This window comes from Peromyscus leucopus, chromosome 8a, assembly GCF_004664715.2.
Source record: "Peromyscus leucopus breed LL Stock chromosome 8a, UCI_PerLeu_2.1, whole genome shotgun sequence".
Lineage (NCBI taxonomy): Eukaryota > Metazoa > Chordata > Mammalia > Rodentia > Cricetidae > Peromyscus > Peromyscus leucopus.
The window spans coordinates 41,680,855-41,825,033 of record NC_051085.1 but is presented as its reverse complement, the minus strand read 5'-3'; the positions used below and the strand labels follow the sequence as shown (position 1 = coordinate 41,825,033).

Below are 144,179 nucleotides of genomic sequence, written 5' to 3'. Positions count from 1 at the left end.
AAACCAAAAAAAAAAAAAAAAAAAAAAAAGAAGTAGAAAGGAAAATAATTTTATGGTTGAGGTCACCACAAAATGAAGAAGTGTATTAAAGGGCCACAGCATTAGGACGGTTGAGAACCACTGCTTTAGAACTTCTTGGGTCTTAATGAGTGTCCCTACAGGTTGGAATATTTCAACACAGAGGAAATTGCTACACAACAGCTTCTATAACAACGTGGATATTTTTGAGTATTTGGTATATTTTAAAAATAATTGGTAGATGCCTCTAAACTAAACAGAGGTGAAAAGTGAGCCATTTTCAAGAGCCTTTATACCCAGTGGGTTTTCTTTTATCTCCCCAAGTCTCTGAATAACACAGCACTAAAGGCAGCTGGGGGGGGGTTGATTTGCTGCAATGGCTGGGAATATAAGGCCTTGAGAGGCAAAGCCACTGTGGGCAGGGGTGACTCACACTAGCAGCTAATGTCTGGTTCTAACACATCAGGATGGTACACAATAGGGATGCTTGTGTCAGTTCATGAGTAAGCTGCCTGCTGTGTCTTGGGGTTCAGGGCCCCGCTGCTTTCCCTCTCCTGGCTGTGAGCCTTTGCCATTGTGGTTTTTGGTCCACTGTAGACGTCGACAAACTTGCAGGTGCAACTAGATGCTTCGGAGAACCAGATTGAGCTCCTGTTTAATGAGAGGAGTGATCTTTCTCTAACCAGCACTCCTATGGAGTCTCAAACAAATTGTGCTGGGCTCCCAATGAATTCCAGACAAAACTTGGAGGGAAAATGAGGGTTAGAAGAAGAAAAAAAAATGGAGGAAACACCTTGTTGTTCTTTGGATGGGGGAGAAAGGAAAGATAAGGAGACTTGTTGCTAGGCAACATATCCTCCAGTTCCTGGTTGGGACCTTGACTATGGAAATTACTTCTTTTGTCCTCACATGTGTCTCCCTAGCTACTATGAATCCTCTAGCAGCTCAGATCACCCCATGTGTGACATGTCAATCTCTATGCTGATTTGTGCTGTCCTAGAAATGGCCTGTTTCTGGGCTTTTTTTTTTTTTTTCCTAAGATGCCTCAGCCCTTCTGTCCATATCCCCTTCTGTCCACATCATGGATATTATACAGTTTATATGCAAGCAGTGTGTATAAACGAATCTCACATGCAGATGGAGCCTTCCTTGGGGGTTCTCAGTCCTATCCCTGTCAGGGGACAGATATGGCAGTCCAGCTGACACCCAGCTATGACATTGTATTTATTTCTGCACGAAGCTAGATTTTGGCTCCCCTCTTGCTAGTAAGCATGGAACACAAAGGCTGAGAAGAGCTTGGGGGAACCCTTGCTTCTCCCTTGACAACCCTGGTCCCTTCCTAGAGTTGAAAATGAGCATTTAGCTCCAGCTATTGTAAACCTGTCTTCCTTGTGATAGAGTACTCGCAGGATTATTCTTTGGGGAGCGCTGAAATGAACCCAAAGTACAGCTTGATGTCATGGGGGAGGGCAGTCACAGCCCCTTTAGGGAGTATTCATCAGGACCCTGGACGACTATGGAAGGAATGTGTGTCAGATAGCATGGCTCTGATATTTCAGCCTTCTGATATAACCCATACATTCGCTGTTCAGTACGCAAGTTCTGTCAGATCATCCCTTGCTTTAATTTCCAAGAGATGTAGCTTGAGTTGCTGTGCATTTAGTCTAAAGTCCAGCGTCCCATGCTGCCTAGGAGTCTAATAAAAATGAGATCCCCTCCACTTCTTCTGCTCCTCCTGCTTTTCAACTGAACTTCCCCATCCTCATGATGTATCAATTTAACCTATGCTATTCTTCCTTCATTCCTAAAGCATCAGCAGAGATTAGTGAGGATCGAAGGCTCGTTACCGAAAGTTACAAGAACAGAGAAAAGGATTATGAGGTCATTGAAGGGGCTACAGAGATGGCTCTGTCAGTCAAGTGCTTGTGTGCAAGCAAGGGGACCTGAGTTTGGATCCACAGTGCCCAGAAAAAAAAGCCAGACCGAGGCACACACCTGCAATCCCAACACTCAGCAGGTGGAGACAGGAGCATCTTTTGGACTTGTTTGCCAGCCAGTCAAGCCCAATCAGTAAACCCTAGTTTTGGTGAGAGACTCTTTAAAAAAAAAATAAGGTGGAGATCCAGCAAGATAACTCAGAAGATAAAGGTGATTGCCGCCACCACCAAGCCTGATGACCTGAGTTCTGTTCCTGAGACCCACACAGTGGAAGGACAGAGCAGACTCCTGTGAGTTGTTGTTTGACCTTCACAAGTCTGCACATATGCTGGAAATAAATAAATATATGCATGCTTTAAATTTAAGATGGAGAGTAATAGAGGATAACACCTGGCACTGATCTCTGGTCACCACACACACACACACACACACACACACACACACACACACACACACACACTGCACTCCCCTCTCCCTTCCAAACACAAATATACACTTATGTATACATACACCTCCCCAAAGAATTCTATGACAGTTTGTGAAATAACAAAAAATGAAGCATGTTAATGCTGGGACAACCCAAACTATCTGTTTTCTAACAATATACTCTAGGTAGCTGATGCAGAATTCTCCTATGAGCAGATGTGAGGAAACTGTTCTCACAGAAATCACTTCTCCAACACCAATTGGATGTCCCATAACTTGGTTCAGTTCTGACACTAGTTCCCTGGAGTTAGTATCAAATCCTATAAGCTGAGGCCTCGGTGCCAGGAGATAGTCCTTCCTCTTTGAATGTCCATCAAAAAACTAGGGCCTCAGGTACTTGTGATAAACTGGCTCTCCAGTGGAGCATTCTCTCCCTTGAGTCCAGTCATTTGCTAAAACATGGAACTCAGGAATAGACCCATAGAAAAATGCATAGGGCAGGGTTTGAAAGAAGAGGTGTGGAAGATGCATCCTCCATATTGCCAGCAACCAGTAGTTCTCTGAACTCTGAACTGTGAGTTTTTCTAGAACCTTAATTCCATAGGCACAATGTGGTTGATTAGATTATTAGCCTCTCCTAAGAGGACAAGGTGGGAGGGGAATAAAATTTTTAACTTTTTCATCATAAAGCTGTTCCTATGTGTGATCATTTGAATGTAATTGGCCCTTATAATCTCAGAGGGAGTGGTACTAGTACAAAGTGTGGCTTTGTTAGAGTGGGTATGGTCTTGTTGGAGGAAGCATGTCACTGTTGGGGAGGGTTTTGAGGTTTCCTATGCTTAGAATATCACCCAGTGTCTCAGTTGACTTCCTGTTGCCTGCAAGATGTAGGACTCTCAGTTACTCCTCCAGCACCACATCTGCCTGGACACCACCATGCTTTCCATGATGATGATAATGGACTGGACCTGTGAAACTATAAGTGAGCCACCTCAATTAAAATGTTTTCTTTATAAGAGTTGCCATGGGGCTGGAGAGATGGCTCAGTGGTTAAGAGGCTGCTCTTCCAGAGGACCTGAGTTCAATTCCCAGCAACCACATGGTGGCTCACAACCATCTGTAATGAGATCTGGCGCCCTCTTCTGGCATGCAGGCAGAACACTGTATACATAATAAATCTTAAAGAAAAAGTTGCTATGGTCATGGTATCTTTCCACGGCAATCGACACCCTAAGACACTCTGTCAATCAGCTCCAAGCCTAACTCTCCAGGAGTTCCCGGTCTACTTCATTAGTATATAAAGACATGGGACTATTAGGAGCTGTATGGCAGGAAGTAAAGATCAAATAGCTTTTTTTTTTTTTTTTTTTTTTGGTTTTTCGAGACAGGGTTTCTCTGTGTAGCTTTACACCTTTCCTGGAACTTGCTCTGTAGACCAGGCTGGCCTCAAACTCACAAAGATCCGCCTGGCTCTGCCTCCTGAGTGCTGGGATTAAAGGCTTGTGTCACCATCGCCCGGCTCAAATAGCTTTTAAATCATTGCATCACAGCACAGGCCATCATAGTCTATTTCCCCAGGCACTCCCCAGTGAGACCCTCTCTCTCATGACCACCCCTTCCTGTCAGCAGTACTGACTATGGCATCCACAGGGATCCTAGTACCTTTGACTTGTACTCAAGTTCCCACCAGTGACCCTTCTTTCTCAGGCTATGATTCACAACCTGGCAATCTTGCTACTTACAATGTCATTTAAACTTTACTCCAGCGTCCGGCACCCTAGCAAGTTAAATATTTCATTCTGGTTAAAAAATAAGCTGGGCATTGTTTATTCAATCTAAAAATTAGATACATTTTCATTCCTACTTATGCCCATTGATAGAAAACTCTCATTAAGAAAACTATTATCTATTACATTAAATCCATGTGAGTCTATTAAATGGGTAACAGAATTTATTAAGATATAAATTGAGGAAACACATGATTACAGAGCAGGGTATACAGCAGAAGTCATCCTCTGATTTGACTGGGAGGTCACGTACAACAGCAGGAAGCACCACCTCCTTTGGGATATATAACCCAAGGTCATGGGCTGAGCAAAAAACCACTACAATTACCATGTGATATTTCAAAATAACTGAAAAAAGAAAGAAAATCTGAAGGCCTTTGTCTTAGTTAGGGTTTGTATTGCTGAAATGAAACACCAGGACTAAAATATAAGTTGGGGAGGAAAGGGTTAAACGTCCATCATTGGAAGAAATCAGGACAGGAACTCAAGCAGGGCAGGAACCTGGAGGCAGGAGTTGATGCAGAGGCCATGGAGGGGTGCTGCTTACTGGCTTGCTTTCCATGGCTTGCTCAACCTGCTTTCTTATAGAACTCAGGACCACCAGCACTGGGATGGCACCACCCACAATGGGCTGAGTCCTCCCCCATTGATCACTAATTGAGAAAATGCCTTACAGCTGATCTCATGGAGGCCTTTCCTCAACTGAGGCTCCTTCCTCTTTGATGACTCTAGTTTGTTTCAAGTTAACACACAAAATGAGCCAATACAACGGAACCCTTGTCAATGTGACACACAAACACATCACAGTTAAGCCACAATCCTTCTTTTCTTATTCATCCTCAAGATCTCACATTCAAATCATAAATAGTTTTTAAAAGTCCCACAGTCTTTACAACTTCAGACACATTAAAATTTCAGTCTCTTTCAAATATGCAATCTCTTTTAAAAGTTCAAGTCTTTCATCTGTGGACTCCTTTAAAAATAGTTTCTTACTTCAAGAGGGAAGAATCAGGGCACAGTCACAATCAAATCAAATCAAAACAAAATTCCAGCTGTCCAGTGTCTGGGATCCACTCATGATCTTCTGGACTCCTCCGAGGGCCTTGGGTCGCTTCTCCAGCTCTGCCCTCTGCAGCACACACAACTTGTCTTCTAGGCTCCAGCTGGCTCTCCTCCCTGATGCTGCTGTTCTTGGTGGTCATCCCATGGTACTGGCTTCTCTAAAACACTGGGGTCTCTGCTGCAACCGGGCTGCACTTTCACCAAGAGCCTCTCATAGGTTCTCCCCGTGGTGCCAAGCCTCAACTCCTCTGCATGACCCTTTTAGTCCCGGGCCTTCAACTGCCACTGAGGCTGCAGCTTCACCAATGGCCTCTCTTGGCCTCTCACAGTGCCAACTTCAGCTGTTCTCCATGACACCTTCATGCCTTCAAATCCAGTGCCATCTGGGTGACTCTTACATATTACCACATCTAGTTGCCAGCGCAAGGTACAATCTTGGCCACCTCTGGAACACAACTTCTCTGTGCTCTCAGGAAACACTTCTTGGAAGATTTCACCTCAATGATACTGGTCTCTTCTTTTTTGTTTTTGTTTCTATTTTTTAAGACTGGGTTTCTCTGTGTAGTTTTTGCTATCCTGGAACTCTTTCTGTAGACCAGACCGATCTTAAACTCACAGAGATCCACCTGCCTCTGCCTTCCAAGTCCTGGGATTAAATGTATGAGCCGCCACTGCCCAGCAATGCTGGCCTCTTCTTTTTTTTTTTTTTTTTTTTTTTTTTTGGTTTTTCGAGACAGGGTTTCTCTTGTGTAGCTTTGCGCCTTTCCTGAAACTCACTTGGTAGTCCAGGCTGGCCTCGAACTCACAGAGATCCGCCTGCCTCTGCCTCCCGAGTGCTGGGATTAAAGGCGTGCGCCACCACCGCCCGGCTGCTGGCCTCTTCTTAATCATTGCTAATTTCTTAGCTCCAGATGACCAGCATCAAGTATCCCAGCAAAGCATAATTTTGCTTTAGTAGTTCTGGTATCTTATTAATCATGGCTGACTTTTTAGCCCCAGCTAACGAGAACCACAGGATCTTAATTCAAAATAACAAATGGCTGATATAGAGTCTTTTCCACTTCCATGTGAGATTTCACAAGCCAGGCCTCCATCTTTTGCACTTTCAATATTCTTATCTTCCAGGATCCTGAAGAACATCCCACTGAGTTCTTAACATTCAATGGCTCTTCTAGCTGAAAGTTCCAAAGTCCTTCCACAATCCCCCTAAAACCATGATCAGATCTGTCACAGCAACCCCCACTACACTGATACCAATTCGTCTTAGTTTCTACTGCTGTGATGAAATACCAAGACCAAAAAGCAAGTTGGGGACAAAAGGGTTTATTTGGCTTACACTTTCATATAATAGTCAATCATTGGTGGAAGTCAGAACAGGAACTCAAAGAGTGCAGGAACCTGGAGGCAGGAACTGATACAGAGGCCATGAAGGGGTGCTGCTTACTGGCTTGCTCCACATGGCTTGCTCAACCTGCTTTCTTATAGAATCCAGGACCACCACTACAGGGATGATACCACCCACCATGGACTGGACCCTCCCCCATTGATCACTAATTGAGAAAATGCCTTACAGCTGATCTCATGGAGGCATTTACTCAACTGAGGGTCCTTCTTCTCTAATGACTCTAGTTTGTGTCAAACGTCAAGTTGGCATACAAAAACCAACCAGTATAGCCTTTAACTCAGAAATGGCACTTGTGTAGGAAAATGGAAATGCTTTTTTCTTCCATTTGGTTATTTCATATTGTCGCTAAGTATCAAGTTAACATTGATTTTAGTATTCATAAACATTTGTAATTGCTATGGGACATTTATAAATGAATAAATACCTCTTAAAGCTAACATCAGACTTTAATATTGAATTTCATTATTGGACCTAAAAAAGCTATTAGCTAGACTTCTTTATTTTGCATAACAATAGGAATAAAATAATATTGTTCAATATTGGGAGACTTCAAATAAAGCCATGCTGCCCAAGTGTTCTAGTTTGGTTTCTGTTGTTGTGATAGACACCATGACCAAAACAACTTGGAGAGGAAAAAGGTTTATTTCAGCTGACACTTTACAGTTTATCATGGAGGGAAGCCAGGGTAGCAGTTCAGGACAGGAACCTGAAGGCAGGAACTGGAGCAGAGCTCATAGGGGAACACTGCTTACTGGCCTGCAATGGCTTATTCAGCTACCTTCCCTATAAAGCCCAGGCCACCTTCCTAGGGATGGCATTGCCCACAGTGGGATGGGCCCTCCTACATCAATTAGTAATTAAGAAGATGCCCCACGGACACCAAGATAGAACAATCTGATCTGGGCAATTCAGCTGAGGTTCCTTCTTCCCAGATGACACACTAGGTTTGTGTCAAATTGACAGTTAGAGCTAACTGTGACACCAACGTTGGCCCTTCAGTGTAGGTGAATTCACTAAGCCCACTCCACAGAGGTAAGTAGCAGAAGACTTCCAAGTCTTCCTAGCACTTGGTGAGAGTGAGGGAGAAACTGAGGTAACTTTAGACAGGGCCATCTGCAAGTGCTCTTGAAAAACTTGGTTTCCAGCCCAATGAATAACAACCGCGGGACAGATTCCATCTGCAGAGGATGCAAAAATGTGGACAACTCAGGAAATAATCACATCAGTGAAGACTCCAGAAAGCATGCAGGGGTAGTTTCGAGTTGTCTGTTCCTTAGGGCAAGATTGTGAAAATGGAGTCTTTTTTATGAAAAGGGACAGAATCACAGTCCATCTGCTGTGTTCCCTGGGCCAATGCTGTGTCCTTTCTCACATTCGTTTCTTGGACTCAGATAATTGTAGAGCAGAAATACATAAAAAGTAGTAAGTTTCCAAAGAGAGTGAGTGTAAAATCACTAGAAATAGAATGCATTCTGAGTTAGGCAGAGCCACTTAGGTCCACATCTTGGACAGCTGTGCTACACTGAGCAAATTTCTTTGCTTCTCTGGGCCTCTGCTCATGTGACTTTCAAATGTGGTCAAGGCACTGTCTATGTGCAGGGCTGCAGGACCCAATCTTCACATATAGAAAACACTGAGCCTGATGTATCTGACATTTGCTCAACAAAGATGGCCAGTATCGACACTGGCAGATCTTGAGATTCAGTGAGCACCCAGGAACTAGATAGAAGTACATGCAGGAGCACCAAAGGTTTACTAATAAATAATACACTTCCAAGGAGTGGAAGCCAACAAGAACAGGCGTGGGGGAGGCTTTAGAAGCTCACACAGCAGTGGTGATCTAAACACAGGAGGTTTTGTCACGTGGTATATACGTTGGGCATCAATTACATAGCATGGATGGGGGGGCATTTACATTGACATGGACTTTCTTGCTCTTGCTCCCTCGGTCATTAGTTTTACATACAACCTCATGCCTGGCATGGCTCATTAGCATCTTAAATCCCCATCCACATCCAAGGGTGGACATTTTAGGATCATAATGAGTGACAGGTCACCTTTCGATGCTGGGGTGCTTGTGTGCTTGCACCAGGGGCTCCAGCCAGTTCTAATGAGTCTCATGGAGGAGTTTCCAGTCTTCGGCACTGTGGACTGATTTCTTTCATATGCTAACTCTGTAGCCTTTTGTGAAGGGGTTTCTGACCTTTATTCTCAACTTGACTCTCCCGACTCACTATTATAATCACTGGCTATCACTTCCTAAGACTCCACTCTCTCTTAAAGAGTTTTCTTTCTTAAGACTCAACTCACAGGAAGCACAATACTCGAAGAAGCCACCATTCCTCTGGCTGCCCATTCAATAATGAATGTGACTATTAGAGGCAGACAGATGGTGCAAATGTTGAGCGTGCTTGCTATGAACTATGCACATGGGTGCAATAGAGGTACAAATGTTATGGGGGTAACCAACCGATTTCTGATTGGATTTAAGGTCTGCTCCACAAGAGGAAAAGCATGCCTGGTACTGTAAATATGACCAATAATCCAAGAATGGGTGGGGGAGGGGAGCTCACAAACCCCAAGGATGAACCTACTACTATCTGCTATTATTTTATTAGTCAGATATAGTATCAAACGGCCCTCTAAATCTGTACCTCTCTACCTATAGATTAGTGCAGCTCTCAGACCTCATCAGAGAAGTTTCTTTGTGCAGAATTCGGAGGTGAATGCAGGCACTCACAACTGGTCAAAGTTTAGAGAGTGTCAGAGAAGTGCTCCCATCTCAGTGGTCAGGCCCCCACTCTAGAGTAACTCCACATGGGTTAAAAACTCAGAGTAACACAACCAGAAAGATCGAGGGACTTTGCCTCGATCTTTGTCAGCAAAATGCTTGGCACCCACTGAGTCAGAGGACCGTACCCCAGATTTCTGCAGTCTGACTTCTTGGGGTAGCTGTCAACCAAAAATAAAATAAGACATCTTAGTACCAGTTCAGGGCTGGAGCGGAAGCTGCCTCACAGTGATTTATGGTGTGCAGAGCTGTGATGACCGACGGGGTCATGCAGGCTTCTGGAAACTCCCTTGACTTTATGGAGAAAGGCTGCGATTAGATGGCAGGCAAGTGAACGCACGTGATTTGTATCCCAAGAGAATTTTATTTATGGACGCTGAAAGTGTAACTTCATCCAATTTTTACATGTCACAAAGTATCATTCTTCTCAATTTTTCTTTTCTCCCAACCATTTTTAAAAAGGAAAACGCTATGCTTAGCTTGAGGACCCTATAAAAACACACAGTGGGCTGGATTCCACCTGCTGGCCATGGTTTCTCACCCTTGTATTTCAGGCTGGTTCCTCCAAGTCCTTAGCAAATCACATGCCTTATACATCAACTTGTATTCAAGGGAGAAAAGTCAGTGTCCTCGCTGCATAAAACAGCAAGGTCCCAGGGTGGCCGTGGGGGGTCCTATGTCCCCTCCCTCCATCTCTCCAGACACTGCTCCCCGTTCTCTGTAGTGGTAGGTGTCTCAGATGGCAACAGAGTGAAACTGAAGAAAAAACTGAATGATTCCAAACAGAGTCAGTTCTGGCTTCCTGCCATCATTAGAAGAAAGCTGCTTTTAGCCCAGTGACGGTTGCCAAAACCATGAGCACAGTTCAGCTGCTAGCGTTCACATTGGAAGCCGAAGGGATCTATGGGCACAGCCAGGGACTTCAAATGGGCTTGAAGAGAGCAATGGGTGACAATCAAGGATTCATTGGACACAACGGTAGCAGGACCACCAGTAAAATAGTCTTCAATTTTATAATTGAATTAGCTTGCCTTTTGCAACAGGTGTGTGTTTATCTGTGTGTGTGTGTGTGTGTGTGTGTGTGTGTGTGTGTGTGTGTGTGCGTGCCAGATAACAACTCATGTGTCATACTTAAGAACACTGCCCATCCCTTTTGAGACAGGGTTTCTCATTGCCCTGGAGCCCCTCAGTCAGGTTAAGCCGTCTGGCTGGTGACTCCCCAAGACCTGCCTGTCTCTGCCTCCTCAGCACTGGGATTATACCACCACACCCAGAATTGGCATGTGGGTTCTGGGGACCAAACTCAGGTCTGCCAACTGAGCCATTCTCCCCAGCCCCAGGAGAGAGCATTTGAAATTAGGACTAATGCCCACAGATGCTGCCCTTCACGTTTGTGCGGGATAAGGGGCAGGCACTAGATGACGAAGGGAAGATAATGGAGAGGGGAAAGAGAGACAGCGATGGTGTGGTGCGACTCCAGTGTACACGGGACACCTCAGAGAATGTTCTGGTGACACACCCCGTCTGCTCCGAGTCCTCCTCTCTTCTGTGCCTCTTCCTCTGCCCTATGGTTGCCTCATAGCCTTTTCCCTACAACCGAAGGTGTGATCCTCATGGGCAGTTTTTGATTAACGAAAGAGCCAATCAATCAATCAATCAATCAACCAATCCAGGGGGAAGGTCAAAGGGGAGCAGGGCACTGAGATTCACATAATTCAAAACGTGCTCCCATTGTCCTGATGGGGTCTGGAGCTACTCTCTCAATGGCTTCGCCTTCAGCTTGCAGCCCTACCCATTCCCTCCACTGTGCCTTTGGGGTGTTTAATGCTTTTATCCACCCACCCTCCAGGGGGGGAATAAAAATGTCGGAGCTGAAAAACACTAAAATTATTACACCATGAACCTATCTGCTAGTCTTTTCTTCAACTACCAGATTTGGGGAGAAAGTATCTTCAGTCCACCGACTATTGAGTGAGCTGAGGGTACAACACCCTTGTACACGTACATTTTTAATTAAACTCAAGCAACCGGCATTGGCTGACATCACTCCACAAGCCGGTAGAGGGCTGGACAGCTGCTAGATCCTCCAGCACTGTCCTATTCCTGGACCCCGACTCACAGGACCTTCTCTCGGGCCCTTTCTTCCTTTCAGAGTTAACTTCCTTCGGCCCGGCTGTGTTTCCTTGGTACTTCTGACTTGTCAGTGGTCAAAAGAGCAAAGCACAGGGCAACACAGTTCGGCAAGAGGAAAAAACACGAGGGATGCTCGGAGCCCAGGGTGCCCTTCCCCATCAGCCCCGTACGTTCAGGTCAGGCTGCGCTGACCAGTGTGGTGGAAAGAGCCACAAAGCTCCTTTGTTACAGAGTGCTTTAACTCGTGGGGACTCGGGCAGCTCCAGGTCAGGGGATGAAAGGATTTGCCCCCAGAGGGGCCTTTTTTTCTGTTTTTCTAATAAAGAGCTGTCTCAGCTTTGATGCTTTCTTACAGGGACTGTGGGAGAGATGTGGGAACCTCAGATGCAGGCCCATGTGGTCTTCTGACAGTGGAATCGGCCAGTAGACCTCCTTGCCCTCACAAACAACGTGTCAGGCTGACCCAGACCTGCTGGGAGTCCCGCAAGGACAGTGATACCTCTCTCTAATACTCCATCTTCCAGAAGGAGAGCAGCAGCAGATGAGACAGACAAGCCTGGGTCCGTCCTTCTCCACTGGGATTGTCAGGAGTGGCCATATGCCAACTCCCAGGTACTTAACCAAAAATGTCAAAATGTGCGTGAGGGGAACCTGTGGAAAAGCATGACCTTCATCCACATACTCTTCTGAGAACAAAAAGCCTGTGTGGACTCAATGTACTCCCTCATACCCACCTCCCCCAAGATGCTAAGCAATATTATTGTCTGAAGGAGGTTCAGGGCCTTTCCACAAATCTTCCAGCCATGAAAGTCTGAATGAGCAATTGACTAAGGACGTGGATTCATCGGACAAAATGGTGGCAGGACCACCAGTAAAATGGTCTTCAATTCAACCGCTGACAGTTTTGTTAAGTTAGCTATATGAAAAAAACGAGCTTTCCAGGGATTTGGGAGATGGTGTGGCAGGCGAGGAAGCTTGCTGACAATTCTGATGGCTTGAATTTGATCTGCAAGATCTACATGGTGGAAGGAGAGCACCAACTGTATGTTTTCCTCTGACCTCCCAAGCACTCACTCACACACACACACACACACACACACACACACACACACACACACACCTCAGCATAAATAAAATATAATACAAAACATCCTTCGAAATTGCAGTGACGCTGAGCACAGACTAGAGTGAGGAAGAGGGGACATGCTCAGACTTTTCTAGGTGAGTATGTCGTGCCATTTATGTTCAAAACTGAAAAGCAGTAAGAATTGTCTCTTGCCAATCCTCAGTACTGATTTTTCAGGTCATATACGGAACAGAGGAGTATTCAGACTCCTGTTCATTACAGAAGACATTCGCCACAGACACTACCACAGCTCTTTAATCTACTCCAGTCTTCTTCTAGGTCCCTCATTATTTTGTAAATTGAATATCACAGTCACTTGCAGCTGAAATATCCTGTGTGGTTGAGAATAACCATCCAAACTCACTCATCTGTATAGAGTGGAACCAGGAGCTGAGTTAGTGGAGAGGGAGACGTGGCTCATAGGTGGGTTTGTAGCCCACAGATTTGATTGAGCTTTTGGTCTTTAAATTCAGCTGGGGTGATGTATTTCTGGAACCAATGTTGACAGTGGCTGCTTCCTGATCCTTGGAGTATTGATGAGGGTGGGACCCTCTACTCTTCAGTTGGTACAGGGGCTTGCTGGTTGCTTAGATCCATGAATCTCTTGTCTATCACTTCTCTGGGAAAGCAACCCTGCCTCTCCCTCTATTGGTCTTCAAAAAAATTAAATAATTTTTGGAACAAATTGGGCTTTGGTGGACTTTGTAATAATAGTATGTGACCCATAATATTTGCTTTACAATGTTTAACCCATTCAATCAACATCATTCATTTATCTGAATGTTCCCAGGACAGAAACTTAATCTATTCTCAGACTGAACAAATATTGCAGATCTCTGCATTTTCCTCTATAGAGTAATGTACTGACCAACCAAAAAAGCCTGTCACAGCCAACCTGCCTTCTACAAATGAGAACAACCATCCAGCTAGTCCTAGGAGACGATGCTGAATGAAGCTATCTGCCTGTATTTGGGACTTGTGAGGCCTTGCTTTTTGCCCAGACCCTCTTCTTGCGTACCTGTCAGGTCCTCCCAGGAATCTTCTTAGACATCACTTACACATCTCACTGTTCCCAAATCAGGACTCGGGGACTCTGGGAAGGCTTCTGAACTCCAAGGTTCTGGGCATTCCTTTAGCACATTCTGATGACTGCCACCTCCATAGCAGAAGAACACAGAGCTGTCTGGGTGCCAATGGTGATGTCTGGCTTATCCCCACAGGCATATTTAGGCCTCATCCATGGCAACCTCCAAATTCCCAACATGCCACCTCTCACACAGTACCCAACAATCCCTGTGGAGTTCTCACAGCCACCGTAAGAATATATTGTTCCTCGATTTCTCTATGATAGGAAAAACCAAATGAGGGCAAAATCTGATTACAGAACCTAAATCCAGAATGAAACATCTTAGCCCAGGTCAGCCTCCAGTGGGGTCAGAATCATTCTGTGGTTCTTCTTCCTTCAGGACAAGGTCCTGACTGCTTTACATCAAGATGAAGCCGTTCCTGACCAACCCATCACTGGGTTCCTTCTCTTCCCTGTTCTTTCCTGTGGGATCCAAAGCTGCAAAACTCACCTGGCCATTCTCCAGCTTTCACTCCTCTATTTGACCGCCTTCCACCCCTGCATCCTCGCTGTTCCTTGTGTCGGTCAGTCTTTCCATAGCTTTCTGCCCTGCTTACTGTGTGTATCCCCTACCAGGTGCTGAGAGCACACCAATAAACAGGAAGGCCTGGTGCTGGTACCCAGAGCATAGGGCCCAGTAAGGCAGGGAAGAGAGGTTATTACTAAGGTAGTGGGAAGATTCTGTGATGGGCAGTGTGGGGGAATAAGAACAGGGTATGTCAAGTGTGACTAAGTCAGAGGTTCTCCAGAGAAACAGAACCAATAATATGTCTGTGTGCACACATACAAAGAGAACCAATAATGTGTCTGTGTGCACACATACAAAGAGAACCAATAATGTGTCTGTGTACACACATACAAAGAGAACCAATAATGTGTCTGTGTGCACACAAAGAGAACCAATAAGGTATCTGTGTGCACATATACAAAGAGACATATTATAAGGAACTGGTCCATGCATTGATGAAGGTGGTCAAGTCCCATAATCTGCAGGGCGAGAAGGTAACTGGGCACCAGAAAGAACAAGTGTTTTACTTCCAGTACAAGGACAGGATATAGCTGAGGCCCCTGTTTGGAAGTCCTCAGAAATAAAATAAAATAAAAAACAAAGAGGGCTTCTCTCTTACTCCCAGGTCAGTCTGCTTTTTGTTCCATTCTGGTCCTCAGCTGTTTGGAGGAGGCCCACCAATAATGCTTGACCAAATATCTGGGGATCCTGGGGCCCAGTAAAGTTTACACATTATTAACTACCAAGGGTATCAGAGAGACACCTTGATAAAACCCCAGTCCTGTAAATAACTCATGAGCATCTTGTATTCTCAGGATTCTACTCAGCATCTTTCTCACTGTCATATGGCCCTCATCACAGTTCATATCTGGTCATGTGAAGCCATAATTCCCTTTGGTGTTCTGTTATCTTCCATTAGACTAGTCACCTGATGTCTGGGGTGGCTGCTTGGTTGTCAATTTAACTACATCTGGAATTAACTGAAACCCAAGCTGCTGGGTACATATATGAGAAATTTTTCTTTATTGGATCATTTGCAATGGGAAGGCACCCTAAATCTGGATCATTTGAGGTGGTATGATGCACCTCTAATCTGGACCACACTTTCTGGTGGCAGCTTATATAAAGGGCATGGAAAAAGGAAGCTCTTACTCTCTGCCTGCTTGCCCTCACTCTTACTGATAAGTTCATGCCTTCAATGATATTAGAGCCTACTTCTTTGGGATTCTGGCATATACCAAAGACCAGCTGAGATACCCAGTCTCATGAACAGAGCAACCATTGGTATCTTAGGATTTCTATTGGAAGACAGACTTTGTTGGAATAATTGAGCCACCGTCTTTAAGCCATCCTCTCTATATATTTAGAATATATGTATCTATCATTTCTGTTTCTCTAGAGAGTCCTGTTGACTAATGCAATGTCTTTACAGAGCTCTTAGGACCATCCTCTAGGTAGGGTCAGACCAACTGGGCCCATTGCCAGCTCTCCCACTTTCAGCTGGACATTAGAGGGGCTTTCTTAATGACCTTGAGGATCACTTTGCTGTATAAAAGCAGTTGTAGTACCTCCTAACCTCATAGGAATGTCACCAGGATTAGAGTCAAGCTCAGTGCTAGGCTGGCTTCTTGTCCATCTGTCTTAGTTAGGGTTTCTATTGTTGTGAAGAGACACCATGACCACGGCAACTCTTATAAAGGAAAACATTTAATTGGGGGTGACTTACAGTTTCAGAAGTTTAGTTCATTACCATCATGGAGGGAAGCATGGTGGCATGCAGGCTGACATGGTACTAGAAAGGGAGCTAAGAGTTCAATGCCTGGATTTTCAGGCAGCAGAAAGAACAATCGCACTTCCTCCAGCAAGACCACACCTCACAATAGTGTCACTCCCTATGGACCCATGGGGGCCATTTTTATTGAAACCACCACACCATCCTCAGCTAACAGTGACACTCCAGACTCCACACTCCTTCATGCAACACGGGCTCTAGATTGATCCATAGGCCACCTCCTAGACTCTCCATTTCTTTTCTGCCATCAACCAAACATATCTGTGCCCAGAAGTGACTGGGAACTCATTCTTCCAGAACCTGTGAGCACTACAGAGTTCCCTGTGAATGCCTTTATGGAAAGGGAAAGTGTTTGATCACGCCTGCAGGAAAAGGATGACAGGATGGGCATTGGTCTGTAGAAGCAGTAGTGACCTAGAACATCCGGGTAACACTGCCAACAGCACTCAGCACTTGTTTTCAGTGACCCATCTAGTCTGGCTCCTTCTTCAGCTAACAGCAAGAGTGACTTCAGTCAGGCAATTGCTTCTTGGCAAATCATTTTCAAACAGAGGAGACCCAGGGACTATTAATTATCCACCAGTTAATTTCAGCTTCAGAGAGAGACAAGAAAACTCCCAACAGGGGCAGTCTTCTATTTTTCCACCACCACGGATGTTTCTGGGTCATGGGAGGTGTGGAACACATTCATATCTCAGAGACGCACAGTCCTGAAGGGCTTTATTGTTCTCCAACCATGAGCTGCTGCTGAGGTATGGAACAAATTTCAGGACGGGAGCTCATCTCCCTCACCTCTGCGTCTCAGTTACAGCACCTGCTTGAGACAGGAACAGCCAGCTGTTGTGTTACTTCAGGGTAACAGCACACAGACAGACACCTATATAGAACAGGTCATGCTCATGATGATGTGAGGGAGGTATGCTGCACCACACAGGTTCAGAGCAGCAGCTTCCAAGGCAGGCAATAATCCCCAAGGCCTTGCAGAACCCAACCTCCTCTCAACACGGAAACTAATGTGGAGTGCGGCAAACAATGTCTCACTGTAGTGACATTCTTTGTAACGTATTTTGTCATTGTATCACTTCCTTCTCTTGTCACTATGACCAAGCACCTGACAGGAAGCAATTTAAAGGCAAAAGGATGCATTCTGACTCATCATTTGAAAGATACAGTCCATCATGGCAGGGAAGGCATGGGGGTTTGTAGGTCTGTGGTACCTGCATAAGACAGCTTGTTTACATCTCCGGGTCATGAAGCAGAGAGCTCAGACCAGAACTAGGGGTGGCTATAAACCGTATGGCCTACTTCCCAGCAACCCACTTCCTTCAGCTGGGCCCTACCTCCTAAATGCTTCACAAGTGTCCAAATATACGTAACTGTGACGAACAGTTTGCATTCAAGTCATGACATATATCAGCTCAATTTCTTGACCTGTCTCTGGTCTAAAGTTCACAGTAGGTCAGTCCCACTGTTTGGAGTTCATCAGAACTTTTTATTTCTAATTTTCATTCCAACCCCTCGCCCTGCACCTTTGTAAACGCGAGCACTACTGATGAAGTGAATGTTTATCGTAAAACACACACACACATACATACAGATGTTGTAATACAGCCATTAATGTTAACAGAACCACACACAATCCCCATGCAACTGCCTAGGGCAGAACCGCAGTGTATTAATTACTTTTCTGTTGTGATAACACACCACGATAAAAAGCAACTTATAAATGAAAGAGTTCATTTGGGCTTACACTTCCAGAGGGTAAGAGTTCATGATGGTGGGGCAAAGGCAAGCTGAGGGCTAACATCCGGAGCCACAAGTCTGAAACTGAGAGAACAAACTAGAATTAGGTGAGGCTTTTTACTCTGTAATCCAGAGATACTTTCTCCTGCAAGGCTATCCGTCCCAAGCCTTTCCAAACAGTGCCACCAACTAGGGACCCAGTATTCAAATGCCTGAAACCATGGGGGGCATCTTATTCAAACCGCCATAGTGTGGCTGGAAGTCTAAAACCATTACTCATCAACTAAAGGGTACTGGCCTGGGGCCAGAGCATAAGCGCAGCTTAGAATTCAGTGGGCCCAGTGTGAAAGCTAAAAGATGCTGAAGTTCTACCCCAGCACCTGCGAATATGACCTTATTTGGAAACACTGGCTTCAGATGATCAGTAGAGTGAGCACCAAACTGACATGACTAATGTTCTCCTAAGAAGGAATTGGGTGATAGACAGGGAAGAGCACCATCCATAAGCTAGGGAGCACTGACATGCTGCCCAGATTTGAGGGAGCACCATGGCTCTTCTGAAGGAGCTGACCCAGAAACACCATGGTCTTAGCCTCTGGCTTTCTAAACTTCGAGACTACAAGTTTCCATTGTTTTAGCCATCAGGCTGGTGGACTTCTTTATGGCCCAAGCCACTCTAGACGGTTGTAACTGGGATTCTCTCCCCTATGGCAATCTCCCCAGTCAATCGAATGTTATTCTACAATGTGCATAATTCATTTTGATCATCTCAGAATCTAGGGTATTTGGGGGAAGAAGCATCTGCAGGAGGGCAGACTTCCCTCAAGGGATGAAGGGGAGGATCCATAAGAAAGCACTGAGGATGTGTGGGGAAAACAGAAATAGTATCTAGAATTTTTATGTACTAACAATCACACACCTTTACTCAGTTAATGTAACATGGTAGACACAATTGTCATCTTCACATTGAATGACGAAAATGGAGCACAGGGAAGTTTGGTTGCTTGCTGTCTTTGTTAGGGTTCCTATTGCTGTGAAGAGACACCATGACCACAACAACTCTTATAAAGGAGAACATTCAATGGAGGTGGCTGCTTACAGAGGTGTAGTCATTATCATCATGGCAGGAAACATGGTGGTATGCAGGTAGCTGAGAGTTCTTACATCTTGATCTGTAGGCAGTAGAAGGAGACTTTAGCCATACTGGGTGTAGATTGAGCATATGAGACCCCCAAATCCCACCCCCACAGTGACACACATCCTCCAACAAGGCCACGCCTCCTAATAGTGCCACTCCCTATGGGCCAAGCATTTCAACACATGAGTCTATGGGGGCAGACTTGCCCAACACAATGAAAATGAAAATGAACGTGCTACAGTTTGAGCCTAGACCACCAAATGGCTGGAAGAACCCAGCAATGACCGGTTTCATAAGTTATGGCTAATTTGGTGATCATCATCTGCGAAGTAATGAGGGAGATTTATATGACTCTATATAGAGTTACTAGGACTGACCATAGCCAGGCATTGTGCTGAGCATGGAGGAACCACAGCAAAGAGATTAACTTTGCTCTTCAGGCTGGCTTTGCTCACTCTGTTGAAGGCTGTAAGAATGAAAATGGAAACTTCCCAGAGAAAAAAATTGCTTTCCCTAGACACTGAAATTTCTGCCCAGGTCCCCAGAACTTGCCATCTCTCACCATCCCATAAGCCAAATTCATAAAATAATAAATTGTGTGTTTATGTCCGTATACCTACACACAGACACACATATGTGTTTTTACACAGATACAAGTGTGCATTAACATGCAAATGTGCTTGTGTGTATGGTATGAGTGTGTTTTTCCACATGTGCGTGTAATTGTCTGTGTCCTGATAATTACCTCTTTAGAGACTGCTGACACAATCAATATTTGGTTGAAAAGAGACCACAGATTTGAGTGTGGAAGACTTTCGCATGTTAGCTCTAGGCTCTTCAGAAAGTTCTGGAAGGGGTTCCGATCAGAACTTCCAATGAGTGCATCGGTCAACCCTCATCAGAGAAGCTTCTTCTTGCAGTAGATGGTGATCCACACAGAGACCCTCCACTGGTCAACTTCCAGAGACCGAGAGAGTTTGGAGTGCTCAGCCCTGAATGGGATATCTGTATCTAACCCCTCCCCACAAGGCTCAGGGGTGAAGGCAAAAGAGGAGGCCAGAGGATTGTAAAGGTCTGAAGTGGTGGATCATTTCAAGGATACAGTGTTTTCCATCCACCACAGGGTTGATGCACACGTGAATTCACAGAGACTGTGGCAGCACACAGAAGACAAAATCCCAACACACAAGAGATGTGGACAGGAAGTCCCACTTCTCAAAAGGAAGCTAGTCACAACTGATAGCTCCTGGGAGAGGGAAATTTGTTTTTGTTTTTTGTTTGTTTGTTTTTTTTCCCCAAAGGAATGACCCTGGGATATCAATCATATTGATATGCTCAGGAACAGAAAGCCAACACAATTTGGACTCCATGTTTTGTTTTGTTTTTCTTTTCTCTTCCTTTCTTTTTTTTAGAGGTAAATAGCATTAAGCTGGGTAGGTAGGTGAGGAGGATTTGGGAGGAGTTGTGGGGTAAGGAGAATATGATCAAAATATACTGTTTGAAATTTTCAAAAGAATACATAAAACATTATTTAAAAATAAAGTTCTGGAGGGCCTGAACCCTGCTTCAGACACTATAATTTTAAATCCCCACATATAAAGTAACAGCGGAAGCATTTTTAAATGGTAATTTTTTTTAACCTCATCTTCATGGAGTCAATGTGAACAGCAGGTGGCCGAGGTCAAAATACTTTTTAAACAGTTTTAAAATGTCAATCTAATGTCAGCTATTAAATGCTGAGGGTGTACTTCTTACAGATAATAGCAACCATTTCTTTGTTAACTCTGGGTTTATAAAATTGGTCTTCAAGTATGACAGTGAAGAGTTGATACTCAGTTTCAGATGGAGAGAATACATACCGTGCTGGGCTCAGGGTCCCCATGAGTGGGTTCAGGAGGTCATCAAGAAATACATTGCCCTTCTGAACTGCCACTGCCCCAGACAAAGACTATGGAAGGCAGTCCGCTGCATGAAGACAAAAAGAGACAAGGAGCTTCCCGTGTGTCCTGCGGTCTCCTGAGGAGAAGATGGGTGACCAGGCATGAGCAGTGTGGCTACTCCTCAGCTTTGTGAATTAAATTGATGTCCCCATACACCTGTGTCTGGGCCTGAGTCAAAACGTTGTCTAGGGGTGAAAGAGGCATGGAGGGCCATGGGGATGAGAGAGGCATGGAAGGGTGCCTCTGACCTACTCAGGCCTCAGAGGTGCTCACACTAAGGAGGGGCAGTGTCAGCTGGGAGCAGCTGTATCTACTTGGTGTCTCCTTGTTTATAAGCAGACATGGGAAAGGAGGTGTGGTGCTTTGAATGAGAATGCCCCCCCAAAGGCCCACGTATTTGAAAGTTTGGTCCCCTGTTAGTGGAACTGTTTGGGAAGGATTAGGAGGTGTGGCCTTGTTGAAGGAGGTTTGTCACCAAAATGGACTTTGAGGTTTAAAAGCCCATGCTATTCCTGGGTACAGCATGCATGCCAGTACCCAGCTCACTTTCCCCACAACTTCATAGTCCAGGACCAAACCCAGGGAACGGTGTTACCCATAACAATTAGCTCGTCCCACCTTGATCAATAATCAAGACACCCCGCCCCCTGCAGGCCAGCCCCATCTAGATAATCCCTCATTTCATCCTAGTCATTGTACAGTGAGTGTCCATCATACCTAGATCATTTTATATGCCATCCTGCTCCACCAACAGACTCATGATTAGGAAATCCCATGACAATGAAGAAATGCTATGGCACAAAGATGAAATGATGCAATATACAGGCTACATGGCAGGACAAGGAAATTAGATCATCAAAAAGGACAGGGACGTGACAGATTTTGTGCCTATTATCACCTCAGGACACTTGACACTGATTGTAATTTTAGAAACATAAAGAGCACCAGGGCAGCCATGCCAAGAGCAGGGGCAGACCATCTTGTCAAAGGCTGGGTCTACAGTCAGCTTCTCAGGTGTGATTCTTGAGCTGAAATGGCTTTTTGTATCTTTACATGTCTGTGAAGACGAGGGAGGGGCAGTGATGGAGCCCACACGTGACTTGCCAAGAAGAAGCGACAAATGACCTAGCTATTAGTAAAAAATGTGTTCTGGAGCATCTGGAGTCTCCCTGTAGGGACTGTTGCTCTCAGAGATGCTTATGGGGAGATCTGAGGCAAACTGGGCTCAGAGGTCTGTATTTTCAACAATGCCCTCAGGGTCCCAGGATCGGGCAGTTGGAGAAGTACTGGCCAAAGCAGACTGTCATTTCTGTGAGCACGTAGGAGCCTAGGAGTGTTGTGGGATTTCACTCCACCAATGATCTTAGAGTATCTGGCCCAATAGAGGTGTGTTTTTTTTTTTTTTCTTAGTATGTGTCTGCTTAAAACCTGAGGAGAGGGCTCAAAACCAGATGGCTGGTTCCATTCAACAACCCCCCTCCCAGGGGCAGAACGGAGGATGACAACGGCTGTTTACTTTGTTCTGTATCATGAGTCTATTTCTCCTCATTTTATATCTTAATAAATCCTTGATACCCTTTAACAGACTCTCATGGATTCATTTAACATAGAAGACAATCAGAGCAGTGTGCAGAATCACTGAAAGTCTGGGCTCGTGGGAACTTCCAAGCAGGAAGGAGATGGTATGTCCTTTAGAGTCAATGGGGAGGTCCTAATTACGGACACCAAATCTCCCCGCAGAAAAAGCATGCTGCAGATACATCACTGAAGTCTGATAACGTGGGAGGAAGTTCTTACTATATACATGTGGAACCTGCACAAATCAAAATACAAGCATAGAAAAAAGCAAATAGCCACACGAAGGTAGTAGTTACCTCTGTGGAAGGACAGGAAAGAGCCAGGGAGGAGTTCAAAGACGACTTCCATTTTATCCTTAATGTTCCATTTCCTAGTGTAACGTCAGGCGGACATAGTAGGGTCATGTTACTCAGAAGATTCCAGACAGAAACAACTTGATGGAGAGGGTTTGGTTTGGCTCACAGTTCAGGACAGGACAGTCCTCACAGGGCCGGAAGTCTGGTGGAGTCCACGGTGATGAATGTGAAGCCGGGACTCCTCGGATCTCATTAGATTAGTAAGCAGAGAGGTTGGGCTAGCACTAGAATCTGGCTATACCATGAGGCCCACCTCTAGTGACCTACTTCCTCTGGCCAGACCCCACCTCCTAAAGATGCTACAACTCACCAAATCAGAACTACCAACTCATGCTTTCAAACACATGAAGCTGTGTGGGACATTTCATATTCAAACTGAAATAAGCCGGGCGGTGGTGGGTGCATGCCTTTAATCCCAGCACATGGGAGGAAGAGGCAGGCAGATCTCTGCGAGTTCGAGGCCAGCCTGGTCTACAAAGTGAGTTCCAGGAAAGGCGCAAAACTACACAAAGAAACCCTGTCTCAAAACAAAAACAAAAACAACAACAACAACAACAAAAACAAACTGAAATAAACTGGTTAATCTTAATATTACTCCCTAGGGCTTTTCTCTATCCAGAAATATTTTAGACTGGTCTTTAAGTAGCCACTGCTGGGGTGATGGATCCATCTGTAAATGCTTGCTGAGAAAGCATAAGGACCTACAGTCAATCCCCAGCCCACATGAAAAGGCCGAGTATGGCTGCTCACTTGTAGTCCCAGCACTCAGGTGAACGAGATAGGCACGACCCTTGCCTAGTGGATGATTTCTAGGTCAATGAGAGCTCTTGTCGCCAAAAAAAAAAAAAAAAAAAAAAAAAAAAAAAAAAAAAAAGGACAGCTTCCTAAGGAACGGCACCTGAGTTTGTCCATGGCTCCTACATGTGTACACACACACACACACACGCACGCACCACTGCAAAATGATGGCTATTTTTAATTTCAGAAAACCTAACTTCGGAGGTTTCTTATGTTGGCCAAGGGAAAGGTGCTCTAATTCCTGGTGCCATTTAAGTGGTTATTGAAGGGCAAAATCTTTTTAAGAATCCACTGACTTTTTCCAGTCCCTTTGAGGGGCAGAGCCCACAAAGAGATCCTTCTCCTAGGAGGCCTTTTGTGTTTCAGTTCTTCTAGCTGAAGGATGAAACTCTTCCAGAAGCTTCTCTCCAGAAGCAGCATGTATGGTTTGGATCTTAAAATGCCTTCCAACAGCCATTTATTAAAGGCTTGGTCTCCATCCTGTGGCACCCCTGGGAGCCGGGGGCAGACTCTCCAGGAGGTAAGGCCCAAAGAAAGAAGTTAGCTCACTAGGAGGTGATGAATACCTGCTCTCTCTCTCTCTCTCTCTCTCTCTCTCTCTCTCTCTCTCTCTCTCTCTCTCTCTCTCTCTCCCTCCTCCTCACTCGCCCAAAGCTACCCCTATGTCAGGTGACTCACCCCCAAATTCTTTGAGCCCAAACAAGTCATTACTTGTTTTTAAGCCGACTTTCCTTAAAATGACAGAAAGCTGATTAATAGACAGAAGTGGCCAACATCTTTACTGAAATGTCCTGGACAGACAAAGGTATGGCCATGCTGGGCAGAGTGTAGCAATTTAAAGACAGAGGGCAGCCCTCAGCAGGGCTCTCAAAAAAAAAAAAAAAAAAAAAAAAAAGCATCAGGGAAAAGAGTGAATGTGACCTAAGACAACAGAGAAACTGCACAGAGGATGCTTCCAGGGACAGTCAAACGGATTATAGCTACAGAGAATGGACAGAGCTGTAAGTAAAGCCTGCATCCAGGGGGAAGGACGCTGCTAATTGGAGTATGTGATTGCAAAGGTGAGACCACAGCAGGGAGCCGCAGAGGGACCAGGGCAGGTTTAATTAAAGACGATTATCTGTAACCTTGTCCTTGATCTAAAACCGTGGCCCCCAGAAATGCCCGAGAGACCCGAGCTCGTTAGATTGATCTCCTGTTCTTTGAATGTAGACAGGGTGGGCTGTGTTCCCACCTCTGCTTTTTCCAGTTGTGATTTAGGATTCCTGCTCTCCAACTGCCTCCACCCTGGCTAAACATGATGCTGAGACGGAGGAATGAGATGAACACATTACAATATTGAAAAGGATGAAGTGATGCACACAGACAATATATATATTATATATTATATATAACTATATATAAATAACTATATATAACTATAACTATATATATATAAATAACTCTATATATAACTATAACTATATATAGTTATATATATATAGTTATTTATATATAGTTATATATAATATATAATATATATATTGTCTGTGTGCATCACTTCATCCTTTTCAATATTGTAATGTGTTCATCTTATATATAAAACTTATATATATATATGAAACATATAATGTGTTCATCTTATATATAAAAACTATATATATATATATATATATATAGTTTTTAAAAGTTGATTTGGGTTTCCTTCCAGGTCATCCAAATCTCCAACTATGGAGTTTAGGAGCTAGAGAGTTGAAGGGGTAAGGTCCCTGATCCTGGGGGGCAGGTGCTCCACACTGCTTCTCAGGAGGTAGTTCATAGCCTGGTAGAAGTAACGTGAGATGTCAGCCTCACTGGGGTCCCCGGGTTTAATGCCTGTTGCTAAGCAGCATCAACTAAGTGATGGACACACAGCTTGGAGAAGAGGAGAAAACAAAGGCTTTAGAACAGTGGCAACCGCTTTCAAAGTTGAAAATGAGCGAGGCTATTCTATGTATACATGCAGGCTCTTCCACCCCCAGAACAGTGGTAAAGTGCTTTTTGTATGCATAAATATATACACACATTTACATATAAATATACACGCTTACATAGGCAGGCCCTAACTTATGACAGAACAGTCTCTGATTTTCCCAGGTTTTTTTTTTTTTTTTACTTTTTGTGGTGAGCATTCAGTAGCCATCAGACTATGAATTTAGAATTCCCCCCCAGGCTAGCAGCATGTGGTCCAACCTTCATTCCCCGTTGGACAGAAGCCCCAGCTAGCGGCTAGTCAGTAACGCAGTCATGAGGAGGAACCATGCTCCAGTGTCTCAGGAGATGGGCGGCCAGCACTTTCTAAGCTCCAACGTTGTAAGCTCACCACAAGCTACACATGGTTTAGCAGAATTAGCTATATACCTCGGTCATCAGTCTTGGGATCAAAGCTCTGTCACCGGCTGATTGTATGAGCTCAGAACATGGGTGGCTCTCTGCATCTGTGGGTTCTATTCCCACAGACCCAACTAACTGTGGGGTCAAAAGGGCTTTCTAAAAATTGGTTTCTACGATGTATATGGATAGCTATCTTTGACATCATTCCTTAAACAATAATACTTTATAATAAATAATTCCATAGCATTTCCATTGTTAGTGACCTTAATTACTGAGAGATGATCTGACAAGAGCTTGGGAGGATGGATGCAGGTTGTGTGAAAATCCTTCATTTGCTAGACTTGAGTGTATTGGGTTTTGTTGTTCTGGGAGGGTTCTTGGAGGCGAGGCCTCAAGGATGGCAAGAGATGAGCGTGGCTTTCGTATCTATGTGAGTGAGAATAACAACAGCAGGTCTTTGACTACAGGATTCTGTGGACCAGGCACCCAAGTTCACAGCAGCTGGTACTGTGAGCACTCTGTAGCAGGCAGCTGGGTGTCACTTGCTTGCTTTCGTGATGGCAGGTATTTTATGCTGGTGGGGTTGTCAGAGCTAAGATAAAAGAGGGACCAAGCCTTTACCCTGGAATGTTCTATGAGTGCTTCAGATCATCTGGATAAAATAAATACGTTAGCCCCCTTGGCCAGTGTCACTGGTGGAGGTACGCTCAACCCAGCCACTAAATATTCAAAGCATCTTCATGGATAGTCTCATCACGTCTCAGTGGGCATCCTCACCGCCTGTGGATCAGGGGAAGGACTCTGGTGCGCAAGGCCTCTGGTTACTTCTGCTCCTCAGGGCTCACTGGAAGTATTTAACGTGAGCACAGGCAAATGGGGCCAGATGCACCTACAGTCCTTGCTGACCACTGTTAGCGTGGGCAAGAGAGTCTCACACGTGAGTCAATAGCACCGCCCATTAGCTCTGTGACTTTTGGCAAAGGTGTCATATTTTCAAATTTTGCTGTTTATGAGATCCTCTCCTGAAATTTCCTGCTCCCTCTTAGTCACAGCTGAAGCTGAGTCTACACAATTCTCTCTTGGTGGGCATGACTTGCTCCCCGTTCTCACTATAAATAAAGAACCATACATGTATTTGCACACACCTTAGGCGTATTTGTGGAAGTGGAACTTGTGGGTTGGATGGTATTCACACATAAGATGTTTTTAAAGATTTATTTGTATTATTTTTAAATACATGCATATGTGTGGGGATGTGCTTGTGAGGTCAGGTGTCCACAGAGATCAGATGAAGGCAGCATCCAATCCCCTGGAGCTGCAGCTACAGGAGGCTGTGAGCCCCTTCTGTGAGGTGCTAGGGATCGAGCCCAGGTCCTCTGCAAGAACAACATGCCGAGCCATCTCTCCAGCCCCTGCATGTTCTGTTTCATAGCTATTTCCAAGTTGCTTTCCAAAATTATGTCCCATTAGTAGCACCCCCCCTCCATCAGCACCCCTCCCCTGATCCATCAGTACCCCTCCCCTGTTCCATCAGCACCCCTCCCCTGCTCCATCAGCACCCCTCCCCTGCTCCATCAGAACCCCTCCCCTGTTCCATCAGCACCCCTCCCCTGTTCCATCAGTACCCCTCCCCTGCTCCATCAGTACCCCTCTACTGCTCCATCAGTTCCCCTCCCCCACTCCATCAGCACCCCTCCCCTGCTCCATCAGCACCCCTCCCCTGCTCCATCAGCACCCCTCCCCTGCTCCATCAGTTCCCCTCCCCTGCTCCATAAGTGGGCAGCATGGTCCTGAATGTGGGCATGGCATTGCTCACACTATAAGGCTGTAGAATGGCTTACTTTGTAAGCCGCCTAATGATATCCAAGTGACAGTTGTAATGTCTCCCCTCCCCTTCCCTACTCTCTACGAGTCTCTCACAGCCCTCACATCCAGACATCTCCCTCGATAAGAAACTTGACAGAAGCAGCAGTGACGGATGCTAAAGCCTCACAGCAGGAGTCCGTGACTGTGCCCTAGATGGAGAGGGAATGCTGATTATGTGACCACGGAAGTGGATGTGGCGGGGGCAGAGAGGCACCCAGGTCTCCCTTCGGCCTCCGAAACCTCTTCCTGGCAGGTGCCTGTTAGCTCCACTCTGACTAGTAACTGATGCTTGTTGCCTGTGGATTCTCTCTTCTAAGATCTGTGGCATTAGAGCTTGGTCTCAGAACCACAAACCGAAATGTGGTAGTGGGGGAAGACACCGGCTATGGCCTGGTTATCTTGAAAAGCCAAAGCACCGAGGAGTGGGCAGGCTCCACCCATTTCCTTACAGGGACTTCCGTGTGATACACTACGGTCCTTTAAAAGCTTCTGTGAAGCCTTGGTGAGCAGACTACGAGAACTTCAACTTCCGGCAGCTCAGTATGAGCATCTAGCCAGCCAGTTACAACTCACCCTTTCCACTCTACAGCAAACATTACTTTCCCAATTACCAATGAATGACCCCAGGTCTTTCCTGCAGTGCTCTGTCAATGGAAAAAACATTTGCCTCTTAGTCATGAAGTGAGTACCCATGGAAGGTTGGATCAGTGGTCATGAGTTTAAAACCCCTTGGTTTCTGTCTGGCTTTCCCTGGATAATGCTCACTGAGTGAGTACTGTCTGATTTTTGTTCTTGGCAACAAACTGAGGATATCAGCTCTTACATGTTTTCTGCCTTCGGGCTCTGGCGTTCATTAGAAATGTGGCTTTGTCTTGTTCACCCCACTGTGAGTTATTCTTGATTACTGGTGATGGACAGCTGAGTACACACTTGAGCCAGGGTGGTTTCTGTTCCTAGCATTGAATATATGATGGGCTTTCTCCAGATAAAAACCACAAAGTAAGAAGCAGTGTCTTAAATTAAATGGAAGTCTCGATAAAACATCAGTGCAAATAGAGCAATTAAGCGTGTACTTCCCCCCTGGAAGGTATGCAGTGTTTTATGGAATTAAAATTCCCAGCAAGGTATACTGCAATGGCTTTACAGGGACACAAAACGAAAGGACACATGAAAATGGGCTTCATCAGGACACAGCACTGTTACTATTCTCCTCCTCAATTATTTTTCCAGGGACAAGGTCACAATATGTAGACTTTTCCTGTGTCTGCCACTCTGGATCGTACACTGTTGTTCGTGTTGTTGTCGTCTTAATTTGTTTGTTTGATGAGCTAGACAGGACGCTGGGCAGTGGAAGGGCATGGCAGGGGGGCAGAGGGCTGGCTCACTGCTGAAACCGACGTTGAAGGGGAATCTCCACCGGAGAACCTGTGGGGAGAAGGTATCCAGGAAAATGGGAGACTCAGTACTCACCCTGGTAGGAGCCCTGATGTGCCTTTCAAAGCCTGGGGGATGGGGAGCCTGGCCAGGCCTTCCTTTGGGCAGCATCCCAGAGTGAGGCTGTGTGCACAGAAGGAAGGTAACAAAGTGGAGCATCTCAGGATGGGGAAGGAAGGAAGAGATGGAGGGAGAGAGGGAGGGAGGGAGGGAGGGAGGGAAGGAGGGAAGGAGGAAGGAAGGAAGGAAGGAAGGAAGGAAGGAAGGAAGGAAGGAAGGAAGGAAGGAAGGAAGGAAGGAAGGAAGGAAGGAAGAGAGCAGGAAATCCAATCAAGTTGAGGTCTGGGCCTTGGAACAGGCCTCAGAACTCCACACCAAGTGTTACCGAGATAATGGGCCTGGATCTCGGTTTCCGGTATGGATCTGGGCTCCAAGGTTCTTCGCCTGCATTAGCTGTGGATATTCTCAGCATATGAAGGTAGTGTGTGTCCCTCCTCCCCAGACATTCACACACCTCTGAAGGCTTTGTTGCTTTTCTTTTGGCTCACAATCTCTGCTGTTTTCTCTCCCTCCTTCCCTCGCTCCCTCCCTCCCTCCCTCTCTCTCCCTCCCTCCCTCCCTCTCTCTCCCTTCTCTCCCTCACCCTCCCTTCTCTTTTCTATGACTATAATGTATTTTTCTCACAGTTTCAGTTGCTTGAGGACCCTATAGATCTACACGAATTATATCTTTAAAAACTTCTAGTGACAGCTTTTAATTCTCTTGAAATATGTTCAGATCTTTAAAATTGGGGCTAAGTGGATTAAAGTATTTTTTAAAGATTTATCTTAAAAAAGAATCTTCTAGTGAAATGACATGGCTGAACTGAGTTTTCAGCTCTAAAGGAAACACATGCTTGAAACAGAAATTAAGATTCAAGGGAGAAAAAAAATCTATGCTACTTTTTTTTTAAAATCTGTTTGAAGGGTTTCTTCTAATGTCACTTACAAATCGAAGCAATTGGCTAAGTCTTTGGGACAGTCTTGGGTGAAGAGACAAACAGATAGTACAGATTGTGCATGTTGGTCACTGCATTCAGATTACAGCCTTGGTGGTCAAGACACTGTCCATAGTGTCTAGATGATGAAGAGTCCTGCCTGCCATTTGTCAGCGAGCTATCCGCAGGGACGTTTGAGTGTTAGCACTCTTCTAAAAGCTGTGCTGGGCACCAAAGGGACAATTTGCCGCTACCAACCCACAGAAAAAAACAAACAGTAAGTCACTTACCTGCCAGCAAAGTGTGACCAAGAGGGTGTCGGTTTGCCTACCATAACCAGTCACTTAGGGACCCCACAAGGATGGATCTGGTGGCACCAGGTTTTTTTTTTTTCCCTTAGCTCATCTCTAATTGGGTTTTAATAATCGTCTGGTGAACTGTGATGCAGCAAATGAATTCAGCTCACTGACGTCTTGCTGGGTTTACCTTTTCGCAAACAGCAAGTGGAGACAAACTATTCATACTAATTGGGCATGTGTGCTTTTATAAATATGTGCTACCTATACAACCTGACGGGGTTCCTTCGGAATGATATGTCCAAACATGCCTCGAGCACACACCCATCAACTCCAAACCACATCGGTCTTGCCAACCTCTGTTCTTCCTGATTGACCTTTTCAGTTTCTGCACGTGTGAGGGGCTTGTGGTCTCACCTTCCTGTGCCTGGTTTGCCTCGGTATAACGTCAAACATCGTCCATTTCCATCCATTTTGCTGCAAATGGCAGGATCTCGTTGCTCCTCCTGGCCAACGGATACTCCTGTTGTCTGGTGGTGGACCTAGGCTATTCGTATCTTAGCCATTGTGAGTAGTGCTGACCAATGCCTTTTGATACAGTGAGTCAGCTGGATCATAAGGTAAATATATTTTTAGCTTTTTTTTTTATTTTAAAGAGAAAGATTCATAGCAAAACTGCTCCATGCTGTCTTCTCTACCTATTCAAAGGGCTCAGCTTGCTCTAAATTCATAAGATGCAGGGCTTGCCTCCCTTCCACCAGGCAGTGTTCCTTTCAAGTTGTCTAGAAGGAAGGGTGTAACATGGCTTCCGTGAAAGTAAGTCTTGGCCACAGAACAACCATTCCCAGGTGTGAAGCCCCTGTAAAGAAAAAAGCCTGACTTTATGTAGTTAAAAAGATTAACAAAGAGTCTAAATACAGGAAAATTTCATTATAAGATCAATATACCCAGAACTAGCAAGGCTGAGGCAGGGGGATTGTAAATTTAAGGCTAGCTTGGACTACACAGTGAGACTCTGTCAAAAGAAAAAAGAAAGAAAAGAAAAAAGAACGGGAGGGAGAGAGGGAAAGAGAGAAAGGGGGAAAGAGAAAGATATAAGTGGTTTTGCAGAGCACAGAAGGCTGACCAGAGTCGGACTTGAGGAGCGTCTGAGCGCTCGCCCTCCCATGAGCTCAGGAGTCAACTTGCCACTGTTCATGGATGTTTACAGAAGACTAATAAACCTCCTCAAGAAGGAAATTTATTACTCAGCAATTAGCAGCAGCAGCAGCAGCATGTGCGTGTGCGTGTGCGTGTGCGTGTGCGTGTGCGTGTGTGTGTGTGTGTGTGTGTGTGTGTTGATTTTTTTAGTGTGAAATTTTTAGAAGTCCTATAAACGTGTTACTTGTGATGAGTTGCAATCCAGGACAAAGTCCTCTGAGCGTAGGAAACCCAAACCTTTTATAACAGGCAGTAGGCACACACTTTGCTCTCAAGGGCGGCAACTCTAACCTTCAAGGCTGTTTGCCGCACTCCAAATGTTCTTGAAGAGGTAGGCCAGCCAGAACGGAGATGAACTCTGCTGGGACAAGAGGGACCCCTGCGGAACTGTATCCTGACATCTGCACCGGGAATTAAAAAACAAGTATATAAATGAGATTGGGTCTTCGCAGCAACTCTGTTGAAAGTAAACCGGTCTTTCCTGCTTGCCAGGACCATCCACTTCTAGAATCTACTGGAACAAGATGAAGCCAAAGAAAGTTGACCAACCAACTTTATTTACTACTTCCCTAAGGAGCCTGAACATGAAGAAAACATGTCCCAGAGTCAAACCTAGCCTTGTTTCCAAAGTTGAACCAGTACCAGAAAAGCAGGTTTTGAGGGCCTCATCTGCAACTGTTTTGAGACATCTGGTTTGGTGTGCTGTGGTGTGCTGTGCTGGTGTGGTGTGAGAAGACAGAGTGAAGGGAGATGGAAAGCAACAGGTCCTATAAAGCAATTCATCCCTAGGCAAAAACCACACCAGAAACAAGAGAGAACCAGTGAGATCTATGAGAGCATCAACATTGTTCTTCAAGGAGAAGCGTCCATTATGTTCTTGAGGTTGGGGTGAAAGGGAGCTTGCAGGGCCTGGGCAGCTGGGTCTCTGAGGCTGAGAAAATGCTCTATTTTTTTTTTTTACAAGCAATTTGTAAACACACAGGAAGTTACTCTCCAAACTCCCAAGGAAATGGAGCTAGTTTTCAACAATAACTCTACAGCCTTACTTAGGATAAAAGGAATTCAAGTAAAATAAGTAAATAAATAAAACTAGGGGAAAATACCGATATACTTGTGTCTAATATGAAAGTGGCTTCCAGAAGGCTCCAGCTGTTTTAAGTATGCTTGTTTTCAGAAAGACCACAGACGAGAGCTCCTGCTCCCCACAGCATTTCTTTCTGCACCTTCCTACATTTGACAGCACCATTAAAAGGTCATGAGCCTTGCACCCAAAGACAAGAGTCAAAGAAAGAGAGGGAAGTAGGGAAGCACCCCCCAAAATGGACAGATTCCAGGGCAGATATCAAGATGGAGTCCCGATGATAGTAGACCCAGATGTGAAATTATGACCCACAGCCCTGGAACCCATTGCTAAACTGGAGTCACATGGACAGAGGCTCATGTTCTCAGCCATTGAGCTTTCTTGGAAAGATCTGGAAGTAAACATACTTCTGCTACTATTGCTAAGCTTATTTTTTTTCAGCCTTTCAAGGAAACTTTGGGAGGTAAGTAAAAACGCAATATCTTATGTGTTCCAAACACCTTTCCCTCAGCTGGGTTTTCTTGTCTTCCCAGCAAATGGCTATGTGGCTACTCCACGCTCGGCTGGTAGGCCAAGTCCAGGGACTTCGTGTTGGGTCAAGGGGTGAGGGAAGGAGTGTAAGAACTCTGAAACAGAGGGGCAGCACCAGGGTCAGGATGCTGAGCAGGGGACCTCCTGTCCTTGTGTGTGAGAAAGAGCTCAGGTGGTTAAAATCTCTCCATCATCCAAGCCTGCATCCCAACACCACAGCTCAGACATCTGGATCAGCTGCAGCTCACTCCTATGAGTGGTATTGACAGTGATGTCCACAAGAGGCAGGAAGTCCAGCAGTCATGAGCCATAGGGAATAGTGGAGTTAAGCTGGCTGTAAGACAAACTGCTAAACAGTCTCATTAATGAAAAACCCGTAGCAGATACTGGGGTGAATTCTGAAAGATCAGAGAATCAGAGCAAGCCGCAGCCATCCTCACCTCAACAACTCCTCATCCAATCCTGTTTCCACGAATCCTCAGACTGAAAGCCTCTGAGTTCTCACCCTGAAGAGATCTCAGCTGAACTGCTGCTAAAAACCTAAAAGCTTAAAAGCCTCTAGTTCCTGGTCCTCACATCGTATATTCCTTTCTGTTTCCTGCCATCACTTCCTGGGATTAAAGGTGTGTGTCTTTCTCAAGCAAAGACATGAGATCTCAAGTGCTGGGATTAAAGGTGTGTGTCACCATTCTTGGCTATTTCCTGTGTAGCCTTGAACTCACAGCTTTCCGGATGGATCTCAGTCTCCAGAATGCTAGGATTAAGGGTGTGTGTGCCACCACTGTCTGGCCTCTATGTCTAATCTAGTGGCTGCTCTGTTCTCTGACCCCAGGTAAGTTTTATTAGGGTACACAATATATTGGGGGGCATAATATGTCATCACAGCTGGCTCCTGTTTGAGTCTGAGCCCTAGGGTCTAATTATCACCTTAGGTAGGCTGCCAAATGTCCTGAGTTTATTTTCTCAAATATACAATGATGATGATAGGGCTTGCTTCATGAGATTAAAGCCAGAATTAAATAAGTCACAAAGGTGTTCAGCTCAGTAATAATGCTTACAAATGGAAGCATACCATAAAGTTTAATTTACATTTCCCAGTGTTCTGTGGAACCGGAAGTTGAAGTCATCCTGCAGTGACAAGCACCTGTGTGATGAAGAGCCAGCATGTCCAGGTGCCAACTGTCTCCTGCAGTAATTGCATAAATTATGGAGACCGACCTCAAGCCAGCACACCGTATCAAACAACTAGTGGGACCCGCTGTGGGGACCTGGAAAAGCAAGTCCTGTGGTCTTAGGGAATGTAATGGGTCAGAGCTGACTGAGGTCTATGCTTTTCTAAAGTTCCTCAAGTAATTCAAATATCCGCTCAGATCCCAGAGCCACCACCCTAGCTGAGGAGAGACGTGTTCAGGAAGAAGCTTCAACACTTTGCTGACTTCTTTGATAAGCCAGGCATAGGACTGGATGCTGAGTTAAGTTCTATTCCCCAGAACGACAATCCCAGGGCCTCACCCAAGAGATCCACATGTGGGCAAGCAGTCATAACATTGCAGATGTGTGCTGTGATGGACTACATGCCAAGCTCTGGGTGAACACCTTGGAGGACTGGGGGAATCTGTTCCAGCCCTCTCAACAGAGCCTGCTGGTGGAGAGGATGTTCTAGGCTGAGGCAAAAATATTTTACAAACCCCTGATGAGAAAACTACATGGGAGATTCTAGAAACCCCAAGGATTCCACGGCACTGAACAGAACCAAACACTGAAGCAGGGAGGCAAGGGCCAGTTCCTCTGAAGGTGTGATGAGGGGTCAGTTTTTAAGAAAAGAGTGAAGTGATTGGATCGTTCTAACTACTGAGTAGAAACAGCAGAAAGAGATAAGACTAGACACGGAAAAGCCATTTCTAATATGGCTGCGACAATCTAAGGGGGTTCAAGAGGGACAGACTTAAAAGGTATTAGATAAGCATCTAGCAGGATCACCCAGGAAATCTGGGGGTGCCATTGAGCTAGGGTGAGAAGGAAGGTCCGCGTGTGCACAGGCAGGATGGGAGACTTTGGGAGGAAACTGCTGCACATAACTTGGGCTGGTCAAGCCTGGTAGAAATCTTGCACATATCACATTTTCCTGACTCCTAATGTGCATAACATTCTGTTAATAACTGGAATGCTTTATTAATTTTTAAATCCTTATTGGTTTCTCTCAGATGGGAAAAGAGGAGTTTTAATGAAATGAATGGGGCACAGCCCGGGGGAGCCCTGGGACAGGAGCCAGCAGGGCTGAGCACACATTGCTAGTCTTGTTTCTTTCTCAGGCCAGGAATATGGTGGGTTCTCTGCTGAAGACACCAAGAAGGATGTCAGGATTAAATGCTTGCACATATTTGGAAAATGAGAGGCTAGGTCTATGGGCATTTGGCATCTTCATCTTCAGAGAACACAGCAAAGTGAACACTACCTTGTATATTCTACAGTCATACACACAGACAAGCTTGTAAGCAGCTCCCTTTATTTGAGTAAATAGCTTGTAAATAAACCATTGGTAAACATTACAAAATTAAATACATTTTCAAAAGCTTGCCAGTATACGGAAAATTCACAAACATAGTTCTTTTAAAAAATAAAATATGTTCAAAGCACCCTTGATATAAAATGCCTGGTCCCTGTCTTCAGACAGGGCCACCTGGAGACTTCTTACAGCAGGCAGGGTTTCCAGGGGGAGGCAGCAGGGGCTTCCTGGAAGGAAGGAAGGGTTTCCACTTACTTTTCACCCTGCCTACATCCCATATGAATTTTAATTCTTTTCTAAAGAGCTGGTATATCACTGAGGGGTTAGGGTAGGCACTAAAGCCTAGCTCCCACCATGGACATCAAGGTCACAGTTAGGACCATGAACCACTGAGAAAAACCAGAGATGAAGCCACACATCTAAACCAACAAGAGTTGTGAGGGGCCTTCCCATCTCTACATTTTCTCAAAACTCAGTTTACACCTCTAGACTGAGGGTACCCAGGCACAGAAAGGGCCAGAATCTAACCTTTAAGAAGGAAGAGGCTCAATCTGCTGGTTTCCCTTTGACCTGCTTTCATGGACAGAGATAATACATAGTATTGTGTGGAAAGCAGAGAATCCGCTGCTACACAGGGCGTCCTTTCTCTGTTGCAAAACTCTCCTCAGGAAGTGTGGGCATTTCTTTAGAAATCAGGTTGGTTCTTGAAATTAAGAGTTCATAAAACTTTAAAAGACCACAATGAGGCAATAAGAACATGACCTGGCGAAGCATCTCAACCAATGAAATAAAGAAAGTCCATAAATTAAGCCCTTGACCAACTCAGCATGTGTATCGTATGGCTCATTGGAATAATGGACACACCTAATTCTTTCACTTTGGCGCAGAAAGTGGATACTGGAGGTGGACCACATTTGTATGAAGAATGCCTGGAGGCATCTTGAAAACACATGTTCTGTGACCTCTTCGAACACGACAAGCACAGGTTTGTTCCATCAACATGAGATAAAGCTCACATTTCTATTTTTAACTTAGTGTTTGTAGATATATACAAGCATGAGATATTTTTGACATCTTAGTCAAATGTATAACTTAAAAGATGTCTTACCAAACTCACCATAGAAAGCCATCTTCCCTGTACAGTAAGATCCTAATTTCGGCTGAGTCCTTACAGAAAACACTGACTGGCCTCACCCATCCTTGAGGATACATCTGTTTTGACAGTCCTTGCTTGGGCTACAGTCCAAGTTGTGATAGCTTTGCCATTAAAATATTACAGTAACGAAAACTCTTTAAAAATGACAAAAGAAGGAACACTTTTGAATAAATGTCTAACCCCCCATACACACACACCAAAAAATGTTGTTTGTAAAAGACAACTATGGTTATTTCATAAAAGTATTCATGAAGTCCAAATCCCAGGTCACTTTCTTCATCTCCAAGAGAATTCTACCCTGTTCCAAAATTATACGCTCTTCTTCTGCGGAGGGCTCAGCTTCCTCATGCCTCTTATCCGGGAGAGCAGCTCTCTGATAAATTCCTAAAAGACATCAAGGAAGTTAATACAAAGAGACCACATTATTAAAACCTGTGCCTAGGGTCACTGATGTCAGCTGTAGTGAATGAATCTGCTTGGAGGGATTAAAACTCCAATGTAAAATAACAAAGGAAGTTTTAGGAAACGGGAAGGTTCTCAAATTTCACAGCACAACCTTTTTGCTCTATTCTCTATAGAGAATAAGCTAGGTGATGTCACTGACAGATATCACCCATGTGAACTCTACAGGAATGTGTGACTTCTAAGCTCAGCAATGTGTATGTACACACACACACACACACACACACACACACACACACAAATGTGTATGCACATACCTGGACATCTTGTGATCCCTACTGTGTAGGGCCAGGTTAAGGCTTAAGATTCTATCCTTCCCAACTGGGTTGCAGATGTCTCTAGACTGCAGCTGGATCAGCAAAGCTGGGCCACTGGGTCTCATAGCTGAACATCCATTTATCCAGGGGATTTAGTCATAGGCTGCTGAGCCCACCCACCTCAGGGCATCTGGCTTAGTACATGAATATGGAAAGTGACAAGGTGCCTTTTTGGCAAGTTCCACAATGAGACTGATGCTGCTGAAAACCAGTCTCTCCAGCTGCTTAAACTGTAGATAGTGACCTCACGTGGGTGAGGTCATGCAACCAGGACTAGCAATCATGGAATATTTGTCAACAGTGCAAGGTTTTTGCACACATACAACACCCAGGATTAATGCAGAGTCATGTGTGGAATAAATCCAAGGCATTCCTAGTGGCAACTGATGCATTTAGTGTTTTCACTACACATCCCAAGTTTTCTGACATTATACAAACATAATGGTTTAATTATGGGAAAAAGGACTTTTGATAATTTCTGCTGTCCATCATAGAAATATCAAATTAGTATATCCTTGTACTGTATCCTGTTGGAAGCTTTGAACTTTAAAAAATTGCTGCTTGGGCTGCTTACTTGAGTTGTTACAAATATATATATATATATATATATATATATATATATATATATATATATAAATATATTCATTGGTACAGAATTTCCAGTAAGTTTTGAAATAGACCTAAATGTACTTCTGCCATTTTGTATTAAATATTTCTGTGAAGTGTCTTGTGTTTTCAGTATTGGTCATATCGGTGGTTCTCAACTTGTGGGCCATGACCCCTCCAAGGGTAGAATGACCCTTTCACAGGGGCTATCAGAAAACACAGATTATTTATATTATAATTCATAACAGTAGCAAAATTACAGTTATGAAAATAATGTTGTGGTTGGGGTCACCACAACATGAGGAACTGTCTTAAAGAATCCCAGTGTTAGGAAGGTTGAGAACCACTGGGTCATATCAGCCAACTCTGGAAAAAAAATACTGAAATGCTCCACACTCTGAAGTTTCAAAGAGTCAATCATGTTTATCTCTTTATGTAAAAATAAACAAGTACATTGTTAGAATAAAAATTGTTTTTGTTTTAATAAATGACAAAACTATATGTGTAACAAAGAATTATTTTAAAATGAATTTCTTTATAATTTATAAATGTCTCTATAATTTATTGTGAGGGTTTTGTTTTTATTTCCTGATTTAAATACCTATATGCTGGAGTTGTATAACTTTTTTCTAAGGCAAATACATTGTGTGCATGTATGAAGTTATCAAAGAATAAATACAAACATTATACTAATTACAGAGAAATTCTTGTGTGAAAAGGTATTGCTGGTAGAGAAAGTTCTAGAAGCCCTGCTCTAGAGCATACCAAGAATCTTTGAGGTTTTTTTTCTGTAAACCATACAAACAAATATAACTGAAATCGCATTTGATGTTACAGTTCAGTACCTACACACACATACCTCCATTTAAACTCACAGAATAAATTCCTGCCACGCATACTCTTCTGTTCCCTGTTCTAGTCTAAATTTATTCACACAGAAATGCTTGGGAGACTCACTGAAGTGGTTTCTTGATCTCTCTTCACTGCTTCCATGACTGACATGTGCAGAGTTGGGATGAAACCCAGGGCTTTGTGCATGTTAGGCAAGTACTCTACGGAGTTATACCCCCAGTCCTAGTGACTTCCTGTGGACCAGAACCAAAGACTGAGCATCGACCTGCAATTCCTATCTTGTACTATTAGGAAGCTATCATTTCGCCTTGTGTTTTTTTTTTTTTTTTTTTTGGTTTTTTGAGACAGGGTTTCTCTGTGTAGCTTTGCGCCTTTCCTGGAGCTCACTTGGTAGCCCAGGCTGGCCTCGAACTCACAGAGATCCGCCTGGCTCTGCCTCCCGAGTGCTGGGATTAAAGGTGTGCGCCACCACTGCCCGGCTCGCCTTGTGTTTTTTAATGCTCAGCTTCCATTAAAGTAGCATGTATTAAGTAATAATTGCTTCCTTTTCCTATTTTGTATTTGTAAACACTAAGTCGATAGCCAGCTGGATTTTCTGGCCAGTGAGGAAAAATAGAATTAAGAGTTATACCAGGGCCATCGCAGAACAGACAGAGATAAACTAATCTTACAGAAGTATCATGGTTTAATTATGTGGAGACTTTCCAAAAACTGGCCCTCTGGCAGTCTTTCCCTGCCAGCTACACCCTGCAGTCATTAATACCCAGGTTCTGTGAGAGGGCCCTGCACTGTTCTCTGCCCCAACCCATAATAAGCTTTAACATGTGATACTTTGCGTACCACCACCAAAATCTGATTTTTAATAGTCTTTGCTAGTATAAAACTAATATGTGCTTTTGCTTAAGTGTTTGGAACACACAAACCAACAATGGTTTGTATTACAGAATTAATCACACTTAACAGATTTGCTGCCAGGAACATTGATTTTAGCTATTTAGATCACACTGTGCGATCCTTGTTGTCTACTTGACATTATGTCAAGCTTTCCCTCACTACATGAAAATCTTCCTAAAAGCAAATGTTCATAGCGACACAGTCCTTTTATGGGAAATATCACTACTAAATTCCCCAGCACTAGATTCTCGGATGCTTCTGGCTTTTCCAAATTATAAACAATGGTACAACTGAAATCTGTATGCTTCAATGATTGTCCTCAGTCTGGTCCCACGAGCTGGCCAGAGAACTCACATATTTAATTCCCACCGTCCCAAACAGGGTACAGCAGAGGAGTAAGATGGAAGACCTATTTTAATTTTCCATATACACCTATCTGATTTAAAGAATGCTCATGGATGAAATAGCATCACTTTTTCCCATTTATAATTAAATTTTCATTTTGAAAAGCTGTTTCTCATTGCCACTTGACTCTGTGATTTAAGCAGACGATTGCATTTGGCACATTCAGTTTTCATTTCATTGTTTTGGAGACTGCTATGCAAATAAGTGTTATGTATATGAATGTTATGCAAATGAGGGGCAGGGGTCAAGTATTCCACTATACATTTCCTCTTTTGATAAAACCCAAGGTCAGAATCACAAACCCCCGTCACTTATTTCATGAATAACTCTGGTCATTTTCTACTGTTTTAATGAGATTTCCACAAAGTGAAGATAAAAATCACGAGGAAGAGCACATCCTAAACTGAAGGCCTTTTCCCCTGAGACAAAAGTGACTTTATAATTGAAATCAAATTCAAATTCCACAAAATAATGTAGGTGAATCTCAGAGATTAAAATGTTTCAATAATATAATTTGTGTTTATAATTAATTGTGTGTGTGTGTGTGTGTATGTAGGTGTGTGCTATACCATGGCAAACAAATGTAGGCCAGAGGGACAGCCTTGGGCCATGGTTCTTTCCTTCCACTAAGTGGTCCCAGAGATCAAACCCAGATAGTCAATCTGGGCGTCAAGTGCCTTTATCCTCTGAACCATCTTGCTGACTCCTCATTTTGATTTTATAGAAACATGGCTTTAGTATGCTTAATATACTGAATATACTGTCTAATCTTGGTGGTCAGTGTGGCTACATCTGGAATCAACTAAAACCCAAGTTGCTGGGCAACAACTCTGAGGGATTTTTTTAAATCAGATTATGTGAGGTGGGAAGACCCACCCTAAATCTGAGCTACACTTTCTAGTGCAGCCCCCATAAAAGAACATGAGAGAAGGAAACCTTTGCTTTTTGCCTGCTTGCCTTCACTCTTGCTGGTAAGCTCATCTCCCCTCTTGCTGCAGCAGGAATTCAATCCAACTTCCTCAGTAATCCAATGTAGACCGAAAACCATTAGCTCTCCAGGAACCCTATGGGACTCCAGCACTGGATAGGGACTGCTGAGACATCCAGTCTTGTTGACTGAACAGTTACTGAATTCTCGGCCATCCCATTGGGACAGCCACCCTTTCACTAACCAGACTGTATCCTGTAGGTCATTCTAATAACACTCCTTTTTAATATGCATGCTATCAGTTATGTTCCTTAAGAGAACCCTGACCAATACAAATGTATACATGCCTGTTTAAATTATTCATTAAATTTGCACATTTGGCTGCTCAGTTGAGTATGTGAAAAGCAACAAGACCAATATGTATTCCCCATACAGAAATGTGACCGTGGCAGTTGCCCAGAAGAATTCAGTTTATTTTTCAGATGATTCTCCAGGAAGACTCAATGACTTCTAATCAAGAATACCTTGATGGCTCTAGGTCTGTATCTCAAAGGTACTTTCAGCCAGTGACAACATATTCCATTTATCTCCAAAATTTGGCCTTGGACTGAAGATACAGGTTTAGTCGGGGATGGGGAGGTGGGGGGTTGGGGGTGGGGGGATGTTGTCCTTTTGCGGAAGTGACCTCAGAACTGAAACCTGAATTAATTGGTGTGGTAGTCTGAAAGAAAATGGCTCCCAAAGGGAGCGGCACTATTAGGAGGTGTGGCCTTGTTGGAGGAAGAGTGTCACTGTGGAGGCAGGGCCTTGAGGTCTCATATATTCTTAAGCCATACCCAGTGATTCAGACCATTCCCTGTTGCCTGTGAGTCAAGACGTAAGAACTCTCATCTCCTACTCTAGCACCATGTCTGCCTGCATGCTGCCTTGCTTCCTACCATGATGATAATGGACTAAACCTCTGAACCGTAATTGAACCACCACAGTTAAATGTTTTTCTTTATAAGAGTTGCCATGGTCATGTGTCTCTTCACAGCAGTAGAAACCCTAACTAAGAAAATCAGCCAGCTTAGAGGAGGCCTGGAGAGGCATGTTAACAGTACAAGCACAGAGACCTTAGACCTTCAAATGAATAAGGCAGGAGATGGGTGTCCCCTGCACAGAATGCCAGAATGAGTAGGTAGGAAAATACTGGGGGTCACAGGGACAGACTGACAGGGTCTATTAAGCCACATGGCAAAGATTTGTCTTTGCCATGGAAAGCCACAGGAAGCCTTGACGCATAGAGCACTGTGATTTGATTTAGGTTTCTAAAATAGCCTTTTGGAAGCTGTGTAATGAATGGCTTTTGAAGACATGAATGGAAGGAAGGCGCATCAGTTTGGATTTATGGCAGGGAACCAGGCAATCAATGCCACTGTGGACACTGATGGAAACAAGAGTATACATTTTGCACGCATTTCAGAGGCAGAGCCACCAGACCTTCCTGCTAGACCGAACATGGCTGGAGGATGTGGAGGGGGGAAGAGGCAGAGAGAAAGCCACACCATTCCTCAGCAAAAAAGGCAACTCTAGTGGCTGGGATGAGGACAGCGGAGGGACAGTAGCAGGTTTGCAACGAGATGACAGACAAGATAAATGTGATGACTGTGGCCCTCCCCAGCATCCATCCCTATCCGTGGCCTTCAACGTCAATATAAAGCAAATGGCTTTTATTGAGCCATGGAGACACAAGACTAAAGCAAAGTTTCCTGGAAGAAGTGCAACCTTTACCATCCCATTTTGAACAGACACAGGTCAAGACCAGCTAATAGGTTCACACCGAGGGTTTGTGAACAAAACAACTTAAACTCACACTATTCAGTACTGTGGCCACTGAGTACACGCAGCCATTGAAATTAGTTATAATAAGTAAAATGTAAAATCCTTTTTGTTAGTCACCCTGGCCACATTTTAGGCAACCCATACTCATATGGGTACCAGACAACGCAATGTAGTCAGCTAGGTAATATTTACATTATACCAGAAAATTCTATGGGTCAGTGCAGAGGATGACGCCTTAAGATGCAGGGCAGGATGAGGAAACCTTGAGGGTGAGGGTGAGCACAGGTAGGCAGACAGAAAAGCAAAGCTGGAGGCTGTGGGCTAAATGAGGACGGGTGGAAGACAGGGGACCACAGTGGTAGGAAGGGGAAGCAGACAGAAAGTGGTCAAGGAGCCCAGAAAAGAATATGTTTCTAGAAGGCAGAAGTGCTAGTAAAGTCCTATGCTAAAATAATAATAATAGAAGTAATAATAATAATAAAATTAAATTAAACAAATAAAAATGTTGGGTAAATGAAAGACAGAGACAGAGACAAATGCTGTGGGATGTCTTCCTGTATGCTGTGAAGATGTGTTGCTCTCATTGATTGATAAATAAAGCTGTTTGGCCAATGACAAGGTGGAATAAAGTTGGGCAGGACATTAAAACTGAAGACAGAGATGAAGAAGGGTGGAGTCATGGCAGATGCTGTAAGCTGCCACCAGGAGAAGCAAGATGTGAGAGGACAGGTAATGCCATGAAGCCACAGGGCAAAACATAGATTAATAGGAATGGGTTGAGTTCAGTTGGAAGAGTTAGTTAGTAATGAGCCTAAGCCATAGGCCATATAGTTGGTAATCAAGCCTCTGAGTGATTATTTATAAGTGGCTGCAGGACTGTGGGTGGAAGAGATTCATTTGGAGAAACTTCTGGCTGCAAACAAAGCCTCTGGGTTGGGTAAGGAAGGGTCAATGTGTCCTGGAACAGAGACACTTTAACATAATGGTTAGAAAAGAAGCCTCCATCCCTAAGAGGGCCCCAGGGATTTCTTTAAAAATAGAAAACAACAAAACAAAAACAAATAAAACAAAACAAAAACCAATCCAGCTTTACTAAGGTTTAACCAACAAGCTACAAGCTAAATAAATTAAGGTGTACAACTACCACAAGCATGCTATTTAGACCAGAGGTTTTCATTCAACCTGTGGGTCATGACCCCTTTGGCAAACCTCTGTCTCCAAAACACATTTGCCTTACAATTCACAATAGTAGCAAAATTATAATTATGAAGCAGCAACAAAAATAATTTTATGGTTGGGGTCACCACAACATGAGGAACTTCATTAAGAGGTTACAGTATTAGGAAGGTTCAGAATCGCTGGTCTAGACAATCAATATAACAGACATACCCAGCTTCAGAAATTTCTTCTCTATAATTCCTCCCTTTTGTCATCCCCAGGGAAACACAGCTTTGTTTTCTGGCTATATGTTAGTTTTCATTTGCTGGAATATCATAGGAATGGAATCCAAGCACTGTATTGTAGTGATATATTGTGCAGCCCAATAAAACTTATCTGGGGATCAGAGGACAGAGCCAGCCATTAGATTAGACATAGGGGCCAGGCAGTGGTGGCACACACCTTTAATCATATCACTAGGGGGACAGAGATCTGTCTGGATCTCTGTGAGTTCAAGGCCACACTGGGAACAGAGTCAGGCATGGTGGCACACACCTTTAATCCCAGAATTTGAGATCTCATGTCTTTGCTTGCCTTTAATCCCAGGAAGTGATGTCTAGGCAGAGAAAGGTATATAAGGTGTGAGGAAACAGTAACTCATTCTCTTGAGGCTGAGAATTTCATAGAGGTAAGAACATGGGTGGCTTGTTCTGTTTCTCTGATCTTTCAGCTTTCACCCCAATATTTGGCTCTGTTTTTTTTTTTATTAACAAGATCTTTTCAGATTTGTATTGCACTGTATACTCTTTAATCTAACTTCTTTCAGTCAGTCTATTTTGAAATCTAGCTATATTGAGGTGTATTTTAAGAGTTCCTTCCTTTTGATTGCCAAGCAGTATTCCATTTCATAGATGTACCACAACTGGTTTATCCATTCACCCACTGATGAAAATCTATGTTGTTTCTGGCATTAGACTGTTACAAATAAGATTGCTTAAAACATGTATATAAGTCTTTGAATGAAATATGCTTCCACTTCTTTGGCATAAGTTAGGTATGGAAGCGCTACTATTTATTTGTTTATCTTTATAACAATAGCACACTGTCTCTGCAAATACAAACTATAAGTCCTGGTGATATTAGGTAATATCATTCTGCCAGTTTTGATGACTTTTCTCCAAATGGTTTTGGCCATTATAGGTCCTATGAATTCCCTTAAGAATTTTAGAATAAACTTACAAATTTATACTCAGCTCACACTGTTCCAGAAAGTCCCAGCTTCTCCACTCCCACAGTTTTTTTCTAATAGCATGCCACAGTCTACGCCACACACTCATGCTTTGTTTCCTACAACACCACGGCTCTCTTGTTCTGCCACCGTGAAGCTTAAAAGAACCCTCACCCACCACTTAGTGTGACTCTACAAAGAGGATGACACCCCATTTCCATGCCTCTGTCAACTTTTACAACCGCACAGAGATTTCATATTGCGGCTTCACACTGGACACCCAGGGGCACCTTTGTTCCTGTTTCCCAGGCAGGTGTGAAACACAGAGACTTCCCATTAACGTTCATCACATTTAATTCCCAAACGGATGCATCACCATTAATTTGCAATTTGGAAGATTAACAACAAAAATCAGGGAGGAAAAGAAGAGTATGTATGTTTATTTTCTATGCCTGGGTGACAGTGGGTGGAATGTGTGGTCTCATGCTTCCCCAAGGGAGTGATGCTGGCTTTTGAAGGGTGACCACTATGTCCAAATACTTGCTAATCTGGGGCATCTTTGACCACAGGGCCTGGGTTCTGCTGTCCCCTTACTGTCAGACACAGCTCTCCCTGCTTCTTAACTCATTTCTTGTTTTTTTTAAAAAGGCAAACAAACAATAGCTACATTAAAACATCGGTCCTTCTACCTGGTTTCTGGCACACCTTCTCTACTAATCAGTTCTTTCAAGGCTGCATCCATCCATCCAGGGACTAGATGAGATAGGCTTAGAGAAAATTGTAATAGGTATTAATTAATTGATTTAATTTTGATTTTTTTGTTTTTTTTGAGGCGGGGTCTTTTATAACCCAAATTGGCATCAAACCCACCGTGTAGCTGAGGATGACCTTGAACTTCGGACTCTCCTGCTTGCTTTCACATCTCTAGTGCTGAGATGATAACACACCCAGGTTCTGTGGTATTGGGGATTAAACCCAGGACTTCATGCATGCTAGACAAGTCCTCAGTCGACTGAGCCACAACTTCAGACTGACTTAAGACATGCTCTAGCAGGGACATTTCATGATATTTATTCCCCTCTAGGCACAGCTTGAAGAGCACTTTGAGACAATGGGCTTTCATTTTCATACAGTTCAAAATATCTTCTCATTTCCCTCTTATTTGGGGTGTGAGTTATTTAGAAATGTGCCCTTTGGTTCCCCTCTGTTGGAGGGCTTTTCAAGGTCTTTCCACTACTGACTTATAACTAACCCCACTGTTGCCGAGGAATATATTTATATGACTTGAATCCCTGCCAGTGTAAAATTTGCTTTATGGTTCAGAACATTTCTATACTGGCTGGTGTTCTCTGCACCTTTTTATTTAAAAACACAGGCTGCTTCCAAGGCCGGCCATTCACCACTGCCTTTATATGGCTTCCTCTCTCCTCTAAGCCCCATGCATTGAACATGCTGAGAGAAAGGATGCATGGAAGTTGATTCCCACTGCAAGCCGCAGGATTCCCACAGGAAAGTGAAAAGCCATTCAAGGCAAAGCCCTACCCACAAAGGACGTGACTTTTGCAATACTCAAAGTGGGCAAGGCATTCTTTTGGGGACTTTCATTCCCTGGTAACATGGATGAGTGATGATGGATGAGATGTTTCCTGGTGGGTGTGGATTCTGTACTAGGATCTGGCCCTGGGTGGGCTGGACACAAGAAAGAAGAAAACTAACAGTGATTGGTATTCTACTCCAGTGCAAGTTACCCATCTGAAGTCATAAGGCAAATATTTGAATGCAGGACTGTTAATGCCATCTGAACTGGATAAATATGGGCTAAGCCTAAGTGGGCTGTGTGGTAGATTCTGTCCTAAGTACTGAACTCTACAGTAGAAGTGCCTGGAAATCCTGTATTCCAGGGGCTCCTAGGCCAGCTGGGGAGGAAGATACAGAAATAGGTCCATCAAGCAAGGCATGAGGCACAGTGCTCAGTGTGTCAGAGGGACACCTCATGCCAGCCAGCCCCTGGATCTTCTCCTTGGACTCTCTCTGGTGACAGGGAGAAAGAGGGTCACGGTCCCAAGAGTTCCTGAAAGAGGAGATGCTTGGTGAGTTTAAAGGTTACAGAATCAAGAACGACTACTCTTGGGGCAAGGTGGGGCAAGCCTTTGACCTCAGCACTTGGGAGACAGAGGGAGGTGGAGTTGTATGAATTCCACAAGAGCCTGGTCTACATAATGAGTTCCAGTCAGCCAGGCTACAGTGTGAGACCCTGTTTCAAAATATTAAAAAAAAAAAAAAAAAAAAAAAAAAAAAAAGGCAAGAAAGAGTAGAAAAACAGAGGAGGGAGGGGAGAGGGAGAAGGGAGGGAAGGAGACATTGCTTTGGAGTGTGTTTTTGTTCTCTGCCCACCCCCCCCCTTCTTTCTCTAAGAAACTTGTATTATCCAGTCAGTGGTGGCGCACGCCTTTAATCCCAGCACTCAGGAGGCAGAGGCAGGTGGATTTCTATGAGTTTGAGGCCAGCCTGGGCTACAGAGTGAGTTCCAGGACAGACTCCAAAGCTATGTAGAGAAACCCTGTCTTGAAAAACCCAAAAAAGAAAGAAAGAAACTTGTACTAGCAAGCCATTGCCAGGTAGTTTTTAAGATCTGGCCATTCTGGTTTCCTAGCCATGGAAAGACTGTTTAGGTTAACTGACACAATTTTTATAAAGGCAAACAAACATTTTCTCTGAGCCCCATTTCAAGATGAACTGTATATTTTATTTCTAGCTGCTTCAGCAGGTTTTGCTCAAACGTTCCCAAAGTACCACCTAAGAGATGCCTGGCACCACCTCAGAATCACCCTTCAGCTGTTCCCTGTGTAGACAGGCCAACTGGAGAGGGCGGGGCAAACTACAGCTGACAGAGACACCTTTTTGCTGCTTTTAAGGAAGTGGGAGCCTGAGGTGCTGAAGGTTGCAAAGTGAGTTGAGGCCTAAGAAGCAGAGAACAGAAGATAAAGACTCCTAGCTGTGTACCGGGGACCCTTTGAAGTAAATGCCTTGAAAAGCCATAGTGGGTTTATTCTAGAAGAAAGGAGTTTCTCTGTACACACTCAGCAATAAATGGCGCAATTGCATGGCCAGGAGAGGTGATTCTGATCCGGGAATTGCTGGGTTCAAAGGTTGTGCACTCTTGTGTAGCTGAGTCCCCTCCAGCTTGGAGCATCCCCTCTTGAGGAGAGCAGAGGACCCCGTGTATACTACCGAGTTCCAGAAGAAGTCTCCACATTCCCAAGATCCTAGATTATATAGGTGGTGACGGTAGCTGGAGAGGGAAGACGTGCCCACCAGCCAGCTGCTTCTGAGCTATGCTGGGCACTCCAGGTTGCAACTCTCCTGGGTGGTCACTGTTACGGGGATTTCAATGACACAGTTTCCTTTGAGTCCTGTAAGCAACCCGATAAAGTCACAGGTTCCCTGTGCTGGGTGTGGGAGACTTTGCTTTGCTGTCCCTGGTGCCCTATCTGGGGTGAATAGACATTTGTTTGTCACCCCAGGAGAAGTCACACAACAAACACTTACTCAGTGTCCCTCTCCTGTAAGTGGGAGAGATGTTGGTGGAACCGCCCTTGAGTTCACTGGAAGGGATCAGCAAATTCACATGTGAAATGTGCTTAGGAGAAGCCAGATCATAGTTAAGTGCTGTGCAAATGATCACCCTTGTCATGGTTTGGCTAGGAAGGAAGTGTTCCCCCAAAGGTTCTTATGTCAAAAGCATGTGCCCAGCCAGTGGGACTATTTTGGGAGGTGCTAGAGACTTTAGGAGGTGGAGTCTCACTGGAAGAATTACTCATCGGGTATCTTGGTCTTAGTACCCTCCCTCCCCTGGTAGTCATAACATGCAGGAGTTTCTCTGCAACACACTCCTACTGCTAGAATGGTGTATCAAGAAGGGCACAAGGCTCAGTGCTTGGGGACGGAGGCCTCTAAAAATATGAGTAAATAAACTACCATGCCCTGAGGTCCAGGTAATACCACCATCATGATCAACACTTCTATACCAGACTGTCCAGTCTGCTCTAGTTTTAATGAGTCCTACTAAATTCATCTTGAATTTTAATGACTATTATTATAACAGTATTAAGAGAAATGGCCCAGAAGAGGTGAGTGGGCTGTGAGGTTCTCAGAATGGAATAATGACATAATCCTAAGAGTGGATTAGTTATCCTGTAAGTGGATTACTCATCCTGAGTTATCCCGAGAATGGGCTGTCATAAAAGAGAGGCTGACCCCCACCCCCTCGCCTCCATCCTTCTCCTGTGCTCTCTTATTCTTCTGAGCTTTATTGACACAGCAAAGAGACCCCTGAGTCCTACTTGAGGCAAGCCCATGCTCTTAGATCCGCCACTCTCAAGACATCAAGACTACATTTGCTTTCTTAAGTATTCTGACGAAACAGCATCGTATGGCCCATGCCACAGTCTATACAAATTCCCGCAGAGGGCATGTTACACTAAGAAAATGCTGCTGGTCTCCCCACAGCCCTGAGTGATGAAGGTAAATAAATATATGAAGGCACCCAAGAGGGACCCAGGATAGAACACATGCACAAGGGCTTTTTCCTAGCAATCCACAAGTGACCATGGCTGAGGGAATAAATGTTCCTCTCAGTAGACACAGAAGCTGCCCTTGTGAGAAGACCCACACTAGCCTCTCTCAGCACCCCCAAACAGAAGGCCATCGTTCCTCGGGCTCCTGCTTTTTTCCCTCTCCTATAATCTGAAGGACAGTGGCTAACAAATCAGCCACTCCAAGCCACTTGGGTTAAGTAACTTTCCCTCTCGAGGGGTTACAAGTGAGTGTGTTTGCGAGTTTTCATGGGGAGCTTGAAGTGAATGTGGAAACATTCCTTCAGAAGCATTTCTCAACAGCCACCACCCCACTACAATCCACACCACACACAGACATAGGCATGTGTCACAGACATGTGTCACATGCATGCACTTACACATACACCGCCCCCTCCCCCCACAGCTGCACCATCATCACCACCACCATTCCCCACCTCCAGCTCTTCCTTTTGAATCTTAGCCTGGGAATGCCACACTATGCCAGACTGCCTTCTTTTAATACAACCAAAAAACTTTTCATCTCCAGTGAACACTTTTCTAAATGACCTTTGGGCCCACCTGCCTTTCCGGCCCAGTGCTAGTGACTGCCTTTGTATCTAAGAATGCCTCACATTTAGTCTTTATTTACTTTAGTTTATGGTGTGTGCGCTTTGCTTGGCATCATACCACGTTCCTCTGGCACTCAGCACCCGCCTAAGGTTCAGACTCAGATCCCAACTCACTGGGCACCTTCCAGGTCAATGCTTCTTGAACTGTGGGCTGCAGTCCCTTGTGAGGGTCACTTCAGTGAACGTGGGCCTTGTGAAAGGTAACATTAAAAACATTTCTGAGCTCACGGTGACCCAACTTAATTAACCATCACCACGTAATGAAGCCAAGGGATTTCTGGCAGTGTTTGCCTGTGTTTTATACCACTACTCCACCAGACCTTGGTTATGACCAAAAAACATTCACATTTTGCACTGTGCATATAGGTGTTCTCACACCACGCAATGCCAACAAATGCTCCCTGAAGCACCTTGGCTCATATATATATACATATACATATACATATACATATACATATATAAAATCTTGAGATAGGGTATTCCCAGGTAGCCTTGGTGGGCTTCTTGGCTCAGATTTGAGGCTGCTTTCTGTTATGAACTTCACTGGTTTCACTGCACACAGGGTTTTGCTCCTGGAGAACACAATGGTTTAATTATGGAAAACAAAGACTTTTCATGTTTCCCTACTGTCGTTCTTAAGCGTGAAAGCATCAGATGAATCTTCGGATTGGGTTGTGTTAGACAAAAGGCACGTGGATCTCATTCATATGCAAATTCCTCGAATCATTTACAAATGCTAAGTTATATGTGTAATGATTATTTTAAAATAAATTTCTGACTTATTGTTAGTAAGTCATATTAATAATGGGTGTGTAAAAATGTCTCAGGTTAAAGGGGTTACAAGTAGAAAAAGCTTAAGAATTTTCTGGTCCTCGTGCCAGGCTCACCAGGCATTTCATTTACTGTCTGATTTAATCAGTACCAATGTCTTAGAAAACAGGATGTCAGTTTAGAGCACCATATCTTAACCTGTGGGTCTCAACCACTGGGGAGGTCAAAAGACCCTTTCACAGAGATTGTATATCAAATATCCTGCATATCAGATATTTATATTACCATTGACAACAGTAGCAAAATTACAGTTATGAAGTAGCTATGAAATAATTTTATGGTTGGGGGTCACCACAGCATGAGGAACTGTATTGAAGGGTGGCAGCATTAGGAAGGCTGAGAGGCACAGCTCTAGAGGCTTTCCTGAGGTCAGGTAGCTACTGAGTCATCAGACCAGGATTCAAATGCTGTGCTGATGTAAAGGAGCCTGGAATCACCATCTGGTGGTTGGCTGGGGTAACCTTGTCTCTGTGCCAGGATGCATAGAATGAGAAATTCCTTTTATTAAGCCACCAAGTTAGATGATTTCAGTTTACTTACAAGCAAAACTACTTAAAATACACATGCCACAAGAGCAGTCTGTTCACTTTTCAGGTGTGGCAGAAAAAGGCTGAAAGATATGCAAAATATGTTGTCCCCAGGGAGACTCTGCATTTTATGCTCAGAATATGAACCTGTCTTCCAGGTTTGCCCATTGCCTCTTCCCAGCAGCAGGCAGCCCAAAGTGGGTCCTATGTGTAGGGAAACGTGGTGTCCTACAGAAAGGCATTACAGAACAGCGGGGGTTAGGCACAGCATGGGATAATATAGCAAGACGCCAAATTAGATCAAATTATAGCAAGATGTCAAATTAGATCCCTACCTCACATTCTACAGGTAGATGAACTGAAGGGGGTTTTGAATGCTTGGTTAAAGTTAATACATAAAAAGTTAATGCTTAAATGAAATTCAATCAGACTGTCTTTAAAACAGTCAAGGCAGTAAACAATTTTATTTAAAATTATTTTATATTTATTATTTTTAATCGTGTATGGCAGAGTGTGGGCATGTGAGTACAGGTGTCCATGGAGGCCAGATCCCCTTAAGCTGGAGTTACAGGCAGTTGTGTGCTGCCCTGCATGGATGCTGAGAACTCAACTCAGGGTCCTCGGCAAGAGCAGGAAATGTACTTAATCATTGGGCCATCTCTACAGCCTCATAAACAACTTCTTAAACAAACTAAAAAAATTAATCATAAAAGATGTCATTGATGAACTTGACATTAAAACTTAAAATTTCTGTAGATGAAAGGCATTACAAGTTGAAATTAACCCTAATCTGAATTGTCTTCCTGGATTTTCACACATATAAAGAATTCTTTGAGAATCGATAACAAAAATGCCAACACTTAAAAGAAACATGGACAACAAGAACTTTAAAATGGAAATTTCTAAAGAAACACACACAAATGCACACACACGTAATGCTAGTTAAGTACACCTCCTCACACACACACATACACAAAAGTTCAGTCTTAATAGCTAGTAATCATGAAAGATCTACTGAAACAATGAGATCTCATCAGATTGGCAAAATCCTAAAAGTTTAATAATTTCAAGTATTGAAATAATGAGGGTGAAGGAAATCCTCACACTTACTGGTGTGGACCACGGAGCCAGCTCAGCCACCAAGAGGAAGGCCAGCTCCTCCTGTATTCCTTGAAGACATTCTTGTACACTAGCCAATAGGTCAATAGTAATATTACTGCTTTCAATAATTAAAGGCTGAACACAACACACGCAATTACCAGTAGAAGAGTGGCTAACAATAGTCGTGGCAGACAGAGAAAAGTGACTTTGGAAGCTTTCCTCTGACCTCCCCATGAACACGTGATACACACATAGGCACACAGAGTCAATGAGAAAAATAATGCCATACACGGCCGGCCCGATGTCTTGGCAGATAAAAGCATTTTGCTGAGCAAGGCTGTGGCCCGAGTTTGAGCCCCAGAATCTCCACGTAGAAAAGCTGGATACAGTGGTGTTAATCTGTGGTCCTGGCACTCTCTCAGTGAAATGAGAGGCAAAGACAGGAGAAATAGCCAGACGCTTGCAGGCTAGCTGGTCGAAAACATGCAGCATGCCAGAAGCAAGAGAAACCTTGCCTCAACAAGGTGGAGGGAGAGAACCAACTCCTGAAAATTGTCCTCTGACTTCCACATGAGTGTCCTGGCACACATGTGTACCCCCCCCCAATAATAACAAATAGAAATATTTTTGAAAAGTTTTATATATATATAAATTATATATATATATATATATATATATATAGAGAGAGAGAGAGAGAGAATATGTTATATAGTAAAAGAAGATAAAGAAAAATGAACAAATTATACAACCCATTGTTTTAATAATTAATACAATTCCTAATACCATTGTTAGGCAAAATAAGCAAGGTTAAAAAAAAAAAAAGAGAGAACTTGCAATATTATTATAAACTGAAAAAGAACACAAATAATCTATGTGTATCCTTGCCACCCGTGTGGTCACAACAGCCTGGTTCCCCTTTGCTGTTTGGTCAAGACAAGATATTAGGAGAAGCCCAGCAAAGATATGCAAAGAATTACTTGCAGGAATGAGTGGATGCACACAGTCATGACATAGAAGTAAACCGAGGAGTATGAGGAGCTCGAGACATGGCTCTGCAGTTAGGAGTGCTTGTTGCTATTGCAGAGGACCCAGGCTTGGCTCCCAGCACCCACATGTCAGTTCACAACTGCCTCTGTGTAACTCCATTTCCAGGGAATCTGCCACCCTCTTCTGGCCTCCATAGGTACCAGGCATGCATGTGGTACACAGGCACACAAGCAAGCAAAACACACACACACACACACACACACACACACACACACACACACACACACACAAACACACACACACACACACACAACGAAAATACATAGATTTTTGGGAGGGGGGTGGGCAGCACTAATGTCTTTGATATCCATTAGGGAAATAGCCATTGTCCCAAGGAACTCTGAAGGCTCCCAGGGGTATTTCTTTAATCCTAGATAAGTAATGAGTCTGGGAGGGTAAGGAAAGAGCGGAACCCAGGGTGTTCTTTCTATAATGAGAGAGAAAAGGGAGGGAAGAGTAGAGAAGAAGACAGGGTGGTAGAGGAGATGAAGGGAGGGGAGGAGAGGGGAGAGGAGGGTATGACATGATAGGGCAGGGATGGGGAATCAACACAGCCATGGAAAGCCTAGCTTTCCCAGGAGCTTGGGAAGTTAACTCCCAAAGCATGAAGTCACCAGCTCTCTAGATGCTGAAAATGAAGTCAAGGCAGGTTCTGAGGGGCCCTGGCAGCAGTCCTGAGAACAGAAGGCTCTTTCTAGCTCCAGCGTTTGTACCATGTCTATGCTGAGACCTTATTCCCCGGATCCCTTCTGGGCCCTTTGGCTGTCAGCAGCCGCCCCCACTCTCACATACACGCTTGCCCCAGCCTGTGCCAGAGGCAGCAGATGGACACATGCTTTGTAATTATCACCATAGCCAGGTGTCCGGGGGCCTTCCCTGGTCATTCAAAGTAATTAATCTGTTTCACTCATTGGTGACAGCATGCTGCTTCGAAGAAGATGGGTCCCTGGAATATAGGAAAATAACAAATCTCTGGTCTGTAGATAAAACTACACTTAGGTCATCCTTTCCAGCATTCTGAGCCACTTAGAAAGAAGATGAATAGATACGAAACAGTAACTCTTTGATTAGAGGTATTTCCTAATATAAGGACTCTAAAAAGTCACTCCCCGGAGAATGGTGTCCCCAGCCACAGTGGCTGTGCCAGGGAGGCAAGCTCTAACAAAGTGTGCCTGGAGGAACAATGGATGTTCAACCTGTTTGTCTAGAAAATGCTACCTACTCCTGAAGCAGACTGAAGGACCGAGAGTAGAGATGGAGAACAGAGGAGAATTCTTAAGGGTGAGATGCACAGGGGGCACCCATCCTGCCCAGGTCCACATGGCTCTGTGCCCTCCCCGCTCTGCTCCAAGAATAGTCCCTGCCCTAAAACTGCATACTGGCAGGAGCCACCCGCCCCTGGCCCAGGCTCACTGCTGACTTACTGGAAGTCTAAAGGATTCCTTGGGGCTCTGTTAGTTTGCCATTGTTTGCTTTTGCTCTGTTTGTTTTGTGAGCCACGGTCTTGCTATGTAGCTCAGGCTAGACTTAAATTCAGCCATCTCCTGCCTTAGTCTCTCAATCTCACTGGGATTCCAGGTGTTCACCACGGTTGGCTTCAAGTACAAGTTTGTACAAATGAGCTTTTCGTCAACTGGGTGGAAACTAGAGTTGTCTGGAAAGTTAGAACCTCAACGGAAAAATGTTTCCATCAGATTGTTCCATAGGTAAGACCTTGGGTCATTCTGTTGACAATGGTTGATGTGGTCATACTGGTTTTGGTCATGATGTTTATCACAGCAACAGAAAATTAACTAAAACATTAGCTGAGTTAAGAATCAGGCAAAGTGGGAACAGGGTGGAGGGCAGAAGAACTTCCCAGTTCACTAAAGTTTAGGTAAGTGAGAAGAATGGGAAGCTGGGTCGCGCCTCTTTGGACAGGTGATGGCAACACCAGGAAACTGTTCAAAGTAACAAAACCTTGTCATAGAGAACCAGCTAGACATTATCAAAAAATCGCTTCAAAAGTTTACTACCTTGACCATGTGGGTTGCCCAGGATACCAGGCAGGAGACAGCGAATCACCATGGAAGAACCCTGCTTCCAGATGTCCTCAGCCCAGGGGATGCTGGGATATGCTCCCAACCATCACAGCCTTGCAGCAAGCTCCCTTCCTTCTTTATTCATCACTGAAACAATGAGTATTCACTTCCTCTGGGGGCCAGGGGAGGATGATTATTCTATCCCCATGCTGGCAGGCATGCCAGAATTGATCGATCTTACTTTTCATTATCTAAAAAGAGGCTTAAGGAATTTGCTCCAGGTAAGATCTGTGGTGGCTGCTATCACAGTGGCTTCTGCTAACCTAAACTCCCAAAGGCCTTAACCACACTTCTGATGTCCTTCTTTAACTTGAAGCCACAGACACCATGTTATCTACTTGATTTCTGGACTATCTGCCTTGAGAGCTTAATTCATTTTGCTGTGAGTGCAGTCCCCTTAATCTCAGAGATTCAACTACTGCTCCTGGATGAATTTGTGTTTTTTTTTTTTTTTTTTTTTTTTTTACCCCAAGTCCACTTGTGTTTGCATGCAGCAAACGAGCTCACTGGTACTCCATATTTTCAACCTTAGGATGTGTAACTCTTTCTTTGCTGACTAGTGGGGTCCTTGGAATCTTTGCATTCACAATTCAAGCAACACGAAGTAAATCCGCAGAAATATTCTAGCCATGGAAAGAGATCGACAGAACAGAAAAAAAAAAAAAAGGAAATTATAATCTCCCACTTTCTAATTACTAAAGAGACTAAAGTAATTTCACCACAGGAATGTTTGCCATGTCTCAATATTTGATCAGGTGGTCTGTGAAACAAACAGGCACTTATTTGGGGTCCCAGAACTGCAATTTAGGAAGCACAGATTCCCATGGAAACCAGAATGTGGCGCCTTAGGGAGAGTTAGAGATTCCTTTCAGGGTAAAAATGAAGGGGTGTAAGTGGCTTACACGGGCTGCTTATCCAGGACAATGATCAGAGGATAAGTCTGCTTCTGCAGCTCAGGGTCCAGTACAAATCCTATAGGGCCATACCACTGTTCTAAGAAAGGGTTCAGTGTACACAATCCTCAGGACTTTTCCTCTCCCAAGATGGCTCTCTTCTGATGTGTCAACAACTCCAGACTAATCACCATGGCACAGGAGGTATTCTAGGTCACAAAATGAAGTCAGTGTTGTAACTTTATGTCGTGGCTCCAAATACCTCTTTTCTTTTTATCGTGACCCTCTTTGCCAAAGATACAGAAATCTCAAATGCCACGTGTTCAATAGTCTTTGATTCCTATTTCTTTGTGTCTGTGTAATTCTAAACACAGAGAGAAGTGGGGCTGTGTTTAAGGTAAGAGTGATCATCTTGAATTTACTAATGAGAAGTGGCCACAAAATCACCACCAATCACTAGAAAATGTCACCCGGGGCCCAGTGCTCTTTACAGGCTGTGCTTTAGGGGTGGAGACACGGCTCAGTGGTAGAGTGCTAGCCTCACACTAGCAAGGTCCCCAGTTCCACTCCCAGCACAAAGAAAATAAAGTCTGTGTTTTATAAAAATAACGTGAGCTGGGGGTGGCCCGTATCCCAAAGCAAGATGTGGGTGGCTCTTCCCGTGAAGACATCTGCTCCTTCCTTTTGCTACTGTTGTTATCATAGTCATGGTCGTCATCCTCATCCTCATCACCACCATCATCACCCGTCACTTCTCTGTGCTCACCTGGTGTCTTAGTTCGGGTTTCTATTGTTGTGAAGAGACACCATGACCACAGCAACTCTTATAAAGGAAAACACTTAATTGGGGGCTGGCTTACAAGTTCAGAGATTTAATCCATCAGCATCATGGCCGGGAGCATGCCGACATGCAGGCAGATGTGGTGCTGGAGAAGGAGCTGCTCCATGTTGACAGGCAGGAAACAGGAAACAGACTGTGATAGTGGTGTGGCTTGAGCATGTGTGAGACCTCAAAGCCCACCCCTACAGTGACACACTTCCTCCAACAAGGTCATAACTACTGTGACAAGGCCACACCTCCTAATAGGACCCCTCCCTTGGGGGGCCATTTTCTTTTAAACCACCACACCTGGAATCTAAGAATATGTGGCAAAGGATAGTTCTGCCCTCTGCCCTTGCCTCCTAAAAGGTCACCTTCCTTACATGTCTTCCTCAACAGTCTTTTTATTTACCTTGGGCCAAAATTGTCTAATAAGGTGATTTCTTTCTTTTTTCTTTTCTTTTCTTTTTTTCTTTTTCTTTTACTTTTTTTTTTTGAGACAGGGTTTTTCTGTGTAGTTTTGGTGCCTGTCCTGGATCTCGCTCTGTAGACCAGGCTGGTCTCGAACTCACAGAGATCAGCCGGGCTCTGCCTCCCAAGTGCTGAGATTAAAGTGTGCGCCACCACCGCCACCACCACTGCCCGGCTAATAAGGTGATTTCAAGTGGGGGTTTTGGGTCCCAGAGTCTCACCTGGGGACCGAGGTCAGCTATGTGGGTGGTCAATCTTGTCAATATATTCCATCCCCCAGACAAACTCTGGACACCCAAGCTCAGGAAGGCCTCTCATGTTGCTTCTCTGCGCATGTTGTCACGCACCACTGATGAGAAAATGAACTGTCCGTTCCACTGAGGGGAGAGAACTAGAAGAGAAGCAGTATGTCCAGAATGTTCCAGATTTGACTCCCTGCATCTCTTCCCTTCTGTGAGTTTAATCTGTTGTCTTGACCAGATGAATCAGAACAATTAAATATAACAGATCTCAGTGATTCTGTGGTCTCCTCTAGTGAATCAATCCACAAACCCAAAGCTGGCCCGAAGCACCCCTAAACCTGCAACTGGTTTTGCAGTGAGGACAGTCTTGTGAACAGTCCTCTAACTTTGTAGAATGCTGAATCTTTACTAAACAGGAAATAAACACAGGCTTGTGTCCCATGACTCCATGTCAGGGAACACTTCTGGGTTGGTTTTTTTTTTTCTTCCATAAGGTCAATCTTAATGGGCTTTCTAGATATCCCAGCAGGGAGCTGATGTTCACTTTGTAGGAGCACAGAGAAAAGCAGCAAGGAGGAGAGAAGGCATGGTGTTTGTTTTAAATGCCAGTTCAAATGCCAGCACACACTGGGTAGGGAGGCCTGGAGCATACAGAGTAGGAGGGATCTGGGGATGCACAACACTTGTCTAGCAAGCTTGAGACCTAGGTTCGATCCCCAGCACCACACAAGCCCAGCATGGTGCATCCATATAACCCTAGCACTCTGCAGGTGGAAGAGGGAGAATCAGAACTTCAAGGTCATCCTCAGCAATGTAGTGACTTGAAGGCTAGCCTGGGCTATATAAAAATCTCAGAACAAATACCACAAAAGGTTTGGAATGAAAATGTGCAGTTAACAGTTAGGGGACTCAGGGACCGAGATCCTTTAGGCTACCTAATAAAGCCTCATGTGTATCTCACTACTAAGCCAACCCTTTAGAATTCACTGCCCTGTTATGCTACAGTGCTTCTGAACCGACACATCAATGGCTACAGCACTGAATGTATTTCCGTACCACAATAGCTTGTCTTTGAACATGTCCAGTTCTGTCTCTATTCAAAAACATCTTTCTGAGAGTGGCAGCTTTTCTTTTCCTTTTTTTTATTAAGTTCTTTTAAAATTTTTATTTATTTGTTTGTTTTTTTTATTTATTTATTTTAGGTATGAATGCTCTGTCTGCATGTATGCCTGAATGCCAGAAGAGGGTATCAAATCCCATTATAAGATGGTTATGAGCCACCATGTAGTTGCTGGGAATTGAACTCAAGACCTTTGGAAGAGCAGTCCATGTTCTTAACCACTGAGTCATCTCTCCAGCTCGTGTGGCAGCTTTTCTCTCTTTCTTTCTTTCTTTCTTTCTTTCTTTCTTTCTTTCTTTCTTTCTTTCTTTCTTTCTTTCTTTCTTTCTTCCTTCCTTCCTTCCTTCCTTCCTTCCTTCCTTCCTTCCTTCTTTTTGGTAAACCCATGCTTATGGTGACTTTGTCTTTCAGCAGCATCATTTTATTAACTAGGAATAGACAAGAAGTTATCAGGGCATCTTTTTGAGGGGTGCGGAGTGATACCCTTTGAAGGGCAAGTTTCCAACGCATTAGTCTCTTATTTAATAAAGCTCTGTCCCTCTTGCACCCCAAGACTGATGTCTCTTTAGAAGAAGTCTCATAGGGAGCCAGATGGGGAGGGCCTAAGAGGGGCAGAACACAGGGTTTCCTGCCTGAGAACTCAGAGCAGTTAAGCTGAGCAGTGAGTGTGGCTGCCCCCTCTCGCCGCTCCCCGTGTTGGAGCTGTTCCTCTAAGCCACACCCTGGCAACCACTTTGGCTTCTGTAAACATTTGTTGAGCAAATGAATAGCGAGGTTGTGGTAAAGCAATGGCTGTGCCTCTTTAGGACACCCACACAGCTTCTCTGTGCTGTCAATACTCTGTTCAATCCTCTCCACCCTAGCCTGCTCAAGGAAGACTGCACAGGTCAGTCCACATCAGCATCATCTAGATAACAATTTACAAGATAGATTAACAGGATGCTGCACAGACAGCATTCTGACACACGCAGGATGAGCTAACCATGGCCACCACCCAAGCCCCTCAGAAAAGCGGCATGCACCAGGCTTGAACAAGGAGAGTCTGCCTTCTTAACTGCCAGCAAGAAGAGAACAACAGGGCGGGCTGTCTCTCAGAAAATACCAGTCAGTTTCTGTTTATACACCACAGCACGCTTACCACGGCCCAGCCCTGACATTTCGCTGACCCCACAGATGACTAGAACCTGGAAATGCTTCTCACCACCACTGCCTTTCAGGCTGAATCATCCCCGGGGACCTCCGGCTGCATGGCAGCTGACAGGTTTTGATTGTTCAAAGGTGAGCTTGTAGTACAGCCACTGGGAGAGCCAAGGGCACCAAGGCACTGAAAGGAAAGCCTGGTGTTTATACCATGAGCAGCCAGCGGGGCATCTTCGCTAGAAGTGAACGCTTCTCGGAACGGCCCACCCTTGGCCGTGCTGAGCCCTGCAGTCCGGGGGGTGGACCCCTCCTGCATGTACAAACACATCTTCTGTGCATTACCCCAATATAATGGAGACACACTTATGTGATCCTAGGATTTGAAACTCACACAAAACAGTGAGAATTAAGGAAAGAGGCTCAACTTGGCTTAATAGTAACTACCCAAACCTTCCCTTGGTCCCAGCAACTCCAGCAGGCATACTGACTCCTCAACCCCGAGTAACCCGAAACAGAATCCTGTCCTACTATGTAACGCTGTGTAACAATGTCCTCTTTCCTTGCTTACTTAAATCAGACCTGTTTTTATATCAACTACATCCCAGATGACATTTACTCATGGGGAAAAACTCAAAACAACACTCTCTGTTTTTTAAATCCCTCTCTCCTCCTCCCTCTCTCTCCTTCCCTCCCTCCCTCCCTCCCTTCCTCCTTCCCTCCCCGTCTCTCTGTGCATTTCTATGTGTGAATATGGCCACAGCTGTGCCATGACACACGTGTAAAGATCACAAAGCAACCTTGTGCCAGCCTTCACCTTCTCCCTTTAAAACACGGATCTTACCATCCACTCACTATACAGTGAGCTGGCCCCAATTACATTATGAGTTTGGGTGTGCTAAGTCAGGAAAGGTATGTACGTCAAGAGGCCATAGTTTGGATAGAAATCAAAGTGAAGAAATGAAACTCTTTTTAGTAGTCTGTGGCATACAGAGGAGGAAACCACAGCTGAAAAGATATGACAGAGGGTGACGTGCCCAAAGCAGTACACTTCTGAGAAATTAGTAGATTTGAAAATCATTTTTTTTTTTGGCATTACCAACTGAAGAATGTAATGAGTGAATTGGGACATTTTGCATGCTTGCATGTAAGTGGGATGTTACTTTATATAGATTCAAATTCAGCAAGCGGGTTATAGCCCTCTGGTGCACTAAGCTTTAAGACCTTCTGGGTTTTTATACATACTCTAACCTGTCCACAGACAAGCTTGGGACCGTTGGCAGCCTTTCTACATATCAGATTCCTTAACTGGTAACAGTGGAGTCCATCTCCTAGCTATGTTGTCAAGATGAAATATGCCTTCCTGTTTCCAGTCCGATATTGAGAGGCATCCACACAGCCACTCCTTCCTACGAAGAAGTGAAAAGCCAGCAGTTGAGTGGAAGATCAGCAACCCCTTTTTAGGTCTGTAAGAAACCAATAGCATGAACAGAGAGACTATTGGGTGTAGCTAGAGTTTTCCTGCCTTGCCCACAGTCAGGACAAATCTCTGTCACCCGCCAGTCCCACAGCCGCTCAGACCCAACCAAGTAAACACAAAGACTTATATTGCTTACAAACTGTATGGCCGTGGCAGGCTTCTTGCTAACTGTTCTTATATCTTAAATTAATCCATTTCTATAAATCTATACCTTGCCACGTGGGTTGTCTCCTACCAGCATCTTCACATGCTTCTTGTCATGGTGGCGGCTGGCAGTGTCTCTCTGCCTCAGCCTTTTGCTTCCCAGAAGTGGGCAAATATACAGAATTACAACTTGGAGTAGAAAACTACAGGTAGCAGTCTCTGTGGGGACCAACACCCAGGGAGGAGACCCAACCACAAATGACAAGTTATTGGAGAGATAAAAAACCCAAGAGGGACTCGGGTCTGGGTGTGGCATCATTTTGTGAATTCTGCCAAGCCCTCACTTTGAACATCAGAGGAAAATCCTTTGTGTTTCTAGAATCAAAGGACAAAACCCCAACTCTAGCTGACTCTATATATTTGGGGGTGAGGGGTTGGAAGGCTAGAGCAAGGTGCATTAGGGGGCTGATGTGGAGACTCAGAGGACCTGGTGAACTCTACAATCTAGGGACAAGAGCTCACCAAAAGTCTGAGACTGTGTCTATAGGCTGCAGAAGGCTTTCCCTCCCCAGCCAGACCTATATTCCCAATGACAACTTATAGCAGTCTCTTGTACCCAACTCATCAAGAAAAAAAATACAAGACAACAAAAAGGTCCAAGGCCACAATTTAAAAAAATACCAACCATCATAATCAGATTCCGATATGACAGGAACCTTGGCAGGCTAAGAATCTGGAACAATTATGGTCCCGTACCAAAGGCTCTGGGAAATAGGCAAACAGCGCACAAAGAAAGCAATAAAATACAGGGAGGAAGTCCCGGTGATGAAAAACACGTTCATAGAAATGTAGGCCACCTTTGGTGGCTCAAGAGTAGATTGGACACAGCTAGGAAAGAATCCCTAAGCTTGAGGTTTTATCAATAAAAACAAGACAACAGGCCTGATGGTTGGTGCCAGCTGTCAACTTGGTAAGATCTAGAATCATCAAGGAGACAAGTCTATGGGCACACCGGTGAGGGACTCTCTAGGTTAGGTTAGCCTCTGGACATGCTTGTGGGAGATTATCTTGGATTAAGTGTGGTGTGAAGGCTTTCCCACTGTGGGTGGTTCTATGCCCTGGGTAGGGTCCTGGAACATACAAAAACAGAGAGGGAGATCTGAGCACTGACAGTCACCTTGCTCTCTGCTTTTGATATGGGTGTGACATAACCAGCCTCTTCCAGCTCCTGCTGTCTCGACGTCCCCTCCATAATGGACTGCATCTCGAATTGTGAACCAAGATAAACCCTTCTGGTCTGAATTTGTTTTGGTCAGGGTATTTTATCACAGCAATAGGGTTTGAAGAAACTAAGACAGGGAGGGATTCCAAGTCTATTGGTGAGAAGACGCACTGTCGTCAAAATGTCCTTTCTTCCCGACTTGACCTACAGACTGAATGCAATCCCACTCAGAACTCCCCATAAGTCCAATATTTGTGGTTATTACTAGCTGATTCCAAAGTGCAGGGCCACATGACTGACAGCAGTTATCACAACATCAATAGATGAATGCCACTAGACAACTGATGCTATCTACCTTCAAGGCTTACTATAAGGCACAAGTAATTGAGACTGTGTGGTATTGTGAAAAGAAGAAAAACCCATCTATGGCACAGAATAGATAGCCCAGAAATAGACCCATAGAAATATAGTCAACTAATCTTTGATAACGGATCCAAAGCAATAGAGTGAAACAAGAATAAACTTTTCAACAAAGGGCGCTGAGACAACTGGACATGCACATTCAAGATAAAAGCAAATAATGTAGACACAACTTTTCTCTCTCTTCAAATATTAACTCAGATAAACCAAGCATAGGCCTAAATGTAAAACAAGAACACTCCTCTATGATATCTTGGGGCGGGGGGAGGGGGGGTGGGGGACAACAATGGTTATCCATGGTGATGAGTGTTAGCATCAACAAAGGCAAAATCCATGATAAGCTGGGCTTCCTTAAAATAAACCATTCTGGTCTGTAAAAGACACTGTAAAGAGAATGGAAAGAGAAGCCACAGAGTGGGATAAAAGACCTTCAAACAACATACCAGTTAGTAGTAAAAGCCTGGAGGCCAAACTCATCAATCTGCTTCCTACTCTTCCCCCTTTGTGTATGATACACAGCTATTCTGCCAGCAATCTATATCACCAGTCACGAAAAATTTTTAAAAAGTCAATGACAGGAGCTGGAGAGACAGCTCCATGGTTCAGAGCACTCGCTGCTCTTACAGGAGACCTGGGTTTGGTTTCCATCACTGCACACGGTGGCTCACAGCTCCCTGGAACTCCATTTCCAGGGACTCTAATGTCCTATTTAAAACTCTGTAGGCGCAGCATGTTTGTGACACACTTAAACACACTTATACACATAGACAACATATTCATGCACATAAAATAAAAGCAAAGTAAATACATCTTTAAGTTCAACAACAGCAAAAACAATAACAACAAAAAAAACCAGTTTAAATAAAATGAACCAGAGACATCACTAGATATTTCTCCTCCAAGGAAATACATCAGTAACAAATGAATATACAAATAGGTGCTCTAGATTACATGTCCTGGGGAAATTTAGATTAAAACAATGAAACATCACTACACACACCTCTCAGAATGGCTGAAAATCCAGAGCACCAACAATACCAAATGTTGGGAAGGATTTGGTGCAGGAGGAACATTCATTCCTGATGAGAATTAAAAACCATCTAGCTACCTTGAAAGGGTCTGATAATTTCCCACAAACTCAAATATAGTCTTAAGATACAATACAGCAGTCATGTTCCTTGGAATTTACCTACCCCAAAGACATGGAAACTTATCATTACAAAATCTGCACAAGAAATTCAGAACAGCATTGTTAACACTTGAAGGCAAAGAAGACATCCTTCAATAGATGAGCAGAATGTTGAGACCAGGGGTTATCATCTAAAACTAAAAGTGAGCAAGCTATCAAGCCATGGAAAGACACGGAGGAGACTGAAATGGATGGGTAAGAAGAAGCCAGTCTGTTGAGGGAGACATTGTAAGACTCTACCTGGATGACAAGTTGAGGAAACTATGGAGATAGTAAAGAAAGTAGAGTTGGGTTCCAGGAAGGAGGAAGGGATGAGGAGGCAGAATGCAGGGTAGTGGAGCTATTCTGTAAGACACTGTGATGATGAACACAGGCCAAAAACTCCTCAAAACTCACAGTAGGGAGAACAAGTGTGAACCAAGGTGTAGACTATGGACTTGGGTGATTACCATGTGTCAATGCACATTCACAAATGTGCCACTCTGGTGGTGATGTTGATAATGGAGGAGGTTTGGGGTGTAGGCAGGAAATCTTTATATCCTTTGATCTATTACACTGTGAATCTAAACTGCTCTGAAAAATCTAAGTCTTGGGTTGGGGATTTAGCTTGCTAGGCAAGCGCAAGGCCCTGGGTTCCGTCCTCACCTCTGGGAAAAAAATCTAAGTCTAGGTAAAATAGTAAGCCATGAATGATTTAATAAATGTTTAAATTATTCATAAAGAAATAGTCAGTACATGAGATGTGATTAGATTGATGCCCAGTTTATTAATCAATTAGCTATTCTTGTTGTTTCTGCTATTAAAAATATCACTGCAAGTAAGCCTTACTGAAATGCAGGGGGACAGTGATGGTACTTCCATTTACAGGAGCCTCTATGACATGAGGAAATGGAGGCTCAGAGAGGTTGAGAGCCCGGCGTAAGCTTACCCAGCACTGGCTGGTTCTACCCTGAAGACTCAACTCAAAACCCACTCTGCTTTTCCCCACTCATCCTCTCTCTGCAGCAAGAGGCTGTACACAAATCTATCTCCATCAGCAAAGATGCCTTGTTTACAATTCAGACTTTCAAGTGACATGATTGGATATCAAGTAACTTTGATCAAACCCAGCACCTCCAGAGATGGCTGCTTTAAAAGAGGAGGGGGTGCTTAAATTATTCAGCATCTAGTCCAGATTGGATAACACCCTTTTAAGGTATGAATCTCTTGCTAAGGCATGGCACTTATAAGGACCGGCAGGATGGGATGACAGGGCTCAAGACCCAGTGTGAGACCTCAGGGTTAAGTACTGGCTCCCTGGCTGACTGCTCTGGCACTGTAGACAAATTACCCAAACCCTCTGTACTCTAACTGATGGCTGTGCAGATTAAACATGACAGTGTAGGTTGATACACGGTGAGCTACTTAACTCTGAAAAAATAGAAGCCAGTAAGTAGCTTCTCTCATAGTCCAGGTGTCGCAAACTGTGGCATATGAGCATACAGTAAAAGGCAAAGCCCTCTACCTTTCTCAGAGTGAATGAACAGAATCCCTCACTCGGCACCATTTCTATTCCTCGAAACCGTGAGCTAAAAAAAGAATCCAGGGATGTTCGCTTGCGAGCTCCAGCTCATTTCCCTCCTTTCGGAGTAGTCAAAGGCTGCATTTTTTTCATCTTCTAAGCCTCCACATCAAGAGCAGGGGTTGAGGCAAAGGAGATAACTCAGTTGGCAAAGTGCTTGCTGTGGAGGAGCATGAGGAGCCAAGTTCAACCCCCAGCCCGGTGTGGTAATTAGCGCTCTAATCCCAGCCCTGGAGAGGAAGAGAATGGAGGATTGCTAGGGCTCGCTGGCCAGCCAGCCAAGCCTACATGGAAAGCTCCAGGCCAGTGAGAGATTGTCCCTCAAAGAACCAAGGAACCACAAAACCAGGCCGAGGTGGGCAGCACCTGGGGAATGACAGGCAAGGTTGATCTCTAGCCTCCATGCATCCACATGTGCTTGCTTCCACATGTACAGCTATGTGAGGAGGTAGACACAAATGCACACACCAAAAGGTGGAGGGAAGAATGAGTTTTGTTGCAAGAACAGGACCCTCCACGTTCATTTATATGCATAGCTGTGAACCACTGTAGGATTTTGATCTCTAGTCACAGCAAAAAAGCAGGGGACACAAAGAGGGTTGTTTGGGGGTGTTGTTGATGGGGCTGATCAAAATAAAATCTGTCAGTCCGTGCCTTCTCATTTAAATAGCTATCCAGCTAAGAGGGGAGCAGAACAAAAAGGGAGTGAGGGCCTGAGAAGGGACATCCTGCACCTACCAATCCCGTTCTTCTCAGCAGCAACCAGTGCCTCTCCACACTGCAGGTTACCCATCTGCATGACGCTTTTTACCTCAGCACTGGGACTAGAACCCACGGCCCTGCACATCCCACTCTGAGCTACGTGTCCAGTCCTCATTTCTTTTCTCAGCTACATCGCTAGCAGCCTTGTCTAACCTGCCAGCTTTAAACTCTACACCGAATATCAAATTCTTGTAATTCATATTCATTCCCCAACACTCTGTAGAGAAGCTCTGTTCCCCAAGCAGCTATGGAGGGAGGTTCTCATGCTTCCTCCTGCTTCCAGAAAACCTGAAGTCAAGATGGCAACCTTTCAGCAGGGAGTATTAGACCAACCAATTTGACAAAACTTGAATCTCCCTAGGGTTGGAAAAGACACCCAAGTAATCGTGTACCACTTAAAGTGGGGGATCCATTCTCAGGAAAGTGTGAAATTTGTGTTGTATAAACACTGTATTCATGGCAACAATAGTGACGGCTCTCTATAATGTAATTTTAAGAGACCAACATTACCAACATTATTATGCCCCTCACGATTATATTGACCTTCTCTCATTCCACATCAAACAGCATGAAAAGTCTGACTGGCAGCCTGCTCACCCCATAGTAAGACCCATTAATAAGCAGAATTAAAACTAAGACACCCATTTAAAATCCTCACAGGAAAAGGAGGGAAGGGTGAGAGTGAAGCACTGGGCATTTGGAAAACATCACCTGACAGACAAACACAGTGGGGTGTCCACAGAGACAGCAGCAGGGACCAGACTAGGTCAAAGGCCAGGGAGTTATCAACTCCAGGAAAGACAAAGACAAGACGAAGACACACACACACACAAACACACACACACACACACACACACACACACACACACAGACACACACACAGACACACACCACACACACACACACACACACATAGACACACACAGACACACACACAGACACACTCACACACACACAGACACGCACACACATACATACACACACTCATACACATACACACACACTCACACACACAGACACACACATACTCACACACACAGACACACACACACACATAGACACACAGAGACACATACATGCATGTACCCACATGCATATACGCATACACATGCATGTACACAGAGACACACACAGACACACACGCATATACACACACATATACACACAGACACACAGACACACACACACACACACATGTATACGCAGGCATGAACACAGGCACAAAAGGAGCCATGGTCCTGGTGTACTGTCGGATTAGTAGTGAAAACACTTGTTTAAGTAATTATATTGCAGACTTCAACTATTGATCTAATAAAATTCTGCTGTATAACTTTATTGAGGGGATGAATGGAAAGGAATTATGTCAATAGTAAGAGAACTATCATTTTCTCCCTCAAGTCAATAAATGACAAATAAAAGCAAGAAATACATATTTAGGAGTATAGCAGTAAATGGAAGGAACTAGACGAATGTGTTGTATATGAATGTAGAATATATGCCTCTAGAGAGACAAGGGGCGGGGGGACGAGGGGAGTCAACCTTTGCTTTCTCGGTGTTACAATATTTGGAGGTTTTCAAAAGTAGGAATGTGTGTTATATTCACCAAAAGTACACTTTTAATAGACAAAATCAAACTTTTAAATTTCCAGAGGATGTGATCAAAACTGGAGACTTTAAATACTTAGCTCAAACTGATCTCTATCCTTAAACTAAATGATCACAAAACACCTCAGACTCAAATGTACACACCCCTAAAAACATAATTTCTCCATAACTTACTACTTCAAAAATCAAAAGGGTTACAAACACCGCTTTGATGTAAAATGACCCCAAACACCTGATGGGTCTTCTAATTTCTCTGATCTACCATAAGAACAAATTGAAAGTGTTTGGTTGGGGGAGGCTAATCGTTTTATAACTGATCAAATCCTTAATATCTATCCTATTTTTGCTTTTAATCATTTAGATTCTACATCAAATACTTTGGTCTAATCAGCAATATCCATTGTTTTTTATGCCAATGTATATCACTTGAGAAATAACCAGACAAAGCATAACATTTTTTTTCTCCTAATAAAGGTAATTTACGGGTGTGCTTTTGCCTGCATGTATGTCTGTATACTGTGTGCATGCCTAGTACCCACAGGTGTTAGAACAGGGCATTGGATCCCTTAGAACTGGAGTTGCAGATGACTGTGAGCTGCCATGTAGCTGCAGGGAACTGAACCCAGGTCCTCTGGAAAAGCAGCCAGTGCTCTTAACTGCTGAGCCATCTCTCCAGCCCTGGTTTTAAGCATTTTTTTTTAAAAAAATGCTTACCCATTAAAGTCATAAGCTATGTTCCCCTCTATAATGACTCTGCACCACCTCACAATTTTCTGTGAAGGGAAGATTTTCTCTAACACCTAAGCACACCCGGTTCCATTAATATCTTCCTGAACTGAGCAGGTTTAGGCTGAGACATAATGAAGCTAGTACTGTGAGAACACAGGCACTCATGGGTGGGAACTGGTAATTTGTATTCACTTCTTGTAGCTTAGCTTTCAAAACAGACAAATTGATTTGACAAAAAAACGATTCTAACACAGCACTTAGGTAGAGTAAATTGCTTACCTCTGTTGGTTTATAGCAGTCTACGAGAGCTTCCTGGAATTAAATACACGGAAAGTCAGTTTTTATTTTTAAATCTATCATCTTCAAAGTGAAATCAAGTCATTTCTTCTTAATTTATCTTAAATTGTGTGCATGGGTATGTCTGTGGAGTATGTACACATGAGTGCGGTATCCATGAAGACCACAGAGGATGTTGGACATCCCATGGAGCTGGAGTTACAGGTGGTGGTGAGCCACCGGACATGGGAGCTGGGAACTGAATTCTAGTCCTCTGGGAGAGCGGCAAACACTGTTAATGGCCGAACCTTCTCTCCAGCCTCCTCATCTCATCTTTATTATTTTACAACGCTCTGTCAAGACTTTCTATTGACCACCCACAGTCACATTTTATTTCAGTACTGCTTGGTCAGCTAAGATATAAAAATGTCATTCATATACAGTCATGTTTTGTCCTTGATGTGGGTACATATGTACATATATACTGCATAGAGTTTTTGATTTACAAAAGACTTATTTTTTGGGGGGATATCACATTTTTGAAAATCAAATATAACACTCCCTAGATTATAAATGTCTCACTGAGCAGAGCTTGCTTTAAAGGATGGGTTTTGTTTTTTTAACTTCTTTCTGCACACACACACACACACACACACACACACACACACACACACACACACACACACACACCTTCCCTTTGGACTCCTACCTGGTTAATATTAAACTGGACATACTTAAAGCTGAGACCCTGCCTATGCAAGATGGTGGCAACCAGTGTGGACATGGGGAGAGGGCTCTGGCCATGATTCAGCCATTGATGGTCTTAGGTTCTTTCCTTACTCATCTGGGAAGCAAGCAGGAAAGGGGGACCAGAGGCTAGCTAAAAAAAAGCCCCTTTCAAGTTCTCAGCCTATTTTGTATGTCATTCTGTTTTTTCTAGAACGGATGTCTACTTTATCTTTTTAAAAAACTATTGTCTCCAAATGAAATCTACACACAAGGAATAATCATTGGAACAGAGGCTGCCCGCCACTCCCAGGGCACTAGTAATTATGATCACATTAATCACATCAATGAAGTAAAATGTGCACTTTGACTGGCTCCAGTCACCACATGCCCCTGGGGACAGCCAACAGCCACTAACAGTAATTACCAATGGGCGCTAAGAACAATGGCAGGTCACAGGTTAATTAGTTTTAGAAACTGCCCAGTGCAGATTTGAGAAGTGGTAGACCTGGCCTCCCACGGGAAGAGCTGTGGTTTATTGCTTTCCGCTAAGGAACATGAGGCACTTCCATCCCCACTGTTCCGGGGGAACACAATCAGGTGAGCACCTAATAAAAAGATACTTTACTAAACAGAATTACATTCCAAGCCATCTAATTCTAAAAATGGTTTTCATGAATGATTTAATCCACAGATGCAAGAGCAGAGCCCAGGGCTTGGATATTTATTTCCCCGATCTGGCACAGTCTCTTTCCTCCTCACCTGCCTGCACGGCACTTCTGCCTTCCCTGGAGATTGGCTTTCCAAGGTAGAGCCAACTCTCTCCCAAGAGAATACGCCTCCTCGGGAGTACTGCCCCGGAAGGTCCCTGGAAAACTGTCTGTTGTCAACAGCTGGTTTGTTATCAGACATGCAGTAGAAGGTGAAGAACCAGCACCAATGCTTTTTCTTTGTCGTGCAAAACGCCATTGTTCAAATGCGGGAGACTGTGTCCCCACCGGACGGCATCAGTTATATCCAGGTTTTGGAAACCCACATAGACCCAAACATCCATGATCAGAAAATTCTAGATACTGAAAGCTCTTCACCTGTAGTTTCGAAGCTCGTTCTTCCTCGCTGTCAGCATCAAGAAGATCATCAATGTCGATTTCAACGTCTGGCATTTCTTCTTCCTGGTGGGAGCAAACAAATGGGAGGGCTTTAGTTCAGGGAGAAACTCTGTAGTACACACCGAGGAAGGACTCCATCATCCAACCAGAAGGGGTGATGGGTAGAAGGGGAAAACAGGAGTAGAGGAGCGGCTGGGGTGGAGAAGGGGGATGAAGAAAAGGAGGTGGAAACGAAGGGTGGGAAAGGAAGGGAAGGGAGAAAAAGGAGGAGAAACAAAGGAGCACTTGGCGTCACATTCTGCTCCTAGCAGTAAATCACACCTATGAGTGGAACATAGACTGGCAGAGCACAGGGAAGGTGAGAATTGCAGCTTCTGATCCAACACGCACTCTTCGCTCGGGGGCCACACCAGTCTTTATTGTGGGCCCCAGCTCCCCTCCCAGCTCCCCCAGCTCCCCTCCCAGCTCCCTACCTCCCCTCCCAGCTACCCCAGCTCCCCTCCCAGCTACCCCAGCTCCCCTCCCAGCTCCCCAGCTCCCCTCCCAGCTCCCCAGCTCCCCTCCCAGCTCCCCAGCTCCCCTCCCAGCTCCCAGCTCCCCAGCTCCCCTCCCAGCTCCTCACCTCCCCTCCCAGCTCCTCACCTCCCCTCCCAGCTCCTCACCTCACCTCCCAGCTCCCCCAGCTCCCCTCCCAGCTCCCCCAGCTCCCCTCCCAGCTCCCCCACCTCCCCTCCCAGCTCCCGTTCTGTAGAAAACCCAATGCCACCACAGGCTTTTTGTTCAGAAGCTTCACCCAGTCAGACACTGATTCACCAAAGATGTATAATCCCAGGCCCAAAACGGTTCTGAGAAAGGTGCTCTTCCCACAAGAGAACACCTCATTCCCTCTGGACAAGTTCAGGCTGAGGAAGCCTGGAGCCCTGGGCACTGTTGGTAGCCTCTTGCTGCCATGAGAGGGGCCAAGTTTAGGACAAGGTTGACACGAGAGTGGGGAGAGCTGGGAAGACCAAGACAGTGACAGCAGGACAGTCTCTTCTAAAATAATGATAATAATAATAATAATAGTAATAGTAATAATTGGACAAGAAGGGTGGGCCTGGGAGGAGAGGGGAGTAAAGATGATTAAGGTATGTTGTAGGAAATTCTCTAAGAAATAATAAAAATATTTTTGAAGCAGTTTCTAGGTAAAACCACTAAGCCACCAGGCCAAAGCATGTCTGAGCAGATGCCTTACATCGTTGGAGCCGATTTGAGCTGAGCAATCACAGACATCCAGTCCAGAAAAGGGGGCGGGAAGGGTGAGAGCCTTCACTGGTTTGGAAGCGGAGTATCCAGTCACCAGTATTGGTGACCTCTGTCCCCTGGCCCCTATTCTGTCACTTGAGCCTTCCCTTTGCTTTCAGAGTAACACATTCTGACGTGAAAATAAAGCAGGCTGCGACCCACACCTATGTGCCTCCTCTTGTCCCGCGCAAGCGCAATCGCCTGCTGCCTGACTGTTCAGCCACTGCAGTGAGAGCTGAAGGGAGTCAGCGGTGGCTGGAGAGAAAGCCACACATGCGCACAGCTGGGGTCACCTGGCCTTGGCTGCTCCGTGTAAATAAACTACCTGGTCTTGACTTCCAGGCCAGGCTCACATTCTGAACCTCACCAACAATCTGATTCTGTATTCATCTGAAGCCATGGCCAAAAGGAACACTGGCAGGGGGAGATGTGGGGCGACCAGGGGGCCCTAAACAGATGAGCAGATGTGTAGACAGATTCTCCACAAGGAAAAGACCAATGAGGAGGCAAACACCAACAGCGACACTCCACTGGCTTGGAAAACATCTGGAGGAATACAGCGGTGTGTGTGTGTGTGTGTGTGTGTGTGTGTGTGTGTGTGTGTGTGCTCATGCAGGGTGCTATGGGAGGCCATGGGCTGGTGATTCATCCATAGGTGGCGCCAGGCAGGGCATTTACCCCTTAGGCATCCGCAGGCCAATGGATGAATGAGCCCTTATGATGAGCCCCAGTATGTATGTCTCCAAAAGTGAAGCTGGAGAATTCAGCTCCACCCTCTGCTCACCCACAGCCCATCACAGCTTCCATTGGTACCTTGTAAGACAAGAACACCTTTGCAGGTCTCAGCTGGCCCCATTCAAGGAAAGCTATGCAAAATAGACTCCCAAGTTTCCATCTAAGCCACAGGTGATGCTGCTTCCCTTGTACCTTGTCCCCGCTCCTCCCTAGAATAGATCTCCGGGTTCAGTATTTATCCCCTGCAGACATTGAACATTTATGTCATGACTTTGTGAAATCCAGCAGAGGTACCTGGTATAGACCCTGCTCAAGAAATGGGAGCTGTGGGCAGCTTGGAGTCTTCTGTTGTAGGAGACAAGGGCCCAGTCAATAATGACTACCCCCTCAGAACAGCACAGCAGCAGGGTGGTCCCCCCCAAAAAAAATAATCACAGGAACAGCTTTGATGCTGAGCCAAGCTTTATCAAACCAGCTTAGACTTGAGTGATGCTGTTTGCTCCAGGCAAGGCCACCTCAGCCAGATGTCCTCTCATTAAGAGTGCACAGGGCTGTGGCTTTCTGTTAGCTACTGTGCTTAACCCATTTCCCCAGTCCTGGAGAGCTAGGTTGTCTAATGTGGTCGCCACGAGTGGTATTTAAATTCCTCACAATGGGAGCCAGACATGGATTATGTTTCTTATTCACACCAACCACATTTCAAGTGCTCAAGCGCGCATGCCTTCTGTACTAGATTTAGAACATTTCATCATTACAAAGTGTCCCAAGGGGCAGCATGACCATGGAGCCTCTAGCCCTCTGGACCAGAGTCAGGAAACAAAGTCTCAATCTTAAGAAGCCTTATATCAAATGAGATTAAGAGGTACAGAGGAAATACTGAGTTTTAAGGTCACTCCCAGGTCACTCCTGAGAACGGAGATCACGTGGTTGGAAGACTCTTGAGCTCCTTTGTAAGAGACAATGCTGACACATGGTAAGGACTGACTGAGTAATAACCATAGGCACCTCAGGTAGTCATGGAGTCTCTGTCTGACCACATGCCTCAGAGGCCTGGGGCAGCCAAGCACACAGAACAGAAACTTTCAAAGGCTGGTGATTCTACATGATGGAGGTTCTTTTTGGCTCTGGACTCTGGATGTTGATCCTAGAACAATGTCAGACCCACTTATGCACAGGGCAGCAAAGACTCCCGTAGTCTATAGTAGCCTACCCAGAGTTTGGCTGCCTTTGGGTATTTGCCGCATATTAAAGCTGTGTCCACACAGAAGCTCTGCTGTCAGGAAGTGAAGCCATGGCCTTCGGAGTGTTAGAGAATATTATGAGTCCCGCCTCCACGTTTCTTTAGGCAAGAAGTCTACTGGTACTGTGACCCTAGCCAGCGTCCTGGGAGAGAAGTGAATCTGAGAGATACCTGTGCTCTCCCTTCAGCTATCAGGATATCACTTTTTTATTCTCAAATGTAAAATTAGTGCATTTAACAGGCATTCAAAAGTAAAAGCTGAACCTGGATCTCCAAAGGAAATATACCAAAGGCTTCCACTCACCACCTATCAGAGGAATAGACCACAGAACAAAACCCCAAATGGATGGTTTGGTTTTGGGGGTTTCTGTGGGTATATTCCACCACTCACAAAAACCTCAAAGATGCCTCTCTTTTAAAAATTAGACATCTTTAAAACATCCCATATACTTTCTCAGTTTAGACTCCAATAAAAACAATCTCTGTAACAGAGGGAGGAGGCCACTTGGGGCCCAGATCCTTTCCCCAGAAAAACAAACAAAAGACCACTTAGCCTGTCCAAGAGTTAAACTTAAGTACATTCCAGCCTTTGTCTCCTGGTTTTCCATAAACTGGAGGATGGCGAGTCACAGAGTGGGTGAGAATTAGCTGCCCCCACCTCCCCCAAGTGGGCCAAACTGTAATCCTTAACGTAAAATACAAACAAATAGCTCAGTTTTTAAAAACTCGCCAGGAAGTAGGAGTGGGAGAAATGAACTTGGACAGTCACAAGCAGAAGTCCCCTTGCTGAGATCATGGCCACTGAAGGCCCCTGAGCAAGGGCGGGAAAGGACCAAAGAAAGAGCTGGGTCAATAACAGTCCCAGGCTGACGGGGAAGTTGGGAGGCTGTGTGGACAGGGCTATTCTCATGCAGGTGTGAGGCAACTGGACTGGAATGGGAGTCCTCAAGAACGGAAGAAAGAATCAAAAAGTGTGAACACCAGGGAAGGAGAACAGAGGGAAGTCAGGGATGAACTGGATGCTGGAGAAGGAAGAAGGGAAGAGCAGACCCAGGTTCTGAGCTGTTCTAGAGATGTTCTAGAAAAAGAGGTCAATAACAGGGGCATTGGGGCCATCAAGACTTTCACAACCACCCTAGCAGCTGTGAGGTCAGTATGACCAGCCTCCCCCCAGCCTTGAAGCAGAAACAGGATACCCACTGTGCAATGCTCAGGGCCACACTGTAGTACTGAGTGACAACATGTGGTCCTGATAGGCAGCCACAGTAGCCAGGAGCTCAACACAGGCTCTGACATCAGTATACGGTGATGCACCTGAGGCAGACTATGGAGTCAAGCCCACCTGTAGTAATGACATATGCATTCACATACATACCACCATGGACACTCATGAGTGTATATCTACACTACCATACTACATACATGTATCCCATGCACCACCATGAATACTGTTCCACACTACCACACACCACACCATGTATACTTTCTTTCACACGCACTCTCACATACACGCATATTTGCACGCCAACTACCTTGACTACAGTCTCACTGCCATACACCACACCACACCATGTATATTCTCTCTCTCTCCTCTCCCGACAGTTCCCTTGCCTCCCCACTGCCCCCCCAATATATACATATTTCTAACTAGCCAGAAGGTGCACATTGCACTCTACGAGTGGTCAAGTAAGCTGTTACAAAATGCAAACGTCACCTTGCCCCAGAAGTGCGAGGCCAGCAGGAATGCTCAAGCTAAATCTAAATTTGAAAAAAGATGGTGGTTTCGAGCTCTACACAACACAGTGGTTCTCAGCAGTTTCCACCCCAAAGCAGGTACAGGAGGACACAGTGGCAGGAAGTACTATGCACGCTGTGGCATCTCCAGAGAAACAGGGGAGCAGTGGGCAGGGGGGGGGGGAGCCAGGAAGCTGGTAAACCCAGCTATTATGGGCTGTTCACACATTCATGAGAAAACCAGCCAAATAGCTGATGTCTCGCCTTTGTATGAGCCTATGTGGATCAGGGGTGATTGACACCGGAGATACAAGATAAGAACAGAACCCTTAGGGTTATGTGAGCTCTCTATGAAAACATTTATACTTCATGTTTTCCTTCTAATAACAATCCCCCAAACTTCCTGTAAACAAGCAAATTCTTGGAATGATCACCTATGACCATGCCATGCTAGGCCGACTGCATTTACACATTGCACCAAACAGGATTTACATTGGTTGCCATGAACTAATGAGACAAAGGTCAGAGGGTAGTCTCAATATATATAAATTCAGCAATAGGAATAACTCGTTCTCACCGAGTGATGCTAGGAGTTATCATCCAGACGACACTGAGCCACAGCCGGCTACTGAAAAAAATGTAGTCAGCCATCACAGTATGTAAATGGTGTACATTAAGATGGTTGTGCTTATGTTTAATTTGCCATTCTGGTATAATTTCATAATTGGAAGAACCATAAGCATCAGGAGTTTATATCTGTTTTAAGTGATACATATGTACATGATATTATAATATTAAATATTTAAATTAGCAAGCTGCAAGAAATCATTCCCACAGAACAAAATATCAGAACATTGGGAGTTAAAGGCAGACCTCAGAGGCTTCCAAGAGGAAACAGGTTGCACACATTAGGTTAGAGAACCAAGGCCAGCAGGCTTCCCAACAGAAACCCTGAGTGCTTGAAGCCAGGAGCAAGCCTGTTTTGTGTAGCTGTAACACCAAGTCTTAAGCTAGAAGATTTACAAAGAAAAGAGATTTATTCAGCTCAATATTCTGGAAGTTCAAGAGCATGACATCAGCATATGGGGGCATCATAGTGGCATCACACAGTAGGATACATGCAAGAAGTCAGATGAGAGGCAGGAAGAGAGAGAGGCGAGGGAGGGGCCAGGGTCACTCTTTAATGACAGGCAACTCATTTTGAAACTGACCCATGCCTGTGAGACCCCGCCCACTCCACTCTGTGATGCTGACACTGACCTCTTCCTAAGGGCAGAGTCCCTCCCCATCATCTAAAAACCTTCCCCCTCTTAAAGATTCTACCAGTTCAACACCACCACCCTGGGGACCAAGCTTGGAGCGCACGAGCCTTCAGAAGAAACCACATCCGAAGCAGAGCAAGCAGGGACTCTGGAATCCCAAGGAGAGATGATTTCTAACTTCAATGCCTATCTCCTCCCCAGTAGGTCAGTCAAGAGTGACAGGAAAAACCACAGGCATTTTGACAGTCGGGTCTTATATCTCAACATTTTCACCTCCTGCGTGGAAAGAAGCACTCTGGAGAAGCAAAGACCTCAACTGAGGAAGGAGACTCCTGGAGTGCTAGTTGACGTAGCTCAGAGGGGGCAAAATAAAACCATGACCGAGGGGGGGGGGGGACAAGCAGGCAGGGGCTTGAAGAGTCACAGCTGAGCCAGCAGTGTGTCTGGGAGCCTAACTACCAACATGGGGCCAGTGCCCAACACACACACACCATGCACGCGCGCCTGACCACAGATGACTCTACCATAAAAGGATGTTTCACATTCTATTCCTAGGAATTATTGTTCTGGTCTCTCACGGCAGCAAGGCTTAGCACACCCTTGCCGCACAGCCCCACCGCTTACGTTCTTTTCTGAGGCACTCCGGCAGAACAAGTGATAACTGGTGCAGATGGGAGCAGGGCCACCGCACGTGCCGTCCCAACCCCCGAACATTCTGTCCCCCTCGCTTCCCGCTGGAGGAAACACACGGGATACAACGGACGGAGAGTGGCGTTATTTTACAAACACCTTGGGATGTGTTCGAATCTTTGACAGTTCACAGGCTCCCTTCAGCACTTCCGGTGTTCTTGACAAAGGTCTTGTGACACACCGGCGCGTCGCGGCAGCCCAAATCTCAGGGCTGTCTCAACACGGCAACAGCATCAATCAAACAAACGCTGCCTGCTAGACGGAAGATTGACACACCTGGTGGTGTTAGATTATTCTAGAACAGTGGTTCTCAACCCCGTGGGTTGCGACCTCTCGGGAGTCGAACAACCATTTCACAGAGGTTGAATATCAGATATCCTGCATATCAGATGTTTAAATTACAATTGATTCATAACAGTAGCAAAAATAAAGTTGTGAAGTAGCAACAAAAATAATTTGATGGTTAGGGAGTCACCACAACATGAGCAACTATATTAAAGGGTTGCAGTATTAGGAAGGCTGAGAACCACTGTTCTAGAAGAAGGCACGACTACAGTTAGGATCTCAGGACTCCAGGAGAGTCCAGACAGTGCCTTATCCCTTGCCAGGGACAAGAAATGACCCACCGGCAAGCATGCTTGTTCCTTAGGGGAAGAGAGATGATGAGCACATTGGTTCAGGGTGGGTATCTTTACTCCAGATGCATGGGACCACAGACGATCAGCTGTTAGGCTTTGGAGTATCAGCCAAGACTGTAAGGTTGACCATGCCTAATCTGAAAACCTAATGTCCAAAACTCCCTGTTTTCAAAAAACATTTCATTTGACTTATGATCACTGTATATGGGGGTGTGTACATGTGCATGCACACACACGTGTGTGAGTAGGCCATGATGGGTATGTGAAAGTCAGAGGACAACTTGTGAGAGTCGGTTCTCTCCTTCCCCCGTGTGGATTTGGGGGATGGAACTTAGGTCATCTGGTCTGAGTGACAAGGGACGGGCACACTGTATTAGTGACGCATCTGTTGCTGGGACTAAAACAATAAATCCAAGGCCACTCGATGGGAGAGTTTGTTTCGGTTGCTGATTCCAGAGGGTAGGAGTCCATCATGGCCGGGAGCCATGGCAGCAAGTGGCAGATGTGGTAATGGGAGAAAGAAGCTCAGGACTCATGGCTTCTTGATTAGGAAGCAGTGAGCGAACAGGAAATGGTTCCAGGCTTAAGCTTTCAAAGCTCACCTCCAGTGACCCACTTCCTCCTAAACCTCTCCGAACAGCACCACCAACTCAGGATCAAGTGTTCAAATAGCTGAGCCTATGGGGGACATTCTTCCTCAAACCACGACACACCTGTGAGACAGATGCTCGGACGTGCTACATCCGAGCCCCCTCAAGCCAATGCTTTTTGGGTGTTATCACGACACTCAGAAGTTACGGATTTGGGAGTATTTTTGATGGCAGTATTTCAGATGAGGGCTCCTCAGACTGCCTAATATATAGTGTGGTAAGCGGTGACAAGCATTTCAGGGGGAAAAAAGTCTCGGAAGGGGAGAAGGAAGGAGAGCGTCGGGGTTGGGGTGTTAACAGGGTAGGGTTCCATGAGACATATTTCATTAAAAAACCTCGAGAGGAAAGAGAGACAGTCACTGTTTGGGGGAAGAACAGACCCCAAACTGTAGCTAAAGAGCTGCGGGTGGCAGGGGCATGGGGTCCCCGTGGTGCTAAGGCCAGTGAGGAGGGGGTCACCTGCTGAGAACCACAGGGCCCTGTAAAGCATCTAGCATGTGTCAGAAGCAGGAACCGCAGCTGTTGGGTCTGTGCTGAGGGATGGCATGACCTGGTTTACCTTTCAAAGTTTTCGCCCCTGCTGATTGCTGAAGAATGGGCTTTGGGGGAGGGAGAACATACGCAGAGACCACTTACACAGTCCCAGAAATAACTGTTAAAAAAAAAAATCCAAAAACACGGGCTCAGAGCAGAGCAATCACGTGACATGTACTTTGCTCTTACAACTAGGCTCTTATGTGGGTCACTGCCGATCCAAATTTCACAGCTAATGTGTGTGTCTGCCAGAGACTGAAGTGGGTGAAGGTAGAAGTCTTTAAACGGAGCCGAATATCCAGTGGGTAGTGACCAAAGAGAGCAGCAGGCTGTGAGACGGCCCCGCTGATCAAGGGGTGAGAAGGGGTGAGAGAGGGTACTGGATGAGGGGACGCCTACTCTTAGAAGGCAACAGGACCACTCAACATTGCCTGAGCAGCGAGCAACCAAACTGAGCAGAGGTCCCCAGACTGCCACCACTGACCATGTAACTTTTGCTCCCCTACCCACCAGGTAGGTGGCTCTTCCTCCTCAGAGCTAAACAGGTGCCACTGCATCCCACGAGCCCCATCTTCCACCCTCAGAACTCTCCCTACCCTCTAGCAATTCATTTTAAAAACATATCTGAAGAACTCCTTAGATTCTCCCAACATGACTCAATAAAATCCTTCAAAAGTTTCCAAGAGGGCTGGGGAGACAACTCAGTTGGCAGAGCACTTGCCTTGCAAGCGTGAGGACATGAGTTCAAGTCCCAGGACCCTCATTAAAAAAAAAAAAAACACACACACACACAACCAAAAAACCTAAGTATGGGTATACATGCTTATAATTCCAGCAGAGTGCCAGGAAGGACAGACATGTAGATACCTGAGCTTCTCCTGCCAGACTAACCGACTTGGAAAATTCCAAGCCAATGAGACGCTGTCTCCATTGTCACAGAAACTCTAGATGGAAGACACCTGAGGAATGACAGCTGAGGGTGTCCTCTGGTCTACACACACACACACACACACACACACACACACACACACACACACACACACTCACACTCACACACTCTCACACTCACACACTCATACACACACACACTCACACTCACACACTCATACACACACACACACACTCACACTCACACACACACACACACACACACACTCACACAATGCAGAATCAGGCAAAGGTGATGGATACACCCATCTGTGGTCTCAAATGTCTCTTGATGCCCTTTCCTTATGGAGTACAGGAAAGTCAGAGAGCCTGGGTGACAAAGTTCAGAATGGGAGTCATAGAGCCCAAACCTCACTTTCCTGACTCTGCTCTGGCTGCCCTGCTGCTCAGCAGTGAGACTGTGGTCAGAGCCAGGGGGTGAGGGTAAGAAGAGAGATCGGCCTGTGGAGTCTGTGGGTGCTGGGGCAAGGTGGCTCTATCTCCCTCTATTTCCCACCCTGTCACCCAAGGCTACTGTCTGATTCTCAGGGCCGGATAAAAAATGGCTATGATCAGACCCAGGCATGTGGGGCAAGCCTACTACATAGCAATGGGACCGGAGTGGACAGGAAGTGATCATCATATACAATCAGCCAATTCCTCTTTCAAACTTATATATCAATTCTCAATGTGAGCATCTCTTCCAGGGAATTTTTCATTGCTGATGTCTGAGAAAGCACAAATGAAGGCCTAACATGCTATGAATCTGCTCAAAACCACAAGGATTAAAAAGGGGAGAAAAGAAAAGAGAAAAGGTAAGCAAAAATCCCAAGTCGCAGTGCCAGGAAAAGAGCAGCATTGTCCAGAAAGGAACTTCCACTTAGTGCTGAGAGAAACCAGGGCCATAGCTGATAGACAGCATCCTGGCCACACTTCAAAACAGATAAGGGTCCCAGTGAAAATAGCCAGAGAGGCCAAGCCCAGCACAGAAAGCCCGGAGCAGGGTACTGTGAGCACAATCTAGAGGTTGCAGCTGGGTCATGACATTTCCACAGTGCCCAGCCTGCATGGTGGTTGAGACCTGGGGCAGGGCCAGAGAGAGACTCGGACTCCATGCTGGCAAGCCTGAGCTGTTCTGCTGGAACTTGTTGGAAAGTTCCTTTCTTCACTTCCCTCACAGCACGGAGAGGAGAGGATCTCCCATTGGGTATACCAGGGTCAGAGGGTAGGTACATTTTGCCCACCTGCCTTTGGGCAAATTCCAGTCTTAGAGGGGCCAGTCATAAAACAAGCCAGTTACTACCAGAGCTTGCCTATGAACGAGCAGACCGAAGGGCAGGCTCCTTTGTAAACAATTAATGTTTATGTAAAATTATGTATGTATGTATGTATGTAATGTTTATGTAAAATTAATCCCTTATGTTTCCTGGATGTGTTCTGTGTAAGCAGAGTGACTATTCATCGGACCTTGCCTAGACCCTCCTCTTCCTAACCCACCATGTAGCTCTCCACGATGACCGGCTGCTCTATGCCCCAAGTGTCCCTGGATCTGCACTTTTTATCAGTGAGTTTACTGCCTCCTGGCTAAGCTACTGTGGGACACTTGGAGCTGGCTTCCAAGCATACCTTCTCACCCTCATTCAACACCCCACTCGTTATTGTCTCTTGGAGCATGCTCACCTGGGCTTCCACAGGCTAAGTTGCCGGGGACCAGCCTCAGCAGTTTCGGGGGTCCGAAGGACGGGATACCTGGAAGACGCAGTAACGACTCACAGACAGTGCTCCTGCAAGCTGACAGGTCACCGGGCTTCTGCAGTTGCAAACACCAAGCCACAATGACCTCAGACAAGAAATCTGCCCCTGCAAGTCAGCAACTTTTGTCCCTCTTATCCCAACAATTCCAAAGAAGACCTGATCCAATTTTTTAGAGCTTCCATGAAAGGAAACTCACCTTTCCTGGCAGCTCTTTTCAATCTAGGAACCCAATAAAACTTGCAGCAATCACTTCAACCATTGCCACATTGTCTCCACACTCCTCCAGGAGGAATTAAAATATCTCAATTAAAGTTGCCAGCAGAGATTGGAGAAAAGGGGACCCGAGATTGTGGACCATCAACCCTCCGTGCATTCCCATCCGAATCTTCTGCTTAGCATGCCTCTAGAGGGTCAAGGCAGAAATGCCTACGTGTCCCAAGGTCATGCTTTATGGCATGCACATGTCATGTTCTCCTCCGTATAATCACTTCTTGTAATGCAGGTCTTTTTCTTCTATCTGATCTTCATATTCTGTGTTCCTAGATCAATGGTGATTTCTGTGATACAGGAAAGGAGTGAAGTAAATTTCGCGGGACATCATACAGAGATGACCACTCAGTCTGGGGTTAAGGCAGTTATGCAGGTCATGGGAAAAAAAAAACCCTGCAGCCCGGGGAAGCTTTCCAGGCTTGTATAAACTGTACAGGTGCACTTTGTCTGTAGATTTGGGGAGCACAGGGTTCAGTAAAGACTGCAAGGAGGGCAAGAGGGTAACTCTTCCTGGAGGCACATGATGAATGTCCTGACACCGTGAGGGGTAGCTATGACAGTTGCCAGTGTCTGGGAGCTAAAATCAAGTCCATTTAAGACTGGAAGTCTTGGAAACTTATGTAGTTATATTTGAATATCTAGTAGTAAATTATTTTTTGGTTTCCTATAAAAGTACTATGTCAAGTAGTTTCAACTATGTTGCTGAAACAAATAATAAATGGTGGTACATGCCTTTAATCCCAGTGCTCGGGAGGCAGAGGCAGGTGGATCTCTGAGTTTGAGTCCAGCCTGGTCTACAGAGTGTTCCGGGATAGTAAGGGCTACACAGAGAAATCCTGTCTTGGGAAACCAGTAGTAATAATAATGATAAATAAATTCAAAATAATTGCAAAGTTTTCCTAGAGCAGTGGCTCTCAACCTCTACTGCTGTGACCCTTTAACCCAGTTCCTCATGTTGCAGTGACCCCCAACCATAAAATTACTTTAGTTGCTACTTCATAACTGCCATTTTGTTGCTGTTATGAATCATAATGTAAATATCTGTGTTTTTCTGATGGTTTTAGGCAACCCCTGTGAAAGGGTCCTCTGACCCCGCCCCCCAGGTCTTGCCGCCCACAGATTGAAAACTGATGACCTAAGGATTAAGTGAGAAGTCACAAAAGTAAACATGTGGGATGACTCATCCCTAACGGGCTTGAGGGCCAACCCGCGGCCAACCGGCCCAAACAAATAAAAAAGATACTTTCTGAGAGCCAGCCTGGGTCTGCCTAAGGGCCTTAGCAACAGCAGCTGAGACATGAGCTGGAGATGACCTGGACCAATGAGAGACAGCCATGTCACACCAGCAGATGCACATTTATTAGATCTTCCCCCAGGGTGGGGAGGAGGGTATATAAGGCTTGCTTCTTCCTGAATAAACTGAGCTTGTTGTTTTGACACTTCTTCCAGAGTCTGTGTCGTTGACTCTGGGCCTTGGCCCCCTCCCCCAAAGGGAATAACAGCAAGGACCTTGCTATATAAACAAAGTGTGAAAAAAAAAAAAAAAACCCAACCCAGGTCTAAAATAAAGTATTGGAAATGAATCAAGATTTGTGATAGTCTGAATGTAATTGGTCCCTATAAGCTCACAGGGAGTGGCACTCTTAGGAGGTGTGGCTTTGTTGGAGTAGGTGTGGCCTTGTTGGAGGAAGTATGTCACTGTGGGGATGGATTTTGAGGTCTCATAGATGCTCAAGACTTACCCAGTGTTTCAGTTCCCTTTCTGTTACCTGTAGAGTGAGATGTAGGACTCTTAGCTTGCATGTAGCCATGATGATAATGGACTAAACCTCTGGACTGTAAACCACACCAATTAAATGTTTTCCTTTATATGAGTTGCCGAGTTGTCATGGTGTCTCTCCACAGCAATAGAAACCCTAAGACAAGGTCCCATTTTTATTGTTAATTCCCAGCTTGGAAATTGTCTTTCCAGAGCACATCTAAGTCTTAGTCTGTTTGTGCTACTGCTACAAAAACAAACAAACAAACAAACAAACAAACAAAAACCTAATACCACAGAAGGACTCCTTCACTTTGAATGGGAATTCATTCTCATGGTTCTAGAAGCCTGGAAATCCAAGGTCAAGAAGCCAGCAGGTTTGGTGTCTGCTGAGAGTATCTCCATCTACAATTCTGAGATAGTGCCTTGTTACTCTGCTCACTTGAAGGGAGGTTGCATTCTCACCTCACATGGTGAAAGGCAGAAGCAAAAGTGGGCTGAACACTTGAACACCGAATACAGCCCATTCCCATGGGAGGCCTCCTTGTAGCTGAACCATCTTGTAAAGATCCACTTCTTAATAGTATCATATTGGCCATTCAGTTTCAACATGGGACTTCTGAAGGCACATTTCCAAACTGTACAGCCCTTGATGCGAAAACCTAAAGAATAGTTTCCAAGTCACGACTCAGGAGTACCCACTCAGAGTCTCCTGTGGACTCATAAAAATGGCAGATTCCTAGAGACTTCCATCAACACCAACCAAACCAGTGTCTAAGTCAGGGCCCAGCGGGCCCCACAGGGAAGAACAATGGGTACTACTGTGGAGGTTTTGAGTTCCTTTTGAATAAGGGAAGCCATTCATTGAAAATGATGACAAGAAGAGAGAGAGAGAGAGAGAGAGAGAGAGAGAGAGAGAGAGAGAGAGAGAGAGAGAGAGAAAAGGAAAGCCAGCTACAGTGGAGGAGGGCTGATTTTTTTTTTTAATATACTTTTGGAGAAAACCACAGTTTCTACTCTATTTGCTGACTGCACACTGTGTTTCGGGCATCATTCAGAGATCAGGAAGCTCTAAGAGCCACATCTACAGTTTGGGGCAGCAGGGCAAGAAGAGTTAAAACAAATCATGACGGAGGAAGCAGATGGCTGCGACGTGAGATGCTCTTCCCCTTGGCATGCAGGTCACACTCAGTAGCCTGAGGTTGCTATCAGGGGTGTGTCGTTCTGCCACTGATGATCTTGGCTTCTTCAGAGACCCTCTGAGCACAGATGGTTCTGATGTGGCCACCTCAGTACTTCTTAGAACCTGCTGGCACCTCCATTTGGAAAGAGAGCCAGCCGAGGAAATCATCTTCTACTGCTTCTGTAAGTACATATGAGGGGCTTCCCCCCAGGACAAAGGGATGTCAGTGACAAGTTGGGGAGAGGCTGTTCTGGGTGTGTGTGTGGGGGGGGAGGTGGTGGTGGGGTACTGCTCAGCCATTCATACTTGCCTCATGGGAAGTTGTCCATTCACACTTGCCTTGGTGGGAAGCTGTCCATCCTCTGAGGAAGAAGAACTGCTGATACCCACAGAGCTGGAGCACAGGGATGCAAAGCCAGGCAGTCCTGTGCCCTCCTCCACTGAGCAGGCAGGGGACAGGTGTCACAGCAGATTGCCTCCACACTGGAAACAGGACCACCTTTTTCTCCACCCAACTTCAATAACATGGATGCCCACCCCAGGCATCCTGTGACAGTCGGGAAATCCATTTCGCCACTCTGTGAAACAGCCTGTCAGCTTTGGGCCATCTGTTCCCTCCTCCCTAACCTCAAAGACCCCAGGCGAACAGTGAACACACAATCTAGTTCAAACACTTATTGCCAAGCCATGCAAGACAAGTGGCCTGGATCTAGAGTCAGCTTCTACCAGTAACTGTTGGGGATAAGATTTAGGTAAGATGCACCCTGATTAACTCTCTAGAGAAAGGTCAAGAGCCACAGTCAGGTTGCTCATAAGCATTGGGCCTGTGAGGCAAGTGTAATCTAACTTTAGGAGAGCTGAGCCTGTGCCTCATTTCTTCCAACCATTTTTGCCCCCATAAAGAGTTGGACTGAGGATATGGCTCAGTGGTAGAGTGTTTGTCTAGCATATGGGAGGCCTTGGGTTCAATTCTGAGAGATGGGGGAGATGAGGAGAGAGGGAGAGAAGGAGGAAGGGAGGGAAGGAGGGAGAGAAGGGGAGAGGAGGAGAGAGGGAGAGAAGAAGAAAAGAACAGAGGGAGGGAGAGAGAGGGAGGGAGTAGAGAGCTTTGCCCTATACTTCATGCCTGGGTGAGGACGGCCAACAGTCCCTGCAAGCCTTCTACTAGTCTTCCGCTGTGATTGAGTGTCCCCCAAGGTTCCATGGCAGGAGGCAGCCATTCAAGTCAGCAAGATGACTCAGAGAGTAGAAGCCCTTCTATACAAGCCTGATGGCCAGTGTGTAGAGACTGGAATGACATGTCTCTCACGATCTGGCATTTAAATACTCATTGCCAGTTAATGGAGCTGTGTGGGAGGTTTACCCGGCGTGGCCTTGTTGGAGAAGGTATGTCACTGAGGGTGGGCTTTGAGGTTTCAAAAGCCAGCTGTATTCCCAGTCAGCTATCTCCGTTCCCTGCTTACAGTCTGAGATGTGTGTCCTCAGCTGCTGCAACCACAAAGTAATGGTGATGGATGTTATCCCTCTAGATCCATAAGTCTCAAATAAACATCTAAAAGTTGCCCTGGTCACAGTGCTTTATCACAGCAATAGGAGAATATCTAATACACTGAGTTGACCCCCGAGGCCTGACGGGGAAGACAGATGCCACAAAGTTGTCCCCTGACTTCTACACGCACAAAAGTGGCTTATGTGCTAACCCTGACTCCCAATAATAATCAATAATCAATACATTTTTAAAGAGGCAACTTCAAGGTTTAGATTATGGAGAGTGGCTACTGTCCACAGGGGAAAGCAAGAGATTCTGGATCCTTCCTGGTCCAGGGAAAGTCTTGCTTTTCCTCCCCAGCTGCTGCCAGCCTGGTTAGAACACGTTCACCTTTATAACGCCACTTTGGTGTTTATACTCATACTTGAGGCAAGCGGCTTCTAATCACATTCCACTTCAGGGGCCCTCGTTTTGTTATTCTGACTCAGTAGCAAAGCGAGTTCCAGCTCCTCCCTCCCCCTGCATCTGTCCCTCTCACTACTACAACACGCTCTGATTAGAGATTTAGACACACGCATCAGCCGAGGGAAGATGTGCCAAGCTTCAGTTATACCATGGGAACCGATTGGACCGTGTGTTTACTTTACAAAGAAAAGAAAGATGACAGAAAGTAAGGGCAGGATCATTATGATAATCTTTGTTTTTATTCCCAGGAAGAGGTGTTAAATGCTTAAAATCTTTCCACGGCACTTCATTTTCGCACTGCACAGGTTAGATTTGGAATTGAACGTGACGGATGCAACCAAGTGGATTAAGGGGCAAGGGGTGGGGCTTGAAACAAAAATAAGATTCAAGAGTCTAATGCCTTGCTCTGACTCCAGCTAAATATTAATAGAAAAGGAAGGGCAACAGGACACCTCATACCTAGTGGGTGTCCCACAATCATTTGCTGCCAAGCGACAACTGTGTGAGTTGATCTGAGTCCCAGTGGCTCTCGGGAGCTCTCCCAGTTGTCACGAAGGCAAGCATGGCTCACAATTTATGGTTGCTCAGCTGCTCTTGATGACCATAAAACCTTGCTTGCTTCTAGGCTGTTCAGGGTGGCTCAGCTAATGGTTGAGTGGACATAACAAGAGTATATTGTGATGGTTCACTTAAGGTGAAGGCTCTTACTGAGAAAGGGGAGGGGTTCAACAGGACCATGGTCCTTGGTCTTGTGTGTCCCGGGAAACGAACATGCTGGTTCTCCACTCATGGTAACACACTCTTCAGTTCAGACAAGGGCAAAACTCAAGAGTCTTGGGTCTTTGGACTTTGGTCTCCTGTGCACATTGGAGGTGGAGTAAAGGTCATTCAAGCTGGGCGCTGACATTTGTCTGGCACAGCACAGGACTTTCCTGTCCTCTGCTACCATACCTCTATGGCCACTCATATGTTAAAATCCATCATGAGTGGACCCAGCGTGCCTGTTTGGGGAAGTGAGAAAATCTGGAGACGGATGATGGGGAGGGTTGTACCATGATGTGAAGTTCTCAGTGCCATTGAACAGAATGCTTAAAAATGGTTAAAGTGTCGAATTTTGAGTTGTGTGTATTCTACCACAATAAAATCAAAACAGAACATCAAGATGGGCATCCATCGCCTCTGCCTGCAAACTGAGCTCCTTGAGGATAGTACCACAACTTACTCATTTCTGTCACCCCTAGACACAGCATGGTATCCACACTCAGGCCCAAGCTGTACAATTTTTACTGAATGGTAAAAATTGATAAATATACTGAATGATAGACAAATAGGAAATGATAAATAAACTGAAGTTATTCCCAATAAGATGCTGGAGCCTAAAACCATCATTTAGTATATTTTCTAATGTTCAAGTTAATAAAAGCAACACCTTTGATCCCAGCACTAGGGAGGCAGAGGCAGGTAGATCTCCGTGAGTTTCAGGCCAGCCTGGTCTACAGAGTGAGTTCCAGGACAGCCAGGACTACACAGAGAAACCCTGTCTTGGAAAACCAAAAACAAACAAAACAAAACAAAAAAACAACAAACAAAAACTCAAGGGCACTTAACTTCCTTTTCAAACTGACCCAAATTTGCAGAGAAGATCATGAGAGCCATATTTTTAACTGTAAGAGAGTAACTATAGTTATATATACTATAGTTATAAGTACAAACTGCTAAGTCAAAAAATACAAAGGGAAAGTAGACATGTATTATGGTTTTTTTTTTTTTTTTTGCAGTTCTTGTCTTTTTTTTTTTTTTTTCCAATTCATCCTAGACAGAGTGCCTGTTGAATCAAATGTTTTGTTTATGAGTGGGTTTAGCCTCACCTTTAAATAGGAGCCAGTAACTAAAGGAGCATGCCGAAGCAGCAGAGTTTGTATTCAATGAGATACTGAGAAATAGCAAACATCTCTGAGCAGGCGGTTCAGACACGGACAGAGAGTGGATCTTAAACCCTGTAACAAATTACAGAACCTCTTACCGTTTACTGCAGTCAGGCAAGGCATTTTATTGGGCTAACAAAAGGCAGAATTGCTTGTGCTAAAGGGAGAGCAGCAGGAGGCCAAGATGATTAAATAAGGTGTAAAATCTTTTAAATGCAACACTACTTAATCATTTTGAAGACACATTTTAAGAACACCCTGGGACAATAAACCACTACTTGATAAATAGAGTTCTTCCTTTCATGAATGTAAAAAAAAAAAAAAAGTCTTTTATGATTGACATATAAATCATGGTAGAACATAATTCACTTCTCTTGATGAAATTATGCACACCACTTCAAATCCTGCTTAGGATATCACTTGGTACATGCTTCCCAGAAAGTAAATTAGAATTCCCAATACAAAGAGAATTCTTGGCTCACCCTGATCAAATTCTCAGAAGGGTTTTGAATTCACTAAGTGGTCGTTTCTTGGGCTAAGGGAAAAGTGACAGAAATAGAAGAAAAGATTTGAGGAAAAAGAGATAAAGAGGGTGAAGAAAAGCGCGCCCACCTCAGGCATTCGATAAGCATCTGCGGGAGAAATGCCCCCGAACCAGAGTCGAACCCAGATACGTGTCGGAGGGAGTAAACAGGGACTAAGCTGTAACCGGGAAGGATTGTCCGCGATCACCAGAGCATTCCAGATGTGAGGGATCCAGATGCGAGTGACCCAGCAGAGGCTGAAGGAATGCCTCATGCTCCCTCCTCATTCATCATCCAGTCCTCTTTTCCCACCACACCCGTGGTCCTACTTCATGTCTCAGCACCCTCCTCCTCATCCTAACCGCCTACTCATTTCTGGGAATTCTCTAGAAAACGGAGACCGATGGAGACAGTCATCCACGCCAACCGGGGTAAAGCAAATGGACTTTTTGTAGTTGTTGTTTATTGGTCACGTTTTCCCTGGTATTGGGGAGTCCCGACACAGGCAAGGCTCTGCCTGGCGCAGCCGTCTCTGAGATTCCCCCACATTCTGAAACATAGCCGCCGCCACCACCTCCTCCTCCTCTTCCTTTTTAATATGGATTCTTGGACCCATTCCATGGAGATGCTCATTAAATAAGACCTGGATGATTTTGCAAGCCTCCCTTACACTGAGCGATTCTCACAGTTTTCAGTCCTGAGAAAGCCTGAGTAACCTCTGACCTCCTTTCTCTTTGTGAATCTCTGCCCGGGCTAGCCTACCAAAATGACCCTTGCTTTTACAGTTGAACAGAGGTTTAAAAAGACTAAAAGTATAAAGCAGAACTGATAATCAGAACAGTCCAGGGGCAGTCCCCCTACACACACACACACACACACACACACACACACACACACAGAGGCCAAGTGTGTGACTGTGCCCATATCAACTCTAACATTCTCTCAAGTGCAGAGGGAATAACCTAGACTGATTCATACAGACAATGAAAAACAAAACAAAACAAAACAAAACCCACAGAGAATGGCCAGGATCCAAGTCCATGCACACAATTAATGTGCAAAGCCAAAATGAGCCAGTCGAAATCTGCATCCATTCACACCTCAGTCATGGAATTTCTGAGCTTCGTGAGGCCCTTGAGAACATAGAGAAGACTCCAGCACAGAAGACAGAAACCAACAGAACCAAAGCATTCACTGCCCACACTCCCTGAAAGCTCAGTCACCACGGGCCTGCTCACATGCGTTCCTCCACAACTGGAACGTTCTGTCCTCCTGTCTACACCTCAATCCCCAGCTCAGAAGCTAATCTGTAACCAAGATCCATTTCCTTCTTTGATACTCAAGAGGGACAGGCCTCTCTTTTCAAGTCTTTCCTTCTCATTCTCCATCAATAATTGTAGGCCACATGTATACATACTCTACCATGTGACCTTCCCTCTTTACTGAGATGCTTGATAAGGCAATAATCTGCCACCGAGAAATTTAATAAACAAAACGGGTCTGGGGACTTAGGTCATGAAAGGAGGTACCATCACTTGTCTCTGCTGTCTCATGGTTGTGAGCTCTACGAGCTTTACACCCACCTGGCTGTTTCTTCCATCCCTTCTAATGCTGAGCATCATTCTCAGCCCATGGCACACAAGGACAAACATTTGGTGGACATGTCCAGTGTCTACAGCACACCAGGAATTGCTCTTGGTGCCGGGGAGAGTGTGGGTGATGGTTGATCTGAATCCTCGACTTGATGGACTTTAGAATCACCCGAGAGACACATCTCTGGGTGTGTCTGTGAGGACATTTCTGGAAAAGTTTAACCAAAGAGGGAAGCCCCATCCTGAATGTGGACACCCATCTCATGGGCTTCCTGACTGTGGACACAGTGTGACCAGGTGGTCACACTCTTGCTGCCCTGCCTTCCTAACCATGATGGCTGTCTTGTCTTCCAAGCCATAATGGATTCTAGCTCTTAAAATCGTGGGCTTAAAAATAACTCCTTCCTTTGGTTGCTAGCGTTGGGTACTCTGTCACAGCAAATGAGAGAGGTAACTAATACAGAATGAAAGACCATCTAGACAGAATCCTTGTCCTTCAGGCACTTTCTGAAATGCAGATGCTCCACCAAGAGAAGAGCAAATGGGGAAATAAGAAAGTAGCAAAGGGACAAAAGGAAGGGTCCTGGCAGCAAGCACACACTGTGCTGAGTCCCCGGACATTGATCTGTGAGCAGAGGCCTAAAGGTCATTAGGGAAAGAGCCCCTTGGAAATCTCGAGGGAGAACCTTTACAAAATAACCCAAGCAAAAGAAGTTGGTCATAAAGGACCAGGGGAGGGGTTGCGCTTTGGGTGTATTTTGAGGGGACTTGCTAAATGATTGAGCAAAGAATGCAAAGTCAAGGATGGTTCTAAGACTGTTCTATGTGTCAGTTAGTGTGGCATTCCATTCAATAAGCAAAAGGGGCAGGAAAAATGGCTGGTGAAGGAATGAGAATTCAGTTCAGCTTCAGATGAACATAGGATTTCCATGTGAGCTTTATGCTACCATGGAGATGTTGGAGGGGCAGTGGATAAGCAAGAATAGAGTCTGATAAAGGGGTTGGGCTAGAGATGCTAACCTGGGATACACCAGCATATTATTATCATTGAATCCCCGAAGATAAAATATGTCAAGAGAAGAGCAGCAACTGGAAAACTGTGGTTGTACCAGCAACAGGGCTCTGTGGTGATATATTGTGTCCCCCAATATAATGTGCATCCTAATAAACTTATCTGGGGTCAGAGGACAGAACAGCCACTAGACAGGCATCGAGGCCAGAAAAATGGTAGGACACACACCTTTAATCCTATCACTTAGGAGGCAGAAATCCATCCGGATTTCTGTGAGTTCAAAGCCACACTGGAAACAGCCAGGCATGGTGACTCATGCCTTTAATCCCAGGAAGTGATGGCAGAAAGCAGAAAGGTATATAAGTTGTGAAAACCAGGAACTAAAGCTGGTTAAGCTTTAAGTCTTTTGAGCAGCAGTTCAGCTGAGATTCGTTCTGGAAGAGGCCTCAGAGGCTTCCAGTCTGAGGAAACAGGATCAGCTGAGGAAATGGCGAGGTGAGGTGGCTGTGACTTGTTCTGCTTCTCTGATCTTCCAGCATTCACCCCAATAACTGGCGCTGGGTTTGCTTTTATTAATAAGACCTGTTAAGATTTGTGCTACAGGGCTCAGATGGTCTGATGCCTGGGCAGTCAGATGAAGCAGAGCAGTCTGGGGGAAGGTTGAGTTACAACCCTGCCTGAGAGATATGGATGGTGAGTAGACAGATTGAAGAGCATGGACGCCATTGGCTCCCTAACACAGCAGCTGTCACATGAGGTAGGTACAAAACCCAGTTAGTTCAGAAGACACGAGGGAGCTGAGGCCGGGTTTGGAGGGCAGTCTGGCTAGCTCTAAATAGAAGCAGGGCAATGCCCACTCCTGCCCCTTGCTGTTGGAGTCACACTGAACTATTTGGGGTTATAACTTCCTCTCCCCCCCAAACCTTCATCCACACAGACTGCTTTCAGGAACCCACAAAAATGCCAAGGCCAGGATTGGTATGGCTCTGCAAGGCTTCTGGGTTCTTAGCTTCACTCTGACCCCCACTTGCAGGTTTTAAAAAAATCACCCAGTAGTTTTGGGCCACCTAATGCCACTGCTCCTCCTCCACCCCCACTCCCACCCCACTCCAGCTGTCTGACCAGGACAAATCGTGTCTCTTCTCCATGTCCTCCTCATGTGTAACCATAGCACCCATTACTGAACTTGTGCTGGTGTGAGCAGCAATACATTGTGAGAGCCGTCAGAAGAACCATGCTTGGTCCAGAGCTCCGGGTGAATAGCAGCTATTACTATTTTGAAAAGAGGACACTGTCGGCTTCATATTTGTTACAAGACTGAGGATATCAGCATGTTGCTGAGAGAAAAATAAGCATACAGCCTCTAAGGCACAGATTTATGGCTGAGGAACTCATCTTTTATTATTAATCAATGAGTGAAACAGTCGCTAAGTGTCACTGACCCTCACAAGTGCAAATCTGTCCCCACTGGGCAGGCTTTTGGACAGAGGCCAGAAACGGAAAAATGGCCTACTGAAATACAGCTTGAGCTTTAAAGGAAACATCACCCAGAATGCTGAAGACTTGGAATCCATGTGGATCTCCTGTCACTGGTCACTTTTGTAGGCAGAGTGATGTCATTTGGAAACACACTGCCTCAGGCAGGTACTCTAACTACTTATTCCTGCTTTATAGGTTCAGTGGGCTCATTGCACAGATAGTGAATGCTGGAGCTGGGACCAAAATCTTGGTCTGCTTAGCTCGACAGTCTGTGCTTTCCTGCTGTTTAATTCCCATCACCTCCACCTTTGGATGAAGTCTGCACACTGCAGGCTGTGACCGCAACTCGAGTTTTACAGGTGCTATTATTGCACACCAGGCATCCCGCATTGATCTGAGAAACGCTCTCAAAGGTTCCAAGTGTGGGCACTTACAGAAGATAAGGTCAGAAAAGGTTCCCACCGAGAGGAAATTCAAGACAACCTCTAGTGGAAGGATGAGATTAGCTGTCTCAAGAAATCCCTGCCACATGAAAGAGAGTAGAATGACATCCTGTACCGGAGACGAATGCTTCCCCAGTCACCCACACGGATAGAGGAATGTCCCCCAAACTCACTCAGGGCCACATCAGCATTGTCATCATATCCAATCAAGAGACCAGTCTCCCTCATATCCAGTAAGAGTGGCCATGGATAATAGAATCAATTATGTATCAGGTCATCAAATAATGCTGAAATAGAGCCAGGTATGGTGGCTTGTACCTATAATGCCATCACTTGAGAGGCTGAGATAAAAGATTGCTGTGAAGCTGAGGCCAGTCTGGGCTACGTAGTGTGTTCCAGGTATGCTTGACCTACAGGGTGAGACCTTGTCACAAAAATAAAATAGTAATAGAAACAATAAAATCCTCCTGGAACACAAATACACACACACACTCACACTCACACACACACACACACACACACACACACACACACACACACACACACACACACACTTTGTTCTGAAGGAAAGGAATGGATCATAAGACCTTTAAGAACTGACTTCAGCGACCTGCAAGAAAATAGAACTTACAGAAAGGGAGAATTGAGCACCCGAGCAACCGTCAACTAGAATGCCCCATCAGGAAGGAATGTCTTGTTGTTCTGTGCTCATGACAACCAATCAGTGTCTCCTTCTCATTTCTCAATCAGACCTGTGCTCCAGCACAAGATAGCCAGTGACCTGAGCACATGACCACCATATCCAGCCCCTGTATCCTGTCTCCCCCCATCATTACAGCCAGTCTTTTTAATGAGGCCTTGTCTCTCCTAAGCTTCAGAATTGCCTACTCCATCTCATCTCCTGAAGGTAAAATGTTCTCTTGAAAATTCTAATCCTCTGAAACCACTTAGGACCAAAATCTTTGGTTTTAGAATGTGTCATGTAAATATTTGTTAAACCATCTAATTAAGCTATTAGCAAAAGAGTCATACAAACAGACTCATCACCATAAAACCAGAAATATTAATTTGTTCTAAATTAGAAACTCCAATGCTTTAAGCACATAACCACACGGTCCAGTTTTGACAAAATAACCAATCACAACATTCGCCTGGTGAAATAAGAAACCTTGATAATTTAACCTCTCCCAAGAGGTTAAAACCATGTTACAATATAACTTTCCACTTGGTTTTTTTTTTTTTTTTCATTTTTCAAGACAGGATTTCTTTGTGTAGTTTTGGTGCCTGTCCTGGATCTTGCTCTGTAGACCAGGTTGGTCTTGAACTCAGAGATCCGCCTGGCTCAGCCTCCCAAGTGCTGGGATTAAAGGCATGCATATATTGTTGAATGGTTTAGGTAAATGAAAAATACTAGAAGATTTAGCATTAAAGGCAATATGCTTATTCTGTGTAAAAATTAAATTTGGACTTAACACAAATAGTATAGAAAGCAATTAGTTGTGGAAATATAAATTATGATAATGATTAAGGCAAGTATAAAATGAAGATGGTAAGTCTGAGTTAAAATAGAAATTTAAGCTGTACCACCATCAACCCTCCATTGATGGCTTCCTCTTATACCTAAAATTCTGACCCTTTACTTGGCTCATGGAGTTCTCAAGATGGGACACAGCCAACTTCCCCAGCCTCACCTCATGCAATGGATCTCATGCATCCAAAATTTAAAAAGTATAATGAACTGAAGAGGCCAGCACTGAATCACACAGAACCTCTTAGATGGTGGCATCATCTCTTCAAAATAGATGGGACACTGTACCTAAGGGCTTTGGGATTGTTCTGGTTCACTTTCTGCTTCCGCAATAAAAACAAACAAAACCACACTGACTGAAGGTTTAAAAGAGGAGAGGATTTATGTGATGTACACTTCTAGGTGACAATCTATCATGGAGTCAGGGCAAGAGCTCAGGCAGGAACTGAGGTAGAAACCACAGAGGATTCTACCTACTCGTCCACTCACATACAGGCGCGTGCTCAGCTAGCCTTCTTATTCTGCCCAGAATCAGGCATGGTGCTGTGGGCAGGCACAGTGGACATGGTCTCCCACATCAATTAACAATCAAGACAAATACCCCACAGACATGGCCACAGATCAATCTGATTTAGGCAATTCCTCTATCAGTGCTTCATGTCAGGTGACACCAGGCTGTGTCAACTTGACAATTAAAGTTAGGGACCTTCCACAAAGAAAAACCATAACTGATTCATCTTCAAAAGCCAAAAGAATCACTCGCCCTGTTAACAAAAGGAACAACTCAAACACTGAGAGATGTGTGAAGTACCCTAAACAAGCACTGTACCCAACTTATCTCAACTATTGTTTTTAAATTTTGAGAGTGTGTGTGGTGTGCATGTGATGTGTGATGTGTGTATGTCGTGTGTGTGCTATGTGTATAGTGGGGGGTATGTGTATGTGTAGTATGCATGCATGTGTACTGTGTGTTGTGTATATGGTGTGTGGGGTGCAGTGTGTGTGTAGTGGTGTGTGTGTGTGTGTGTGTGTGTGTGTGTGTGTGTGTGTGGTGTATGTATGGTATATGTGTGTGTGTGTGTGTGTGTGTGTGTGTGTGCCTGAGTGTGTATGTGGTGTGTGTGTTGGGCTGGGGATATGGTTAAGTAGTTAAGTGTTTTCTTAACTCAAGTGTAAGGACCAGGGTTCAGATCCCCAGAACTCACATAAATATCAGAATAATTCCGGCCTCTAAAGGCAGAGATGGGGAACCCCCAGAGCAAGCTGGCTATTGAGACTACTCATATTGGTAATCTCTGGGTTTGCCTGGAAGACCCTGACTCAATGAATGAGATGGATGAGTGACAGGGGGTGATAAACAACACCGACCTTGAGTCTCCACATGTATGGACACACACACATTGTGTACACACACACACACATACACACACACATGCATACCACATACGCACATTAAAAACGGAAAATACAGATGTTGTCAAATGCTATGTACATCATTGTGGTCCTGTTTCATTTACTCATTTTAAGAAATGTCCAGAGTTTATAATTTAGAGCAGGTTTGTGATGACTATGAAGTATAACTTTTGGAAGAACAGTTTTGAACACTGAGCCCCCCGAATGCCTAAAGGAAAAGACATTTCTTATTCTACTTATTTTCTGTAGAGATAGAAAAATAAAACTGAATTTATGAACTATTTTCACTGACTCCTTCCTTTTTTACATCTCAGTGCAAACGGTACTACATACAGCAAGTTCAAGTGAAGTTTATGGCTAACATCAGCCAGAATTACCTGCTAATAGTCCAAGATGAGTCATTTAGACAAAAACAGTCCATCTTTCCCCAATGTGGAAGTCTAGTGTACCGCGGTAACGATGAAAGATATAATATGAAAACCACTGAATACTTATTTATATTCATCAATTTCTATAACATATGCATATTGGTGGTGTCAGGCATGATCTCTCATCCGTACACATATTATTTAAGCCCAATAGCAGCCCTCTCAAATCTGTCTATGCCCTGATTCTCCTTGCTTTACAGCTTATAAGCAGACAATGCTACAGAATAAAAGTGCATGTGCACCAACGTGATTACGTTGATCTCCTAGACTCGACTTAGTGTTGTTAGGAGACGTGATCTTTGGGAGGTAATTCAGTCATGGGGGTGGGCCCCTCATGAGTGAGATTAGTGCCCTCATAAGAAGAGGCTGTGAGAGACTGAACTTGTGCACTATATGAAGACAAAGGGAGATGTCGGCTCTCTGCAAACCAGGAAAGAGCTTCCTGGGACAGCAAATCTCCTGGCACCTTGGCCTTGAGCCTTCCAGCCTCCAGGTATAAAGACAAGCAGCTGCTGGTTAAGTTTCATCATCTATAGTATTCTCTTATTAGCAGCATGAGCAGGTGAAGACAGAGAGACCGAATAATTTGCCTCAAGGTCTACAACTTGGAAACAGGAGCCAGGTAAAATCTGGTAGGCCCTGATGTTATAGAATCTGTGTATCTAAATGCTTCACTAACTAAAGTGCCATATCTGACTTCCACTACTGGAAGGTAACAAACATCGTTTGGTAAAAAATGCCTAATTTAGTCAAGTGATAAGAGTGAGTCTAACTTTTATTTAATATCTTTTACACCCATGCTAGTTAGCTACGTTGCCAATTTGACACTCAGGATTTGGGGAAAGAGAAAAAAAAAACCCTAATTCTTATTCCACCCCTGAATCCCATTTCCCACTTCAACAAGCAACTGCTAGGGAAGAGAAGGACGCAAACAAACACAGTGAAAAGCGTTTACTGCAGAAAGCAATTCTATTTCAAGACGAATTAGAGCAGCAACGAGAAGGAAAACCTGCCACTGCTCTAAATCCTAAATAAACCAAGTTACAGTTAATGGAAGATCTCGGCAAGCGTGCATAGAATGTGTGCCATGTTTGTTAGAAAGATGGCTCGCACAGACTGAGCAAAGCCAGACGCTTAGTTCTCCAGTAAGGTGCAACTACCGCAGGGGTAGGAGGCATCATGTTAGGTCTGGAAACAAGGCTAAGATAATATAGGACATTTTTCCTCATTCAGACACATAAGAAAATGAACAGAAACATAGGTAATGAGCATTTAAATGGAGAACTGGATGGCCTGAGGTCAAGGTGATGTTTCTAAATGCCCTGCCATATTATTAATATGTCTCAGGTTGGGGGTGTAACGCAATGATACCTAGCATGTGGGACTCCCTGAGTTTATCCCCAGAGCCACAGCTAATTAATTAATCAGCCAATAATTGCGTGTCCCCTAAAGACAACCTGAATCCAAGAACAGAAAGAGAAAATATCCAACAGGTCATCCCAGGCCCCAAAAGCAGGCATTAAATGATAACCTCCAGGGGGCGCTATGCCAAGCAGTTGTTACCAATTGCCTACCTTGCAGAAACTCAGTAGCACCTGCGGTCACATGGTTTAAAGGGGGTAACCACTGTACTTCTCAAGAGAGCACCTCAGAATTTCACAACTAAGAAAAAAGATAATTTTGTCAACTGCTACTAAATGCAAGCATGCCCTTCAGTTCCTTAGGGGCCATGTCCCTCCACTTTCCCACAAACCTCAGCTGTGACTTTTGCCTTCATGAATGTGGACACCGATTCTAGCGATGCTGTAGATTTGTCCCAGTCGTGTCTCATTCCATCCAGATGCCCTCTAGGACCCACTTGTATGGCCCAGGGTTGTCACTCAGCTCCTAGGACATCACTCAAAAAACTTAGCAGCCAGACTGGCTTCCATCTCATCCAACCTGAGAGTCTCACTCCTCACTCACCATACCCTGGCCACACACGGTCCTAAACCATCACACACTCCCTTTGTCCTCTCAGTACGGCTTTTAATCTCACATTACAAATTTTCCAGGGACTTACGTTGGGGTAGGGTGTCCGTGCCACCCACTGATATGACCCTGGTACATCTTTTAGACACATTAGAATATCCACAGTCAAGAGAAGAGAGAGAGGACAAACAGAGGCACAGATGGTACTATACACACTCATGCAGAGATGCAGACCCTCATTTTACAGATCGGAAAATCAAAGACCAAAGGTTGACTCATTCTCCAAGGTGACAGTCATCAAGTTTGTGGCAGAGCTGTGACTGAAGCTCTTGTCTTTCTCATTATGCAATGGGTGGGTATTGTTTCTCAGTTTCATTACAGCCATAACATTTTTTTTTCCAAGTTGTTTCATTTTACATATACAACAGGCTCAACGTATATATGATCAGTTTTTTTTCTGACTGCCCGGGAGACCAGCAGCACAGGTTTACCGTGAGACTTGATGCCAGGACGTAGATTCTATGAAAGGACAACTCTGCACAGTTGGTTCTCCATTTTAAAAGGCACACACAGAACCTCCACCCCTGGTCAGGTCTGGATATTACCTGAGTATCCTGCCCCTCCACATGTGGGTCACCTTGGCTATGGCCCTCCTTGTGAAGATGAAGACTCCTCACAGGCAGGCTGACTCTCTACTCCATGTGCCTTCCCCAAACCTCCCCACCCAGTTCTAATCTGAGGTCAGGGAGACACCACAGACCTCTGCTCATCGCCAGAGGAAGTAGATTATGAGGTATTTTAGGAAGTAGAGCAGAGCTTTGAAAAGGATTCCCTAGAGAGCTTGCCTTGCCTCCAGCATCTACACACTCGGTGGGTTCCCCAGCAGCTCCCTGTGTCTTTTTCCTGTCCTTTCCTGTGAATGAGACTTGTCACCTATGAGACGCGGCCATCTCCTTGTCAGAGAGAGCACCCCTAAGTGCTCCAGTGTCTCAACCCACTCTTCACTCTACTTTGTTGTTGTTATTGTTGTTGTTTTCTACTCTTTGGGGCCTATTCCACTCCCAAATTAACACACAGAGACTTATTCTTACTTATGAATGCCTAGCCTTAGCTTCGCTTGTTTATAGCAAGCTTTTCTTAAATTACCCATCTGCCTTTTGCCTCTGGGCTTTTACCTTTGTCTATTCTCCATTCCTTTCTTTCCTTCTTATTCCATAGCTGGCCGTGTGGCTGGGTAACTGGTCCCTGGCATCCTCTTCCCTTTCTCCCTTCCTCCCTCCTGCCTCCTCTTCTTCTCTTCCTATTTATTCTCTCTGCCTGCCAGCCCCGCCTATTTCTCTCTCCTGCCTCACTATTGGCCATTCAGCTCCTTATTAGACCAATCAGATGTTTTAGACAGGCAAAGTAGCACAGCTTCACAGAGTTAAACAGATGCAACACATCTTTGCATCATTAAACCAATGTTCCACAGCACAAACGAATGTAACAGATCTTAAATATTCCACAACATTACTTACCATTGCTGTGACAGTACCAAAAAATAGCCAATGACCCGATGACCCTGTCTTTCTGTTACATTACTTTGAATCCCACAATCATTTTGAAAGTCAAGAGCAATTATATCCTAAATGACCCCATGAAAAGGAAAGAGGAGACAAAGCAGCAACAGCAGTGTCTATGACTATGTTTAGGTTAGAGCAACAGTCAGGCCTTTGTCTGAGATGTTCATGGTAAATCAATCCTATCGACTTAGCTTAGACTGGAGAATCAAACTTCAGTGTCTGGTCCTGCCAAGCAGCAGCCATTATTCTCCACCCTCAGTAACCTTTTCTCTCTCAGACCAACCCTAGGGTCTCCTAAAGATATCAAAGCTCATCATACTCCCCTGTAAGCCACAGAAGCAGACTTTGCTGCCTGCATTTGGGGTTCCCTCCAGCCTCCGACATGACTAGCCCAGCTGGTACCCAGACCTTTTGATGCAGCTTCTGGGCAGAGCCAAGAAAGAAGAAAGCGAAGCCTGCGGAGGACATGGATAGCGAGCAAATGTCAAGCAGCAACATGGTCGACACTGGTGGAAATGTGCAAGCTTTCTAAGAGACAGACCACATCCCAGGGCCGAGTGGGAAAAACACATTCATGAGTAAGTGGCATTAGCCACTGGGTAGCTCCACAGCCTTTATGTCAGCAGAAGGGAAAAATATTCATGAATGAGGCAAGAAAGATAAACCAAAGGGCTACGGAAAGTCAAGACGGGGCTTCTCTGATGAGTCTGTCCCCAACCTCATGGTTGGTGGGTTGGGCTCCAGGAATCCAGCTGTAGGTCTGACTGACCAGGTTAAAATAGACCTCCCATTTCTCTTTCTCCTTGTCGTGTGTCCTGAGTTGAACCCAGAGCACCAGGCCAAACTAATCTCTAAGCAGAATACCGGATCACGGGATGGGAGGGGCCAGGTTGTGAAGGAGGGAGAGGAAACTGTGACTTGGCCCTGCTCCTGGACATGCACCCCACAGCCCTACTGGGAAGAGATGGAAAGGGATGAGAAGGGAGTGGGGTGCTGGCATGGCTACAGTGATAACACTGGACCCTTCCAGAAGCTACAGCCCCAGGATTCCACACATGACCCCTTGCCTGTTCCCTTGGCTGTCAACACGTTCCAGCCTTCAGGCACACTGGCAAGAATTCCCACTTATCTACCAAGATAGTTGCCTTCCCGATATAAACCTGTCCCTAAGCTGCCATGAAATGTGACTGTGTATGGCCACAGATGATCTCTATTTTCCCTGTCTTTTCTCCCCACATCCTTTCACACATACAGCAACCACCACTGAGGAAATGGCATGTCCTCACTCCTTTGGACTTATTGAGAAGATTTCTCCTTTCGGATGGGTGGGCAGTGTAGGGGAAGACCTGCCTTGTCTTCTGAGTGTGCGGCTGGCTCAGTCCTGCTTAGAGGGCAGTTCAGTGTCACACAAGGACATCTATAGCAAGTCACCCAGCAGGAAGCCTCCGAGAGCAAAGCCTCAGGCTGCAGGCTAGTACATATGGACCTTAAGATTTGTGGTAAAGGGGGACAGCAAACAGGATGAGCAGTCAGGAGCACAGGAAGCCAGAAGGTAGAGACACTGGTGAACCAGCACACAGGGAAGGCCAGATCACTTGGCCGTCAGACCAAAGAGGATTAGCCACTGCTGGTACTCATCCACCCCACTTCCCTGAGTGGGATAAAGGCTACTGCTTTGCCTCAGTATCCCCACACCACCAAGACTCTCCTGATTTAAGCCACTCTTTCCAGTCCTCTGCAAAGGCAACCACCTGTGGCAAGGATGGGGCCCTGTGTGTATACAGGCCTCCCTTCTAGAAACGGCCTAAGAGAAGCTCATTGACAAGATCCAAGAGAGGGTTAGACTACAGACTACCTTAGACAAGACTCCTATCCCCAGAGACATCCAACCGAGTAAGCCTTTAAAATATCAGTAGAAAAGCATGGGTCATTAATTGGACTAAGAATATTTCCCTCAAATAGCCTAAGGAGGGTCTCACATTTCCTGAGGTCTGAACTCTCTCCGCATTTCAGCTAAAATGGCGTAGTTGGAAGCAGAGCTGTTTCCCAGTGTCTCTGTGGCCTGAGACAGTCAGGCCAGGGAACAGTGGAATTGAATCTGAAAGACACTGTTGCCTTGAAGGAGGAAACGAGACAAGAGATGGTTGCCAAGGAAGTCAGACACACATTGCACATGGCATCCTGCCTCATTTCATTTTTAGAAGCCAATTCCAGGCTTGAGAACTCTGGCAGGCCCTGGGCACCCCTGGAGAAGGAGAATAGAAGCCTGCCAAGCTTGGGCCACCCAGACTGGCCAGCTAGGCTGGTTGCCCATATCGCCTGGGATTTACCCCATACTCCATACCCTGACATCACAGGGCCTACAGGGTCCCTCTTGTCCATTCTAGTCTTAAGACTCCACCTCCCCACAAAAGAGGTACTCAGGCAGGATGCCCCACAAAGGGAAAATAGGACCAAACCTCAGGAAGTGTGTTTTAAATGCTCTGGTGGAGTTTTAGATCTTTCTTTACTGAAGTAACTTATGACTTGGGTAACACGTTTAAAGATCTGGTCACACAGAGAGAATCTCAGGAATTTCTAAGGACCCACCATAACAAAGAAATCTTTCCAACCAAGAAGTTCTTTGAAGCAACACAGATATGTTGCACCTATGGTTCAAACTGCATTTTTGAGCCTGACATTCAGGTTCAACTGAGCTGGCTGAAAGAAAAAACAGCAACCCTAAGTGTAGCATCAAGAGTGTGTGTTAGGTTACCCAGTAACACGGTTAGATGATGTGAGAGGAGCATGTGTTTGACCAGGGAAAGTACACAAAGCCAGAGTCCTAGCAACTACCCCCACACACATATACCCAGACACACACATACACACACAGATACAGATACACACAGACACACACATACATCCAGACACACACACACAGACATAGATACACACAGACACACACATACATCCAGACACACACATACACACACAGACATAGATACACACAGACACACACATACACACACAGATACAGATACACACAGACACACACATACACCCAGACACACACACACAGACATAGATACACACAGACAGACACACACATACACATACACACACAGATACAGATACACACAGACACACATATACACCCAGATACACATACACACAGAGACATAGATACACACAGACAGACATAGACACACACACACACACACACACACACACACAGTAGCCAAACCACTCCTAGAAAAAAGTCAGGGGATCCATGTACTCAGGAGCTTGTTTTTATAGGGTCTTTCTGTTACTGAAGTGATTCTAAAAATTGAAATCTAAACAATCATAAGGAGAAAGGACTTTACAGAGTCATTGTATAAACAAACTTTCTTTCCCCAAAATATATTGAATATATCCAAATTATATATCTTTAGTGAATAATTGCTATCACCTAACAAAAAAAAAAAAGGTACATTCTGGGTCCATTGGCAAAGACCCAATCACCACAGATCCAGAACCTAGCCTACAAGAGAAGCCCTTGTGTGTCTATCATCTCCTGTGTGGTTCTGAGTTAGTGACTAAACCTTCCCTACCTGAGTTCCATCCTTTGAAACCAGACTAATAATAAAGTAGACTCCTTTCTCCATAGGGTTACACTCTCTGCAGGGTTACAATCTAACTCCTTGAGTAGATGAAGAAATCGTATATCCTACAGAACCCTATGCACACTTTTTCTGAGACTATTGCTGACTCCTCAGGGGCGTGCACAAGCTTATACAAAGTGTTGACAGTTGAGGAAGTTGAGCAAAGTGTGCATTGGGAGACTCTGTGCTACCTTTGTGTATCTAAAATGTCTTTTAAAAACAAAGACAAAGACCCTCCAGGCCTTTTCCTATGACTCAACACATCATGGATGAAAAGGGAGGCCAGGGCAAGCTCCAGCTTGGAACAGAAGTGATGAGTTGTTTGAGGAAACTGATGAATCAATACAGGGAGACTAAGGAGATACCCACACCATTGTGGAATCCAGCCATGTGACTAATATGCACAGATATGGCTTTTTAGGGATATGGGTTGGCTGACTGTTGTCTCGAGTTTCCAGATTCACATCCTATGTTCCTGGGCACACTGGGCACACTGGGCATACTCCCTAAACTGTGCACAGCTCGGTGTGGTAACTACCCACCAGGAGAGGTGCCAGGCAGCATTTCCAAACACCTTCATCTCCACGTGAACTCACCTCATACTATGGTAACTGCCCACCAGGAGAGGTGCCAGGCAGCATTTTCAAACACCTTCATCTCCAGGTGAAAAGCTTCTATTTTAAGGAGCATAATAAACAAAGAATGAAAAAAAATCCATCAGCTCTGAACAGTCTAAATGAAGAATAATCGCATACCTTGGAAGCAACTGAACTGTAATTTTGACTCAGCTCTGCCTTACCCTTTATGTTTCCCATACTACCATGGGGCCTCAAACAGCAAGCCAAATAAAATCAAGTATGCACACACACACACACACACACACACACACACACACACACACACACACACACACACTAAAAGGGCTTCATCTCTCTGTGAAAACACTAACACTGGGAGTTAAAGAGACCTTCCAAAAAGCTACCTGACCTAACTGAACTGAGGAAATCAAATATTTCCTTCAGGTGGCAATTTGAGCCATTAGTCCTAAATGTAAAAGCACTATTAATATACATACATACATACATACATACATGTATGTCTCTCTAATTTATTTGCTTTTATCTGTTATACACACATGTATACTATAACCTATTTCCTCATGATTAAAAAAAAAAAAACCCAAATATGTAATAAGCTCTATTAGATGTTCACTGACTATTTGATTGCATGATTTTGTGGTCTTTGAAGTAATCCCCACTTTAATGAAATATGTCTTGGGCTAATTATAAAATCAGGAATGGGATTGTTTACGTGAGACTAAACTTAGGAAAGAACAGGAGAAAGGGATTGAATTGCAACCCTGGTCAGTACTTAAGAAGGCCCGTTACATTTCAAATGTGTGTGCCAATCACAGATTCTGGGCGGGACATGAGAAATCTGAGCCATGGCAGCCTTGGGAGATCTTTTTACCGGACTACAGATGGAATCAATGTGTCAATCAGAGAGGTTAGAAGCAACTGTCTCCAGCATCTCTTCCCTCTGTGGGCTCCTGGGATTTTCTTATAGGGTTTAGAGTGTCATTAGGGTCAAGCAAAATAACAAGGTGTTCCTCAGCTATGAGGTATTTAGTGTGCAGGGGTATGCCCATGCTGGCTTTACCAGTTCAGGACAGACAGCTATATTTTTAGAAACTTCACAATTCAACTGTTAAACACAGTAGGCAGAGGATTTTCAGAGCAGTGAAACTATTCTGAATGATGCTATACTACCAGGCACATGTCATTATATGTTTGTTGACATCCACAGGAAGTACCACAGAGAGAGAACAATAATATAAACGATGCACCTTGGGTAACAATGAGTGTCAATGTAAGTCCATTGACTATAACAAATGTGCTGCTCTGGTTTGGGGTGTTGGCAGTCGGGGAGGCTATATATGTGTGCAGGCAAGAAGTATATAGGAGCCAGGTGGTGATGGTACAAGCTTTTAACCCCAGCACTGCGGAAGCAGAGGCAGGCAAATCTCTGAGTTTGAAGCCAGCCTGGTCTACAGAGTGAGTTCCAGGACAGCCAGGGCTACACAGGGAAACCCTGTCTCAAAAAAAAAAAAAAAAAAAAAAAAAAAGGAGGAAGAGGAGAAGGAAAAGGGAACTTAACCTTCCCCTTAGTTTTGATGTATATCTAATCTAAACACAAATTTTAAAGTTTTAATGTGCTTTGAAAAATTTTGCTAAGTAGAGAAGTTTTATAGTAATAAAATTTAATAAGATCATGTAACTTCCCTTCATGAAGGCTATCCTACCTAATAACAAATTTCAAATTTGTTCCTTATTTCCAATTTCTAATTCCTTAGTAGGCAAAAGGCAAGCCTTACCGTGACCTCCCAGGCTGTCTGTAGACCCTCCTCTCTATCACTCCTGTCCTCCTTCATTTCTCTGAAGAAGAAAGGCAGGCGGTTATCTTCATCTCCTTTGTTTCCTTTGGCATCACAGGCATGCCCAAGGGCTCCAGCACATGAGAGTCCACTGAATGTTTTATTTCCGTTCTCATCGCTGTGTCTTATTCCTCTTGTGGCTCCCTGCATTTCCCAACTGGAGCTTCAACCACAGTTTTCATTCTAGCTCTGCATTCTCACCGAGTGGCTTGGCTCGACTCTCCACCCATCAGAAAGGGAGAGCCACATCTCCCTTCCTAGGAATCTGGGTGGATTGGGGACTAGAATCAAAGGGACGCTATTGTGACTTTCAAGGTGACATCATTAAAACCAGAAAAACTTCTCCCTTGCTTTCTTGAAATGTTTCCTAAGAACCAGTCACCAGACTGCAAAGAAACTGAACAGTGTGTGGAAACCTGATGTGCGGAAGAATTGGTACAATGGCTCACAACCCCAATTGCTCCCTGAACCCCATCATTAAGCTAGCCCCCTAACCAATTCCTCACAGAGCAGAGAAGAGTCACCCCCACAAAATGCTCAAATCACAGCATGGTAAACAGAAGGTTTTGTCACTAAGATTTGATGAGGTCTATCACCTGTAATGGGTCACAGGTCAACCTGGGTGGGTTTTGCTTCCAGTATCTCTTCACACACAGTTCTTGTCACTTTCAGTTTCTAAGTTTCTCACCCAGAGCTCATCCTGTGTCCTCACTGTCCACACGTCTTTGGTCTATGCAGCACCTTCTCTTTCCATCAGAGATGGGGTTTAGCTCGTATAAACCATAGCAATTGCTTAGTTGGGCATGAGCACACATACTTATAACCTCAGCACTGGGGAGTCAGAGGCAGGAGCTCAAGGTTGTCTTCACTACATAAGCAATGTGACTCCAGCCTGGGCTATATTGAGGCCTCCCCCCCCCGCCCCCCCCACCGCCCAAATAAAATGAAACAAAATTCCTAACAGCAGCTATGGAACCAAGATTTTTTTCTTGCCCTTAACAGAGAAGTCCAGGGTAAACTGACTATTGACAGGGGTTCAATAGTTCAAAGATGCCAAGGTGAGCTCTTTTTGTTTTGTTTTTACTCATTGTTTCTTTCTTCTTCTGCTTATACTCAAAGAATCCTGGGATAGGACAAAAGTTCTATGCCAATAAAAAAAAATCATCAAGATGTCATTAAACACTCCATACAGTGAACTCCATCTTCATCCCATTGATCCAAAATTCAAAAGATCCCCCCTAACTCCACTACAAAATTATATATTTTAAAGAGAATAAAAACTCTTATTAATAATTTCATATTGACTATATGCTAACCATTTTGGATATATTGAGTTAAATAAGGTATTTTAGAAATCTGGGGCCCACAAGATAATTCAGTAGATAAAGATAATTGCAACCAAGCCTGAATTAGACCTGAATTAGACCCCTAACCCCCAACATGATGGAAAAGAGAGAACCAACTCCTGGAAGCTGTCTTCTGACTTCTACATGCAAGCCATGGAATGCACACATGTATTCACACTCACATGTGCACACACATGCACAATAACTAAACGTTAAATAATAATTAATTACATTATGTAAACATGCACATGAATTATTTATATCAAAACAAAGAAACTAACTATTCATTTTCAAGTTATCATACTTTTGTATGATCTATGCTGTTGGGGTTACTTAAGTCCACGGCATTTGTGTTCTCCGGGCGGCACCCAGTTTTGTCGTGAAAGCCAGGGAAGAGGATGCTCCTCACCCCAAGGAAACTGCAGCATGTTATCAATGTGGGGGCCTCTCTCCCTGGGAACCAGCTGTTAAACATTTACCGGCAGCCCACTGGATAGAGGTAAAACTCCAAGACAGGGGAAATAGAGAAGAGGATTGTGTGGGATGGGGGAGGGGCACAGGTTGAGAGGTGGGGGAGACCCAGGAGAAGACAGCAGCAGCGCAATTATGAGGAGAACAGTCAGGAGTGGAGAGGAAATGAAGAAAGACGGGAAAAAGAAAAAAGAGCCCAAGTTGGAGCAGGGAGAAAGGAAGGGAGACTACCCCCAAAAAGAACGACTTGGCTTATTTACTATTCTGAGGAAGATGTTGGTTACATGTAAGTAGATGGTTTGAAATAACGAACATGAGCCCTTTTTTCCTGCAGGTTTTTAATGCATGGGTCATGTGCTGTCTTTTGGTGACAGAGAACTCCAATATAACTGAGCTTCCTAAATGGCTCAGGCTTCCCGTCATCAAATGTCCTATTGCACTGCCCTGTGGCAGCACCTTCCAGGCTCCTGACACACCAAGGGAGCTCTCTTGTCTCAAATAAAAATGGACCCAGTCTTCAAGCTTTTTTTGGATGCTGTCTCCTCCTCTTTGCCATCAGGCTGTCAGCTATCACCCCCTCCCCCCCCCCACACACAACATTTCCATCTAGCAATCGTATTTACTGCTTCCAAAGCAAGTTGCCAGAAGAATGAACTTGTTAGGATTATGTCTAAAATGAGCAAGTTCTGCCTGACCACCAAGACTCTCTCCAGTTAAGAATGGACACAAGACCAGGATCTCACTGGGTCACATAAGTCACTCCTGGTTTGTTTGTTTGTTTGTTTGTTTGTTTTTGTTGTGGTGGGTTTTTTTTTTTTTTTTTTTTTTTTTTTTAGGTTCTCCAAGAGCCCCAAGTGGTGGATACTATAAAGTTTAGCTTCTGGGTAGGTGAGGCTTCATGAACTATATATAATATTCAATGGAAAGAAACTAAAAAGGAAAGAAAATGGAGAAGTATTAATTAAACAAGAGTTTAAGTTCCATCATGTCAGACGTGGTGAATGAAAGCCCTAGATGCCCTGGTCCTTTAGAAGGGCATTTCCTTTTCCTACGGTAGACCCAGGTCCATGGATCCCTCTCCTCTTGTCCACAAAAGCTTTGAGGCAGTGGAAAGGCAATCAGTCACAGTCAGGGGTAGACAAGAAATGCTGATGGAGGCAGCCACACCCTCCAACAGCCAGCACATGGGAGATGACCCAGCTCCCTTGCCCACTCCCTGACACTCCTCACTGTTGTGGAATAATCTTTTTCTACACTGTGAAGATATGTCTCTGCCAAGGCACCTTCTGATTGGTTTAATAAAGATCTGAATGGCCAATAGCTAGGCAGGAGAGAATAGGTGGAACTTCCACGGAGAGAGAGGAACTCTGGGAAGAATCTGGTGTGTGGAATTCACAAGATGTGGAGGGAGTCAGATATACAGTATGGAGGAGAGGTAAGGAGCCATGTGGCAGAATGTAGATTAATTATAAACAGGTTAACTTAAGTTATATGAACTAGTTGGGAACAAGCTTAAGCTAAGGCTTAGCTTTCATCTTTAATAAGAAATCTCCATGTCGTTATTTGGGAGCTGGCAGTCCAAAGAAAGTTCAGCAACACTTCACTCACATTGCTCCAGAGAGAAAGAAGATAGGCTTTTGAACATGAACCCAAGCCCTAGGGCAATGGTTTTCAACCCACCTAATGCTGCAGCCCTTTAATACAATTCCTTGTGTTGTGGTGACCACAACCATAAAATTATTATCATTGCTACTTCATAACTGTGATTTTGCTACTGTTATGAATAGTAATGTATTTTCTGATGGTCTTAGGCGAGGTCTGGGAAAGGGTCAGTCCACTCCCCATGGAGTCATCACCCACAGGTTGAGAACCACTGCCATCAGGTAACTGAGTTAGTACCAGAGGAGTGGTGCCTAGGTCTCTTTGACTCTGTGTGGGCCGGGAGCAACAGCAGCATGGGTGCCCTGCAATGGGGGATATAGCCAATGTAATGACTCTGATGGGTATAATCTGAGTCCACACTAACCTCCTGAAAATGCATTTCTCAGCTACTCTGTACTGAGTCATGGGTCACAGCACAACATTTTGAAAAGCATATTTTACTGAAATCATTATATAAAACACTGTGCATTTAAAAAAAAACCTTTCATTTCCTGGAGTTTATTTGTTTTAGAATGTGGTCTGATAGCAACATAAAAGCTCTAATTCTTCGGCTAACTGCATGTTTGCCCAGACTGTCACCCAGAGAAAAAAATAATTTAAATAACTATGATACACAAAGCTATCCCAGAAATAAAATTTCCAAAATTACCTTCTCTGGGCTGAGCATTTAACTTGTAAAGAAAGACTCAACAAATGTTCTAAAAGTAAAAATAGAAATTCTGGAAAGGGTTCCCATTATTCCACTCCACTTTCTGCCTAGCACCAAATAGGGCAACAGGAAGGTCGGCTGGCCTTCTCAAGGAATCTGGTGGACAGGGTTGGTCAAAAGCCACATTTGGGTTTCTTGGGAAAAATATGTACATATATATACACATAACTGCTCTAGTTAATTCTTCTCCAGAACAAAAATTGAATATCTTGTCTTTGAGACCAAAACTTCTGGAAAAAGATTTGTATGCTAAGGGAAACTTCAGGCTAATTTATCAACCAGCTGATATTTATTGACTACTTTTGGTACAAAGGTCTTGGTACCATAGAGATGAAAGATAGGAAGCCCCCATCCAACATTAAAACCTACATACCAAACTCTATCTCATGGTTCTCAACCTGTGGGTCCCAACTCCTTTGGGGGTTGACTGTCCCTGTCACAGGGGTTGCTTAAGACCATCAGAAAACACAGATACTTACATTACAGTTTCCTTTCTTTTCTTTTCTTTTTTTTTTTTTTTTTTTGGAGCTGAGGATCAAACCCAGGGCCTTGTGCTTTCTAGGCAAGTGCTCTACCACTGAGCTAAATCCCCAACCCCTACATTACAGTTAATGAACTGTATTAAAGGGTTGCAGCATTTGGAGCAACTAACCACTGCTCTATCTAGAGACACATATGCAAAGCCCTCTGTTTGGGTCAGTTTGGGGATGCTATAACAATAGGATAGGCTAAAAATGCTTAGTAAGAGAAATATTTATCATGGCTCTGGAGGCTGAAAACTGCAAGATCAAGGTGCCAACAGATGCCTTGTCCAGTGAACACCAACTTCCAAATTCCTACAGGGGCGCCTTCTCCTTGGGTCCTCCTTGATCCCTGGTAGAGAGCAGAGAAGGAGATGCTCTCTCATGTCTTATGAGAACACTATCCTCTTCCAGGAATCCTACCCTCATGACATACTCTTCACCGGTACTATCTCTGAATACCATCATGTGCTATTCATGGGACTGAGGAAGGCAGCACACTAACCAGGTAGCACAAACATTCAGTCCTCTGCGGACACTACACTGTCCTCTGACATATGGCTACAGCAGAGGGAGAGCATGATCTTTTTCAATGAGCGGTGCTGGGTCAATGAATGTCCAAGTAGGAAACATTAAATCTTAATCTATATATCGCATCACACTCAAAACCATTGCCGGGTGGACGGCAGATCCAAATGTAGAAAGCAAACCCCTGAGACACAGAAGAGAGAGCATCTGTGACTTGGAACAAAGGATGTCTGAAAAAGCATGTCGAATGAATGGGCCAACTGAAAGGAAAATGGACAGGCCAGGAACTAGTAAGATAAAGAGCTCTGTTCATCACAACACACCAGGGTAGGAGGACACACTCCCCATGCTTATTTCTGACAAATGGCTCCTCCAGGGTCTGTTGTGTACAGCTAAGTCCAGGATCCACTAGACAAACAATGTAACTTTCCCAAAGGGCTTTTGTTGTTATTTTGTTTTCGTTTTCTTTAAACAGACACTTTATGAAGGGTATTTTCAAAAGGCCTAAGTGTGCCCTTCTAAGCACACTTTGAGGAGGAGGAGGGAGGGTCAGTCTCCCATTCACAAGTGGAGGGTGATCTGCCTGCCCTCTGTCTTTCCACACCCCCCAAACATCCTACAGTGTTTTAGGTGCCCATCTGAAAATACAAAGTAACTGATTTGAATAAATAGCTTGTTTTTTGTAAGTATTTATTTACAATTAAAATTTTTTATCATCCCCCTTCCTCAAAACAGAGAAGATGCCAAAATACAGTCCCCCCAGGTTTGCTTGCCCCAGCCTTGAGCTGTTCTAAAACCGTGTGGTAGCTATGATTCTGAAGCCCCTCCACCACTCCTGCTGAATTCAGCTACCTTTGTGGCTGGGTTATGAAGCAGAACCTTGGAGGGCCGGGGAGATCATGAAGGTTCTGTCTTCACCAATGCTATTACTGCAGGAAAGGGCTGGTTATATGGAATGTCTGATAGAAAGGTTGCTTGAATCAATCTCTCTCTGTCTCTGTCTCTGTCTCTCTGTCTCTCTCTCCCTCCCCCTCCCCCTACCTCTCTCATGTTCACTCTCCCTTCCATCATATTATCCAGCATTTCTAAGACTTTCACCAGCACCACACCCTTGGACCCTCATCCTCCAGAATGTGAGCCAAATAACCTTCTATTGTTTGCAAAGTACCCAGTCTTTGATATTCTGTTATGGTGTCAGAGAACAGACCCAAAGCATGTTCTTTTCTTACCTATGACTACAAAAAGTGTGGGATATGCAGGCCACCCCCTTTTTCAAAACAACCTTCAAGTTCCTCCCTTGTAAATGAGATATACATATTTATCACATAAAACATAAACAAAATTAAAATTATCCTTCCAGCTACTAAAAAAAGGCCTATAATGTTTTTATATGTTGCTCCAGTATCTATTCTAGACACGAATAAAGCATACCCAAGTCATTTGTGACTCTCATATAGAGATGCTTTGAAAAGGTAATTCCTTGAAGGAACACAATGAGGATCTTTCATTTTGACATACTGATTATGCTCTATGTTCCTAAACTCAGTGTATGGTCCAAAAATGTCAAAACAAAACAACACAGAAAGACTTCATAAACCTCTGCTTCCTCATTGGTCAAATAATACAACTTTAATTTAAATACATGTTTGAACAAAACAGAATTAGGTGTGATAAACAGCAGTAGATGCTGCTGATGGTGATTTCATTTATGCCCTGGGCTTTTCTTGGGAAGGTTTTGAATATTTATTTTATTTTATAGTAATCTCTGAGAAGACTAGAGCATTGAAAGGAAAAGGGCAAGGAGAGGGATTTGTAGCCCCTCAAGAAGCGAAGGTGGATGGGGGTGGGTGGGCCAGTCCATCTTAACAGGCAAAGCTTCCTCAAGGGTCACATAAAGCTGAGATGGTGACCAACAGGGGGCTTGGAATAGAACACCATGTCCCACCATATATTGAGGAACTTTTCAGTCTGATGTTAGGAAGCTGGGCCAGAGGGAGGCAGCTATGACCTAGATAGAGGTCCGAGGAGGAAGACTGGGGTGCACACATGACCCACCACCTGCCTAGGCCTTGCACCCCTGATATGCAGCTGGAAGTGTGGCAATGGCATTGTGCAATGACTAACATGAGAATTTCTGACTCACCATTCAGGGCATCTTAGGTACCCTGTATCTCTTCTCCCTCTCTGCCTCCCTTCACAGTATACAGCATATTAGCAGCAATAAAGCAGTTCCTCCCTTGTTCGGTTCTAACTCAACTTCAGGATGGCTCACTCATTGGCTACTGCCCACCATTCATCCATCTCAAGGTTTAACATGGACATGTTTCAGAGCATCGACAAGGTACCGTTTTCAGAGTCTCAGGCTAGATTAGGTGATGGATTGTTTATCCAAAAGCAGACAGGTTTCATTCACTAAACATCTGACTATGCAAACTGCTTCCAGTACGAGATTGCTAAGTTCTTAGCCTCCTGGAGTCTGATGAAGACATGGAATATTTTAGCTGAACAAAAGGCACTTGTCTACCAGAGACACTCCATGCTGTTCTTGGAGTTGTGCTATTTGTAGGGTTCTTTCATTGTAGCAAGCATAGTCGTGTTTTAGCACCAAATCAATGACTCATTTGCTTTTGACTTGTCAGGCAACTGCCACACCCAGTACAAACATAAGAATTCAGCCGACTAATTAGAATTGTAGAGTATTTGCTCATGGGAACTTGGCAGAAAAGCCTTTTTTTTTTTTTTTAAGTCTGAAGACTCTGCACCTTACCTTGCTTTAAACAGATTTAATTCCGTTAATATGAGCAGAAACGAAGTAACTATACCAGTTACACCAGTTACACTTGCATATAAAATTTAAGAGAAAGAAATGAACAGATCATTGGCCACAGATACTGAGGGACCTAAATAAAAGTGTCTACTAATATCAGCAAGCAGTTTAAGGAGTTTTCGCACTTCATTTCTGTCCATCAAAGATAATATCTTGTACTTCCATATATGAAGGAGAAAATACATGCTGTAACCTAGGGCTTAATCATAGTGAGTTTCCAGGGTGTTGAGGATGTAGTTCAGTGGCAAAGCATACAAGGAGCATGTGAATGGCCTGGATTTGGTCCCCAACATTGCAAAAGAATAATAATAATAATAATAATAATAATAATAATAATAATAATGACTAAAGTGAGCTTCTAGCTGTTAACCACAAACTAGACTGAGCCTATAGCCAATTCTGTCTAACTAGGTAGATGGAAAACATGGGATCTATTATTGCTAACTACTGATGCAAACCTGGTAATCAGAGAAATAAGCAGTTTTCTCATTGTGATGTATATTTTAGAGCAAACAAATTCAGATCTTTTTCCCCTAAAGAAATTGTTGAAATGGATCATCTAAGAAATTACAGAATCCCATCAATCAACCAACACAAAGTCCTTTGGAAAATGTATCAGACATATAGCAGAAAAACGTGCCTGGTGGAAGGGTCAAACATGCTAGAATTCGTGGCCATATCAGAGGCAGGAGAGTAAGGCTGAGGTCCACAGGGGCTGCACTTGCCCTTTCCTCACACTTTCCTTGGATCAATTAAGCTTGTACATGCCATGAAGGCTCTTTGGACTTTGTTTTCTCATCTTAAAAATAGGCTAACTACTTACATCCCAACGTTTTAGTGGGGTTTGGGTGATATTATCTGATGATACTTTAGGATCCCATCATTAAGCAAAACAAACACACAGTATAAAGAGTAACAAATTCTGCTTCCCACATCCTACCAGAACTATCTTACTTAGGGTTTCTATTGCTGTGAAGAGACACCATGACCATGGCAACTCTTATAAAGGAAAAATATTTAATTAGGGCTGGCTAACAGATTCAGAGGTTTAGCCCATTATCATCATGGCAGGAAACATGATGGCATGCAGACAGACATGGTGCTGGAGAGGTAGCTCAGTTCTATATCCGGATGGCAGGCAGTAGGAAGAGAGAGAGACAATGAGCCTGGCTTGAGCACTTGAAACCCCAAAACCCATCCCTAGTGACACACTTCCTCCAACAAGGCCACACCTACTCCAACAAGGTCACGCTTCCTAATAGTGCCGCTCCATAGAGACCAAGCATTCAAACCTATGAGTCTATGGGGGCCATTCTTTTTCAAACCACCATAATAGCCACAATAAAGCCTAATTTCTTTGTACTACCCTGTCATGTTAATTCTAAAACTAACTATAAAATTCCCCAGCACAAATTAATTTGCTTAATCTGAATTTTTTCATATTCCTATTCAAACCAATTTGTACATTTTACCTTTTGAATTTTTATTCCTTAAGGTTTTTTTTTTGTGATTTTCTTTCTCTGATACTCATTTTATATCTTAACTCAAACTTCCCTCAAGCTAAAACAAATGCCACCATTACCTCATTATGAGCTGACAAGGTAAAGGACAAATACAGAGAAGGCCACCACTGACAGCCAGTATTGTATGTTATATGCCTAAAAATGTTTAAGTCAAATACGTCCCTCTTCTTAAAGGTTAACCCAATTAAATGCAAGAAAAAAAAAAAGGAGCAAGGATGATGCTAAGTCTCTGTACTGTCAGATTTCAAATTTAACTCAAAAGCTGGTCATTGGGGCCTGTTTTTGGGAGAAAGAAAACCCATTTTTAAATGGTTTTCGATGGGTCTGGGGTGATAACTCAGTAAATCATGCCATGCAAGCATAAGGTCCTGGGTTTGAGCCCCAGAACCCTTGTAAAAAGCTAGATGTGGTGGGGTATGTTTGTATATTCCCCCCACGGGGCAGATGAAAAGTGGTGATTCTCTAGGGCTCAATGGCCAACTGGTGTCCCTAACAGGTGAGTTTCGGGCCACAGAAGAGACTCTGTCTCAAAAAACATGGTGGGTGGTCCCTGAGACACTGTAGATGAAACTGACCTTTATGTGTGGCTGTCACTCACTCTTTGTGTCTCTGTTTCTGTGTCTCTCTCTCTCTCTGTCTCTCTGTCTCTCTGTCTCTCTCTGTCTCTCTGTCTCTCTCTCTCTCTCTCTCTCACACACACACACACACACAAACACACACACACACACACAATCTCATCCTTGCATTCACATCCTAATTTTAGGCACCATGCCCAGGACAGGACAGCTCTGTTCCTACTATGACTAGAGGCTGCATCTCTTGACTGGCTGTTTGGTGAACTACTTTGCCAGAGTCTCTGCTTCTCATTTTTGGAATCACCATTCCTGCAATAAATCCCCCCCCCCATGCACAGCCAGGTTTCTGGGAAAATCTCTAAAGGTTGGAACTGCAAAGACACAGGCCTTCCTCTTTTTTACTTTTTTGGTTTTTGTTTTTTATTTTCACATGAGGAAAGAAAATCTGAAAATAAAACCTAATGGCGAAAATGATTTCCCAAGGGTGTAAGCTGATAAACAACAGCCTGGCTAGAAGAGAATTCAGGTGTCCAGGGCCCTTCCCACTGCACCATGGGAAAATGAGAAAGCCTGATTTGATGTCAGAGAGGCCAGGGAGCTTTCCACTCCCCACGAGTAACACATCCTGCCCTGCAGCACTCATCCCCCAAATTCACGTGCTCACACTTCACCTTCCCTTCCATGAGACCTGACATTCCCCACTAAGATGAAAGATAATTAAATCAGTTCAGGTTATTTGCATTATAACTTCAACAAATTTGTCATATCCTCCCTGGAAAACTGGCTGGGGCTAAAGGAAGAAGTTACTAACAGATAGAATGATTTGAATAAATGTATTAACAAATTCATCACCATACAGGGAATAAGACATGGGTCCTGATGTCATACACTTTCAACGGTGTAGAATTCCTCCCTTCTTCTACAATGGCTTCCTGACAACCTCCTCTTCCCCCTTGCGTGTCTGAGAAGGATGATGTCTTCTCATTCCCTGTGTGGTTTGGACGTGAAATGTCCCTCAGAGGCTGCCATGTTCAAGCACTGGGTCCCAGGCTGGTGGTGCTATTTTGGAAGGTTTCAGAACCTTTTGGGAGGGGGAGCCTCGTGGGAGGAAGTAAGTCACTGAAGGGTGGTCTTTGAGGTTGTACAGGCTGGCTCCACTTCCTGTCTACTCTTTGCTTCCTGTTCTAAGGCCTGAGATTTTCTAGGTGCATACTCCTGCCAACCACGGAGCCACCTGCTGACATCCCTTCCCCTCCGTGATGGACTGTATCCCTTAAACTGCAAGCCTCCCTTCCTTAAGATGCTGCTTCTCCGTTATCTGGTCAAAGGAACAAGAAACGTAATGAATCCATCCCTCTCCTTTGATCTATATAAGTACCTGCTGAATGAAGGAGGAAGGCAGGGAGGTAGGAAGGCAGGGAGGGACCTCCACAGTTCATCCCATATTTACCTTAAGAGAGTCTTTCAAAAAAGAAAAGCCCCATATTTACCGTTTCCCCCTTCCATCATGAAAACAATGCTTTAGAGACTAAAACAACACTGTTGTCTCCCTGGAACAGGTTTCCGAAAAGCATCAATGCTGACTAAGAAAAATACAGTGAGAGTTTATTGGCCTGGACTTTTTGGCAGAGACAGAAACCGGGGCTTTCATTCCTTGCTCTATGCAGAACCAAGTGAGCCCCTGTTACTCGGAATCCTCCTTGCAGATGGGAGGCACTCACCCCATCAGAGCTGGAGCCATCATTAGCATTCCAGCGCAATAGGGCAGCTCCTCAGGCATACCAAGAGCTTCCAATGACAGAGGAGAGAGTGCTAACCTGTGATTGCCTCCTCTGAAGACTTTCATCCTCCATGCATCTGTCCTTTATTCATGGCAACTTCCTCCAGCTCCCAGGTTCAAAGGAACACACAATTATCATTTACAGCCACGCAAAAGAACCATAACTTCAAGTCAACAATGAAAGAGCAGGTTTCACAGTGGGCACAGCAATGTGATATCAATGAAGTTAATTTAAGATATGAACTAAGCCCAGAAATGCCACCGCTGCTCTGAAGGGCCAGTTTAGACCTCTCTCACTCCGCTGTCAGATATGGGACATTTGGGGACCTGTTCTGACTACCACAACACAGTGCCACAGACTAGAACTAAATGGCAGCCATTTACCTCTCACACTGTTGGAAGCTAGAAGTCTAAGAAAGAGTGTCAGCCTGCCAGCTTCCCGCTGAGAGCCCTCTGCTAGGACAGAGCAAGGAGGTACTGGTGGACTAGAAGAGGGCAGAAAGAGAGCTCTGATCTCTCCATCCCCCTCTAGGAGCACTAAGACCACCAAAGGGGCTGTGCTCTCATGATCTTATGGAACACAGTCATCTCCCTAAAGCCCCATGTCCAAATACCATCAATGTAGAAGTAAACATGTCACCCTAGCAATTAATGGCAAGGAGGCACCGTTACTCCATAGCAGGGACACCCAGGAGCAGCCAGGAGAGTGAATGATGGGAACAGCAGAAGGCACAAGAACCCACCCTCACAAAGGTGTAGCAGAGCAGGAGAAGGGTAGTCAAAAGGGATGCCTAGAAAGGCCTAGGATGGGACAGTAGAGAGGACTGCCTAGAAAGGCCTAGGATGGGACAGTAGAGAGGACTGTGGTGAGGGGTGCTGATGGTGGTGGTGGCCTTGGTAAATTTAAGGGAAACAAGTGGCCCTTGCTGTAAAGCAAGTGACAAATGAGAAAATGCTGGACCACGGTGGTAGCTGGGAGAAGTCAACAAACTAGACAAGAACGATCTCAGCAACAAGCACCAACAAGACGTTGGGACTACTGGGTGTGTCAGGCTGGGGAGGCGCAAGAGATAAGAATGCCACGTATTTCCCTGGAACAACGATGAAGACACAGAGGGAGCTGAGGAAGAAGAGCAAGTTTGTAGAAGAACGGAAGAAACGCCCTCACAGACAGCTGGCCACGAGCCTCCCTTGAGGCATCTGGGGAAGAGATGTCCGTTTTAAAGTGCCTCGAAGATGCCTGGAATTCAGGCTAAAAAAGACAGATTTAGAAGTTGTCAACAGATGGATGTCAACTGGAGGCACTGGTAGGGAGAGTCACACCACCCAGAAAGACTATGCATGAATGAAAAGGCAGAGAAAGAGGTGAGTGGGGGCTGGAGATGGGCGACAAGAGGTATCATTGTGGAGGCAGACACAGTGCAGACTTAGAAAGGCTCTGGGAATGGGAAATCAATACAAGTGCAAGGATGAAAGCAGGGACAGACCTGCCTGAAGACACTCAGGGACAAGAGAGAACTTCAGAAGGAAATGATGAGCTGCCTATCCTGCCAAAGGTCAAATCAAAGTCGGACCCAAGCAAAGCCAGATCGACTGAGACACAAGGTGGTCCTCAGGCCAGCTGTAGTAGGAGCTGACATCAGATATTACTGTGGCTGAAAGAAGTAAGTGTCATGGGTGGAGAAAGACCTGGAAAAAAAATAGAAAGGGAAAGAAAAAGGCAGGATACATGGCGGAAAAAGAGAAGCTTTGGTTGGTAGAAAAAAAATAATGGAGGTAGCTACTTTAAACAGAGGAGAAAGATTTCAACTTCCAAGCTAGTTAGATTGAAAGTGTGGGTGGAAAAGGAGCTGACCATACAGACACAAAGTATGGTCAGTGGAGAGATGTGCCAGGAGCAGCCTCCTGGGACACCAGCTAAGAAGACATCAGTGGAGAAAGGAGGAGATAACAAGAGCCTACAAAAGAAATACCCATGTGCAGGAAATGAGAGACAGAGGAATTAAAATGAAACCGTGCAGAGAAAGCACAGACAATAAAATTCAAAACCATTGAGCATCCACTCCTCCGGTCCAGGGCTAGGCCAGGCTGTGTGCAGACTGAGAAGAAGAGGCTAGAAGACATCAGAAGCAGACACGGAGATGGGCCTGGCAGAGCAGCATGGCTGGGTCACCGAGGGCAGCCTGGAGACCCATGGAAGGTTGACTTTCTTAATGCAGTCCCTCAGTTTAAGTGTACAAGGCCATGAGGCACGACTGCCACCTTGACATAACTGTTTGGAGCCACGAAGTGTGTGTGTGTGTGTGTGTGTGTGTGTGTATCTCCAATGCCAAAATACAACAGTAAGGATGCAAGATGAGATATGAGTTACAGTAACAAAACAATAAATGGACTTTTCTTTACTGTATTTACAAAAAAAAAAACATTGCTAGCTAATTTTAATACTAAGACACCATGACTTTGTTTTAGGTAGGGTTTTTATTGCTGAGACAAAACACCATGGCCAAAAAGCAAGTTGGGGAGAAAAGGGTTTATTTGGTTTACACTTCCACATCGCTGTTCATTACTGAAGGAAGTCAGGATAGGAACTCAAACAGGGCAGCCTCCTGGAGGCAGGAGCTGATGCAGAAGCCATGGAGGGTGCTGCTTACTGCTCACTGGTCTGTTTTCTAATAGAACCTGGGGACCACCAGTCCAGGGGTGGCACCACCCACCTTGGGCTGGGTCCTCCCCCACTGATCACTAATTGAGAAAATGCCTTACAGCTGGATCTCAGGGAGGCATTTCCCCAACTGAGGCTCCTTCCTCTCTGATGACTCTAGCTTGTGTCAAGTTGACACACAAAACCAGCCAGTACACTTTCTAAATACTTTCTGAAGGTCAGTTAGTCCTTTCTTTTTCATCCAAACAAATCCTTAAAAGTTAAGGGATTGTGTCTTACTAGAGACAAACAATGAAAATTAACATGGTTCTTGCTTTCAAGTAGTAAAATTACCAAAATGTTTAAGATCAGGAAGGCTCTAGAACATGTTTGCTTATGTTCAGGTTAAAATACACACAACCCTGTCTACAGTGGGCGCGTACATGCTTCGCCTAAGCTTAGTATTTAATTGACATCAACACCTTGTTTCTTGCCTCCTAGTTTTCTTTCCCCAAATCACAGTGTCACCAACAGTTAGTGGCCAGTTATAAAGCCAATGACAACAGCAGACACACACCAATTACTATACTATACTTGCTATTTTGCCGGCCAGGCCTCCACCAAGTACGAACCCTACAACACAGAGGAAGAAAGGGGTTAAAAAAAAAAGGGGGGGGGGCTCAAGAGATCAAAGGAATTGTCTAATCTCATAGACCTGCTAAATGAGGGGCAACGGTGTGTGAACACAAGTTAATCGGGCCACAGAGCACAAGTTCCTAACCTTGGTTCCACCCATTTCTCACACCTCCATAGATTGCTACTTTTCCCACGACTGTGACGAAATATTTGACTAGAAGCAACTTAAGGAAGGGTGGGCTTATCCTGGCTCACAGTTTGAGGAGGCACAGTCCATTGTGGTGGGAATATGGAGTGACTGGTCTCACTGCCGTTGAGTTAGGGAGTAGAGAAAAATGATTGCTGCTATTACACTCGCTTTCTGCTTTTTATTCAGTCCAGGACCCCGGATGTTCAGGTTCAGATTCAGTCTTCCCACTATCTGCTGAATCTCCCTGGAAACACCCTCACAAGGCACTCTTCTTGAGTTTGTCTCCAATTCTAAATCTTGGCAGACTGATCATCAATATTAACTATCACACAGGCTAAGGGTGGTTTTCTTTTCTTACTTTGGAAATTAAGAGTTCTTTTATCCATAGTTTTGGTTTTGCTTAGTTTTTGTTTTTGTTTTGTTTTGTTTTTGCCTGTTTAATTTGTTCCTTAGTATAGGGGTCCTGGAGGACTCTGTTCTCACAGACATGCACTAGGGGATCCTGGAATGTCAGGCACACAGGGTTGTTCCTTCAAGGGAAGGAAATGAAAAACCCATTTTCCACAGGGAAAGTTGGAGTGGACATTCTTTCTAGCCCAATGATGTGTGCGATGTCTGTGTGGCTGGAGCTAACACCATATCCTCCTCCAGATGCTTATCATAAATCTGTCTTTCCGAAATCAATCAATAGAACCTGTCTTTATGGACTTTACAAAGAGTTTCAACATAGCCATGTCTTATCTGTATTTAGCTTACTTTGTTCCTCAAGGAGATTTATATATGTTTTGTTGTGCACACAAAATTAATCATCACCAGAATAATTTCCACCAAATTGATCTGTGCTTAATTATGCCCAAAATAAGCCACTTGGGGTCAGACTCTCAGAGTTTGACCCAGCACCAGCTATCCAGTCCTGTTGAACCGAACTGCCTCCCTGCCTCCCTCGGCTCTCTCTGCTACCTGTGAAGGTTACGAAGATCTCCACACCTGAGTACTCTCTGTAGGTTGCATTTGTGGTGATTAAAAAATAATAACAAAGCAGTAAAGTCCATTCCTAAATCCCCGGACAAAGGAGGATTCAGCGTGTGCCCTACAGACTCAGGCCTAGGCAGCGGCTCGGTCTTCCGGCTGAGATGCCCGTGGTGCAGCAAGGCAGGCTAGTTTGATGCTGGCGAGGAGAGCAGTGTGCTCAAAACAAGGGCTCAGGCTGAAAATGACAGGTCTCTCCTGAACGTGAGCGCGAACGCACCGACAGAGCTGCACCCTACCAGCCACACGGGGCCACGAGACACCATCAACACAAACACGGAAAGGTCACAGTGGAACATGCTAATCTGTACAGTTGACACGTCTGTGTGATGGTAATGATTTCTCTTAATCTTTAAAAATAATAGCCAACAAGCTGGCTCGTGGGGTGGAAGTGCTTGTGGTGTAAGCCTGAGAGCTCAGGTTCAATTCCCAGAACCCACGGTGGAAGAAGAAAATGGATTCCTGCCTGTTGACCACTGACCTTCATAGAAGTGCCATAACACATGGGATGCACCTGCTCTCTCTCTCTCTCTCTCTCTCTCTCTCTCTCTCTCTCTCTCTCTCTCTCTCTCTCTCTCACACACACACACACACACACACACACACACACACACACAAATAGTAATAACAAATTAAGTCAAGAAAAACAATAGTATGATCTTGGATTACTACAAATCATCACAGGTCAGTCAATCAACCCAAAAACTAAAGACTTGGAGGTTGAGGAGTTGGCTCACTTGCTCAGTATGCATGAAGACCTGATTTCAAATTCCCAGCACCCAGGGGAAAAGGTGGGTGTGGTTATACATGCCTGGAATACCAGCTTTGGAGGGGCCAATAAGTCAGAAGACTGCTTTTAAAAGAGCAGAAAGACCTCAAATGTGGAGGACAAGCCAGCATTGGAGAATGTTCATGGCTAGGGTACTCTACCATCCCAGTGATTAGTGCTTAGCAACAGATTTTAATTTTCAAAGCAAACCAAATTGTAAAACTGGAAATGCAGATGTTACCTTGAGGCTGGGCAAGATTGGAAGAAAATGACATGATTTACCCAGTAAATCGTCATGCAACACTTGTCAGGGTAGACAGTGTGCCAGATTTCAAATGCTCTTAAAAAAACAGTTGGGAAGATAACAGAAATGCCTTAAAACAGAATTCCTTACAGATGGATGCAGATTGAACCTAACAGTTCTGTTACAATCAAATTCCTAGCTCAAAATTTCACTGTGTAAGCTTTCCCACAAGATAAAAAAGGAGCTATGAGCACATAGCCAATCATTGCAGGATTTAATGGCCATATTTATCTGTGAACACAAAAGACTCTTGGACTGGGTGAGAGGGTCATAGCCTTGGGCTCCACTCCTGCAGGGCCACCTCCCTGAAGACTCTCTGGAACCAAATGGACCTCCACATGGTTTCAGCTTATGCCCCATATGTCCGGAATTCCTTCATCAATTGTCAAGAAGCTTTCAGAACAAGAACAAGCTCCTTCTAGATGGGCATGAGCCAGAGGCATGGGCATCGGAAGGAAAAAAGATGTATACAAAGCCTGGACCATGGACTGATGAGATGGTAAAGGCACTCAAAGTCAAATCTGAGTCCCCAGAACCTATATGTTGGAAGAAAAATCTAGCAATACATGTGGCCAAATGCCCTCAACCAGCTAGGACTGTGCTGGGGGGGGGTCAGTACACACCAAAAGAGAAGACACCCAGTCCTGGAGATGATTTTCTCAAGTCCATTCCAGCTCAGAGCTCTGGGGCATGTGAAAACTCAAAATTCACACTTAGCCTTGCAATTCACTAAAAGGATGTGGTTGTCAAAGTATATGGGTAGAACACATTTATAGCCACACCTATTAGCTTAATGCATAGTTTCCAATATTGAGACATAATCTCTGTGAGTCCTTTGTTCTGTACAGAGTTACAGGTGGCCCTGGAGGTACATGGTAGTCTCAGAGTCACACTGCCCCAGTTCATGCACCTCACCCCAAGCCACTCCCACCTACGTGAGCTTGTCCAAGCCTCTTAGCCTTCTGAGTTTGCTTCCTTATTTGTAGAAACACTGACAGCAAGAGCCCTCTCATCCTAGGAGTGCCGTGAACGGAAACGAATCAGTGCATGCCAAGTGCCTAAAACAGCACTGGGCACCGAACAAGGGCTCTCCAAATGTCCACTCCATTATTCTCCAAACAAAGTTGACGGGCTCCTGCAAATTTCTCCATCCAAATCTAAGCCAGGTCTATGTGTCTTCTCCCTTCCTTTCTAACTTTAAATGTCCTGCAAAAGGAAATTATTTTCCATCCTCAAAAGGACAGCTCGTCTAACTGCTGATCTGTCTGGGTACAAGTCCTTCTAAAATTAAATATGTGTTCTTTCCTACCCAACTCAGCAGATAACACGGGCCTCTCACTGGTATGAAGCTTGAAGTCTAGCCAACTGGCTTGCTGTGCCAGTAAACATGTGAAAGATATGACCAGTTTCCAATTATAAATATTAAAGGAATACTTCCCAGCCTTCATAATCATACGGTTCAAAGCTACAAGCCAGGGTAGGTTCTTCTCATTCATGAACCCAAGGCTGAGCTACTTGAAGTGGTGAGCAAGAAAATGCACTCAGAAGAGAGAAGCTAGCCCCCTGAGTGGAGAAATGGATGGGAAGAGGCCATCCATGGCTGTGTAGTACTCCACATGTTTCTTTCTTTCTTTCTCTCTTTCTCTCTTTCTCTCTTTCTCTCTTTCTCTCTCTCTCTCTCTCTCTCTCTCTCTCTCTCTCTCTCTCTCTCTCTTTCTTTCTTTCTTTTTTTCTTTTCGAGGACAGGGTTTCTCTGTGTAGCTTTGTGCCTTTCCTGGAACTCACTTGGTAGCCCAGGCTGGCCTCGAACTCACAAAGATCCACCTGCCTCTGCCTCCCAAGTGCTGGGATTAAAGGCGTGCGCCGCCGCCGCCGCCGCCGCCGCCGCCGCCGCCGCCGCCGCCGCCACCACCACCACCACCCGGCCACATGTTTCTTTATTAGCTGGCAGGGTTGCCATCATTAGAGGTTCCTGCTAATTGCTAACACTCTCTGATTGACTTCTGTCCCTCCAGCCTCCAATGACTGACAGAGCTGAAGGGAAATACTGACACGATGTAACGTATGCAGAACATCTTATATAATTCCAAAAGCATTCTATTTGTTTGTTATGGCCAAAGGCCTAAAAGATTCCAAAGAAAAAAGATTCAAAGTCATATTTACCCTTTGAAATGGGGGTCTAAACTACACATTCAATGAACATCAAACTTTCACCACCACCTACCACCAATTACTCTAAAGAATATGCAGAATATATCATTTGTCCGGTTAAGCAGGTAGCACTCTCCCTGCTTTCCCAAGGTACCTCTAATGAAGCATTGTCAATTTCAACAATAGTTCCTCTAGGAACTCAGGTCTTCTCCAAACCCAAAATGGAGTATAAAGGCCAACAGGAAATAAAAGAAAATTAATTGTATTCTACAGAGGCACAACTGAACACATCTATTCATCCAACAGGAATTCCATCTCAATCAAATACATTGTTTCTTTAAAGAATTTCACCAACTCCCTATTCTTAAAACCCATGATCATGTCTAATTTTGCCAGTTTTTAATTAAGCTACTAAATGGACTTTTTTGTGAGAGCGAGGCCAGAAAAGCAAATTTTTTACAAGCTTATTGCTTATACAGTCAAACTTTATTATATTGCAATCATTCATCGACAGCCAGGATGGAGAATGCTGTTGTCTTGCGCAATATGAATGCTAAAGAAAATATGTCTTCACAATAGGCCATAAAATATGGGAAAACAGGATGGCCCACATGGATTGGTACCAGCGAGTTCATCTGGCTTTCATTTTTGCCGAATAGCCTATCAGTTGCAAGAACGCAAATCTAGCTTTAACTTGGAAACCACATTCTTAATTATTAATCTCCTCCATGCTTTCACTCCTTCCAAACTCCACTCGGCTAACTGAAGTAGAACACTTCATTGAGAATCCGTGTTGCTAAAGACTCTCAGGAAATCATTTGGCCTTGGTTATTTTTTTTTCTCTCTCTCTACATCACATGTATGTGGGTCAGATCTGTGCATAACCTCACACCCTGAACTGTGGGGAACCCCGTGCTGTTGAGGAGAGCTTGGGTACCCAGAGCAGGCAGATCTGATACATCCTGCAAGCCACCTGCCTAGGCACTCTTCGGGCTTTCCTTGGGAGCCCATAGACCGGGGTAACTGAACTTGGGAAGGCAAAGCAACCGCAACAAAGCTCCATATGAGCAGCTTGGGGAAGAGCTGTGAGGACTCGCATGGAGGGTGACTGAAAAAGAGGGAACATTGGTCTTGCGGTTGTGACGGACAATTTAAGGAGCTGTGGGGGACTCTGAGATCCCCACAACCTGTTCTCTCCCTGAGCATATTAAGGTCCTTCTGCTTCATCGCCACAGAAATCCAGGATACCTCGAATCAGGACACTCATTAAGCCTCTCCTTTCCCCAGCCTCTACTAGGGCGCAGGCAAGGCGAGCCACTCGGAGTCCCACTGGGTGTAGTTAGGGCTGCGCAGACAAGCTCCGAGAACTCGGAAGAAAGCACTGAGCTTCTCCAGACCCAACCCTCTTCCCACGCTATCAAGGGAGCCCGCAGCTCTCTGGGTACTAGGCAGCTGAACCCAAGTAGAGGCGTCCCAAGCGCTGCGCCCCAGCGCCAGAGGGCACCCAGGGGAGAGATCACGCAGAGACACGCTCTGGGGTTGGGTCCCCAAGAGCAAAGGCAACGCACACTCGGCAGCCAGATCCACGGAAAATTCCCCGATGGGAACTGAGGGGCGAAAGAGGTCCCGACTGTCCCCCAACCAGTGCCCGCGTACCTCGCAGCCATACAGCTGACCCAGCTGCTCCACGATCCATTCCTCCAGCACCAATCGTTTCCGAAGCTCCTTGCGGTCGTATTTCACTGTCACTTTGCCCTGCTGGTGGCGTCGCTGCTGCTGTTGCACCTGCCCGGCAGCGGCCACCGTGGCCACCGGCGCCGAATCCTCCCTTGAGGACCCCGAGCCGCTGCTGGATCCCGGGCTGCCGCCTGTGCCACCGCGGGGACTCTGGAAGAAGACGCGCGCGCCGCCGCCGCCGGCCCCGCCGGCCGCCTCGCCGCCGCCAGTCACCACCGACATGTCCTCGCGTGCCGGAGCCCGAGAGTGGCCCGGAGAAGGGGCGGGCGAGCGCCCCGCGCCGCTACCACCGCGGCCCCGGCAGCCGCATACGAGGGCCCGCACCTGCTCCGCGAGCCTGGCCGCTGGATCCTCGCGGAGGGAGGAGGGAGGAGGGCGGGCGGGCGATGAGGGCGGGGACCGCAGCCTTAAAGACGCCTCCAAGGACCCTGGTGCTCTAGCCCTGGAGACCGCCCCCGGCTTGAGAGTCGTCGGAGGTGGAGAATCTGTGCCCGAGGGACAGGCCGGTGTTGGGCTGAGCAGCCCAGAGAGAGGTGGCGTGGATCGATCACTAGCGTGGATCGTCTGGGTGGCAGGGGAGAGGAGGTCTTCTACAAGCGTGTCCTCGTCTCTTGCCCCGCAGACTCGAACTGTGTGCTTCTTTCGCAGTCCTGGGGCGCACGAAATCTGCGGGCTCCCTCAGTCTGGGTCAGCTCTTTCCCACTGGGTAAAGGTCGTGGGAAATGACCGCGCTGCGGGGTCCTCTCGCCCGTCTCGCCCGTGGGTCTCCCAGGATGGCGGGGAGAGTCTCCTCCCCTCTCCCTCAGCCGACCCCACCGGGCGGTTCCAAACACACATTCCTATTCACGCCATGACCACCACGGATGCCACTTCCTCTGTCGGATTGGTAAGAAAATTGATGAGGCGATGTTTGTGCAATCAGGCAATCGTCGTGCTTGAGAAATTACTCCCAGACCGGTTTTTCGTTTTCTTAACGAAGCGCCTGTTTCACCCTAAGCTGGGCATCATCGGAGGCTTGAGCAGTCCAGAGGGTGAGGGACTAGAGCCATCAAGACCCTGAGCATTTCAGGGTTAGCTGGGCTTAAAATCTACTGTTGTGTTCCCAGCTCAGCCAGCTTTCCTCCCAGGACCCTTTCTAAACAACCTCTTTTTTACCCAGGAAGGCAGCCGCATTGACTAGCTTACTTGAAAAACATCATGCAAGCAAGTAGAATTACGAATGAATGAGCTTATTATAAGGTTGAGGGCGAGGAGGTGGGATGCGGAATTATAAACAGAGAAGTGTGTGTGTGTGTGTGTGTGTGTGTGTGTGTGTGTGTGTAAAATTACAGGGAGACACTAACATATTCCTGTTGTACATAACAACTCATTTCTGTTCAGGCGACTGAAAGAAACCACAAAGGCATTCAGAGAGAAGTAACCAACGTTTAAGATTGTTAAAACAAGCTGGTGAAGGTTCCCAGAAGCTCTCAGAGGAAAAGAAACCATCATGTCAGCTTCCCCTGAGCATTTTCTGCTGTGGGGAGACTGTCTAGGTGCGATTCTCCACTCTAAGATGGGAAAACCAAGCCATAGTGAGCAGGTCAGCCTGCATATAACCCGCTGACACTTCAGTTCTACCCAGGTTCTTAGATGCCTCTGTTCCTTCAATGTGGGTTTTTCCAGCAAAAATGTGAGGGGATTTTTCCCAGGGTTCCCTGCCTGCAGTTTATTGAGAGGACACTATCAGGCCTTGAAAATTACAAAGGGGGGACCTTAGAGAGGGTGTCCTGTACCAGGCTTTTTCTTTTGGGCTACCAACCAGCTCCCAAATCATGACAAGGAGACTTGGTATTAGTTTTGAATACTCGGCCTAGCTTAGGCACGTTTCTGGCCAGCTCTTTTTAATTTAAATTAACCTCTTTCTCTTTCTCTACCTTTTGCCTCGGGGCTTATTACCTTTCTTACGTCTGTGTATCTTCCTTTCACTGCGTCTGTGGCTGGCTTCTTGCCCAGGTATGCCCCTCATTCCCTACATCTTCTCTCATTCTTTTCTTGTTCCTTCCTTCTCTCAAGCCTAGATTTTTTTCTTCCCTCCTATTTGTTCTCTGTACCTGGCAGCCGCCCCTATCCCTCTTCTGCCTGGGTATTGGCTGTTCAGCTCTTTATTAAACCAATCAGGTGCCTCAGGCAGGCAAGGCGAAACAAATGTAACACATCTCTACACAATTAAACACACATCCTTACATCACTAAACAAATGCAGCATAAACAAAAGGAGCACACCTTTACACAGTTACAAAGTAACATTCTGCAACATCAACAAATATAACAGGTCTTTGCCTGGTTAAACAAAGATTCCTCAGACAGTGTCCCACAATAGGGTGGTTAAGGTAGGCCTTGAACTCCTGTCAGAAGAGAGTCAAAACGAAAAGACAAGATCTCTGGAGAAAGGAGGCCAGCTGAGCATGAGGTGAGTTTTTCCTGCAAACCTTTCAGAGATGAAGGCAATGAATTACCATGGTGAGCCCCTGGAGACAACAGCCATTCCGTACATCATCCACCCATGGCTGTCTTGTGGGGTATTTCTGACCATCCTAAACACCGACGCCAAAGCCAAGCGGTGTCTTCACAAAATCAACTGTCTGCAAGGAGGAAAAGGAGAGGGCACAGCAGTCAACAGTGACTGCCCCTCCCCATGAGCTTGTCTCCTGCCAGTCAGCCGGTTCCATGCCAAGTTCTCAAGACCAGCTGTAGCCAACTGCACTAACCAGAATTTAAATCAAAACAGAAGCCACTGAAATGTCAGTGAAGCGGGAGAAACTATACAAGCCCTGGTCTGGAGCCGAGACCCTACAATACTCATTATTTGGGAAACTGTTGTGATCCTAAAGTATGACCAAGAGTGGGAAATTCCCTAGCCCTGCTCTGAACCTTTGGACAATGAAGTCAGTCATTCAAGAAAGGCTTCAAAGAAATCATGAAATTTCACAAAGTTCTTTCTGAGGAATTCTTAAGTCAATTCTTTCTCGTTGCATAGGATGTTTTTGTCCTGGGTGCTTAAAACTCAGTTTTCGCTTGTGATTTCAAAAGTGACCAAAGATATAGATGCCATGCACCAGACCTTGTAGAAAAAAAATCACCAGTAAGTAGATGGGCTCTTGGCACAGCCATCAGCCCCCTAATGATTCACTCTTAAATACAAGTGAGAATTGAACTAATACAGATCCCCTCTCTCTCCAGGCATATTTTCTCTAACCAGTACATAACTGACATGGGAAGCGAACCCCACCACCCTATACCCCCAAACCACAAGCTTCATTCCATGCTTGAAAACACAAACCTCCACACCCAGATCTCTCCAGACACGTCATATACTGCTTTATATATTTCCAAAGGCAAAGTGTTTGGGACTAAAGTAGTTCTTTTCAGGCTGGATCCTTTGGTTATGGTGACTAGTTAAACTAGCAGGATTCAGCCTTCAAGAGCTCTTGCCTCACCCCAGCAAGGCCCTGGGCCCCATCTCCACACAAAAAGGAAGTAAAAATGATAGGAAACCCAGAAAAACTGAGCTTTGTTCTCATCTATATTATATATACATTCATAATATTATATATGTATACATACACAGAGGGGCATTTTTTTTTTATTCTGGCGAATCACAAATGAACAGGGTTGTTTGTTTGTGTTTGCTTTTGCTGAATGCAATGGGGGGTTTTTAGAATGCAAGAGTTGAGCTTTCCCCATAGGCAATTACTTCCTCCTGCGAGATCAGCCTAAGAAGGGGCATTTGTCAGTCGCCTCTCTCCATAGCTTTGTTTTCTTATTTTGGCTGTGTCCTCCCCCACCCCCCCACCCCGATATTTGATTTGGGTGGAGGTGTTTTTGTTTTCTGGAGTTATATAGGTCTTTTATCTGAATACGATCTTTATGTCTGAAGTTAGAATTATTTAATAAGCGGTTCTGGACACTCTTCAACCTCCCAGTGAAACAGATGCTATATTAATGTTTATGCTCAGATGAAAATTTCCTTGCCCTGTAAAGACCAGATATCATCATAATTACAGGACACCTGGTGATCTCCCTTGGGGATATTATAATTACAGCCTAAGGCCACAAACTTAAACACAGTGTTCTTAGCTAGAGTAATAAGGCCAGTAATAAGATGTTTAAATCCTTGGGCTGGCAAGATGGCTCAGTGGGTAGAGACACTTGCTGCCAAGGCAAGTTGTCCTCTGTCCTACACACAAGACACACACACACACACACACACACACACACACACACACACACACGTAATAGAACACACATATATCATAATTCTTTCAGGGGTATGATAAGACAGACAATTAAACAGTGGTTTAAAGTCTGTTTTTTCACCTTAAACAAGGAAGAAATCAAATATGCACCTTGGGAATCTATCCATTGTGCACAATATTTCTGGCTGTCAGACTAAAGTTAATAGAACAGTGTTCTTCCCAGTCTGTCAGCTGTAGTCTTCCTTTTGATCTTTGTGTCGTCTGTTTTGAGCTGCTTCTCACTCTAGGCCTTTGATTCTCTAATTTAGTCAGAGCTCCAAAATGAATCCAGCTATTATTACTTGCATAAATATCAGCAGTTATTAATCACAAATCTAAAGTTTTGTCTCCACAAAAATTCTCCCCTGACTATCCATAGAAGATAAAAGTTGTGGGGTGGGGTGAGGTAGGGTGGGAGTGGGGGGGGAGTCACAACTTTAACAAAGTTTAACTATTCTTCCTATTCTGGTGACTCTAACTCATAGACTATCTTGACTCTGTAAAACAAGGTTCAAGTTTGTTTCTAGAGGAAGTTATCCTCTAGAAACTAGTCTGGTCAAGGGCTCTTGTTTTCTCCCCTTTTTGTGCTGGAAGAGTCGTCCTTTCTCCCATGTCTCTGTCTCCTCCACTGGAAGTGTCCTCAGCAAGGTCACCAGCCAACTCCTGTCACCAGAGTCCTTGGTAGCATTTCACCATTTACATAATTTGACCTGAAGATCACTTGATGATCTTGATCTCCAAGCCCCCTCCTCTGAGGTCTCCATCCCAACATCCTCCTGGTTCTTGGCTGTCTACCTATTGAAGGCTGGCAGTGAGTCTTGTGAGCTCTTTTCCCCTTCAAGGTAGGCAATTTCCAGATCGACTCATAACCCGTTTCTTGCTCATTATTTATGTCAACTTACCCAACAAATAGATCCTTCAGAGATAATGCATTTATTTGGAGTAGCAGTGAATGGAAAATACATGGGGGCGGGCTCAACGGGATTGAAATAAGGGGGAATTCCAAAGGCATGATGAGAAATATTTCACAAGCTGTTTTGTAGAAATAATCCTTGGGCATGGGAACCAACAGCCAGGGTGATGACAATCCCAGCCAGGGAGGGAGAAACCGTTGCAGAGATGGGTTTTGGCGAAGGTTGCCATGATCCTTGTGCAAGGCTGTCATTTTGCTTGAACTGCAGATTCCTGCAGTTTTTACTGTCACCTCCCTGCCACAGACATCGCACAGGAAGACCGAGTTGGTCACAGGTTTTGGCCTCAGATGGACAGCGCAGGCATTCATGCTGAGGCACGGGGCCATCGTGATCACAGGAAACAAGTACATACTTTTATGGATTCATTAGAGGAAAAACAAGCTGTATAGCGGATATTTGGGGCCACACATGCTCTGCCATGTAAAAAGTGTCCCAACCCAGTGTTTTTCAAATATTTTTAACCACAGTTACAATAAGCAATATACTTTGTCATGACCCAAATATGTACACACACATATACAATTCCTCATATTGCATGGGTCCACTTGGACACTCCAGAGTCTATAATCTCTTCTGCTCCATTAAGTTTAAAGAATGATGGTCACAACGTACTAAACTGATTCGCAAGTCCACTACAGACTTCAGCATGCCCAGCACTGCTGTTGGCAGAGGGTGCCTGTGAGGTCCAGGCCCCTTCACCCTCCTCTTGATGGTGGTCCAGGCTGGTTATTGATTCACTTGACATTTTCTTCCACCAATATTAAACATCCTAGCAAGCAACTTTGACCCCCAAGTGACTGACACAGATCACATGCAAGATCCTTCCAGATGGAGGTGCCACAAAAGAACCAGAGAGGGGCCATCGTGTGTATCTCCATGGTCTAGTACTTACCCAGCATGCAGAAGACCCTGGGCTCAAACCCAGGTTCGTGTAAATGAACCCTAATGATTCTGTGATTTGCCTCTATCTCAGCTCTGTCCCCTTTCTCCCAGAATTCTCCCCTTTCTGTTCTGTCTCTGGGTCCTTCCGTCCTGAATGCCTTCCTTCCATTCCTGCTGCTGCCAAATGCAAATATGACCATATCATGATGACTGAAATGTGCTTACAATGCCTCCCATAGTTTCCATCCCCTTCAGGCTACAGTCCAAAACAGCCTGGCCTTGTGCACAGGCTTGTCTTGAGCTGGCCCTTGCACTGTGTTTTAGTGTCTCCTCAAACACTCCCTACCCTGTTCTCAACAGGAAGCACTTTCAGCCTTCTTTTTCCTGTGTCCCCAACCTGCCTCTTCCCCAGGTTCCCTGGTGTCAGGCCAGCCTTTGTTCCGCCTCAGCACTAGGTCTGCACTCATGCCTTTGACAAAGTCCTTCCTAACTACCCTAGTCTGGGGGAGATTCTGCTTTCATACTTGCTCGTGGCCACCATGCCTATCTATCTCATGTCACCTGGGAAGCCTTCACCCTGTGCTCAGATGTCATTTCCCCAGACAGGCCTTGCCTCTATACCCATGGTCCTGGCCCTCCATCTCTTTCTTCCTCTTTCTTTTGTCTGCTTGGAAGTTGTATATGTATGTGTTCATTCGCACACTGTCCCAGCAGAACATATATTCATAGGGACAAAGACTTTGGAGCTCTCATTGATATTTATACTTCCTGCAACTGTGAGACGAACAATGGCCCCTATATCTCATTCATGACAAGGTTTAGTGGTCGTCTGCCCCCCCCCCCCGACTAAACTGAAAGCCCTTGGAGATAATGACACAGCTAACTGTTGTGTGTACCTTCAAGAACAAGAACAATGCTCGACACACGATAGATGCCACAAACCAGCAAGAGAGTGGGCCTGTCTACACACACCATTTCTTCTGATTCTCCAACACAGACGTAGAAAAGCTCAGGTCTAAGGCTGGGGATTTAGCTCAGAGGGAGAGCACTTGCCAAGCATGCACAAGGTTCTGGGTTCAATCTCTGGTACCAAGATGTGAAGAAAGGGAGAAGAGGGGAGGGGAGGGGAGGGTAAGAGAGGAGGAGATGTGGGGAGGGCAGAAGAAAGAAGGGGGAAAAAGGAACTGAAGGGAGGGGAGGGAGGAGGGAAGAGGATGGGAGGAGAGGAAAGTTTGGGTTTTTTTTCAAGTGCCCCCAGCACAGGCCCCAACAGAGCGGCAATGGTTTCAGGTCCTAGGAAGCAATGCTTCTCGCTCCAGAGAGACACGCCCCTGAGTTTTATTATATTTCCATAATGAACAAAGACACAACTGTCTCCCAGTCCTCCCAAGGTCCTACCCATGAGTGGAATCTGTCCTCTCCCTTTCTTCAGGCATGTGTTCACCTTAGCTCCCTAATACACCGCTGTGAGCAAGGGGCAGAGGGAGCAGGGGGAAAGCCAGCTTGTAACTGCCTCTGTGACCTCCCCCAGGAGCTCCATGGGCTGTTTCTCTTGCCACAGTTGCTTAGGTGGGAATAATCTCAAAGCTGCCCCTAAGGCCGTGGAGGCCCTGCTTTGTTTTTCCCAGGTTCCCGGTAGAGCAATGTGTGGTCTTGTAGTTAAGTTATAGCTAACACGTAGCTTATGTCGCTGTGAGTCACTGTATATGGCAGCATTCTGACTAGCTTGGACCCTGTTCTATTCCTGTCCTCTATGTGTAGTGACCCAGCCAAACGCCTCAAAACCCATAAGCATCTATTCCCCTTTCGATACTCACGTCACCATGGACCAATAGCAAACTACTCAGAACCAGTTTGGGAGCCACGCCCTGAAACACATTGTCCTGGTCTCATTTTGCAATTATAAATGGCTTATAAATTTTAATAACTATAATAATAGCAATAGGAATTGAGCATTGCCCTCCAGCCTAAGAGAATGAAACACTGGTTTTAATTTCTTATTTGAAGATCTTTCATTAAAATGCCAGTGATCCTAGTGACCCAAAAAGATGTGAACCTTCCCACTGAGATCACATGGTTGTGATATGCCAACTACATGCCGTGGAGGACAGTGTGGATTCCTTGTTTTAGAAATCAACACCGCTATGTGGATCTTTAACTGTTAGAATCATTGCATGCTACTGAGTGCTACGACAGGGCGCACAACCGTAGAGGGGTTCTGGGTACTTGAAAAGACCTGGTACCCCCAGTATCAGTTACCAGAGAACTGGGGTGCTCCTCTAGAAGTCAGAAGTCCACAGCTATTGCCAATGAGGGTAGAAGTGCTTTTGCTATGGCCTTATGTTTAGATTCCGGAGATTTCTAGACCTCGCTATAGTGTACATACTCACCTCAAGGAGATGGGCCACTATTCAGAATAGGCAGGGCCTGTGCTGGTCTAATATGTGCTCAGGTGACCTAAGTTTGTAATAGTTTGGGTCTAATGATACCACAAGCTATGCATCACCGGCACCTATCATGTTTTAGGCACCCTATTATAATGTTATCTTATAAAAAGTTTTCAACAACCCTGCAAGACAGTTACCTTAGCTCATTCCCCCCCCCCCACTGCTGTGACAGAAGTTTATTCCACTCACATTCTGGAGGCTGGGGAGTTCAGGAGCATTTGGTGAAGGCCCCTTTGCTGCATGATAACACACAGAGATCCTCACATAGTAAGACTGGGCAAGCAACCAGAGCGAGCTCGCTTTTACAACAAAGCCATGCCTCTGGTAAACCAGGAACCCATTAGTCTCTGAGTACATTAGCCCAGTTAGGACCACAGAACCTTCTTGACCCAGTCACCTCCCAAAGGTCCCGCTTCTCAACACTCCTGCCCTGGGGATCCAGTTTCTAACACATTCAGATGTTACACCTTGGGATGCACACATCTACCCTCAAGGCTGGATCGCTGGAAGATAAGTAGGGCTAGGAGCGTAGCCCTGTGGTAGAGCTCCTGCTTAGTTATTGCAAGGCCCTGGGTTTGAGCCTCAGAGAAGAAGAGGTACTAAGGAGGAAGGGAAGGAGGAGAGAGGGAGGGAGGGAGGGAAGGAGGGATGGAGGGAAAGGAGGAGGGAGAAAGGGAGGACGAGAGCAAAAGAAATAGAGAATTAATTTGTTTGGTGCTGGGAATGTAGCTTAGTAATAAAGGACTTACTTGTCTGTCATGTGCTAGGTCCCAGGTTCAACCCTTAATACACCCCTTTCCCCTGCCAAGGGAAAAACATCTTGCCTATAATCTATAATGCCAGGGGTACATAGTAAGGCTTTATATTGAGAGAGGGGACAAGAAGCCAGGGGTGAAAGCAGCTACCAGTTGCCAGAAGTTAAGAAATTGCCTGCACTGAGTGAGGTTTAGTTGGGATCATATTTTTCATCTGCTGATGCTATAATCAGTAAGATCCTACTGGAATGATTCCACCCCCTCTCAGTTCTGGGTCTTTAGGGCAATGTTGTATGTTAGGCTAGAATCTCAGAGTTATGGCCACACAAAGCCACTTTTCTCTGATTCTAGAAAAAAGTGTCAAACCCACAGTCTTCCTGAGAAAAATCTTTGAGGGACAACCAGCCTCAGAGAAACACACACCCAACCCTATCAGAGCTCCAAATGTGGAGTCACCAATTGTCCTTAATGAAAGCGGGCTTCTTTTCCCCCTTCTCCATGTTCTGAATGGCTACATTCTCAACTTACGTCAGCTAACCAACAGCCGCACGCTCCTTGATGAATGGAATACAAATCTGATGTTGGACCCAGTCCAGACAGACAAGACAAAGTCTCTGGTGTTTAGTCTCGGCACCAGTTTCATTTGAAAATCCTCAGATTATCCTACTATGCACCTAGGATTGAGAACCAGTGACCTAGACCACTAGGGACCATCTTTTGGGTGACAACTACATTATCCAAATATTACTCTCATTTCTCAGCCTTCCTCCCTTCCTTCTCCTCAACACTCTCTCCTCTGTGTCTTTGCTCCCCAGAAAACTGAATCAGTGTTACCGGCACCACCAACCATCTCCCCATAAGCCTTTATCCAGTTGTGCCCATGGGTAAGCATGCCACAGCATGTATGAGGAGAGCAAAGGACAACTTGCAGGAGTTGGTTCTCACCTTCCCCCTTGTGAACAGGGTTTTTCTGGTTCCAGCTGCTGTACTGTGTCCTCTAGGCTAAATGGCCCTAGAGCTTCCCTGTGGTTCTTCTATCTCTGTCCCCCAAGCCACCAGCGGAGCGCTGGGATTACAGGTGTACACCATAAATCTGCTCTTTACATGGATTTCAGTGGGCAAACCCTGGTGGTCAAGATTGAAAAACTAATACCTTTCCCCACTGAGACACCTCTCCAGCCCCATGAATGAATTTTATGGAAAGGTAAAAACACCTGGATTATCAGTCAGTTAAGTATTCAGTGATAGCCGTAACTTAAAAAAACAAACAGTGACTGGTCCTGGTGACACACACCTTTAATTCCAGCACTCAGGAGGCAGAGGCAGGCAGATCTCTGAATTCGAAGCCAGCCTGGTCTACAGAGTGAGTTCCAGGACAGCCAAGGGTACCCAGAGAAACTCTGCCTCAAAACAAACAAACAAACAGAGCACAGCTAAGGAGCTATTGGCAAATGATGGCTACTGAAGAAAAGGTCAGTTTTTGTTTTTGTTTTTCAGAAATATGATCCCTGAGAGGCTATCTATGGTCCAGTAGGTGGTCCTATACCCATGTACATCCAGGCAGCATTAAGTGGAGTTAGTGGATTGACGGGGTAGGGGTGTAGAATTTTGGATGGAAAAGTGAACTTTGAACTATGAACTCTGGAGGGAAAAGTGAACTTTGAACTATGAATTCTGGAGGGAAAAGTGGTGGAATAAGGGAGGAGCTGGAGCTGGGTGGGAGGGCATAGGAGGTGGATTTGATCAAAATGCATTGTATGCATGAATGGAATTCTCAAACAATTTTTAAGCTTAAGAATATGGTCTGTCATAACCTTGCGTAGAGAATTACATTGATATTAGAAATCACAATATGTTAAAAAAAATAAATAACAGTGCTTCTGTTTTTCATGCTCGAGGTAACATTAAAAAAACTACTGCAATATGTCAAATATATGCTTGAAAAACAGAACAGATAAGATTGGTGTCATAATACAGCACAATGAAACAGTCTAGACAATGAAGCAAGTAATAAGTGTGCAGAGTGTAAATGGGGTAGAGAGCGAGGCAATGAGCTGGGGAATGTGGCAGTGGCCTCCTCGGCCCTGACAGCCCAACCCACAGAAAGAGAAAATTGTAAAATATTCCACAGATGCCCTTTGGCTGTCTGAGCACTTACAAACAGAGATGGGGTGGGGGTGGGGGGTTATATGGAAAAACCCAGAAATGCACTAGAGCGTGATGAATGAGGATGAGCCTCAAGGTTCTTCCAAATGGTCCCTCGTACATGTCATAGCTACAATGGGAATAACTGCCATCAAGTCCAGAAAGAAAAACTCTAGTAAACTCGTGATTCTCCTGAGCCAAGAAATTTCAGACTTTCTGGGAGACTCTAAGGAGTTTATTTACATATTGTGCAGTATCCTCTGGTTTGCCCTTTCAAGTCGGGCAGGCAGGCATGGGAGAAGCCAGATGCCACACAGGTTTGATAAGCCAGGCCAACTGCAATTGCTGAACCTGGTAAACAGTTCTAGGCAGGCTGGTGTCCCAGGGCTAATTTGTGTATGAGGGAAGTGGGTCCCTCTTTGGACCTTCAGGCAACCCCTGTTCACAGGTTCATGATCCAAGTGTCCCATCCTCCAATGCTGCTCTTTCTGGCAGTTTTTTCACAAGCCTGGCCTTGCCACATCTGCTCTTTGCTTGATCCTTCCAAGGCTGGCAATCTTTCCAACCTCCTAGGACAGTAGCAGCTTCCAACTGATATAAACCACTAAGAGATAATAACAAGGGCAAAAGGCCTAGTCTAGGCTGCAATGCACCTATGTGTACACACACACACACACACACACACACACACACACACACACTCGCACACACAGACACACACAAACATATAACCTTCTAAAGACACTTTGATTACTTCCAGGGCTACTTAGCTCTCCGTGTGGTAAAGGCTCTGGGGCCCTGTCCAGGCCCATTGAGGAATCACAAACTGTGGGCATCAACATCTGTCAGCCATGGTTCCTGGTGAGAAAGCAGCAGGCCAGTCCCATCCTGCCAGCCACACTGAAATGCTTCCCAAGGCCAAGGGCATCACATTTTGGTGGATGACTTCCACTTTACACTTCATGAGGAATGAAAGAAACGGATGCACTATCACGGACTTAGAATTAGGAATCATCTTTTACAAATGCCAGTCATCTAAAAGTCTTTAAAAACGATGAATTTTTGCACAGATGCAGAGAATGGCAGCCATAATTAAGAGAAACTGAACCCAAGACCTCGTGAGTACATCAGCAGAGGTCAGGAAGAGTACAGAAAGAAAGGACAAGCTTGGAGAGGGTACTAGAAACTGGGTGAGTACATTAGTTACATGTATGGAAATACTGTAATGGAACCCAATATTTTGGAGAACTAACATATGTTACTAAAAAAAAGTTCCTGGGCCAGTGAGTAGTCCCTTAGTGCTTAAGATGTTAAGGCCTGAGTTCAATCCCCGGGACCTCATGGTGGAAGGAGAGGACTGACCCTTGGTAGTTGTTCTCTGACCTTGATATATGTACTATGGTATAAGTGTCCCCTCAACACACTGCGCGCGCGCGCACGTGCGCGCACACACACACACACACACACACACACACACACACACACACACAACACTGAAATAAACACTGTAATGCTGTGGATATCACTCTATATAAATAAAACATTGATTGGCCAGTGACCAGGCAGGAAGTATAGGCGGGACAAGGAGAGAGGAGAATTGAGGGGACAGGAAGAAGGAGGAGGAGACACTGCCAGCCACCACCAGGACAAGCAGCATGTAAAGATGCCGGTAAGCCACAAGCCACGTGGCAAGATATAGATTTATAAAAATGGGTTAATTTAAGATATAAGAATAGTTAGCAAGAAGCCTGCCACAGCCATACGGTTTATAAGTAATACAAGCATCTGAGTGATTATTTTATACGTGGATTGTGGGACTGTGGGGGCTTGGTGGGACCTGGAGAGAAGCCCTCCAGCAACACTGTAATAATATTTTAAATGTCCTTAAGGGATGTCCAAACTTTTGACATCACCACATCAAGGTATTGTCTATAATCGTGTTGGAATATATTCCTAGCTATGCTGAAACATATGTGGGCCTCAGGCTGCAGGTTGGACAGGTCTAAACCAACTTGTCAACTCTTGGAGATTTAAAATATAAAACCAAAGTGATCTCTGAAAAAAATGTGTGGAGCTAGAGAAAGAGATTAATTTTAACACAGAGTTTAGATCATAAGATCCCAGAAGGGGAAAAAAAAATGAGGAATGGATTTGCTTATTGTATTAGAGTGGAATTCCCAGTGCTTAGCATGGCATTTGGCAAGCAGCGGGTGTAATGAATAAATTCATGACCATATATGCTAATCTAAAAAATGAAGACATTTAAACACCAAGTGCTGTTTGGACCAAAAAATATTATCTTTATAGGCTATA

At 44.9% G+C, this 144,179-nt stretch overlaps 1 protein-coding gene across 1 annotated transcript; it reads right to left on the bottom strand.

Annotated features, from left to right (window-relative positions):
• Positions 1 to 35,886: 35,886 nt before the first annotated feature.
• Ppp1r14c (protein phosphatase 1 regulatory inhibitor subunit 14C) lies at positions 35,887 to 130,740 on the bottom strand. Its single transcript, XM_028858203.2, has 4 exons — positions 130,307 to 130,740; positions 72,416 to 72,499; positions 70,605 to 70,637; positions 35,887 to 37,447 (listed from the first exon to the last, which is right to left on the bottom strand). Exons 1-4 carry the CDS (start codon positions 130,607 to 130,609, stop codon positions 37,373 to 37,375), a joined length of 495 nt encoding a protein of 164 aa, XP_028714036.1. The 5' UTR covers positions 130,610 to 130,740; the 3' UTR covers positions 35,887 to 37,372.
• Positions 130,741 to 144,179: the final 13,439 nt, after the last annotated feature.

Coding starts and splice junctions, on each gene's coding strand:
- Ppp1r14c (XM_028858203.2), bottom strand. CDS start 130,609: ATGTCGGTGGTGACTGGCGGCGGCGAGGCGGCCGGCGGGGCCGGCGGC. Junction 70,638..72,415: donor AACGAGCTTCGAAACTACAG/GTGAAGAGCTTT, acceptor ATTTAATTCCAG/GAAGCTCTCGTAGACTGCTA. Junction 37,448..70,604: donor ACTGCTATAAACCAACAGAG/GTAAGCAATTTA, acceptor GATGTCTTTTAG/GAATTTATCAGAGAGCTGCT.